Source organism: Mchenga conophoros, linkage group LG4 (assembly GCF_057382185.1).
Source record: "Mchenga conophoros isolate Kocher_MC1m ecotype Shallow Benthic linkage group LG4, M_conophoros_male_GT1.1, whole genome shotgun sequence".
In the NCBI taxonomy this organism is placed as follows: domain Eukaryota; kingdom Metazoa; phylum Chordata; class Actinopteri; order Cichliformes; family Cichlidae; genus Mchenga; species Mchenga conophoros.
In genome coordinates, this window is record NC_140529.1 from 28844253 (window position 1) to 28988431 (window position 144179).

Genomic DNA, 144179 nt, shown 5'->3' on the forward strand with positions numbered 1-144179 from the left:
AGAGCCCAGATTTAAACACACAGCTTGAGAACACCCCCGCCACCTCCAGCACACACATCCTATTCGTAATTTTCCGTCTGCTGCAACTCTCAGCACCACCACGGCTAAATCCGCAAGCACTGCTACCGCCATGCCAGCCTCACTTAAGTTAACTTAGTCCTAAGTAAAAGGAAGACAACTTTTTTTGCTGGTCTTTCCTGACAGCCAAAGTAATCAGTGTGTCTTACTTACCAGATTGGGTGAAAGACAGAATGAGAGGTAGAGCAATGCAGAAAATCAGAAAGATGGGAGAAAAAGAGAGTGGTAGTCATTCACTAGACAGGCAAGAGTTGGATGAATTACTCAGAGCAATTTGAACATGAACAGATGTTCATAAATTCAAGGCAGACAGTGTTAATGAACAAACTTAGCCCTGATCAGAAAGACATGAGGAATAATCAGAGGGGGCTTGTATTCAGCTATGTTTCACATGCATGTGTGCTTCTGACTTGTTAGTGAGCAAGAGTAAGTGAGAGAGTGGTAGCAGCATTACCCCATCGCTCAATACAAAATGATTTTTTGCCATAACTCAGACAAGGCTGTGAGCAAAAGAGCGAAAAGGAAAGACAGAGACCGAATGATTCAGCTCTGAGAACACATTGGCTCAGACTTCAGTTGAAAAGCGAGGGAAACAAATTGTTTCCATTCACCTCAGTGAGTCCTGTCTCCTGTCTGTGGACCTGAATGCAAAGAAATCCTCCACCTCTTACTCAGTCACACCCCTTCCATCTTTCCCCCTCCTTTCCCTCTGTCTTCACTTCACTCACTGAGTGATCAATGCATCAGTAGTGGCACTAACAAGGTTGTTATTCTATCAGAGAGAATCAGAAGTGGCAGCATTTCATGGGCACCTGGACACTTTTCATAAATCTTGCAAAGCAGAAGTGAACTGCAAAGACAAAATACTCTGCTTGAAGTGTGCGGGTGCTAGACGCCATTCAATGGTAGGAAATAACATTTTCCCTGTTGGTTGTATAAACCTGCCAGTGGAATGTAATCTATATATTTATACCAGCTTATATTTATACTACCTAAATGGATAAGTCCAAGTAATCAATACTCTTTCTAGAAAGATAAACTGCATCATTTGCTCCTGGCTTGACAGCGCAACTGACAGCATTTGAATTATGCTTTCATGTGTTTAACAGTAATGAGTACAATTGGGCCTGACTTTGTCGCTCTTTAATAATTTAGAACTAACTGGAGACATGAAGCAATATTCTCAGACTACAATTGGGAATTAATCTTCTTCCAGGCACTGTTTTTTTTACCCGTCTGTCTTACTCACTTACTCTGATTCCCTCTTTTCGCTACATAATCGAACACTAACGCTTAAAAGCCCCATGGTGTCTTTACTGTGCATACGAATGGAGTGTGTTGTTGGCTTTGGTTGCTACAGTGGGAATTCTTTGGTGCAAAAGCATCCAGGAAAAGTTGATAATGAATAGCATTTCTTTTTTTGGTGACAGAATCAGTGTCTGTTATAAATTACACTTTGCAATCTAAAGAAATCCATGAAGAATTCCAGCTTTTCGACAAAGTCTTCTGTAAATTCAACCCCTCAAACATTAGGTTATTTTTTATTTCATTACACATAGATAAAGGTTCCTGTCTTTGTTACTGATAAGTCCTGACCTGTTTCTCTGGGATATAGCTGACAAAGACATAGCAAACAGGCCAATGTTCAAATAAAAAACTCATGCTGGTGTTTCGCTTTCTTTCACTTTTTCTCGTATGAATGGAGCACAGACAGAGGTCTTTAGTTAAACCCCCAGCTCTCTATTCATTTCCTCCAGGGCACACCAAACAGAGGTTTCTAGTTACAGTAAGTCTCAAATGTCTGCTTGTTTCAGCATCTGATGAAAATGCAATGATGTTTTGATTGAATTCATTGCCTCCTGAATAAACCTACTCTTCTAATGCACAATGCTTCAATTTGAATTCTAATGAAGATCCAGGCTTCATTTATGCTCTGCGTACGGTATATCTTCTTTTTTATGTGCAAGTACAAGTATTACAGTCATGATGTAGACTGAATGTATCCTTGTGATATAGAGACTTTTGATGTGTTTCTTTGCTGCTGCAGTACTAATGAGAGACTAGGGGTTTCAGGGTTTCAGGTGCTGGTGCGCTGAGAGAGGAGGTGAGTGACAGGGCTCATGAATAGTGATGGCCGACAGCTGCTCATTAACCAAGAGACTGTCTGTCAGCCAGCAGACTGGAAAAGCAGCCCTTCCTCTATGTTTACACACACATTTGCACATAAACACACCAATATGAAAATACACACACATATGTGCAATCCTATGGGGATTTGGTGAACAACATGAGCACCACACAGACATCCACACAGTTCATATCCCCTTCATCTGGATCCCTTGTGCCTGCTGTCGAGTGGAGGCCAATCATGCCTTTCCCTCTGACAGCATGAGCACCGTGTGCTATTACCTGTATGCACCTACCACTCCCACTGGGGCAAGACCCTTGCTGAATATGGAAAAACCTTCTAGATGTAAATTCTGAATGAGGTCCAGAGTGCAAAAGGCACAAAAGATAACAGCTAAGGCAGAACAAGTGACATTCAGTACTTTTTATGCTGTTGTTATGAGGAATTGTGTGCTACCTCCAGAGTCTGTCTCTTTCATTTTAACAACTTAAAGTAAAAATTCCAAAGAAAGGTGACCTAGATATTGGACATACATTCATGTTTCATTACATTTCTAATGGTGACATGCTGTTCTTCCAAATAATTCAGTCTGAAACTGGAGCTCCTTGAAATCAGAAGGCAAACCCAGGAGGATACTGAAAGCATTATGTGATATATTACATGGCATGTCAAAAGTTAAGTAAGCTTTTTCATTTTCTTCTTTTAAAACAACATATCCCATTTCTGAAAGCTGTCAAGACATAAAAAATGAACACTTTTAAAAGAAAGTTTCTTTTTCTTCTTTCCTCACAGTTTCTTTAGCTTACTTGGTGGGAAAAAGAAATGCAGAGGGCAGCTGCTGATATTGTTTCTCTGTTCGGACAAAGCCAGAAGGCAAAAATCTGTCAAAAGCCTTACTACTAACTTTCTATCTATCAAAAAGTAAATAGCAAAACAGCTAAATAAGACACAGTCTTAAATCAGAGTTCCTGTCTCTGGATGTTCGCTTAACATTCATTACTACAATCAAAGATAGCAAAAGGCCCTGAGACCTCAGTGACACAGAAGTGAATGCTGAAGTTATTTATTAAGCATGACAAAATTATTAGAAATATAAAATAAATATTAACATCCACTGCCCTAATTCCACCCCTATCTATATATGTGTGGAGGTGTCCGTGTGCTGCAGCTTTTGTAATTATATTAGTTCCCAGAAACCATCCATTCACCCAAAATGCTAGTTCCTCCTCTTATTGTACAGGAGCTATAGCTGAATGATGACATCATTACTCAATGAGCACCACCCCACCCACACGGTCTCACTTCCAGAGTACTTCCAAGCCCATTATTCACCCGTCTCTATTCACCCAGTCACTTAAGCCCCTGTCACCATTTCATTCCTGGCCCTAATTCAAGCTTTTGTATCTCAACCATTCTTATAAACTAATTTGTGCATGTATAATAGTGTAGTCTTTGATCTTAGATATGCATGGCTTGCTTTCACACTCTGTGAGCTCTGAGGGTTTATAGTGGAAATCATGGAATTATTGTTTGTGTGGAAGTCAGTTGTTTACTCAGCCATTGCATAACTTTGTGTAATACGTGGCGTATGTTTGAAGCTTGACTGAGCTGATGCTTGATGTGTGAAAAACAAATATGGTGTGAAATGTGTTGATTTCAGTGCACTGATCCCTGTTTTGAACTTATTTTATTGGCACTGTCAGCTAAGACAATTAAACTCAACAAGCATGAAATGCTACCTGTCCTGGTAGAAAGGTGAAAAGAAATTACAACTACAAATAATCTGTCATTTAGAAAAATATGGGCCATGGAGTACTGGAAATGTATTATCTAATCAGTATTAGAGCTCTAAAAAGAACAAAAACAAAACTGACTATGCATAATAGTTGTGAAATTCAGTTAAAGCATTATTGACTAGATTGTATGATCAAATGAAAAGATGTCAGTAATATGTAAGGGGTGCCAATTCCTGCTGAAACCTCAGACAAACACATCACAAAAAACAGTTTAGTGAAAGCTTCAAACACAGTGCTCATTAAGTGAATGATTATAAAAGAAAATAAAAGAAGTCAATACATATTTTTCAGCCATCAAATGCCACTAGCATTAAATCTCAGATGTGCCGAGAGAGAGAACTTCAATGGTGTACATGTTGCTCTCTCTTTCATTTGGATAGCTATGCTCACAGTAACTGGCAACAGGACACACGCTGGACTCAAATGCTTTCAAAGGACTTGGCAGTTACAGTCTACTTAGAACCATGTTCAAAAACAGGTTTTTTCAAAGAACAGACAGGCGGATAAAGGACAAAATCACAAGAGCTAAGACAATCATAATGTAACAGGTAAACTAATGTAGGCTACAGACATTTTGGCAGAACTGCACAGAAATAACAGAGATTATCTGGCAATGAAAACATCTGGATTGGGCATTATGTTTCATAATTGTTTAGATTCATTCACATTTCATACACTGTGTTGCAATATAACTAGATATACTATAATAATATAATATTTGAAAAGTTTTGAATATTACAATTAGTCTACACTCAATAACCTAGAACCACAAAATAATGACATTTTTATACTGATCCACTTGAGGGTAACGGGGTGGGCTGCAGCCTAGCTGTCATGGTGTGTAAAGTTGAGTTACCCTCTGGAAAGGTCTCCAGTCTATCACAGCACTAACAAAGAGACAGATAACTGTTCACACCTATAGCCAATTTACAATAACCCATTAACCTAGCATGCACATGGTTAGATCATGGGTGATAGCCAGCAAATGTAGGGAGAATTCATGCAGGGAGAACACGCAAACTCCACAAAGCATGACCCCAGTTGACCAGATTCAAGTCCAGGACTGTCTTGTGGTGAAGCTACAGTGCTAACAACTGCGCAACTGTTCTACCCTAAAATTAAATTTCAAAAGCTAGAATCTCAGCTTTAAGTATTCAGATCTTTAATTTAGTGGAAATTCATTTTGCAGCACTTAAAGCTTCCCAGAGACTCAGCTGGCTTTACAAATGCGTATTAATCACATTCATCTTTAACGGATCATGCCGAGCTTTTCAGACAAGAATAGAACCATCTATAAACTGTCCACAGATGTTCAATGGGGTTTTAATGTGAACTGTGGCTTGGTTAATTACCAAAAGTTAGAGATTTGTCCCTAAAGTCACTAAAGTATTACTTTATCTGTATGTTGTAGCTGTGTTTTCAGGTTATGTACACTCTGGAGCAAGTTTTCTTCAAGGACATTTTTGTATTTTTCTACATTTATTCTCCTTTATTAAGGTAATGTAATGTTATTAGCAGTGCTCTAAAAGATCAGTTTCTAACTGGCTAGACCAAAGAATATTTCTCTCCATGCTCTCTGAGTTTGTTTTAGGAACTTCCAGCGGTTTGTCATATGCTTTCAACTCAGGGTGGCTTCTTTCTGCTTTGTCATAAAGAAAGTGTACATTATTGTACTTTATTGAGCCCCGTGGGGAAATTGCTCTCTGCATTTAACCCATTCACTCAGTGAAGCAGTGGGCAGCCATTGGGCGCCCGGGGAGCAGTGTGTAGGGACGGTACCTTGCTCAGGGGTACCTCAGGGTAGCGGTTAAGGGGAATCGAACCCCCGACCTTCCGATCATGGGGCAACCACTCTACCTACTGAGCTATCCCTGCCCTAGGTTTAAAGGCCTGGTTTACTGAAGTGGATGGTATTTATGAAGTCCTTTAAGAGAGATCAGTGGATTCTTGGTCATCTCTCTGGCCACCTCCAGCCATGCTGGTTTTAAAACTGCTCCCCTCTCATAATTATTGAGTGCTCTTTGATTCTAGGAGCACATCTGATATCTCTGCGTTACTGTGTTGAGCCAGGACCAACTTTGCGACTGATCAGTTGCTGTGTTTTAACCTAGTTATAAAATAATAAAAAGCCACTTTTTCCCATTCAGAAGGAACCAAATCATAAACTTTAAAAAGATTTTCTTTAATAGTTTTCTTGTAGTAGAAAATTTGAGGGCAAATATAACTGCCTTATTCAGGATTAATTGTGGCCAAATCATTCATTTTGTCTCGGTTAGACTCGCTTAGGTGCTCTTGATTATTAATTAGCAAAGATATCTAAAATTATGTTTTTACTTTGACATTTCCCCTGGTGAATGGCTGAATACCATTCACCAGGGGAAATAAGAATTTTATTCATTTACATTTTTATAACACAATCAAGTTTTTTATAAGAGCTGTGAATATTTTCTTACACTAGTGTGCATTTTGTGTTGAGAATCACTCTTACCTGGCCATCATGATGCTTTCACTCAGTTCTAATAATCATGCATCAATGATAGAATAAATTAATTTACTTTGAAAGGTTATTTGTGACACATACTACGTTACTCTACTTTCATGACTAATTCTTTTCTTTGTCCAAATGTCTCATGTTTATGCTTAGTACACACAAAACAGTACAGAAACTAAGTTGCATATACATTAATATTCAATTTCTGATCAAATAATGTATCTGCTGAACACTTCTTTAGATCTTTTGAGTAATTAGTACCTGCTTTCCGTGAGAGAGAAACTGCAAAAGACTGCTTAGTCCAATTTCAGTTTTATACTAAACATCTATTTAGATGGAAAACATTTTAAAATCACTTTCTCTGTATTCTTACAGCCCAAAGATTCAAAGCTGAGGAACAATAAGGGAGTAAGCTATAGATGACCATGCATGCAGCTGTATGCCAAGTTAAAATACTCTGATGGAATGCTCCTTTTGTTTGTAATCGATTGAGAGAGAAAGGCATCCACCGTGTAATTGTAGCCTCATTTGATCTCAAATAAACCATGCTGTCCTACACAAGGGAGAGAGCAGGGCAAGGATAAGCTGGAAACACCTTCATTACACCAAACACACACTCCAGCACACTTACTTCCTTGGCCTAACTCTTCCATGCACGTGCACATACACACACAAAAACACTCATTTGCACTTTCCTTTTAAATTATATCCGCCCTCACCTCCACCCCTCACTGCCTCCCCTGGTCTGTCTTTTTCTCCAATCTTGCTCTGTGTCTTATCTTCAATCAAACTCAACACACAGCTAGATAGAGGGTGTATGAACACACCAACACACACACACATACACACACACGCTCACTCTGTCCGCACATCTTGGAATGAGCCTGGGATTGATTCTAGTCACACAAGAGTGGGGCGAAATGAGCAGTCACTCTGAATAGGCAAAGACGTCAAATAATACAGATATGAACGTCAGAGGGATAATTGAAGAAAGTGTTTTATATGTAAAAGACAGAGGAGGATGGAGTGGAATTGAATCTCAGAGAAAATGAGGAACTGGTTCTGGTCCCAGAAGACTGACTCACAATAAACCCAACTATTTCTGAAGAAAATAGGGTGTAATTAGACTGGTCAGGGGGTTCCACTGGGTCTAACACCATTCACATTCACTCTTTCTCTATCTCCCCTGCATTCACTCACTCTCTTCCCATTTCTTAGCCTCTTTTTAGCATCTCTAAGTCAAATGTCAGTATGTGCATGTGAGCCCAAGCTTCTTTTCTCTCTCACTGTTGCACTTCCTTTGTTATTTCTTTCATCCTGTCCTGTTCTTTTCTATGTGTACTTCCCTTTCCACCATTTTCAACCTTCTCTCCCTCTCTCTTCCTGCCTCCCTCCATCCGTCTATCCCTCCCCCACCCAGCAGGCGTGGAGCTACATCAGTAGAATTGATCAGATATTCCAGGCACATATGGACAGCACTGATGGGCATAAATCATGAGTATTTTGAAGTGCCCATGCAGGGCTCTTCAGACTGCTTATAGTGAGCAGCCAAAGCTCTGTGGAACCAGTGGATGAAATCCTCCTCTTCTAGCTCCATTTTCATGCCAAATTTCTTTCTTTTGCTTTGCTTTCCAAAGTGTGTAACATCTTCCTCAGCAGACTTCGAGACTCTTTTTCTATGTGTCTCTCATCCTATGTTAATACTGACGTAACCTCCAAGCCCTCCTTGTCTGAGCTGTGTGCATTCACAGCCTGAAAGATGGTCTCCTCCCTCACCCCGTCCCTTATATGCAACTTGGCAGCATTACAACAACCTGTTCCTATGGCAACAGGCTGGCCAGCAACAATAATCACTATTGTTTGAACATGTCGTGTTGTTTCAAGCGTTTTCCTGGTCACATGGTGAAAGGCGAGCAGATGATAATCAATACCTCCTTCTGAGCCATAAGGGGTTAACCTGCCCTTTCCTCCTCTCACAGACACACTGAGCACCACAGTAACACACTATGAAGACTTCCCATCTAACACGTCTTTGTAAAAGATTATTGGACAAAAACAATAATTAATCCTCCAAATAAATGCCAAACTTTCATTGTTCTGTTTTCCTATTTGCAAGTCTCATTATATACTAAAATTACCTCTGAATAAAATACAGCTAGTCAATATTGTACAGAGATGAAAACCACTACAAAATCAATTGACAGTCTCCATAATTGCAGGGGAGATTCCTGAAGCTTCCCATATGCATTTGTCTCCCTGTGTGTGGTCACAAACCACCGGGCAGCAGAAATAAATCTCCACGCTTTGCTCTGTCCTTGTTCCCTCTCTCTGCCTCTCTTCAGATGACTTGTCCTCTGTCTCCCTCTCTCTCTCTCTCTCTCGCTTCAGGTTCCAGGTTATTGATTGGGACCCTACTGGAAGGTGCAGGGATAAGATAAATAAAGAGTCAGTGGCCATGAACAGCTCTCTCGCTCACCCTAACATGAAGGGAAGGATAATCATCTGCCAGGCTCGAGGAAGTGGTCATGTATTTTTTTCAGGCTACTTTCATGCAAAGTGCCTCAACTATTGCCTTCACCACAAGGATCCCCAGGGCCAACTGTAACATGCTCCTAAACCTACTAGATTCAGCAACAATTTAATGGCTTGTAGACTCAAGGTAGAACTTGTCGACTCAGTCGTATTATATTTTATGTATGAACTATAGTTCGTCAGTGAAACTCATTATAAGTCTATTCTTTAAAACTGAAATTAAACAGACTGCAGCTACAAAGTTTATGGACATAAGCCTTAATGTACTGAGCATGCTGAACTACTCAGGCTAGGCATTATATTCCGCATGAGGACCTGGAGAAGCTTATTCACGCTTTTGTGACCTCCAGGTTGGATTATTGTAACTCCTTGTACTATGGTCTTCCCTCTTCTCTTCTTCTTAAACTGCAAACAGTCCAAAATGCAGCAGCCCGCCTTTTGACTGGTACCAGGAAATTTTGCCATATTACCCCTGTCCTAGCTAGCCTGCATTGGCTGCCCATAAAGTACCGTATTCAATTTAAAATATTACTCCTTACTTTCAAAACTATTAATAAATTAGCGCCAAGTTATCTTAGTGAACTTCTCAAACCACATACTCCTGCTAGAACACTCAGATCTGCCACTCAACTACTTCTGACCCAACCCAGATCTCGACCGAAGTCCCGGGGTGACCGTGCGTTTGCTCTGGCTGCCCCGGTACTGTGGAACACCCTTCCTCTCGACCTCCGCGCATCTGATTCCATTGCACTGTTCAAATCACGATTAAAAACCCACTTATTTAATCTTGCCTTTCCCTCTAGTTAATATTTCTTTTATGATTTTATATCATGCACTTCTATGCTCATTTAAATTCTTGTTTGCTCTGTACCTGTTGCTTCCTATGTATTAGTGACAGTTATCTGTTTGCATATTTAGTACTTGCTTTGGTCCTATTTCTATTATCCTCCTCCTATACTCTATTTTACTTGTTAAGCACCTTGGCATACCCTTGGTTTTTAAGTGTGCTTTATAAATAAAGTTTATTATTATTATTATTATTACATAGCAGAAAAAAGCAGGTGCCTCTCTGTTTTATCTTATGTTATCAAAGGAGTGTGCAGGGCCTGAAGTTATTTTGCACAGATTATAACAGACCATATCACTCAAAACCTCTATCAATCAAGGTGGATTTCAGTGAAATGCAGTAAGGATATTTGTCACACATCACTATGTAGCGCAAAACACTGCTATCTCCACGCAAATAGGTGGCACACAGGCATGTATAAAGTCATCTGTAAACACGAGCACACACAGTGGGGTAAATAACTGTCGGTATCTCTTGCAGCATCGAGAGCAGTGGCGCGAGTCTTCCCCTCAGATTTTGAAAGCCCTATCTGTATCAGGAACAGCAAACCGAAAAAGCAATTTGCTTTGTCACACAGAGACATGCTTGACTACACTGAATAATTGCACTGCAGCTCTGGAAAGAGCTGTTTTCCTTTTATCTAATGAAGGCCTTCAGGGGAAGGAGCACGGGACTATGTGTTTTATATCTGTATGTGTGTGCTTGAGGATGTGTGTGTGACTGTATGTACGTACAGGTGTGATATGCAATGTACGCGCTCAAGGACTATATACATATGTGGGCATTTAAAACTGCAGAATGGAAAGATAAGCAATTGTAGCAGATATAAGATATCCTTTGCTCTGGTTCTATACCATCCATTCTACCAGTGTATATATTCTACATGTCGTTTCTGCACAGTGTTCCCCTGCAATATAATGATTAATCAAATCTGCATCTTGCCTCTCGGCTGTGTCCAGTTCCACGCTTCAGGCACTTCACTTATTCAATATTGCAGAAGCAGACTGGAGAATAAGAACCCCTGTGACTGGCTTTAGAAACTAACTCCGGAGAAGTGCTGAATCCACACTCAGCTGCCTGTCGGCCTTCCTCTATGGAGCTTGGCAAAGCAGTGCAAAAGCTGGAGGGACAACTTCAGCCCACAACTACCACTCAGAGGACTGCAAGGAGCCCTAGTGATGCAAGCAGAAGGGAAAAAGTGAACCTTTCCATCCCCTTCATTTCTATATTTTTCACCATAAATGTAGCAGAATCAGATGATAAAACATATCAGTGGGAGGAGAAAAGCAAAAAGAAGGAAAAAGATTACAAAAAATAGAGTGGAATATAAGCGCCGTCTCTGATTTCTCTGATGATTGCATTCAGGAGAAAGGTTTGTGAATCGCCACAATGGCTCTACAACATTTGCACCACTGTGAAACTGTAATTAAGTCATCAGCGACAGTTTGGAGTCTTTGACATCATAATGAGGCTGAATGTGCGCAGTTCGTGCTCTGTGGATAAGCTGCTGTAATCACTTCTATCTGCTTAATTATGTAAAACCATTTTTCTATCCTACTAATGTCTAGGTCTTTATCTCTTCCTCTCTCCCTCTCAATCTCTATCTCTGCCTCATATTTTGAAAATAATGTACAAGAAAATCGTAAAAATGCAGTAGAAAAGGACACACATCCTTGGACTTGAGGCACATATTTGGGTCTTAATGGATGCTGGAAAATAGAGTACAGTGGATGTTGGAAAATAGAGTACAGTGGCAAATGAGTAATAAAAATGGGCACTGAAGGATTTATACTAGCTGGAGCTACTTTAAAAATGAGCACAAAGCCCTGACCACTTATTGGTGGAGGAGCTTATTGTTACCCCTCCTAAGTACTGATCAGAAGAACAGTACAGCTCAAAAGAAATGTGCATGCAATTTTCATATCTTCTTTCTTTCAAGTTCACTTGTACACATTTCCTGCTTCACACTTATGGAAGTGAAGATGTGCGCTGGCTGCTGCGGGTTATTTGCAATGAAGTAAACATCATTCTTTCTGTCCCTAATGGAGAGAACCTGACTGTACTCTTTTTTAGATAGACCCACATCAAAGCTCCCCTTCGGTAGTACATCAGAGATCACCATATCGCAGTGTACAAGCTCCACGCACACAAACACATGCTCACCCTTGAGAGTGTGGCAGTGGAGAGTGAAATCTTGTGATGCTTGGGAACTTTACCGCCAAGACAGGCTGCAAAGGGAGAAAAAACCCTAAATGCATGAAAAAACAGGAAGCTGCCACAGTTTCAATGGAGCAGAAAAAAAAACAGCAGAGAAAAATGTCAACAACAAATAGCTGCTGGTTTCTATTGCCACAGGCGACATGGACTTTGGTTCTCTCATGTTTCTTTCCTCCCGCATTATGCATCATCTTTTCATCCAATTAAGCACAAATACAGGCAACAGAACAACTCAGGGAGCATCTCACTACTATTCACTCTGGGAGAGAAAAGCAGAGCAAAACAGAGGAAGACTTGTCAATGAAACAATGAACAACAAAAAGGATAGTACAAGATAAAACAATAGGAAGATTGTGCGTGTACATAGCTTTACTTAAGGATGGAACTCTTGGCAAACAATCCCTTTCTATGTTTGATAGGTCAGCCAGCGTCTCCTCTCATTTGTTATGTTGCTGTGAGTCTGTGCTGGGCAGCAACTCGCCGTTTTGATTCTGCAACATGAGCACACTGCCATACAGTTCTTCTAGATGGTGATTGATGATGTTTGCTGATTTATGGCGAGGCGCAGACAGGAAGAATGGCAAGGCCTCTTTGCAAAAAATCCAACTGAACCTGAGCTGTCCTTGTCTTCGTTGCCTTGGTTATGATCAGGTAGTGAAGTGAAGCAGCTTAAGATGAGTGTGAAAAGCCATGTTAAATTCTATCTTCAGGCAGACACTGAAGGTTTCACACCTCTCCCTTTGGGCACTCAGCCGAGAATTGCGTCGGGCACATTGCATTCTTAACCTTCTGTCCTACTGACTGCTTTAACTTTACCATCATTTACGTGTTTCTCCTTATATTATTTGACATATCCTGATAAACCCAGGCTCTCTCCTAGGTTTATCAGGATATGAGAGAAAGATGAGATTTAATAAGCTGTCATTGTTGTATTATTAATCTTTAAACATCAGGATAATAGATTTTATGACTTCACGTTGCCCTTTTCACCAAGCCTAGACTTCTGGAACTAGATATTTGAAAATTTCAAAGTCAGATTAACAACGATTTTCCACTAGTGAAGTGAAAAGGAAAACTCAGCAGGCAGCTGAGTGTTAGCAGTGGCAGTCTTCGGTTGCACAAAGACACTGTACTTTTGGGACTGCTGAATAAGATGTTTCATGCTGTTTAGGCATTAGAGATTCATTAGGTAGTATGAATGTGAGATGCATGCTCTAGGAAGCTGTGCACTTTGCTTTTTTGTTGTTAGATATCTGTGTTATGTTTTCTGGAATGCCAGGGTTACACTATTTGTACTATTATCAACAAGCTGATGTTGTAGTGAAGTATCTTACATTGTTATTAATGTCTGCTCATACATTCTAAGCCAGATACTAAGAACTCCATAAACTCTACACTTTCCCACATGCCAGCTGAACATACTATATATAGACTAAAGATCTGGATACTTTGAAGGAGCACATGATCTTTCAGTTCTACTGCATAATAACTCAGCTGCAGTAGCAGCAGCAGTAACATTACAAAGATCAATGAAAACCACAAGCTCTGTTATGGGACAGACTCCAATGTTTTCTAGATGGATGGAGCCACTCATGTACTCCAACGTCACACAATCCAATTAGACTGTCTGTGTATGCCTGTGCTGCGCTCTGCAATTTAGTCACTCCCTGGGTCCATGCACCTGTCTTAGATTTACTAGAACCACAAACAAAGCGTAGTTATTCTTTCTCTAGCGCTTCTATACCACAGTTCATTCTCAGAGTATTCTTAATATTCTTCTTGCTTTCCAATTGTTTTAAGAGAGTCAAGTCTTGGAAATTGAAAATCTATATAATAATAGGCTTGGCAACGGTGGCTCAATATAAATGGCCCCATCTGCACAGCTGTGTTTTAATGCTTAAGAATGCTTTGACAAGCAAGATGCCTGCAGGCAGTCAGACACACTCGTGCAAACTCGTACTTGCACACACATACACCTAAGCACCAAGATGCCATGGTTGTTAAATATAGTCCTTAGGCCACTTTGAGTGTGTTCCATTATTGCAAATATTTTAGCAATGCACACACTAACTCGGAGAAAAGCACCTCAGGTAATCCTAGCTTGAACCACAAAGCATGAAATGCATTCACACAACCAATCAACTTTATTCTGATGAAATGTTTTGATAAGCTGGTTCGCCAGTACATCAAAGACAGCTTCCTACCAGTTTGCATTGCATCCACAGAGGATGCCATGTTGAATGCCCTCCTCCCTGTCTTCATACTGTCTGGAAAATAACAACACCTAAATAGAAATTCCCCATGAAACTGACTGACAAATTAACCTCCCTGGGCGTGGATACTGGACAGTTGAGATCGCAAATCAAATCTTCTCAGCATTGAAGCTCCCTACAGTTGTGTATTCACCACCCCAAATTCATACTATAGAAGTAAAACCGCACTGTCCAAATAAGGAGAGAACTCTACTCTTACAGATACAACACCAGATCAATCGACTGTTCAGTAAACAAAACTAAGGAGCTGACTGCTGGTTTTATAGAACAAAGAAGGTAAAGACACATTTCCCTCCATGAAGATGAGGGAGAGTAGGTCAACAGCTTTAGGTTCATGGCAATCAATATCACAGAAACCTGTGATGCTGATCACATAGTTCTTTTTATGAAAACTAAAAATGGCTAAATCAGCTATTCTGGTTATGTGAGGTGTCTGAGCAAAGCCTAAAGGATGCTATAAACAATATCTGGCAAGCAATATAGAGCTATCTGTCATACCACCAAACTTTTATCACAGCCTGTATTCTCCTCAGGCTGTGAGAATACATTATTCCTTCACCACAACAATATCACGACATTTCTTAATAATTATTTATTCATCCATGTAAATATATCTATTTGTTTTTTGTCAGTAGTATGAAAGAAGTTTGTACTTAACTTACACAATTCTATATTCCATGATCACAGTCAAATTGATCCCCGAATCTTGAATCAGTCAACTAATAAGATCATCACTGAGAGTAACCCTGGGATCATCATGGTTTTAGTGCTACATCTGCCTTATACAGAAACAGAGAGATTATGCCTGCTTGCCTGAGAAGACATATAGTGGCTCTGGAGGTCTCATTCTTCTTTCCCTTGGCCTTTTTGGCCTGACTTGAGGATAACAAGAGAAAAATAGTGCAATTGTTTGACAAATGGGTCATGCTTTGTTTGCATTTACCCAAGAAGCAGTCCCACAATTTTCCGAATGCCCCAGGACTGCAAAGTGTGACAGGGGATGGAGATGGAGTAGAGCAACCAGGAGAAGGGATGAGTCTGTTAGTAGAGTGTACAGTATTTCCTCAGTAATAACAGTGGCACCCTGGCCAATGACTTATCACCAATTTTACACACTATGGCAATCTTGAGCTTCTCATGCTTTACTGTATGTATGAGCAAAGACAGCATCCAGAATGAAACACTAAAATACAATAACACTGGTGAAAAGAGCATGACTGGAAGAAGGAATCTTTCATGCATTCTTATGTTTGTCTTTCTCAGATATCACCATTGCCTTTCGCCCTCCTCTAGCTACTCATTTCACCTCCTTGTAGTTTTTCCTGCTGGGAAAATAGAGGGGTGTGCACTATGTCACTGAGGGCAGCAGCAGGGGTGGAGAAAGTCAACCCTCTCGCGAACCATACAGGGGCAAAAGGGATAGTAGAAACAACTCATCACAGTTGATATCCTTTATTTGAACTATTCTATGCTATTCTAGCTTTGGAAAGCTTTGAACTGCAGCCACGGGGTTTTGTTTTCAAGAGTAATGTTTTATGGAATTAACTACTGTGTCCTTAGAAGAAAAATAAATAAGAAACACAACAACACTGCCGTATTGTGTGGATTTGACAATGAAAATTATAAACAGGCATGTTTTATTCAGTAGCAATACACCTTTCGTTTCATGTCCTGCCTTTGCAGCTTTAGCTGTCTTTGGTCAGTCAAGAGATTCCAGAGCCACAGATGACACACTTTGCATTTACCTCAAAGACTTTTTAAGCCAGAACATCCTTAAGAGGTTAGGACAAGATGGAAGCAGAGGCTGAAATATATACTTTTTTTTTATACCCAAGAAAGCATCACCATCACCACAAACACAGCCTGTCACAGCTTACATGAACACACACCAAAGAAGCTGTGTGCACACCCATTCTATATTCAGCTGGCTCGGACAATAGGTATTAAATGAATGTCAGCAGAATCACTCAATTATCTCTTAGATAATTATCTCTTAGATAATTGAGTGGATAAAGCTTGGAGCATTCATTATTTTAATTGTAATCGGAACAATAATAATCTTTATCATTTTCCTAAACCCAAGAGAAACCCTTTGTTTTGGCATGTTGTAATTGGATATACGTCAGAGCTGAATTGATGGTATTAATGTTGATCTAACAGCCTTTCTACCTATCAATCATAATGAGCAGGAAGACATTAATGCTAAATGTCGGATTCTTAAGGACCTATCTATCTGTCTATCTATCTATCTATCTATCTATCTATCTATCTATCTATCTATCTATCTATCTATCTATTACACACACACACACACACACACACACACACACACACACACACACACACACACAGGTGCACAGCCAACCTCGGCTGCATCAAAGAGTGGTACTTCGTTCTCTGGACTCGTGGCACGTAGACGTGCTGCTCCTAGTGTCGGCACCTTGCAAGCACAGCAGTCACCTTCCAACCTCTGGTCCCCCACCCCCCAAGCTCCTGGCGCTCAGTCGCAGTTATTTTGCAGGACGGAGGGGACCGCTGTCTGTTCACTTTGACTCATTACAGCATCTCAGGAGTTTGCGCTCTATTTCGCTCTCTCTCTTTCTCTCTCTCACCTCCTTTCTCTCCTTCTCAGAGATAGGAGGTTCAGCGTTCGCTTCCCGCAAAACTGTCTATGCTCCACAAAAGACACGCGACTGGTTGCTTTACCGAACCACATAGGGCTGCCTTGCGTCCCGGTGATGAGGCTGGTGGCGCACAGCCGATACAGCATTGAAGGAATCCCTCTGTATGTGAAGAAACCGCCCCAGTAACGATTAAAAAAAAAAACACGGAGGAACAGCTGCCGGAACCGGTGTCGGCTGGGACGCGAACATTTCGACAAGAATGCATCTCTTCAGTGCCATGTTCCTACTTGTGATGTTAGCTGTCATGCCCGGTGAGGTAAGGACGCATGTATACGATGAATAAGCATTGCTCAAAAGTTCCTGAAGGACCTATTTACGAATCTCAAAATTGACATTATACCTGTGAACCAACGCTTTGATTGGAACAACATCGCAATTTCAAAGAAGGTAAAATATGTTAAACGACTGCGAAGACCTATTAATCCGAAAATATCGCAGTTCAGTCTGCAATCTATCATGCTACTGAAACATAGAGAGAAAGTTCAAGCATAACAATAAGAAGGGCTGTAACAGTCGATGGCATATCCACGTAAACTAGAGCCCTTACACATTAAAAAAAAGAATATCGTCATGCAATTTATGGTCACTGCCTTAAGGGAATGGTAAGAATACATAAAGTACCATCTTCCTCTGACAGTATAGTAATTGATTTGTCGGCGCTCTGATGCTTTTGATGCCCTGGAGGTCGTTGTTTACAGATCTTCCTATCAACCTCTACATCAGTGACAGAGGGGTCCCGGGGCTCACCGAGAATCAGATATTGCGCTGTTTAAGCGTCACGCAACGAAGTGTGATTTGTGGCCGTGAATGCAAGACATGAGTAATTACTATACTGTACCAAACCAGCGCCAACAAATGGTTGTAGTTTCTGGGGATGTGTGCCTGCTTGTGTGGCGTGCTCTCGTGTATGACACTCGAGAAAAGCCGTGCCCGTTTGGAAAAATGACGAGCTTTGATGTGACAGTTGTAAATTAAAGTGAAGGACGGTAAATCATTTGACCCAGAAAAGCTTTCGGCCAAGGCAAGAGCATTTGAACTTGCAGGGGTTCAGCTGGTCAACATACGTGCAGTGATGAGCATAACTCAGATGGATTAGAAAGTGTAACGTCTACAGAGAAGCCAGCTACAATTCTCCACATTTACTAGGATCACACAAACTAGCCAATGGTCCTTGTAGGTCAGCGCTGTTTATACCTTTAATAACAAACCAAGCTATATTCAGGACCGTGGACAGCGCTGTGTCGCGCCTGAGTCAATTTAGCACCGAAGACAGCGCCTCCTTATACGTTGGAGGTGAGTATCACCATTTGGCAAAGGCCATCTAGAGGCCTCAGGGTCTTGCAGATATAACACCAAAGATCAAATGACACGGAATATATGTGCATTTACAAGGTCAGTGAAATACTCGACGTTAAAATGGTATGAAAAATAACAGTGAATAATATGGCCGTCACTCATGGACAATAGAATTGCATCAGCTCTCTATTACATTGTCTTCGATTGCATTTCTTTTTCAGAATGGCTCTTTAGGTATTTGCAGTAAATGTATACTGTTAAACTAATGGACTTTTCATCTCAAACATGAGCACAGCCTGTTACTCCATTTAGCTGTCGATTATCATTGTAAAATGCAGTATATTGTTGGAACTGTTCAGATTCACTAATATTTCGCATTGCATTTGCATTAGCCATACATCACTCATTTATGTTTACCAGCCGAGTAAACAATTACAATTGACCTGTAAAAGGAGGGAAAGCTGTTGTGCGTTTTCAATTTATAGGAGATGAGTAGATGTGCCATACACCTGTTTGGTAGATTTAAAATAAATCATGTACAGCACAGCTGGTATTAGAGGAGAACTGTGTGTAACTCCTAGAGTGGTAACAACGTGCAAAACTCTAATTTATTTTCAAGCACAACCCCAGCATGAATAAACTTCCCTGATGCTTAATTATGGAGTAAAAACTGATATATTCTAATCCAAACCAAAATATTTGGCCAAAATTGGAGGAAATTTGTAAATTACACAACTTTCTCTGTTCAACAAATACTCACACGGCATCACAGATGCACTTCAATAAATGGTAAACACTTGCAAATGTGATCCTGACAACGTAACTGATGATACAGTTTTATATCTCAACCTCTTCTTCAGTGGGTTTATATAGTAGCTGCCTTTGGGGGACAATTTGTTGTAAGTGTTTACATTAAATATTGAAAGGTTTGAAAGAAAATATGACACCACCCATCGTCTTAAGATTGCATTGCAAACATAAAGTATTGATGAATTCTTGCATATGTACTGCAACGGGGATAACACTCCAGCAGAGCTCATATCCACAGTAAGCTTCAGTCACAGTTTCAACACAGGCTTTTATGAAATATTTAGACAGCTTTAATGAGACAGATGCACTTGTTCGTTCACTGCGTGTGTTTGTTAAGTGCCCATAAAGCCCAGGGGTCCTTAGTGCCACTGATATAAATGGGCACCTGTTTGACCTTGGCACAGATGTCTTGCTATAATGTGCACACCAAGTGACGCATGACAGAATGCAGGTAAACTCAATCAAGAGCTAGGATTTACATCAATATGTGATACTGCATGTATTGTATACTTTGTTTGTTTCATCATTAACAAGATAGGGAGTGTAATGTATTGCAGCTTGGAAAATTACTCTAATGTAATACATTAAAAATAATGAATTATTGAATTGAAATAAAGATGAATAATAAGGTGACTTCTTCATCAATAGATATAACTTTAATGTTACAATCAAAGACTTGAGAAGAATACTATATTCCTGCTCGACAATCAAGCTCTTTTAAAAAGCATGCAAGGGGCCTGATGGGGATGTAATGTGTATTTTGTTCCAATTAAACAAATGATTTATTTGTTTCATTTTCTAGAGCGGCACAATTACTGGTTAAGGCGTAGTGATTGGTTCGTGTACTTTCTCTCTTAGGCTTTGGGGGCAAGGAAAATAAATAAATTGATAAATAAATAAATAAATACAAACGCTTCTATCCCAGACGAGTGAGTGAGTGCCAGAGAAATGCCTTTATTGGTTTAAGATTCCTCACCTTGAAGCCTGCCGATAATAGTGTGGTTGAGACTGATGGAAATGAACACTTGCTTTGGTGTTTTGCCGTTGAGACACAAAGTGCATTGGGGGAGAAATCCTTGTTGTTCTCAAAGAGGGAGACAGGAGCCTGTGTAAGCAATTGGCTAGATTCTTCAGTAATTTTCTTGATCCCTTCTGTCGCCAGTGATCATGATAAACAACCAATTTGAAAATACTACCCTGTAAGACCTTGTTAAATTTTGTTTCCTCATTCTAGTTTGGTGTCATGATTGTAGGAGGAACTTGCCCAGCCAGGGCCAATTTATAGCTGAAAGGCGAGCAGTGTAACAGAACAAGCACTTGTAAATCAGGCTGCTGTTTAAAACATCATTTGGCACAAACATTCCGTTTATTTACATTCAGCTAATTATACAGTAGTTTAGCGATGCAGCATAAGTGTCAGAGAATCTAGATGCTTTTAGTAACACAAGTGCAAAAAACAGTAACGATAATGCTGTAAGCTGACCTAATGTAAAGCTGTTTACAGTGCTTCTACATGTGAGGACAAAAAGGACAGACCTTTGTTCATTCAGAGTCAGACAGGACAAAAAGCTTGGTTGGCGAATGTCCACATGAGACAGTTTTAAATAATCCACCACCCTGGCATTGACCCTTTGGAAAAAAATGGCTTTGCCTGGTGCCAGCTGAATGAGAGCAAAGCTACATGATCATAATAAAAACCCTTCCCTAGACACGAACGGGACAGAGCCATGTTAAATGTTCATCCTCGTCTCCACACCAAAAGCCTATTACAGTAGAAATCTAAGAGAAAAAAATTGTATGTCAGAAATATTTCTTTATAGAAATTCTCCCACTGCCATTATTATCAGAGAACCCACTAGGCAAAGGTTTATATAAATGTTGAGAAAACAGACGTGTAGCTGGATAATGTTCTAAGAATAGAGATGTGAATCTATGTTTTCCAGGAAGAAGGACACTAAGTAGCACGCTGGACTGAGTGTGCTCTGCCAAGCCGCATCATAACCTCCAACTAGAGAATTAAACAAATGAAAAGCTGCAGGAGCATGGGTGTAAATCTGCCAGCGAGAGGCAAAGACACAGCTGATAAAATCACCTTGCTGGACTAGACAGCTCCAGAGCTTGAATGAATTATTAACACTGCATGACCACACAAGCCCATGTAATTAGAAGGTCAAGCAGCAACAAAGATATATCTTCATACGCCAAGAGCATTACATAGTATTGGTGTAGCTTACACATAACTGATGAGTCAGTTGACTCACTGCTAAAAAATGTGGTTTTAAAGACATATTTTGCGTTACATGGCAACAATATGTAAGTTTACTGTAAATTTCATCTGTTTCTTGAATAAAACACCACATAATTACCTATGTGAACTAATACCTGTGTTGCCTGTGACTCAGAAGCAATCATGTTTAGCATGATGTGGGTGAGTAAGTGAGCAGGCAGGGTTATATTAGCCTCTGTGCATCCACTTTCATGCGCTCCCCATCAATATACAAAGGTGCTGCTTCACAATCAGCCACAGATAATGAGGTTGCGTTATATCTGATTCACTGCTGCTTGGAGAGATTGAGTAGTATGTGCTTGTGTCATGACTGATTAGGGTAGGGCCTGAATTAGGGCACGATAATGATACCACATTGTGTGAGAGATTTGTTTTATAAAAGAGATACTGCTTAAGAAAGGGGCTGATGCACTGAGAGCTATCGAGCCTTTGTGCTGTCCACTGTTCACTCCCTCATCTTAATGTTTGATGTGCTTTCATGTAGCCTGCTGCTTAATCATCAAAGGCGTTTTTATGTGTGTGTGATCGCGTTTGCAGGGACAAATAATCTTCACAAGCACCGACACTGTATGGATTCACGACTAAGAACGGAAATCAGGACTTGAAGAGGTTATTTTTTTTGCTGTAAGACTTTTTTTTTTTAAAAAAAACTTAAATTCAGTTTGACTCAGTTTCCATTGTAAGGTAAAGACCCCACAATAAAAAACCCCAGCAATTAGATGACCCCACTATGAGCAAATGAGTTGTAAAATTAAAGTTGAAAGTTGGGACAGCTGTGAATGATGCCGGTTATATTTAGATCAAGTAGTACTGTGCAGGGACAGATAAAGGAAGGTTATTGTGCTTTTTGAGTTCTTAATGATGATTTACCTGCTCTTCATCACTTTGTTCGCAACTCACTCCTGGGTGACTTAGGTTCTGATGATGCTGGGGAGTTTATTTGAGGTGTGTCTCAATGACAAAGTGAAACGGGTAGCTGATTTTACTACTGCGGTGCCTTGGATGAGCCTCACAGGCAGGCAGTGGTCTGCATGGTAATTGGTTAACGGGTGCACTGCTGAGTAGAGAAGCATGTGAGGTCAGTGGCCTGACTCTCAGACTAATACTGCCTCCCTGTCATGATTGCCTCCAGAGGTAGAGCTAGCACAAGCTTGGCCATACCTCTTCATATGGAATAACCTTTTTACATAGGTTATGTGTTTGTTTTGTTTGCTTTTGCAATTGCCAAACCAAAAAATAGGTTTTGTAAAACCTTCAACACACTTGGCAGACATTTAAATATTACTTGAAAAGGGGCTTGCCAGCATCAAATAGAACATTACAGTTTAGTTTCACTTTAAATGACCGCTTACTCATTCCGAGTCACAAACTGTCCACTACATTTGCTCAAGGCATGTGTGGGCCCTAAATGACCTCTATTGCTGTTTTCTGTCGTGTTGAAAATCCAGCAGCCTGCTGTCGTATAACAACCATTAGAATTCACATGGACCAAGCTGTCTGACTGGAGGACAGATTGCAATCACTATTAGAAAGCTTAGCTTTGTCATTTCTACATAAATGGTTGGTTAACCTGACATTTAACCAGCAATAACTGGATGATTAAAAAAAAAAAATCATACAGGAGACCTAAAAAATATTTTGAAATTATGTCCCCCTCCTTGACTCCTGATCTCTCTTCTATAGCATTTACAATGTTTGACTCATGCATAAATAATTTCTCAAAACATTCTGGCTGCTAATATAACGCATAGGATGTTATTTGTATGCTTCCTGTCGACAGAGTATAGAAGCATCGGCTTGACTGGTGGGATGAATATCATCCCTATATCGCATTCTCTACCCCACTTTCTCTCTTTCCTTCTGTGTGAGTGTGCTCGAGGGTGCAGGACTCCCAGAGGTTTATGTCTGTGACTCTAAGCAAGAGTGACATTTCTCTGACAACACCCAGCACAGACACACATGCACCTCTACGCACACTCTTTCTTCTCGCAAATACACATTGTCTTTGTCTCCTTTTCTCTCTCGCCTTTGCGCTCTAGTTTCCAAGCATGTCAGCAATCGGATCCACAGTAGACAAAGAGCCAGACAATTCACAGAATCGATTTAAACAAACGTGGCTAAAGCTATTAAGGCTGCTGAAGTGCATGGTCTAAGTGACAGATGCTAATTAGTGCACAGACGTGCTTGATCATTTGGTCAGTGCTGAACACACAGCTGCCTGTAATAAGGATAACAACACATGTAGCCCTAGTAACAGTCACTATGGGAGTGACCCAGTGTTTTGGGGTGTACGTGAGTGTGGGTTTGTGTGTGCCAATCGGCTCTTTTTAAAAAAAAATTATTTATTTTTTTGCATTGCAGTAGGCACCTCCTGACCAGCTCTCTGTACGACCTTGCTTTCCCCTGCTCGATGAATCTTTTATGAGCCTGGCAATGTGGGTTTCTGTGTAGAAGATTGGAATATAAATATGGCTGTTGCGCCTAGAGCTCCTCTTCCCGCTCTGATACAAAAGCTTTCATAAGACTGAGCAGATTGGGCAAGCTGCTACTTGAACGTTGCTCTTTACATTTCTTCACTTTTATTGGAAGAAACACATCAAGGAGCGTTGTGCATTCAAAAACACCAGTCACAGATTGTGCCTCTACCTGCTCGCTCATATCGTTAGGCAACATACAAACTTGTTTCTTTTAAAAGCGGTTGGTTTTCACGTCAGATTCTCAGTCGTGGATTTTGTTTTCCTTTTCAACGTCCTAGTTAATTGCTGACATCCATCGTATGAAGCAGAGAGCTGTAGCAGTAACTGACACTAAATGAGGGGTGATAAACAAGTGACAGAGTAAATGTTGGTTGAATTGCTCAAACTGTGCTATCCTTCGTCTTCTCTCTCATTTCCCTTTCATCTCCTCAGTTTTTCATCTCTTCCTGCTTCTACTTCTCGTGATCCCTGCTACCTTTGTTCCATCGAATCGTCTGCTCGCCGCCATGTGTGACTGTGACAGTATTGCCTCCCATGTTGAAAGCTAACTCAATTGCAGGGTGATCATTTTGGGTAATGAAGGATGAGAGCTATACAGCACAGTAGAGGAGGAAGTAGAAGGCAAGAGGAACCATTTAATCGATGTGTTTTCCACGTGGCACTGTCACAGCCACTCAGTAGGGCCATTGATGAGGGAGACTCACTTTCTCTGACTGCGCCAGGGCTTAAAGGCTCCAGTCAGGGAGGCGTGGGAGCCCAGCAGCGACCAGACACTGCTGCATATCAAGCAGGCTGGCAATGCTGCTCTTTGCAGCCCCACGGTGAGCAAGGTAGAAAGGTCCTTTGATAAAGACACTACATGCCGGAGAGGGGGCGATAACAAGATGATCCAGTGGAAGGAACTCCAGCTTGCATTACATTATGATAGCTGAGCCTAAACCCCCAGGATTTCTCCAACTCTATAAAACATACATGGACACATTAGTGCGCAGTACTGGATGTGAATGCAACATCTGGAAGTAGAGACCATGATGCAGCTAAAAACCAACACATGAATATATATTAACCAAGAACTATGATATGCACAGGACATTGGTTTATTTCATGACACTGCTGAATGTCCTGAAATAAGTAGGGTCATGGATAACACAATGCTAGATTAGAAAGCTCAGGTTTAGATAAGCCTGTTAGAGCAAAGCAACTTTTCATAACAAAAATGTTTTCATCTTTTTCTTTGGGTGCCTTGAAAAGCGCTATATAAATCCAATCCATTATTATTATTATTATTATTTAAAAAAAAAAAATGGCAGTCTCAGAAACACGAAGATATCCTGCACAAAGGACAAAATGTACTTCAAGTACTGAAAAGAAAGCATCCTTTCCCCCCTCTTGTCCCTTAGCAATACTCTTGGAAATGCGTATGCATATTGCATCTAAATTATATTAAAGCTACTCTGTGTGTGTGTGTGTGTGTGTGTGTGTGTGTGTGTGTGCGTGTGTGTGTGTGTGTGTGTGTGTGTGTAGGAAAAAGTGTAGTTCCAAAAGCTAATCCACTATAACCGAGACCATATAGTGTGCATGCATACGTTTTTGCCACACAGGCACACACACTGTGGACAGATGCTGTGAACTAAAGCTGCTGTGTTGATCAGGGTTGGTGGGCAGTATCAGTACAAAGTGAAAGGATGTGAACTGAGTTTGAATTAGTGCCCAGTGGAGTAGCCGAGCAGGGCAGCATGGCTGGTAAGTGAGTGTGTGATAGAAAGAGAGAGAGAGAAACTGAAAAGACAGTGAAAGACAGAGTAGAGTTACTGAAAATGAAAACTCAGATTGTGAGCAGGGACAGAAGGAGAAATAGTCAGAGGGAGCCTTACGACTGTGTCTGCAGGGTTTTTATCTCTCGCATCTTGAACGAGAAGAGAATAATAATTAGAGGCCTACCACTTTGTCATTGTGATTTTATTCCCCTCACTGGCAACGACACTCTTTTGCAGATTGTCTTTAATTAGCTTCACATCGCTTAATCAATACGGCCATGACCATGACAAAACAATGACATGTGCATCCTGTCGCTTGGGAGGGGGAGGCACAGGAAGCAGCAGGATGAGTGTTGACAGACAAGATGCGACAAGAATGTGATGTAGAGTGGCATTTTTGTTGGAGGAGGGAAAAAAAGGCGCCATGCTCTGATAAAAACCTGCTCTCATGATGATTAGAGTCCACACTTGTTTGTCTACTTTTGAGTTTATGTGTGTGTGTGTGTGTGTGTGTGTGTGTGTGTGTGTGTGTGTGTGTGTGTGTGTGTGTGTAGATGAGCTGCATGATAACTATGTCTGTATCTCGTTGCATAACAAGGTGAGAAAAGCAAGCAGGTTGAAGTACTGCTGTGTATCAGGCAGCAGTGATAGTCATGTCAAACTATGAAATGGGATCTAATGCAGTATTTCTTGTTATATGGTATGAGCAGCAGAGCTGAGTGCTTTAGCCACACTAATGGTGATGTGATGAATAGGTATTCAGGAGAGGTCTCTCTCTTTACGCCTTAGTGCCTCAGGCTACCGGCCCTCTCGGCCCAGCTCTCATCTCTTACTCTTCTCAGTGAGAGTAACAGCTTGCAATGAGCTGGTGCAAGTATCTTCACAGAAGAATACATCTCACATGTCATCCACATTTTTCTACTTGGCATGTCAGGATCAATATCTGCAGCTGCCATACTTAAAATCAGGGCTAAACTTTTCCAAACAGCCCAGAAGGAGGGTATTACGTGTGAACTGTGGGACTCCTTTCAAAGTAAAACTAACCGATTTGTGCCCATACATAGTTTGATGAATTAAGAGGTCATTTAAAATGAGGAAAAAAAATCTAAGCATAAAGGATTTGGATTTTGGTAACTGCTTATAAGTGGAAATTATCAAGGAAATTAGAAAATGTAATTATTATTGACTGCATCTCGGAAGGGCCATCTTTAATCATAAGTCTTTCCTTTTCAAAATGACACAAACACTCAGTTGTTGTTCAGATGTGGGTCCTTGCACGGGTGTCGTTAAAATTTAAATGAATGATTTAGTCTATGAGGAGAAAAAATATCACCAGAATTCTTTTCCCTGTTATTAGAAACTCCTTTGTTTAAAGGGTAGATCTTATTTTGAATGCATTTTACCCATGGCAATCAGCTAAAAGTCAACAATGGTTTGTCCAATGAGGATCGAGCAGTATAGGAGACTGCCATGTCCTAAAGACCACCAATGAAAGTAATTATGTTATTGATTAGCAAAGAAAGGTGGTGCTTGGTGCTGCATGAAATATTAGTGCAAAGAATGACCTTTCTCTTATCTTATCTGAACGCAGACATTCGCTCACGAGTTGCACTGCAGATCTTGCAGTGCCTTCATTGTGAAACGCAGGCTGTACAACATCTTGCATCAACAGAATTTCTGCAGACAAATCCACAAAGCTGCTTGTCTTTGTTTAGCACACAGACAAACTCACATAAATCCTGCAGTGTAATTCATATGTTTGAAGAAGAACTGACTAGAGACAGTAACATAGCAAATGCTACTACAGTTATTAGTTTACCGCTTTGTAACTGCTAAACATTACATCTGTTGCTGAGAGATCCAGACTAATGTCCCATGTGGTATAGCAGAAGACGTTATAACTACTCTTTACCATTAGGGCCTATCCACCCTCCTCCCACTATCACCTCCCCACTCACTTAACTCACCCAATCTTCTCATCTCACACTTGACTAACTCCACACAATATTACCGCTTTATAATATTTGTACAAACTTCTCATTTTTGCACCGCATTGCAGTTTGCTGATATTTTCCTGTCTGTTTGTTTGTGTAATCACTGAATGGATCAGTGGCTCCTCATTTTGATGTGCAGCACAGACACTGCAGATTATAGTATATGGCTGAAATCGGCAGGGAGTTGGAGGAAGGCAAAGGAAGAACACAGGCTATTACAGGACTGTTTATTCTAATAAGCCTTTTTTTTCAGGCTTTTTCTTCCCAACTCAAAAAAGTATAAAGTGACAAGCTAATTTGTTTATCTACAAGTTTCTGCTAACCTTTACCCTCATAATTCCATGTGGCTGTAAATGTAATATTCAGTTAGGGGCTGTTTGGGGATTTCTCTCTGCTGCACACTGGGCCTGTGTTGTACTAATAATGTCTCCCTAATTAAATGTTACAGCTTCTGTGAGCATTAATGACCTGAAGACAGAGGATACAAATGGAGGCTTCAATGTGAGCTCTGACAAAGAGGTTGGACACAAGACTGCAGGCTGGTTCTGTCCCTTAATTACTAATATACGGTACATAGCTGTTAGGTTCTGGTCATTGTTTGCTCCTTGTCTATGTCAAGCATGTTTTTTTCTTTTTTTAGTATCTGACTGTTGCAATCTCTCAGCAAACCAAAGTACAATTGGCAAGACCTCACCACTCCTCTCTGGTCCTGTTAGTTTCACTGTTGCAGACATGGCAGAAAACCGACAAAGATGTAAATTCATTACCTCAGGGAGCTTCAAAATACATCTTACACCCTTCTCCCTGTCTTGCTGTCTTTCTCTCTGCCTCTTATTAGCATCACAGTTTCCTTTATAACCTTTTTGTCTGTTTCCAGATTATCTTTGGCTTACTTTCCTTTTGTGTAACCGACCACTGTGCTTAGCTAATCACTGTGATACCTTCACTTTGTGACTTGGTGACATTTGTAAACAATGACTCAGACAAAGACCAAACACAGCCACTTTGTCCACTGGCTGTCTCTTTGGTCATCTAACAAGGTACTAGATACATGCTATCTAAGAATAGCTACCAGCTCTACTGCAAACACACATGAACAGAACATTAATGAAACAAAGCAGTTTGAAAGTAAAGTGATAAGATGGTGGAATAGCACTTATGCTGCATGCTAAAGCAGATTTGAAAATGCTCTTAAGACTAAACAGCAAAATTGTATATAGAGATTTGTAAATGTTATGTCAATTACATGTATTTTATCAACTGAAATGTCTTAAAGTGATTCAATATCTGAGGGTTTCTAACACTCGGAATAAGACAAGTTAAAATCTGGATGAAAAAAATCATTTTGTAAGTTCAGTAAAGGCTGTTTTGAAGAGGCAGGTAGCTATGGGGGGGCTGTCTCAATTAGGAGGATTTCTTTGAGCTTTTGTTACCTTTCTGTTGTGAAGAAGACTTCCAAATTGCTGTCAGTAATTACTCCATTTACAGTAATAGCTTTCGCTATGTTACAGAGAATCAATGATTAGCTGGGAGAAAAGGTCAATATGTGGCATGGGCTCTGCTGTTGGTCTGGTGTGTGGGACATTGGTAAACAGGTCACATATCCAGAAAATGACTACAGTATTACAGTATCTGTAAGTGTCAATGCATGTCTGCACGCATCTACATATGTGCAGTGGCTCTGTGTGTGTGTCTGGGTGGGGAGGGGGGCAATTTAACTGGGCGTATCAAGCCTCAGGAAGGGCTGCACTGAGTCACATTCAGCTGGTGATGAGGGCACGAGAAGGAGCAGAACATAGAGCCATGCTGGGCTGCAGAATGCATTGCTGCTGATTGCCACATGTAGTCCTTGTGTATTGGTTTGATCAAGGCTTTTCTTTTTCCAAGCCCAAAGCAAAATGTGGCACCCTGCTTGTGCCTGATTGAGCTATCTAAGATTCAACCAAACACATACAGCTTATCGTATCCTACAAATAATACTGTACAACCCCCCATAGACAGTTAGGATTGTAATCAAGGGAGCAATCAGGAGCAATCAGTTCTTCTGTGAATAAATTTGAATGCATGTTCCAGCAGTATATTCAGAAAGCTACCCGGTATATTATACAAGATTGTTTTTTTTTCATGTCATGTGTGCTGGGTAAAAGAGAAATACTGTCTGCGAGTTTGGCTTGGATTTAAATGCTTTACTCACTCTCTGCACAATAGTTCTTGAAATCTTACTGTAAGTTTGACCATTCTGTGAGCTCAGTCGAGAATATTAGAGGTTCAGGAGCCTGATATGTGTATTCAATCTTCAGTCTTGCTTTGTCTGTGGATGGATCTTCTTGCTTTCATTGTGATTTGATTAGATGGGATTTATGGGCTATATTGTAAAGACAGTAAATAAGCTCAGCAGTAAGGTATTGTGTTGGTGTCAATATAGCCATGCAGACACACTAACCAAATTAATTTCCTTTACTACATATTCCTACACCACAGGTGAGAAGAACAAATTCTCACCTGTTCATGACTTTTATTTTAGCTAAGCGCTTTTAGCCTGACGCTAATGCTGTCACGTTCCTTGTTTTATTTTACTTTAACCCGCATTGCACAGCTTAACCAGGACTGTCACGCAAGCACCATAAAAGGGTAATGCAGAAAAATTCACAGCTCAGTGGAGAAAAAGTGCTGTTGCTCATGGAAGTGGACACAAATGTGAAAAAGCCTTGACATACACAGGCAAAACTCGGCATGCATATGTGAACACACCCACACTTAAATCGAAACGTAGGAGGAACATAACAAATGGGCTGTACTGTAGCTCTCACGGGCAGTATGTACCTAAGGTTACCTAATTGTCATCAGATTAATTAAGCTTAAAAGTTACCCTGATGCAAGTTCAAGATTAACAGACTCCCATGCAAGGTCTGAATGCAAGCGTCATATATCCTGTCATTATTCATACTCATCATCGTCAGTCATCTCTGCGGTCAGATGATTGTTCACTACTTGAATTATTGACCATATTCTTCAGAAAAGGGCGTGTCCTCTGTACTTTATGCACGCAAGTCTTGAATTGTGTATACAGTCCTCACATGGTCTCTGTCACTACTGTAAAATGTAAAACGCCAGATGAATTTCCTTAATCAGAGGCCTGCAGGAGCAATTAATAGATTAATCATTCCATGTTGCAAATACCAGTGTGTCTGTTGGCCTGAACCTTGGGGTACAACCTATTTACGGGATTTAAATAGTTGCCATGGTAATGAGGTCACACTTTGTTTAAGCTGATTTTGATCTTGATACATTTAGAAGGAAGTGGGCCTCCGTGTCCATCAGCTAATTAATGAATTATGACTCAGAAAAATAGCCAGTATTCTTAGAGCCTGATGACTCCGCTATCGTTCAGCGCTCAGGCGGGGGCTTTATTTCTGCGAAGCCTTGCTACTTCAGTCATAACAGTTCTGCATCATGATGATAGAGGTCTGTGTAATTAGCTGAGGTGTAATTTGGTTCTGTGTTTTAGCTGTGAATCTGTAGCTGGCTGTGTATTTATGCTTGGTGACAATGTTGCTTGTGCTTGGTGCTTTCTGTTCCCTAGTATTGTAGTCTCACCCAAAGCTTGTCCCTATAGCCTCTGGACTTTGTAGCGCTCTACTGCCACCCATGGGTGTGCACAAGTGTTTCCATTTCTGTAGTTGGAGGGCAGCTTCACCATTTGAACTGATTAAAAATGCCCTTTATATCCACACCCACAGGCAAGAGCAGAATGGCCTTTTTTTTAGATGTTTATAATAACAACACAAGGCCATGTTGGTGTGACTGTGCTGCAAAGCTTCGCAACATGCATCCCTCCACAGTAATGTATGTATTGCCAGAACAAGAGTTAAACATCATGTGCATCTTTTCTCATTGCCCAAAAAGCAAAGAGAAACAAAAGGGAGACAGTGAGGGTTCTTAGAGGCTATATAACATTTACAGTGAAGAAGTACAAAAGGGAGGGACAAAAAACTGCAGACAATGACACAGCAGAGTTATGCAGAAAATTATGCTGGCCAATTATTCGAGTCAAAATGATATGGAATGGAATGGCAGTGAAAATTAATCAAAAAGGATTAAATTAATACAGGTTAAATGGCTGACTTCCTCTCTGGCTAATATTTAATAAAAGCTTGTTCCGCCAACAGACTTTGTGATTAGACAGTTGATTGGCAGAGGCTGGAATTCTTTGAAGTATAACAGATTGTCCTCATCGCCCATTTTTGCCATCATTTATTTAGTCCATCTAGTCACAAAAGATGGCATATGACCCATAGTCTGTGAAAGGAATTTTAAAGAGCTCAGTGGAAACATGATCTATACAGCAACCGCTAAAGCACCACTTATCAGCAGCGGACTTTGATTGAGTGATGCTTCAAAAAGCAAGATAAATGTGCAAAAGTCAAACGTCGGGGAAAAGATATGAGGCTGGATCTTACATGAGCCTCCTTCAATATTGTTAACCAGCACAATTAGCAGGCACGGAATCAATGTGGTTTTGTTACTGGCACTAAAAAAATCAGACTGAAGAATACATAATTGTGTACACTGCTAGTAGAAAATAGAGGGCTAAGAAAACTCCTCCCATGTGAAACTTGATGCATTTTTATTCAGCCATAATCTTTCATCTAAAAAAATATGCTCCTTAGAATGAATCATTTCTCTGTTTGAGGTTATGTATATCAAATCTACTTCAGTCGTACCGTTCTGCACACCAAAGCAGCCATCACAATAACCTTACAGGACTACACTATTTTTTGGCTAGTTTGACCTATTTGGACTATTACTTCTGAGAACATTATATGACAATGTCTGGGGCTCTGTTTAATTGCTGGAGCAGTACATAACTAGTACAGAATACTTCATGGCTGCTGACTGTAGATGGTTATATCAAAACTCTGGTCATTTTATTTAATTGAGCATAGCAATAGTTCAGGCAGGCCATTAAATCCAGCTCAGCCATAGACCTGTGTCAGCCTACACCAGCGGAAGGCTCAGTTGATACCCTTCTACTCATCTAATTGGCAAATCTCAGAAAGGACATGGTCTTTAGGTTGCTTTAGCCTTCTCACCATTACTGCATTTGCAGGCCACTCTGCAGCCCACCCACCACCACAGCTCCAACTTTTATGGCATATCTGACGTACCTAATGCCACATTTCTCATTCTGCTGGTTGCAGACGAGAGCCATGCTGCCAAATATAAATTACAGCTGATGGAAATAACAGTTTTCTTTGAACTGACCTAAATGATACCAATTTGGTTTATTTTGAGATCTGAAAATAGAAAGTTCAGAGCTTGAGCTTGATGCAAAGATGCGTCTGTGATTTAAAAAAAAAGACAAATTATAACTACTTTTATCTGTGTATGTCCTTTTATGTTTTGTGAAATTTTGAGTATGACATAGTGGAAAAACGGAAGCTGTATTGCCTTATTTTCATTCACAGGAGGGGATAAGAGTTTGTTTTTACTTTAGATTGGCATGATGCCAGTCTTTCTGATGATGGAAATTGTTGAGTAGGGGCTAGGAACAGCAATCTGTCAAAACATCCTTGGAAGTGTAGAGTAATGTGTGTGTTTTTACTTTCTCAGCATTTTCTGTGCTATCTTGCTATTGCATAATGCATTATTGAACTCTTATTCAGCAGCCAAACTGCACAAATTGGAGCCACAAAAAAACAAAAAAACAAAAAGAAAACAAACAAAAAAAAACAAGCAAAAACAAAATAAGAACAAAACAAATAAATAGATTTTTTCTTCGAATCAAAGTGAAATATATTTTACTTCTTCTAGTTGCCACATCTGCACATTGAATGTTTGATCTCTATATCTATATCTATATTAAGCATCATCCTAAATTTCCTTTTCGCTCAGGCATCTTTCTTTGTTACCAGCTTTTCTTTGAGAAACCTGAGAAGATTGGCTCATTTGATTACGGAATAAAGACTCAAGAGATGTCTGTATCTATACTTAAATCTTTGCTGCCACCCTGTGAATATGATCAATACTGCATGCTTTACAGATGATGTGTTCAAGGAAGCAAACAGTAAGGGAATTTGTAAAATATTGCTTCCCTCAACCTCCATATGTGAACAAAACCTTCTGAAATAAAATGAAACTAATCAAAAAGACTCAGCTCTAAAAAATATAATTACATTAGAGACCTGTATATGCACATTATAATCCAGAGATAAATATACAGATATAACTGGTTTGTTAGAAAACATAAAAGAAGCAAACTGTTATATTATTAATTTAATAATGAAAGATGAATACAAGAGTATATTTTTAAAATGCCCGTGGGCTCCATTAGAATAACCTTTTTAAGAAACAGGTGAAAGCATGTAGGTGTATGTGCGCGCGGTCACGTGTGAATGCGTGCGTGTGCTATCATGCACATTACATTTTACCTTTCTCACTAAAACCTCTGTTAGACATGGAAAAGTGTGACTCTAAACAGTGCTGCCACATTCACCCTCATATCTCCTTGAAGAATTTTCATAAGGTGACAGCTACCTGCCAACAAATTCCGTGTTGCTCAATAACAACGACAGGCAGTGGCCATCACCTGCTGTATGTTGACGGCTCTTGTTTACAATTCCACTGGCTACCACAAGGGGTCAGTGTTGCCACATGTAGGGCACAAACAAGCACGACTTAGGCAATAGCAGGTGAGTTGAGGATGGCTGACGTGTTTTGGATGGGGCTCAGAAAGCTGTCTCTTCTGATTATCACTTCACTGTACACCCTACACAGAAGAGCCCATATCATTCATCCAATGTGACTGCTTGAGAAAGGGAGCCCAGCCATGGCAGACAAAATGAATAAGTCAGCAGACCAGGAAGAAGGCAAGAAAAGGGGATGACCTGGCCGTTTTGCCTGAGCAAGCCATTCTGTCATCATTTAGGGCATAAAATGACACGGCCAGTCGTCAAATAACTTTCCAGTAATTGCTGTGAGCAGAGGCTTGAGACATGGTTCAATTTTCATACCGCTCCATCTGGTCCATTGTAGAGGTGAGCGGAAAATTCAAGCAGCTATGATCTCAAAGACAAAATGTTTCCACGAAATCGGTCTAGACTTCAGAACATGCTGGATGTCTGGCCTGACACAGGCTCAAACCAGACTTTCACCAAGGGAAATGACAGTAAAATGAGACAGAAACAGTTGGTAAGCTATCTGATACTGATTTACCTTCTGTTTGATCACAACAATAAAACTCTGCTACTTGAAAAGTAATCTAAGCATCATTTTTTCAGCAGGTCATCTCACAGCACCAGGATGAGTGAGAAAACGCAGGTTTATTATAACTTTAAGCCAAAATTCCAAGTTGGAAAAAAAAGCAGTCCTCTTGCAGATGTTTGCAATTACACGACGTAACATCAGAGTAAATTAACACAGTGAGCATCAAGAAGTTAGTGTCATTAGATACTTTTCTTATCACTCCGACATTGATTCTTTAAAAGTACAAGCTACAGGCTAATTTAGGATATGTCATGAAGCAGAATGAAAGATGAGCTGTCAGAAGCAGCCGTGGGTTGGAGCACCTGCATCTCTCCCACATCATGTCTCCCACTTTGCCAAACCACCTGCCCATATTCACTGATGAGCCCTTAGCCAACCTTTTAATCTAAACACCCACCGGTCTACATTCTCAGTCCTGTCTTTAGTACAAACACGATGATGAAACTGCAGGATGGTCTCCTGTGCCTAACATTGCACTCAGTTGCCCTGGGCATTCACATGTCACTTAACATAGAGCACAGATCAGTCCTATGAAATCAGTCTCAGATCTCTCTGCTTAAGAAATAAGTGCACGCGCGCACACATCAAGATGTGAGTCATAAAAGAACAGGCAAATGTCAGCGAACGAGAGGGGAAGGAAAAAGAATGGATACATGCATGCAAAACAGGGCTGGAAAGAACAGAGGAAGGGCTGATTGGGAGGGGATGAGACGGAGAGGCAGCCAATGCGGAGCTCTGCATCTTGAGGAAGAGAGGAGGGGAGAGAGAGGGAGAGAGCTAAGAGAAGAGTAAGGAAGTGAGAGAGGTGGAAAGAGAGGGAGAGAGAGATGAGAGCGAGAATGTGGGGGAGGGAGGGAGAGGGTGAAGCTAAGGCAGTCACTCTGAGAGGGAAGGCTCCAGTGTGGTGCTTTTGGATGTGAGCTGCTCTCCTCTAACCAGCCTCTGCCCATCCCTTTGACTGAAACAGTGGTGTGTGGGTCTAGTAATTGTGCTGTACCAGCTGTGGGGGGTGCTGCTGCTGCTCAGGCTCAGGCACAAGCTGACTGGCTGGTTCCCTGGCTAGGTTGTCTGAGGCAGAGTGGGGTTGACTGGAGCTGAGGTCTAGGGAAGGGCAGGGCAGGGCTGGCTGTTGGGCCATTTGTGCCAGGGCCCCACAGGAAGCAAACATGAGCGTTCCTATGCTAAAGATCGGGGCAGTTCTCAGCACCATGGCCATGGTGACCAACTGGATGTCTCAGACTCTGCCCTCTCTGGTGGGACTCAACGGAACCACCATCTCCAGAGGGGGCACATCAGAAAGGATTGTCAGCGTGCGTATCAATTCTTTTTGCTTATTTGCAAGTGCGTGTGCAGTGTTTTTGTTTGAGCATGCTGTTGTGAATGTGAGAAAGAAAGCGAGAATGTGACAGATTAAAGAGAGTGACACAGCAGCAGACAGAGGGAGAAAGTGAAGAAGCAGAAGAGAGGTTTCAGAGAGACGTGTGAAGACGCGAGTAAGAATAAAAGAGCCCACGTTGTGTTAACAGAGAGACGATGGAGACAGATACGCATGTGAGAACAAGGTTTCAGTGAAGCATGAATGATGCATATGTTTGTGGGAGAGTCATAAGTATAAGGATGCAGAATTGTTGGCTTGTGATTGTGAGTGATGGTGAGTGGCGGACAGTCTAAGTGTGGATGTTTGCAGGAGACCATATGTTTTTGCCAGGGTGACAGGAGGTAGAGAGCTGTCCTGACTGATGCTCAGGCTGATCCTATCTGTCAGTCACCTCCAGGGTGGGAAGGAGGTGATGAGGAACACCGAGAGGTTAATACAGTTTTACAGCTTTGAGTATGTCTTATTCCTCCCTTGCTATGTCTATCTTTAAGCATTTTAGATTGTTATCGCCTCAAATTAAACACTGGCCTCATCCTGAAAGGTCATAAGGGCAATTAAGGTGTTTTATAAATAAAACAGCAGTTTATTTATTTATTTTGAATATTTTTTAGTGGTTAATGCTTCCATAATGTTGTACTCTCTTTCTCATGAGGTAACACAGACAATGAGACAGACAGGGAACAAACAAAAACAGAAAGAAAGAAATGAATGTAATATTTTCCGGATCATCTGCAGTAAGTGATCGCTTTTCCTCTATCCTGAGTGTCTTTCTATGGCAGCTTACCCATTAAGTAAATGTTCTGGTCTGTTCAAAAAGACAGAATGAAATTGAAAGTCCCAAGAGGTCTGTGACCATCTGGATGTGTGGTTTCGCATGCATATTGTGCATGACAGTGTTTGTGTGTTCAGACATGTACACATGGAATGTTTAGACATTCTTGTCTCAGGGGTGAAGGTCCATCTGTGGTAAGAAGAGTTTTAGGATGTAAAGTGGCTTGTTAAAACATAAATCTACCACTTTATGTCTTCCTAATGTAGCAGTGGTGTGCCAGTGGAAATGTTTCCCCTTTAAAGAACACTTTCAGACAGTAATATCTTTTTTTGAAAATGTCAAGCACCTGGAAAATTGCTTCAAACTGTTAATCTTTCAAACAACTTGCGCATATGTCGGGTAATTTAGAGCAGAACTCAAGGTAAGAAATGTTTGGATTATAAGTCTTTTATATTATTCTATTATTCCAGTTTTCCTTAGAGGTTATGGCTTAGTTAATCGCTGATTTCTTCTCTATACCAACTCATTCTGCTCAGGATCAGATGGGATAAAAATAAACATCGCCATGTTTATTTTCAATAAACTCTTTCCAAACAAGATTTGAGATCAGAAGCTTAATCATTTGCATTTCAAAAGACTGGATACAATAAAATACAATAAATAGTCATGAGTGGATATTTTCTTTGAGGCAGCCCTAATTCACTGCCAAAGGAGGAAAAATGTTGCTACTGAAGTTCATTTCATCAAAGTTTTAACAAAACTGATGAGCCCGTTTGATGGTGCCACAAATTATTACTGTGTAACAGTCTGTTGTGATGGGAAATGTCTTCTCTTTGAGACAGGGATAATCTCCGCTCATAAACAATGGCAGCAAATAAAACTTTAATGTAAAACCTTGCTTCAAAGTCCCGTCACTATTAATGAGACTTTTGCCTGTGATGATCTTAGAAGCAGTCATGACTCACAAATTGTTTAGAGTTTGAATCAAAGACAATATAGCTGTGGTCTTGTGACACTCTGGTGCTAACATGCCAGTAGCTGTTGCCTGCCTGCTTTCCACCCTGGCACCCATGCATGCTGCATTGCATATTCTCTAAGCTCAGAGCTATTTTCCAAGTCTGCTTCACTTGCTTTCTGTGCCTGTCTTCTAACCAGCTGACCCAAGAACACAGCTGACTGAATTCATGTGGGCCTTTCTGTGATGGCACTGAGCACAACACTGCCTGGGTGCTTGTACACATCTGTGTAGTGCAGAACCATGTTCCTTAATGAGCAGACGAGACCCTGGAAACACTTACACAGAAGAAGCGTGGCTATAAAGAATTGCTAAGACAAGTTAAAGCTATAAACCTGCCAGACAGAGTGTACACACTAAATCATCTTTTTTATTATGATAGCAAAATGATTTATTCATCTATAAAGAGTGTTATACATTTAAAAAGAAATGTTCTTAAAGTGCTGTGTGGACACACAGCAGATACCAGGGGTATATCTGATAAATTTCTGCACTTTTTTCCAATTATTTATCAAGTTCTGGTCAATGAGACATAAAGGCATGGATTAAAAATGAGTTTTAATTTCTTAGTATAGCATATATATCTTCTCTGTCTGACCGCAAGACAAACAAGTGACAAGTGCTACTCAAGTAAAAGAAGTAGCACGATGTTCAAAGCTGAAAACAGTGTCAAGGAGAGCACTTATTATCTCGGGCAGAGGTTTAGGAGAAATAATGAGACTTCCAAATTTGCCTTCCAAAAAGAGTAATTACCATAAACAACTACTGCAATTCAAACATTACCTGCTATAAATTGTGAGACACAAGATACACCAAGTCTCTAATGCAGTTTGGCGTTCTTCAGCTTAGTATGTTCAACCTACAAAAACTGTCGTTGAAAAAAAAAAAGAGCTGTCTGTCCTTAGTTATAGAAATAAAAGGACACATTCACAGTGCGAGACACATAATAAAAAAAGGCTTGTCCATGAATCGAACCCTGCTGTGCTCTAAGTTAAAGCTGAAAATCTGTTGAGATGAAAAATGCTTGCTTTTCTACATAATAATAATAATCACTGAATCTCTCAACACTTTCAGTGAACACAGCATAAGTCAAGGATAACTGTCTCATTATAGATAAAAATAAATAAATAAATACATGTATGTGTGCACAAGACTGGCATAGATAGGTTCCTCTCAATAAAACTGCAGCAGGGTGCCTGGATGTGTATGCATGTGGTGACGCTCCCTTTGATATCTAAATTAAGAAAGCTGTGAGGAAGAAGTCTGAATAAAATATTCTCACCATCAGAGGAGAGAATGGAACAACAAACGTCAGTGTACAAAGAGGCAGGACACAGAAACTGATTGGGGTCACGCAGCCTCTGTCAGGATGTGAGACCGTAAACTTTATCACTTCCACTGCGGAATCCAATAAAGTGTATTGTAAAAATTGATTCTCAGCTATGGATTAAAAATTAAATACGACTGCAGGCTTTTATTTGCACACTTTATTTTTTACATTCATTGTGCTGCTTTCGATTAAATTTATCTCAGTTGGGATTCTGACAAGTGTAATCTAACGTCAGGTTAATGGGATGCAGTGGGAACAGCGACAAGCTCAGCCAATCTATAAAAGATCATTTTCAATTGTTTTAAACTTTAATTAATTATGTGATCGTCTAGCATAAAGCATTGATCCCAGAAAAGGGAATCAGGGTTTTGACATGGTTCATTTGTCATTATAAGAGTATAATTCCACCCTGCAGGACTCACGCCTGTTGCAATTCCTCCATTTTTCAAAAGCAATTCTGTAATCCATATTTCTACCAATGAAACACTAACTGTGTTATAACAGTTTACACAGTGTTTTCTCACATAAGCCACCCTGGCACTCTCTTGCCTGTGTTTAGCACCAGACATGATAGAGCTATCTTGCATCGCTGCAACAGAAGAGCAGAATCCAAATGCTTTTCACTACGGCACCTGGCACGGCGCTGGCTGGAAAAAGTGTAGAGTTGCAGTTGCGCACTCATGCCGAGTGCCAGCGAGTGTCATTTTCTTTAACCTCTCCAAGAACCCCCCCTCTTCAAAAAACACTTGATGCATATGCCCACCCCCACTGTCACTCAAGTGTGAGGTGGATTGGAACGGGTTGTGGGTGCAGATGGAAAGCGAGCAGGACGCCACTGAGAAAGGCGGCAGTCATGAGGGTGATGGAGAAAGACGGAGAGAAAGGCAGTAGGGAGCCAAAATGAGGCAGTAGGGACAGGGCCATGATGAGTTTATGACTCAAATTATTGACTGGCAACCATGCTGAGCTGATTGTGTTAATCACTTTCCTTGGGAGCAGAGGAGACCTGGGACTTCACTTGGTGTCTTTATTATTTTAAAGCCCAGCAGCTGGCTTTGGCATTAGGGATTTACTGATTGTTCATTTGAAGAGTGAATGTGTGCATTGACATGTTTATCTATATACACTCAATTATAGCAATAACTGGCAAATCTGAAAATGAGAACCGATTGTTTGGGTATAATATAGATAAAATCGAACACTGTGCAACAGAGACAGATGTCTAGTTTTTTGGGGACAAGTACTGATGGATGTTAATGCCTGGCATAAAGCATCATTCTGCTGACAGAGAGGAAAGGAAAGTAAAGCATTTTTTATGAAAGCTGGCACTGCTGGATGACAATGAAGGAAAGAAAAAGATTATTTAGGTAGAACTTCATATTTTATTTCCTGAATAAGAATTCCCCTTCTCAATGACGTCTAGATTTCATCTTCTTCTATGTCTTCTGTCTTTCTCCGTGTACAGCTCGACCTCTCCTCCTCTTCTTAACCTGTCCATCCTCGGTAGTGTTGCAATTTCTCAGCCGTGTTGACAGTTCACAGTGTAGTGGTCAGCTCTCTTCCATATCTCACAACTTGTGCCTGCCTCTGCCTGTTTGCCCCTTCTGCCTGCTGCTTATGAAAGTTATAATAGACTTCCCGTCATGCTCATAAAGTAGGGAGCTGTAGATTTATGATCTCATTTAACTCTGGCTTTACAGCAGCAAGCTCCAGGGTTGGTTTAATGAAACGCCAGAGGAAGTCCATCCTGCAAATCAGCAGTGATACCACCAGCTCAAATGTCTAATTGGATAATACCTCTAAACTTTGCTAATCATTAACAAAACCAAGCAGTCTTAGTTTCTTTGTGCTACAGAGAATCACTCAGATAATGGTTTAACTTAGTAAGTTTTTTTTGGTGGAATCAGCTCTGATTTCTCTGCAGCAGGAAACAGTGGAGAAGCATCTAATCTTCACTTATCTCAGCACAGATTCCCCTAAAGTTGTCAATCAGCATTGTAACTGAATACCGTTTAAACCAAGCTAGAGGAAATTAGAGCCACTTCTCTCTTCTCCGTCAGCCTTTCTGAAAGCACAACTTCTCCTTTTCTGCTTATGAAAGTAAGCAGTTCCTCCTTTAATCAGTTTTCCCTTGGGAGGATGGAAGTTTGTGGTTTGAAGATATGTTTGCAGCTGATGGTGATGGGACGTCATGCATCCAGGCTATCTGATATGAGGTCATGGAAATGGAGGAGACTCTGAGTTGGCACAAAGTGGGAAATCCAGAAATATTAAGGAGTAATTTTCATTTTAGTGAGCAAACCCAATTGATTTTTAATTTCTCCAACCCTTTGTGGTTTCCTGTTGTTTTCATTGCTGCTGTCTTCGCCATTAATGGGCTTTTACATAGCAGCCATGTTACAGTTTCAAACCTGTCCATTACATATTTTATTTCATCCCATACATCTAATGGATAAATTTCTGGTATAGGGAGCTAAACGCCTTCCCTCTGCTGAAACCACCATCTGTGTCTGGGAGAAAAGGATCATCCTTTAAACCTTAGGTACTCCAGATAGCCGCACTGATAGCACGGCGACAGCTCAGGTTATGTTATCGTCACTACTCAAGTGTAGCAAACTAATACACGAGCTGCATACAGTATGCAAACATTACTCACACTCGTTTTCACTCTGCATATCTTGAACATAATTATGGATAAAGGAAGATATTGAGAAATTAGCCTTTTTCATTACTAATGAGATGTTTGCTAGACTACATAGTTTTGACTGTCTTAAATGAACCAATGTCAATGACCCATTCTGTAGAGATGCCTCATATTAATATCATATTAATACATTCCAAAACATATTTAAGTTTATGACGCTATGTTCAATGTGAGAGATCACTAGCTCTGATATAAAGATCCGTCTGGGCACAAAGCATATAAGGACAAGGCACATTTGCATTTAAGAATTACCTTTTCTCTCCTGCTCCCTAAACTGTCACTGTGATGAGAACGGTGAAGTTAGTGCTGAACGGATAGGTGGGTGGTAATGAAACTGGAAGTGATTCAAATAAGCTCTTCATTTCAGCTCAGCATTTATGAAACTTTAATGAACAGAAGAGAAGATTGGTTGCTGTGAAAGCTCTCTGGCTTGGAAAAGCACAGGAAGAGCACAGCGTGATATTAAACATGTTGGAAAATGAAGAAAGCATGATAATAGGCTGACATGGCTCTGATATTAAAAGAAGCTACTTTCAGCTGCTCCCTTACTCGCAAGGGGTCGCCACAGCAAGTAGCTCCACATGTTTTATTTGGCAAAGTTTTTACAGTAGATGCCTTTCTGACGAAACCCAACGTGCCTCTGATTTTATTTTGCTGAATTTCTACTGCCCGCTACGCAAGATTTCATTTGGGAAAGAAAAAAAAGTTGGTGCGACACCGACCGTGGCTCCCTTTGAAGCTGATAGCAATATGAAAAATTAATGCACACTTCTGCATCCACTGGCAAAAATCTAGCTAAGCCCAAAGTGAATATCTCGTGCATAAGCGGACAAGCCCTAGGTGTGTGGATATGCAGAATTATTTTACCGAAGACTGCAGACACCTTAAGAATTAGCAGCTTAAGTAGATTTTGCCGTTTGTATCTAGAAAACCTCCACCTGTTCACACTGCAGGGTACCAGTTTTAATGAAAGTGCTTGTAACCAGCTGTGACTTCACATTCTAGTATTTTACACACATTCACAGTATTATATCAGCCATTACATAGACTCTATAGTTGTGAAGTAAGCATGCATTACAGCTGCAGGAATTTCCAAACATAGCATCTTGAGGGTGTGGATCAGATGTGTAGTTGCATTTCAGTGTGATCCCACAATGTATGTATTATTCCACAAGAATGTATGTAAGTACTGTATGTTGAAGCATACTCATACTGATATACATAGACATTATGACAGAACAAGTTTTAGCACAGATGACCGCTCTCACACGCGAGAATAGCCACAGACTTCAGCACATACAGAAACCTGACAGTGAGTGAGACGTGAGCAGGGAAGTAGATGCTGAAAAAGATGCACCCCCCACCAAACACACCCACACCCACACACATACATACAAACTCCCTCATGCCAAGGCAATGGCAGAATGAAACAGACCATCAGACAAAGATGAAAGGTTATGCTGTGGCGACTGGCTCTTTTGTCTTAACTCTGGCTTTGGCTATTGTGCCTCTGTATCACCATATTATAGACTTTTGATGGTCGATTGCCTCGGAGAAGGAAGACTAATGATAAGAAAGGCACTGAGTGACAGAAAAAAGTGCAAGTCACTGCAGGGACTGGAAAATATGCAGCAAAACTGATAATACTGTAAAGATATTTTAACCAGTGTGCCAATACGTTCCACGGTGAGTCTTTCACATGGAAAGTAGAAATTCAGTCATCCTGAAATATAGCTAATATATCTATTTAATACTATATGAATAGAATATTTCTCCTTACTTAGCTTAATTAAATTTAGATGCAGTCATATAAATAATTCATGAGTCTATTTAATATGCATTGAATATAATGAAAAAGAGAAAATGTGATAAGAATTACGCGTAGAACTTTATTGTTGCTATTGGCACAGGATATTTAAGTCTCTCACATAGCTATAGTCTGTTTGCCATCCCTCGATTTAAAGTAAGTCAGATTTAAGATACGCTCTTTCTGCAACTGCAAGGGAAGAAGAAGGCAGTGAAAGAGGGAACAGAACAAGTGGAGAGGGGGTGGCGTGCCAAGGGATTGGCAGGAATGACAAGATGTGACAGTGAGCACATTGGCTCGCAGGGTGGTTGCTACTTTACACTCCAATCACACAGTCCCCCTGTCCCCCAAGACATTTTAATCTGATCCCCCGACCCAAGGAGACGAGATCACAGCATAACACTGCTCAGAGGAAAGCAGGAGACAGGCACAGAGCTGAGACATAACATTTTATTTCTAGACTTTTCCGACCTCTTATATGGATGGGTCTTAATTGCATCTCCAAAACGGCTCTTTCTTGTCTTATTACAGCTTGCGTCATATGCTGGCTATGCTAGATGCAATGTAAATGAGCAAATCAGAATAGAAAAACCTTTGCGTAAATTGTGTAATGCATACATGTGTGATTGCAAGCGCACAGCGCTGCTTTTGATTGGATTAGACAGAGAGAGAAACATCCATCCTTTTAGCCTCTCCCCTCCTTCACTGGTAAGGGGCTGCATTATCGATCGTGAACAGCTCCATTTCCTTTCTGTGTCCAAACTTATTAGATGCTGTGCTTTTGTACAGCCTGTTCTGATCCCTTTTCCTTCCTCTTTTCTTTGAAATCCCCATTTTCCACCAATTTATCTTTGTCTTTCTTCATCCTCCACAAAATTCTTGCTCTGTCTTTGTCACGTCAATGTGTTCTCCATCCATTTGTGTATTTTCCACCAGTCTGTCTTGTCTTATCTTAATCGACACCCATTTCAGCTTTCACCCTCTCCATTATCTTCTAGATGACTCTTCTATCCTCTATCTCTCCCTGCTGGTGTCTTTTACTACTGTGACTACCAGCTCTGTCAGTCTCTTCATCTCCAGTTAAAACTGAAATTAAACTGCAAATGGTTTTGAATAGTTGGGGTGAGCAATTGTCATTAATTTTCTTAGGAGAGGATTCATTTCTGAAAGAGTCACAAAGAAAAAAGTAATGTAATAGAGAAATTATGACTTTGCAGCTAATTTATGGTGACAGAATAGGCTCAACCAATCATGATATAGGATGTATAAAAGAGTCTTTTATTTTCTTCAAAAGGCTTTATGCAACACTTTTAAGTATTAGATAAATTTATTGTCTTAGACACGTTTTATAAGGGTGGAACACTTTTCAGATTACCGTTGATGCGTGCTGGCAGAATAAATTATCTTGTCTGCCCTCATGCATTTTGAAAAGCCAATTTGGTAGTAGCACAGATAAACAACTGCAGACATAAACAACCATATTTTATTTTTTATTTTATGCCTGTAAGATATATGTGTCTCTGTATTTCTGCAGGCTCTATACCCAAGACCAGAGGAGGGCTGGGAGATCTACAGTTCAGCGCAGGACGCAGATGGGAAGTGTATCTGTACCGTCGTTGCACCAGCCCAGAACATGTGTAACCGCGACCCACGCAGCAGGCAGCTTCGCCAGCTCATGGAGAAGGTGACAGCTGTCAATAACACACCCACACTGGGACACGAGTATTACCCACACAGACATGCAAGCACAAACTGCCACACTGGGCTCGTGTCTGACGCCGTCTGTCACATAAAGGCTGCTGAAGTGAACGGTTTTCCTTTACGCCGCAGTTGATCAGTTGTGCATATGAACACGACACCAGTCAGAAGACTGTTGTTGAGCAGCTGAGTACCTGAAAATTAATGAATTATGAATTGCTAATGAAAAATATCCAAAAACCAACCCATGTAATTGAATTCACTGAACCTTAGCCTTACAATGTTTCTATTATAAATATAAATTTATGAGATAGAAATTAATAAAATTAACTTTTAACAAGTCAGTGAAGATTACAAGTACTTTAGGTGGAGACTTGTAAATTAAATACTGTGTCACCAAATCTGGGTTGATTAGGACATTTCATTAGAGCTTTTGTGCTTACTTGTGATATTGATAGCATTTAATGATGTAGTGTGTATTATGAATGCAGTTTTCAACAGGCAGAGAATAAATCTAGGCATTATTTAGATGCAGTAAAGCATTACTGACTGACACGTAGAGCATGCTAATACCTAGTGCACAAACACAAACACACAACTAAGGTCAGGCAACAGGTAGGTTCATAAATGACCCACAGAGGCTTGTTAAATATCCAGATCTACAGGCAGCACACCTGTCTCTTTTTATTTATTTAATTCATTTAATTTGTATTCATGTCTGTTTAAACAGTAGAAACCAGAGAAATGATGTTAAACACCTTTCAAGTACTTGATGGGCTATGGCAGAGTATCTTCGGTCTGCTCTCCAGTTCATTCATAGTACAGTTGATTTTTTTTCTTGGACAATCAAAACCAGTGAGTAGGTGAAAGAGAGGCTGGCTTCACCGAGTAACTGAAAGCCTAGGAGCAAAGAAGCAGAATGGAGGAGAGGAAAGACAGGAGGGGTTGACATTGATGTGGTCTTGTGAGGAGAGGTGGTGGTAAATTGAGATGCTGAATAAGCTCCGAGGCCCTGATGGATCAATGAGACACCTGAATTCACATATTGCATTCATTCTCATTGAAGTTTCCCTTTTCCCCTGACAGTCTCTGTCTGCTCCTGTTTAAAGCACATGTTCACACTAACAAAATCCACACTCATCCACACTTGAAACGAAGCATATTCCGACAGAAAAGGAAGAGCCTTGAACATAAAGAGACAAACTCAGTAAAACTGGTGAGAGAAGTTCACCTACACATTTGTGCGATGCAAAGTATATATTCCTTTATAGTCTCCATATTTGCTCTTACAGTGTGTGTGTGTGTGTGTGTGTAAAGAATAGATTTTTATATATATTAAAAGACTGCAAGTTCAGTTTTATAATAATGCACTATAAAAATGCACTAGTCTGTTTGCATGTTGATGTTTTTTCCCCCTCATTTTTGGTAAATATAATTCTTTGGGAACTGACAGGATTCAGTTCATTTTCATTCTGAACCTTTGGGAAAAAAATAACCTTGTAAAATGTATATGAAAAGTGCATATTATAAAATACTGTTTATATTTGGAAAACTTTAGATTAATTCTGAATGCAAAGCAAGTGCACATTAATACTATTTCCTCATCCCCCTCTTTTGTCTGAGTTTTTTCCTTTAATTCCTTTAATTCCATGTTCCGGCATGTAGAGGGCTGCTCGATTTTGGTGCCACCCATTTAATGAAAGTGAAGTCATTTTCGACATATAATTTTTGGTGTTGTACTTTGCATACAGTTCTTGAGCACTTATCTCACAGCCAGTTGCACCGGTGTTGTTAATCCAGGTTGGAGGATGACACATTTTATTAAAATAAGCTTGTAGTTTCTTATAGATTTTTTTTCTTCAGTAGCATGCCATTGTAAAATTATAATTAGCATTTCCGACATAGATCCCAGTGTGGTTTCTTTCAGTGGTTTCCCTTTTGACCTTTTATTTTTTGATTGTTTCCAAATATGTCCTGGAGTTCAGTATAAGCAAGGTGTCAGCTTTTCTCCCCGCTGGCCTCCTGCCCTGCATACAAGTACAAACACCCCTTTGTTGCTGACTGGCTGGAGTAGTGTTGCATGGATTGATCAAGTCAGTTTGTTTATTGCCCGTCTCCAGATTTTTATTTTTCACTGTTGTAACAAAGCAGCCTGCATTGATTAACAGTAAGCGATTGATTAAATTAAAATAAATAAATGGCTTACAGTACTTTGCCATTTTTTTCCCCTTAGTGATTCAAATGAGTCATACAATCATATATAAATGCAGTCTTCTGAAAAACTAAGTACATTGCTTCTTTAGAAATGAAGAGGGTAAGTAGCAGACAAGTCCTTCTAATCAAATGCACTTGATTAATTGACCATCTAATGTGGACACCTCTATAACGGCAGAGGTAGTTTCCTGGCCAGGTGTGTGTTAACACAATGCCATGGAGAAAAGACAAAGGAATGATCTCAAAGAAGCAAATATTGGTGAGAATGGCTCTAAGGCTCTTTCTAAACTATTTAAAGTCCATTATTCTACAATGAGAAAGATTATGCATGAGTGGAAAAGATAGTTGCCAATCTTCCCTCGAGTGGATATCACAACAAATTCACCCAATGTGATGTTCAGTGAAATGGCAAAAAAACCCGAGAGCTACATTTCAGACTCTACAGGCATCAGTTAGCATGTTAAATATTAACGCTCATGTAAGGCCACCTGTCTGAAAGCTAAACCTTGTCCAAAATGTGTCCATGCAACAAGACACCCAGCAGCAAATCTACAGCAGAACAACTAAAAACTGAAAGAATCAGTGTTTTGCAGTGGTCAAGTCAAAGTTCAGACATCGACCTGATTGAATTGCTGTGGTGGGTGAAATGCTCAAATGGAATTATGCAACATTGTAAAAAGAAAAAAAAGAAAAAACTAAATTTCTTGCATGCACACTACTTGTAAGACACTAGTTATTAGAACCAAACACTCCCATCTACTACTGTCCACAGCCCAGCTTGAGGACACCTGGGGTCAATGCTGTTTCAGCTGCACACAAGACGTTAGTTTAAAGACTACGTGTTATTCTCTGTGTATAAGCACATTATAGTTCCATGCCCACCAAGCATCCTCATTTGAACTCAGAGCATGCGGGTGAAATGTTTGATTGGACCAGATCCACAAAATCTCTCTCTGACAAAGAAAGCCAAGGATACAATAACAATGTCAAAACAGCCCCTCTGTTCAAAGAATTTAAAGTAGCCTTGTGCAAAATCTCTATTCAGCTTTCTGTAAAGCCAGACAAAATGCCATTTAATGCAGAGCTGACCTGAAGAATACTGTGCAAGAGTGCTCACAACATACTTTTAAACACCTTATGGACTCTTTTAACCTCTCTATGTAACTGTGTTGAGGTAAAAAACAAAAAAAACAAAAAAAGTGATATGAGGCCAAAGTCAGCCATACACATAAAGACAGTTTTTAGGATTTGTTACAAAGTGAGTCATCGCGCTGGACAAGAAGCAGATACACCTGTGACTGATTCATCTGAGCTGGTGAGTGTAGAGAGAATCTTATGTGACCAAAGGTAAGCATGAAATGCCACAACTCAGAGGACTGAGTGGTCCCAGCTGTCAACTGCCCTGGAGGGTGGTGACACTGCATTTGTTTAGAGTCCATCCTGCTGGAACATTTTACCCTTCCACATTCTTCCATCTAATGCACATGTAGTGCTGTAAAGCAACTTTTAATTAGTGAAGGGATATATTTTCTGACCAAATATAACCAGAACGGTTCATGAAGCACATGAGGAATGAACTGGTTGTAGAAAACAAGGGACACAAAGTAATTGAGTGGGTTGTCAGAGAGTAGGCAAGCAAAGCATTTGGTGCAAAGTAGAATTTGTTCCAAACGCTGACCTTTGAGAGCTTGGCCTGTTTTTTGTTTATGTTAGGAGTGATATGAATAAGTATATTTTGCTTGCTTGGAGTTTTGATTGCGCATGTCATTGTGGGTGGGCGTCTGTTGCTGTGGGGAGTTGTACATATGTACCCATACGCCTCCAGTATACACGACAGCCCAGTAATATTTATCAATGTTCAACTGATTTCTGGCCAGTTCAGTGCATCGTGCAGCAGATGAGGGGGTGCATGAATCAGTAGGTTGGTTATGCAGAAACAGAGTGGGCTGTCAAAAGTGAATAAGCTGAGTACTTAGTAAAAATTAAACATAGTGCAAAACTGAGTGTTCAATAAACGCCTACTTAACAGCATGTTTGCTCCTCCACGAGGTTCGTTTAGTAACATTTCATAGGCATCCATTACCTTTTGCACGCTGTCATGATCATGAGCTTACTATCCTTATTTTCATAGCTGTAGCATTTTTATATGAGTGAAACTTGTTGACTTTCATTGCATGTTGAAAGTCATGTATAGCTGCGTTGTTTGTTTATTATCTCGACAGATTTGATAGGACTGTGCTGCTTTTTAACCTCCCCATGCTTATTAATATGTATATACATACATATATATATATATATATATATATATATATATATATATATATATATATATATATATATATATATATATATAAAAATTGACAGTAAATAAAAGCATATATAACTTTCTTCTGACCTGTAGTGTTTTTTATGTGCGATTTGCACACCTTCAGCTGTAGAAATGCCTGCCTTCCCTTGAAAATAAATAAAAGAATGTTTAGCAGCACATTAAATGTATTAAAGTCCACAAATCACACAGTTAGCAGTTATAGACTAAATCCTACCCCTATATCACTTCTTTTGAAAAATGACACATTTTAATGTAATTTTGCCTCTGCACACCATTGCCATGGATTATAGACCAGATAGTGAAAATGTGATTAAAGTAGAGACATTCAGCTTTAATTTTGATTAGTTTTATTAGATTAGCTGCACATAGTCCCCCACTTTCAGAGACTCAGCTGAAAAGCTACATTCCCTCCCTTGAGATGCCCCACTAGGCATTTACTGCAGCCACCTTCATTAGCCATTTCTTTATGTGCCTTTCTGCAATCAGGCTTGTCTTGAGTAACTGACAAGCAAGCTCTGTTGGATTGATTTCAGGTTAATAATTTGGCCAGTAAAGAATATCCTATTTCTTAACCTGGAGAAACTCCTGGGTTTCTTTTCCAATATGTTTTGGGTCTTGCATTAGGAAGTGCTATCTGACAATTTTGCACCATTTGGTTGAATCTGAGCTGAGCATATAGCCCTTTAAATTTTGCAATACATCCTACTACTTTTATCAGCAGTCACATCATCAATAAACACTAGTTGCCTTGTTCCACTGGTCAGCACGCATACCCATGTCACAACATTGCCTCCACCATGTTTGACAGACGGTAGGTAGATTTCTTTTTCTTTGCAGACCTTTGTAGGCTCTTTGAAATGTTTTCTGATAAAGCCAAGTCGAGCCTTCCTGTGTTTGATTGTACCAATTTTGTAACATTTTGTAAACCCTCTGTATTTCCTATCGTGAAGGCATTTCTTGATTGTAGAATGTGACAATGATGCAGCTACCTCTTCAAGAATGTTCTTAAATTTCATAGATTGTGAAGTTGTATTTCTTAACCATAGAAATAATATTGTCATCACTGTTGAATATTCCTGTCATCATAATTATTTAAACTGAGAGTTGTATGCCTAATTCTATATTCAGTGTGATTAGTGTACATTTTAAAGCCCATTCTTTATTTCGGTAATTTTTACAGCTTATGAATGAAACAGTACAGATTATGTAGTTTCAACCAACTTCTTTAACTTAACATATTTAAATTCAAAAACAGAGCCACCTCCACATTCTTCTTTGGCTGTAATATTTAACTTGGAATATGAACGAAATGGGAGCAGAAGTTTTTTTTTAGTTGTTTTTTTTTTAGTATCTGCACACGAGTACTACAAAAAAGATGCCTACAGACAAGTAAAGGACAAGTTTATAGACATTTCACATTCACAGCTGAGGCCACAAAGTTTTCAGTTCACCCCACCTGTGTATCTGGAAAACCCATGCCAACCCCAAACTACGAAGGCAGGATTACAGCAGGACTTTTTTTTCTTGCCTGACTCATTTACTGCAATTTAAACTAAATAATGAACAACTGCAAAAATGAAACTTACAATAAATGATCTGTGATTGAGGTGTAAAATGAGAAAAAAAAACTCCTCCTCTAAGATAACCCGCGATCATTAGTGTCATTGTGGGTTTGTTTTTGTGACGCAGGTTCAGAACATCAGCCAGTCAATGGAGGTGCTGGACCTAAGGACGTACAGGGATCTACAGTATGTCAGAAACACAGAGAGTCTAATGAAAGTGGTAGATGGAAAGCTGAAGGTGGCCTCTGAAAATCCCCGCAGCCTCAATCCAAAGGGCTTTCAGGTAATTGGCTCTGTGTCTCCTCATGTACAGTGTGTGTGTTGGTGTTTATATGTGTGTATATTATTGTCAAGTGAATGCAGACACTGTTGATTTGGCACTGCTCGCCAAACTTATGCATTGCAATCTCTTTTGCTCTTCACAGACAATAAAATTTTGTATGACTCGCGATGCACTGCAGCATAAACATAGGTACACAAATTCATTTCCAGTCTTATATGAGTTCTTTTGTCATGCACAGAGAAATCCAAGTAAATCGCACACTCATGAGTGATTAAATTCTTGGACCTAGAAAAAGTATGGGGTTTTTTTATGGGGGGGAGGGGGGTTGCATTTGTCTCTTTGTATCCATTTGTTCTCTATCTTCAGTGAGCTTACTACTTGATATACTTAACATTCTGCTGTCTGCCTTTAGATAACAGGCACATACATTCACATTTATCTCTACCTTATCTGTCTACAAGCTAGGGCTTAGCTGCCATTATTAGTAAGCCTTTTTGTCTTCCTGTCAGCAGGCTGTCCTACTGGGGTTTTTTAACATTTCTCACACTCTTACAGATATTAGATGGACCATAAAATAGTTTGATTAAAAGATGGCTTGATAAATGATAAGTGTGCTTTACTGCTGGGTCCATACTGCAGCACAAGGACAAGCACGAATGCCTGTGTTTTGCTTTCAGTGTGTTTTATGAAAGCCATTCCAAAGAAGGTAATGAAGATGTTTATAAAATTAACCAATTCATCAGCACTGCCTGAGATGACTAAAATATGCAGAACGAAATGAGTTATATCTTCTGATCTATCTTAATTCAACAAAGAGGGGAAAAAGCTGGATTTGTCCAGACCAGGTTGGCTGATGAATGTGTGCAGCTTAAAGTTGCCGATGGCAGAGTGCGGGAGATTAACGAGAGTGAATTTTCTCTTCTTGAAAAAGTGAAAATGAGATTTATGATGTGGCGCCACAGGGCTGAGAGCTGCTCCATCACCAGATTTACGATAAACCTTAACAAGGAGGAAACAGTCCCTCCTGTGGCGGCCACACTTTATTGATACGCCCAATTCTCTCTTGAACCCACTTCTCTCCACGTAGGCAGCCAGGTTCTCCTGCAGCTTCCTGTACTCCTACGGACATGTTGTTCTTTTAACTTCTAAACACACGATGAGTCACAGTCCAAGTTTATTTACAACTAGCTCTGCAACTGCAGCAAGTAGGTGAAGTTTCATCACCCAAAACAGATCACAGGCGTTTGGCCAATTTGAATAGTGTTTCTCATATAGGTGGCTTTCCAATCCAAAATATTTTCAAAGGAAGTAAAACTGTATTTACAGACATGGAAAAACAAAATATTTGCTTTTTAAATAGATAAAATATTCCTTTTGTCCTTGAAAGAAGATAAAAGGACATCTAATTTCAGGGTATTGACATAAAATATTAAGAATAGACGTTGTACATCTCATTAAAAATCAAAGGTCTATAGTTTTGAACAGATAAACCAGAACCTAATGGAGACATAAGCTTTATGAACCACAAACACCAAGGGAAGATTGCACTCACTCCCATGTACTGACTATCACAGGGCAGTTGTGTCCCCTATCTTGACTATTCTCTAAGGGTGTAATCCTCTTCCCCCTTTTCTGTGATAACTATCACAGGAGTTAAAAGACAAGGTGACCCAGCTGCTCCCCCTGTTGCCAGTGCTGGAACAGTACAAGACTGATGCCAAGATGATCCTGCGTCTTCGGGAGGAAGTAAGGAATCTGTCCTTGGTGCTTATGGCTATCCAAGAGGAGATGGGGGCCTACGATTATGAGGAGCTGCGACAGAGAGTCCTGCTACTTGAAACCAGACTCCACTCCTGCATGCAGAAACTTGGTATATATGGAAACGATTGTGGGTGTTTGTATGTGGTCATTGTTACCCAATTAAAAATGTATTACCATATATCATTGCAGCATTTAATCAATTTGACAACAGTTGCACAGAACAGAATTAATGATTACACTAGGATCATCGCTGGTCAAAACTCTGTAGCATGTAGTTAACATTTCCACGTTGCTCTGATCTCAAATGATCTGCATAAATTGAGAAAAACTGGCCTAGAAAAATGGAATGAATAATAGATTGCATTTGTGTGTAATATGTTAGCTTAAACTGATGATTTTACAAAAACCCCACACATATAAACTGATGAGTTAACAAAAAAGACTGCAGTTACAGTTTAGCCCTTAGCTAATTTGCGTTTTATTATAGTTTTACATTTGAAAATGAACCAAGAGAATTTAAAAAAAAAAAAAAAAGCTCACTTTTTGAGTACTGGGTAAAAACCAGGACAGTAAAACAACAATGGAAATATAAAAATGATGCCGCAAAGTCAGTCGGTGAACCAGTTTTTGTGTATTACAGATTTCAAAAAGCAAACACAAGATCGCATTGTGGAGAATCACAAATGAAAACAAGACAACAGAAGATGACTGCACAAAATATTTATCTACGCATTTATCTGAGATAATGATACAAATAGTACATTTTCTTAGTGTACAAAAATTTAAACTTCTACAGTGAAAACAATTGAACTGAACAATCTGAACCAAAACAAATGAAATGCCATATTTCAGATGAATTATAAAAGAAAACTAGTGTGATCTGATAGAGAAATCACCTGAGTGCATGTGCGTCTGTGTGGCCTCTTAGGTATGTAGGCATACATGCTTTCTTAATTCTTCTGCCTCTTTGACCTCCAGGCTGTGGGAAGCTCACTGGCGTCAGTAATCCCATCACAGTACGTGCATCAGGGTCAAGGTTCGGCTCCTGGATGACAGATACTATGATACCCAGTTCCGACAACAGAGTGAGTTTCTCAACTGCTGCATTTCACAAATACAGGAACACAGGATTATTATTATTATTATTATTATTATTATTATTATTATTATTATTATTATTGTTGTTATTATTATTATTATTGTTATTATTAGGATAACCAAGCAAAGAGGATAACCACAGTCAACCTTCTCAGTGAGGAAAAAAAAGAAGAAAATATGTGTCAGGGCAGTGCCACTATACGGCACTTCAGTGACTGATGCACTGTTTTCCATGAAAATGACTTCTCATGAGCTTTCAAGGGGGAGAGAGAGAGAGAAAAATGGGAATCCAAAGCTGTGCCACTGATGGATAGCGTATCTTTCCCTCCTCCCTGTCTTCCTCTGTCACTACAACTCCAGCTGATTAATCACTTCATCATCAGTGGAGAAATGAATGAGATGTTTGGGCAAAAGTTTTCCAAATCACTTGGGTAATTACCAGGAGTGTGCTCTGGACCCAAATGATATAGTAATGGGTTCAGCTGATCAGACATGACATGCAGTTTTGCACGGCCAGGCACATGGCAAGAAGCAGCAGGAAAGAGACAAGGGAAGAATAATATAGAAGATTAAGGGTGGTCTATGGTGACTGAGATGAAATGGTGGTGTTGGAAAAGTGGAAGACTGCATTATTAGCCATGTGTAGAAGAGAAGGGAAACTGATTAAGTTTAAGAGGAGAGATGAGCTTGGCCTTTTTCTTTCGTGCAATGAATCATAACAGCCTAAATAGGTGTTGTGGACAGAAAAGGTCAATTTTTGTGACTGAATGTCCTGATCTTTGTCTTTAATCACCTGGCTCAATCACTTCAATCTCTCCGAGTATTAATAGGCAGATACATCAGCAATGCCACATTAAGATCCGCAGCAATAATCATAATCATTCTGGGGAAATTTCATTGTTGCTCATGAGCCAAAGGCAAAGGAGGAAAAAATCGGAATGTGCAAGAGCTTTGCTTTACTCAATTTCTGTCTCCTATTCTATTCTAGAGACCCAAATTAGCAGGCATAGGAGAAACAACGCTTAATGCTCTATAATCTCCCCTCCTACATAATTCAGCCGCTGTGTCTCTTCACCATCAGCTCCTCCCATACCCTTCCTTTCTCCTCTGTGCATTTGAAAATACTTACTCTACAATGGAGAAGCAAGCAAAAGTGGGACAAGAAAGAAAAATTGCAGTAAGAGAATCAGAAAAAGCAGTAGATCGTAGCAAAGCTTTCCTTCAAATGTTTCAAGAGAAAAATAACCATCTAAGCCAACTGCAGTTTAATTGAATCAATTAAAAGCTGAACTGTGCCTCAGTGAGAGCACTGAGGGAATGAGATGGGAAATGCAGCCAGAGAGGGGCCATGTCAGTGGAGAGATCCGCTGAGAGTGCTTGAGGAAAAAGATAGAGTTGCTAAATGGATTGATTTTCTGTAAATGTGGACTGGAAAGGGCAAGGAGCACAAGCAGTGGTTGACTGCAAAGCGCAGGCAACATCTTCACTCCCACATGCCTGGCAGATCAGTAGCTCTGCACACACATCGATGCATGCACAACTCAGAGAATCGATATACACACACACTCAAACAAGCACACTAAACATTCTTATTTTAGGCCATTGCAGCTACTGATAATGAACTGTGACTTACATTTTCTTACAGAAAGGTCAAGTTTAACACAACAATATTTTTCTCCAGTAATCTCGAGACCTTCTCATTAACTTATTTTTCTGACCTTTTTTTCCGATGTTATTCATTTTTCCTTTTTCCACAGGTGTGGTCCATGGACGGTTACTTCAAGGGACGTCGGGTCCTGGAATATCGCACAATGAATGATTTCATGAAGGGCCAGAACTTTGTGCAACACTTGCTGCCACACCCTTGGGCTGGCACTGGTCATGTGGTCTACAATGGTTCACTGTACTACAACAAGTACCAGAGCAACATTATCATCAAGTACCACTTCCGTTCTCGAAGTGTGCTGGTGCAGCGCAGTTTGAGTGGGGCCGGCTATAACAACACTTTTCCCTACTCCTGGGGTGGCTCCTCTGACATCGACCTGATGGCGGACGAGAATGGCCTATGGGCTGTTTACACCACCATCCCTAATGCTGGAAACATTGTCATCAGCCGCCTGGAGCCTCAGAGTCTGGAGGTGCTGCAGACTTGGGACACAGGCTTTCCTAAGCGCAGTGCTGGAGAGTCTTTTATGATCTGCGGCACACTATATGTCACCAACTCCCACCTGGCTGGTGCCAAGATCTATTTTGCTTATTACACCAACACATCAAGCTATGAGTACACAGACATCCCCTTCCACAATCAATACTCCCATATTTCCATGATGGACTATAACCCCAGGGAGAGGGTCCTTTATACCTGGAACAACGGACACCAGGTGCTGTACAATGTCACACTCTTCCAGGTTATTAAGACTTCTGGAGACTGAGGACCCTCAGACTGACTGATTTAAAAAATGCTGTGATTATTGTTCTGGGGTGTCAGAGGTGGGGGGCACAGACTATGGGAGGTGTGGGTTGGGGGCTTTAATGTATGGGTATAGGCTTGGATTTTTTTTTTTTTAATGAATTTCAAACTTCATAGAGTGCTATTACTCACATTCTCAAAAAACCATCCGACAGTAAGGTCGGCAAAGATACAAAGACTGAGCGCTTCTCTCTCTTTTTTTCTTTCTGTGATGAGTAAGCATGGTTCTTTTTATTTGTGATGATAAATAAATATCCTCTTTACCATTTATGCTTTTGTATTTCATTGTCACTTTGATTTCAAAAACCTTAGATGAATTTTTGGAAGAGGTGAAAAATCTGTCTGAAAATGTGGTTTCAAACGTGAAAGGCTCAAATAGGAGTAACATTTCCTTTGTCTGTGTTGTTAATGTTCCTGTTATTTCCTTGAAGCCTAGCTCAGACAGATACAAAGCACAAAAGATGCATTTAGAATAATATTGAAGCTATTTTTCTAGCCTGAAATACTTAAACACACAAAATATGCCAAATGATACCATTTTAAACCAATTAAAATAATGCAATAATTATATCTACTCTATTCTACCAAATCACAAGATGATGAAAGGACAGCATGAGAATACTGACAAGACCATTTCTAAGGTTGCATTAAATTATAGGTCTGGAAAAATCACCAAAGATTTTCCATCTGAAAACAACAGAGCACAGCACTCTGTGAACGCAGGATAATAAAATTCAAACAGCGTTGAATTTAACTGCAACGGCAACCACTTACATTTCATTTTACCAAGGTGAATTGAAAGTGCAAGCAAAACATCTGATAAAAAGAGCAGATGGTGGTGCAAAGGGTCGAGAAGAATCCACAGCAAATGAAAGACAGAATGTAAAAGGTATTACATTAGAGATGACACTTCTTTGTTATTGCTGCTTGTCAGGCTCCAATCTGCTTTAATCTTGTTAGTCCCACAGCTCCTCTCAGATGCTTTCTGCAGAAAAATGATAAAATGCAAACCACACAGTAGCACACGGCTCGCATGAAATTCTCAACCTGCAGTCCTTTTATTGCAGCTTTGTCATTATTTACCACTGAAATATTTCAGAAGCCATACTGGCATTTTGTGCTGCATGGAGGAGACAACAGCCCGCTGTGCTTCATTTCTGTGCTTTCATCTATAAGGTTTGTGCATGCTTTGCAGGGGTTGTAACATAAAATAATATCGTAGATTCAACTTTTCTGTTCTTTGTAGTAACCATGGTGGATTTATCCTAGATGACCTTTCTATCAATAAGTGCTACGCTGAAGAGAACCCCGATGAGTTCATACACAGTAGCAGCTGACATTTAAAGCACAATGCAATAAAAAAAAGGTACAAAGCATCTAACAGCATCAAACAGAAACAGTATTGACTGGGAAAAATAAAGGTTTTGGAGCTACCACAATATTACTTCACATGTAAAAGTAACTGGTTAACAAAGAAACAGATAAAAGTTAACAGAGACTGAATGTGCTCTTAACACAGGTCCACCACTCACTGCTCTCCCACTGCCCACACACACACACGCAACTGGTTTTAAAAAGCAGTGCAGCACATCCTGAATTTGCAAGAATATATACAACAGACCAAGACATCACCTATAGTATAAATAGAATTTCACCTTTTAAAAAACTTTATAGTTTATAGTTTCATAAGCACAAAATAGTATTTGAAGTTAGGCGTGACTGATTATGGCCATGAGTGGTAAAGACAGGACTGCATTTTCAAGCTAGCAAACGTTCTTGCTTTCTTCTTAACATAAAGAAAGCAAGGAAATAGTGACCCATACTAAACAGACAAATAAAGCCATGAGACTGGAAACAGGCACTCCTCTGAGAAATGTGAATGGAATATTTATCCATTCCACAAAATATGACATTTTTTAAGCAGTGGGTTTTTTTTTTTTATTAATGTTTCTTCAAAAGAAACAGAGTTCAAAACAGATAAGAATCAAAAGAGAGCTTTGCAAGGACCAACATATGTGCTGTTGTGCCACCCAGTTCTCACACTTAGTGCCAGTAGGTGTGGCAATAACAAAGACAGAGATCAGGGGTATAAAGAATAGCACCAAATCATTATGTGGTGACCCCATTTGAGTATTGTATCATCACATCTGTGTCAGTCTAGATCATCTTCAGCTAAGGCCAGTTTGTCAGAGCACAAACCCCTGCTGCCAAGCAACAGTACTTATGTGCCATCTTTCCTCAGGATCATCTTAAGGATAAAAGACAGTAGGCTGAAAAAGGTGGTTGTGATTCAGGGCGTGTAAAAATGTACTGTAGTAAAAATTCAGAAGCGACTTGTCAAATGTTTTTTAAAAATATATATGAGGGAAAAATATATTATAAGTTAGAGCAAGAGGTATTAGTTGAATAGATAAATTGAATTTAAAAAATAATAATTAGTGAAAGATGGTGATTTTGTGCTTATTAGCTAAATAAGTGTTTTTATTGTTCTATCAGAGTATGATGAATACAGTATGATGAATAAAGTGTGGATTCTCAGATTTAATATCTGAACAAAAATATTTCATCAACCCCTGTGAAACAGTTTTCTATTTGCAAGGCCTTCAATGTATTAATCATAAAAAATGCAAGCAATGACGCATGAAGTCTTAAACTCATGAATATCACCAACGTGTGATTTTCCTTCTTTCTGGTTATATGCGTAGCTTTTATATCAGTTATCTTCAGTTTTTATTTGTGTGTTAATCTTTCTACCTTTAGTTTTTTCTTCAGTAAAATGCTTGTTCAGTCAGGATGAGATTAGGGAACTAACTTAGCTACTGAAGAATATTGCACTTTCTAGCTTTATAATACTCCCTGCATTGCTTTAGTAGCATTTTGGGTGATTTTCTATGTGTAATGAGAAGAACTTTACTGGATTTTTGCTAAAGTGAAAAGCAGCTCTACACACTTCAGAATGTGTTCTGTTTAATTATGAATTAACACTAGTGACGCAGTGCTGACAAAAACTACAAATGTATGTGCATTACACCACATTTTGCAGGGGATCTTGTATTAATTCAAATTACATGCCATTCCAAAAGTGCAATGGAAGCAGAGATTGACCCTTCGTTGATTGTGGATGAGAAGGCACAGTACAGTTTATATTTAGCATTTAAGCTATGCCTTTATTGCTCCTCAAGCATGGGATACTGTCATGGAGTGATTATGATATAACAGAAGCATAAGAACTGACACATGTGCAACAGTACAAGGAAAAATCTTACGTAAAGCAAAAAACAGAATTTGTAAATTAGTACACGTTTAACAAGCTTGAAAGCATCTGGTATACTTTATTCTTCAACACAGCCTGAACAAAGCTCTTGGGCAGCTTTGTTGTAATTTCCTTAAGTAGTCATCTCGTTGGAATGTCCTTCAGGCTTCTTGAAGGATATTCAGAGTTCTTCTTTGAATGTTGGCTGCCTTTTGTTCTATTCTCTGTCAAGATGATCCTCACACGGCTTCAGTAATGTTGAGGTCCGGGCTCTGGGGAGACCACTGCATAGTTGATACTGTTCCATTGTGCATCTATCCAGGTATGCTTGTGCTGCATTGTCAGTTTGTTCAGGATTGTTGTTGTGCTGAAAAAAGAAGCCACTGCCAATCAGACAACGTGTTTGTGGATTAAAGTCTGATCCATAATGACCTTTTACCAGACCTCCTCTGTACATGTTGATGATGATCTGAAACAAAATCTTCCCATTTGGATTCATTGCTAAGCTTTTTTGGCTAAAAGCTATTTGGGAATCACATTGTTGATACAAAAATGCTATTTTATGACTGTCAGACTGTGATGTCTTTGACACTTCCTTTGAGTGATACATAGGTCAGCGTTAAAACAGTTTAACAAACAAAACACAATCCTCTTAAATGTCCTCAAATAAAAGGGCAGGACTGACAATCAGTATAATAAGTGAACCAATATTCAAGACCACTTTAAAACATTACAAGAACGTCTGCCTCATTGGAGGTGAAACATAAAGAAAGAAGTGCTGTACTGCACAGTACTGTAAATTGAATGATTGAATAAAATCATTTACCACCAATTTAAACTGTGGATTTAATTTAAAAATTCATAGTGACAATGTTTCAGATGTTAAATTGGGATTAGGGTTAAATTAATGGTTAAAATGTTTGAAATGACTTGCTGTGTTATTATTTCATCATTCCAGGCTGGACAGCAAAGTATAATTTTACAGCAAAGTTGTTGATTCATGTCATTTGTGGTAAAGTATGAAAGAAAGTTCATGTGGAAAGACCTTTAGCTATTTCTGCAGTTGCATTTTTCATTGTTGTTGGAGTCAGCTGTGACTTTGCACATTTTCTCATGGTGCAAAGTCACAGCTACAGGACCCCAGGAAAAACAAAACAACAAACTTTAAAATTAAAGTTTGCATGAATAATAACCAAGACAGAACGTATTAACCTACAGAAATCTCTCAGCATGAGCAGCTTCCATTAATGGAGAGCTGAAATCTAAAAAGAACAATAGGCGACAGAGTGGCTTTGCCGGTTTGATTTCCTTAAAGTGGTTATGAACATGCATTCGCACATGCAGTCGGACTGATTGAGTGCAGGTGGCAGTGACAGAACTGGCTTGATAGAGTGCATGGGGTGAGATTCATCGGCAGGAGCGGAGCTACAGAACAGCTCGAGAATTAAGAAGCAAAGCCAGTTCCAGTTTAATCACGCACCCATCCTCGAGAAGAAGGGTTTGTTTTGATGGAAACACAATCATCTTTGTGAGTGCAGCTGGTCCTGAGACACTCCTCTTTGATTAAACTTGAGAGTACATTTGCTTTCTGTCCCTTCTACTCATACAGTAGGTCATGCAGCAACTTCTGTCCTCTGAAAGGAAAACTTGCAAATCACCCCAGCCTTGTTTTATGCATCCTTTCACTGTAACCTTTTACATCACCTTCCTCATTAATTGTGCCCTCAGCCACACTTGGAACAACACCCCACCTCTTGTTCAGATTCACAGTAAACATTTCCTCTACACCCTGCCCCTTGAGGTGACACAGAAACGCTATGAACAGGGCTTTGAACATTTGTTTCCTCATGATTAAACATAACTTGCACTCAGTTTCCTAATTTTTTTCCACACTCCATATTCATGTTTGAACTCTAAAGGCAAGCAAAGGTGCCGGGGTGTCGAGATGGAATAATGGGTTAGCTGGAGAAGACGCTAATTTACTCTACTCACCTCTTTGGAGAACCTTCCTCATTAATGTCCTCTTTAATTGTGTTTTAAACTTCCATTGATTCAGCACTTGCATCCCTAATCTCATTAGGTGCTGTTTTATGAAGGAAGGACAGTAGATCCATTCTGGGCTGCAACCACGGGCGATTCCATTTTATAACCTGATGTCAGAACGCTGCACTCCTCGCTGAGGCAGTAAAGGTTTACCCTTGAACTGATTTTTTTTTTTTTATGTCTCTTTCCGTAATTACAGTAAGATGCTGTTGGAGAAAAGAGATGAAATTTTAGCTCTGGTGTGCCAGAAGGGAAAAGAAGTCAGGATACATAAATACAAACATCACAATGTAGCCACAAGCTGAGCAATAACAGGCTGGTAAGTCAATATAACTGAAAAAAGAAACTTTTAGAAAAAGGAAAACACTTTTCACCAGCTAAAAAAATGAAAGATGCTAAAGGAGCCACAAATCACATCCATATACAAAGGGAATTATTATATTACTTTTTCACCAGGTGGATTAAAATTGCAAAGATTTTAATGTACATATATTTCTCTTAATAAGTCACGATCACTGTCTAAATTAGATAGCAAATCTATTGTAATCAGGCCCACTGATGCACATATTGTAAGTCTCATATAAGCTATTTGCAGTTTTAGGATCGTGGAGTTAACTGGTTCACTGTTGCAGCTTCACATTAGTAGTATTTAACTGGTGAAATATGCATTGGCTTTTATTATGAATTTTACCAAGAAAATACAAGGTCATTGTTTGCAAATTTAGCGTGTTTTCCTGTAGTGAGTCTGCCAATCAACAAAACTGTAATGTCTTACAGCAAATTAGTTTTTCTTCCATTACTCCATGTAATGTTTAAGAGTCTTTTATGAAGAGCTTCAGGCAACAGGCTTTTTGAGCAAAGGTCACTCTCCCCCAAACTGTGTTTTTCAGACTCATTCCACATGCAGCATTAAATCCCAGAATGATGGAAAAAAAGGCCAATCTTTGTCTGCTTCATCCATTAAAGTGACAACACTTTGTTTTGCAGGTCCCAGAATTTATGATTAGTAGTATTAAACTGCATTTGCTTTTACCGCTGATAACTGCAGGTGACCCTGCTCTGTGATGTTTTAAGAGAGAGGGAACTTTTTGTTTAAATGGGCCATCAGTAATTGTGGAGGGCAGAATTTTACAAAAATATTTCAATCATTCTATTCAGTTGATATTTTTTGTCATGCATGTTGTTTGAAAGTTTTTGTAGTTCTTCAAAATTGTTCAAAGTTAGCCAAATTGGATAGAGAGGCTCTAGCCTCTTGGTCACTGCAAGCCTCACAGTTTTCACTCCTCAACAGTATCCTGTTCTTGAGGAGCAACAAAAGCATATTTTAAAAGCTAAAAATAGCCTCTGTACATAATCTGTATTCACATCGACCATCATCAGTTGCCTGGAATAGCACAATAGAGCCACTCCTGTCTGCAATGCCAAGTTTCCTAAACATATACCACTGAACATCATAGCCAAATACGTAAACTTTCATTCTATACCCCCAAAGGATTTTACTCCTTATGTTCTGAGAGTTGAGAATTCTCCCTGCAAGATTTGTGCCCAGCACTTCAAAACCCTGTCATTATAGAGTACTTTGAGTAAGCTAATGACAAAACAAAAAAAAAACAATTCTCAATTTAAAAATAATACGTAAAATGTGGAAAACCTGAAAGTTTGAAGACTTCCTGAATCCTTCTGCTTACTTTAATAAAGTATGTGTAGCTTGTAGATACTGCAGGTGGTATCAGTATCTGCTCATTTGGTATTTCCTCAGCTAGGCCTATCAAACCTACATTGGTCTCTGACAGATACTGGATAATGTTTTTGCTTAGAATCACTGCAGAATAGTTGCAGTTTCAGGCAACCTGCTGGAACTGACGATTGCTGATGTCAATGCAGAATATCTACAGCATTTATATTTAGCAGCTAAGCTTTTATTTTGTTGCTGCCCAAGTACGGGAAACTGTCGAGGAATGATTATGATATTACAGAAATTCTCTTAAGCTTACATATTAGTGCTTCTGGTGGAGGTGAGTTTGAAGAAAGAAATCAGTTTCAGACTTGGTGCAAACAGTATGGGCACTTTCCTCTCAAAGCATTGCTCTATCAGGCCTGCAGTGTTCAAAACATGAAGGGATAACTGATATCCTTTTGAACATTATAAGGAGCTATTTTGAATAAATTCTCATTCTAAGGCACCAGCACAGACCAAAAGCTTTCATAAATTGCTTATAAAGTGTTACTAAAACATGAATCACTGGATATTTTCTCTGTTACGCAGGTTAAGCACTGCTTAGCCTACTTAAGTCAAGAAACCTCCCAGACTCTGAACATAACTTCAAAGCAGGATAATAGTCATAATGAGTGTTTTTAAACAATTTGTGTGTGTGTGTGTGTGTGTGTGTGTGTGTGTGTGTGTGTGTGTGTGTGTGTGTGTGTGTGTGTGTGTCCAATTCAGCTCATTTGAAATATTGCCCATTTAAAAAACTGCAGAGAAGATGGCAACATTTCTATTTTGATTCAGGAAGTATTATATTAAACATGTAAAGAATGGAAGTGGAGCTGTTATCAGCTAAAGATCTGAATCATTCTCACTTTTACAGCTTGCTAATTAACCAGGAAAATTCACAATATTGCCTTTGTTTTCTTTCTTTGGATTATGACAATTTGTTTGTAGTGCCAATAGACTCACTGCAAACTGAACTGAGAAATAGTGTTGAAATTGCAGTTATTTTCAGATATCAGACAGGCTTTATTTAATCTGTTTGGTAAATGGATGGTTCACAAATGAGAGCATTTTCAAAATTTACTTTTTTGCATTAAACCAGCGGGAAACATTTTGACATGTGTTTAGTAAGTTATTATGTTTTAGTTTAGCGTTAATTGGTCCGACCTACTTAACACCATTGGGTTGTATCCCATTACCAAAATCAGTATAGGTAGGAGGTTTGTAATCTTATAAATGGGGGGAAAAACGCTCAGGTTTGTTTACTAGTATTTTTCACTGGCTGGAAGCTAATATTTAAACTGGATGGATGTGTTTATTAAAGTAGTTTCTGTTTTCAGACAGGGTGCAGATATATGAAACATGCTCAGAAATGCAGGGCTGCTCATGAGCAGCAATAGAATACAGGAAACATCAAATATGGCAGGCTAAATAAGAAAGTTCAGGCAAGGAAAGTAAAATGTTGTGAAGGAGACAGAGTGACATACAAAGTGAAATCTAGGTTAAGTGGGAAGACTGTCAGAGACCAGGCCTCATGTACTGTATGTCACGGAAATGAGATGCTGTTCTCTCCCCCAGAAGATCAAAAGATCTGTCTGAAGAGACAGAACTTTTTCCTCTTTCCTCTCTGTTCTGTGGCAAATTACAGTTTTTAAAAAGAAGAAAAAAATGTGATCCATCAAAAAACACCAGAGCATGGCCATGAGACCTCCTTTTTATAAAAACCTGTAGTTGTAAGCCACAAATATACAGAACTATAGCTGGATCAAAGTGCTCCATTTCCAGGACCTCGCTCTTGTAAACTGGACTTCATAGGTTAATTTTTTTTAAAGTTAAATAGTTTTAATTGTGAATCAGAACAAGTTTGTCTCTATATGCATTATATTTGCTCTGTATTTTTTTTTCATAGTAGATACATGAACTAATATATTTTGACTTTGTGTGAAATACTACCAACTCACAACAGAACCTGTTGTTTTTAATTCACACCTGCCCCAACAGATGATTACAGATGACTTGCCTTCAGAGCAATCCATCTGACTGAACATCAGAGCAACACAATTATTACAAACATGCACAACATCTTGTACACACAAAGCACAATTTGACATTTTGACCTTGTGACATCTTTGTACTATAATACATGTCTCCTCTATTGGAGCATAAAACAATTTAGACAACAGCCTCTTTAAACCACTGAATACATTGTAAAGGTAAATATAATTCAGATGAGGAATTTTGTCAATGTGATGTAAACAAGATTAGTTCTCTTCACATAATTCATAAATTAACTATTATGGTTTGTGCAAGGAACTCAAAGGCAGGACGCGCTGGAGTTCAGTGTTTGTGATTTTAATGAACACATTCTAATTTACAATCCGTGAGTATTTACAGTAACTCAGAAAGATAAACAGCTACAAACAATGGAAGTTTTGAGTTTGATTTCCTTGCAGGTTAAAGTCCAGTTACCACCAAGCAAGCAAAGCTTCATTATTAAAAGAGCTGAGTTACATTACTGTATTTGTGTGGTCCAACAATACAGGAAAACTGGGGTTATATACTGTTGATAACTGTAGATGAACATCAGGTGGTTCAACACCTGAGAGAATGGCGAGACCATAACACAAGCATGATCTGATTCTCAGTAATATACGCACAAAAAATAAAATTATAATTTACAATTAGATACACAACATATATGACATATTATTGGATGTAGAGATTTTATGCTCTGGTGTTATTTTTTTATGTACGTTGCTGATTTTTTGATCCTTTATGTTTTGAGCACTATTGGTAGCTGCAAGTTACATCTGCTTGTTTGTAATACTACCATTTCTCAGCTCAAAATAGATATGTGGGAATTTGATTTTTTTTTACTCCTTATACGATCAGGATTAGCTGAAAATTTATTGTAAATCTCAAGTAATAGTTAGATTTACAATTATTAAAAATGTCATGACCCTTAAAAACTACATTTATATTGCTCTAATTGTGGCTGAGGTGTTATTGGTTGCCTCTTTAAATAGCGAATCTTTTTCTCGTGCCATTTTCTCTCTCCCTCTCTTCCTATCTCCCTCGCTCTGCCCGCAGTCTGTGTGTGTGTGTGTGTGTGTGTGTGTGTGCTGAATTTTCCTCCAGGTTGAGAAACATGTGAGTTCATATTGTTCCCATATAACTGTTGTATAATTCATGTATTTACAGAATATGTATTCAGTTCCAAACATCCAATAAATCTTCATAATGCACACATATTCATAAAATGATTTCCCAGTATTTCCCCACACATCCATTAAAACATAATCTATGTGTCCATGGACAGACTTCTGTCCCGAAGTTTGACATTTAATAACAGTTTAAGTATTCATTTATGTGGAGGAGCACAAATGACTCAGAGTGTATTCACTGAAGAAAGAAATCCATGAGGGTGGTTTCATACTGGTGTAATTATTTCTCTTCAGCTTGCGTTTGAAAGAAAATCCCACAAACAAAATACCTGGGTTTTTTTATAAATAAATATGCAGAGGCATTACAAAGTTTCCACCAGGGAATTGCTGCCTTTTCCTGCCTCCATTGCGGCACAACAGGGCCCTATCCTGACACCTCCAGAGCAGCACAAAGTAAAGGTAATTAAAAAACAGTCGCCTCAGCCCCACCCATCCGTAAACATTGCAGACTGCAACCATTGTGCCACATTAATATGCAAATTGGAGAAAGGGCTGCAATCAGGGTGCTTTACTGATCCAGTTATTAAATCAAATTTCCCCCAAACAGGCATCAGGAGCTGCTGAGGTAGTGAATGGGTTTTCCCTCTTTCTGCGCATAGTAATGAGCCTTTATCAATTTTACATTCATCACGGGGGTAGGGGAGATGGAGAAGGCGGTGCATGATGGCACCACCTCCCCTGTGGCAGGCCACCTCGCTCTGCAGTGGCAGTCATTCGCAGGGTAGTCCATCAGTACAGCAGCCATTGGACACAAGGGTACCAGGATCATCATATCATCTTGCCTCTCTCTCCTCTCAGTTCTTCTGGGACCGCATGCACAGCTACACACCGAGATGACATGATCGAATTTTTCAACGGCATCAACAGGTGATGTTACACAGCAGCCAGAATGCTGCAGTCTCCAAGGAACTGCAGTGTCAAACCACTAAATTTGCTGGTGATTGTAGCAGACTGCAATTCGGTGTGAATTACAAACAAATACACCGTGTGAGTTGAACACAGCATGTGAATGGACACTGACACAAAAAGTAGTCTCACTGGTGAGGCAGTGACACTTTGCTAGAGAAAATGAAGACGACAGGTTACTGTTGTTTCTTATGGCAAATGTGCACACACTGATAAAATGATCTTCCTTCAAACTCGTCTTCCTCAATATAAAAACACTGGCTTACAACAATCAAATCAGCGAAGATGAGAGCAGGTGAAATGACGGCTTCCTCCTGGGAGATGTGTGGGAACAATTGGATTGTTTCTCTTACGTGCCTTCTTTTATTTGTATCTGAAGTGACCTTGGGCAAAGACTAGAGTGTGGGGACATTAGCAAACCAGCAAGTATTGTTATAGCAATTACTAGGAAATCACTGGGCCACGGGGAGCAATTATGTGCTTTGTGTTTACAATCCAGCATAGGAGAGCGATGGGAGAAAAAAATGAAGAAGAGCAGGCACTGAAAAAATTGGGATGTGGGCAAGTAGGAAAGCAAGAGCGCAGAATGAGGTAATAAAAAAGCAGTGTGCAGTGGCAGAAATGGGAGGAAGTCGGCAGTCAGGTGTGTGAGAGGATGGTGAGGAGGAAAGAAGAGGTATTTGAATGGTAGTGAAGTGGACACAGTGAAGTGTAAGTGTAACAACAGTAAGAGAGAAAAGTGGAGGGACAAAATAGCAAGTGACTCTAGAGTTTCTAGAGCCTGTGATAGCTTGGATTTCTTATACAGCATCTTGGTCCTTTGAGGCATAAATTTCAACTGTTTCTGTGTCACCATTGTAGCTGCGTACACTGCCAGATGTGAGTGGTAACGAGCTGGCCTGGCGACATGGTCAGGCTGAGTCTGGGGTTTGGCTGATAAGAATGACGGGGAGGAGGTCACTGAGCTCACTGTATTGAGACATAACCGTCGGTCAATTCAATTTCCTTAAGGACACAGGAGTCCAAGCTGCAATCAGAACATTTCATATCACAGTCAGGCTCCTCTTGCCCTTTCCCACAATCTCAGCAGAGAGGAGTTGGAGAAAGGAAGAATAATGAGAGAGGGAAAGAAAGAAAATAGGGGAAAAGTGTCAGAAGATAATTGTCGGGATGGGTGGGAAGTTTAGAGGTTACTGCAGTGGCCCAGAAAATCTTAATTTCCTGTCAGCGTTATTCTAACCAGTTATTAAGCTCTAGCTGATCTCAAGAGGAAACGAAGGGAGGAACATCAGAGAACACGTTCACAAACAAATTCAGTAAAGCCTGAGTGCTCAGACAAAAAGGCTAACACTGTCGGGATGTCGGGATCTGTAAAAGAGAAGAATCGGTCTCTCCCCAGCGCTTTAATATTTCATATCAGTGTGTGCTTGACTTTCAGAGGAGAGGAGGAGCAGTATACATACAGGCCACCCAGAGGATCAAACAGCATGCTGACTGCAACAGAGGATTCTGCAACAAAGACACCAAACCACCCTCAGATGCAGATAAAGAAAGAGTGGAGGATGACTAGGAAGAGCTGAGGCAAGGACGATGTATACAAAGCAGAAATCTAAAATTGACTGGAGACTTTTAGGATGCCTGTGGACACCCACAGACCTGAAACAAAATCAAAGATGTAAAGTTTACATCATCTGCCTACTTAAAAACATGACCAAAATGTAGCCTTGTTTAAACTCCCAGTTTTAGACAAACTTCACTTGAAATCTTTCAAATGGTCAAGCCTTTTTGTACTGATTCAGATGGTGTAATGAACCTTAGGACTAGGGCAGGGCAATATAGCCAAAAATATTTATCACGATATATATTTGAAAATTTGCGATAACGATATAACTGACGATATAATTAACGCGAGACAAAATACTTTACAACTCCACAACTTTATTAGTGCAAAAAAAAAAATCCCCCATCGATGTATTTTCACTTAAACAAGCAGCTGGTTTTTTATGTGCATTAAAGTTATATAAAACATTTACAGTGCAAATGCAAATTCCTTGCTGACAGTTTAACCAAAAGGCATTTCCAGTGGAAATTGGCTGACATATCCTCAGCATAACCATGTATAATATCCAAAACTTAAAAAGAGGTTATACACACACAATACGGTAATATTATGTTGAAGCACAGTACATATTACTTTGCGAGGCTCTTGACTCTGGTAGCCGTAATGCTCCAACAATCCATCAAGCGGTGCGACTTTGTAGCTTAGCAAAGTCGTACTAAAATATTTTTTGACAGATTTTTGAGCACCGTGTACCACATAAAATCGGTTCGGTAATAACGATGGATATGTGCTTTGGTGTGAATCTGATGGACGAAAGCCAAACCAGTTCCACACCACTGAAGTTGCACCATTTTTATAAACCAATTCTGGTTCATCTGTTTCATTTAACAATCTGATTTCGCCCTTCTCATTCTCCGTCGCCGCCATGCTTTTTCCGCCATGTGCGTATGAAAACAAAGGCAGTGCACACGCTTGTTTTGCCCATATTCTATCGCAATATTTCATTTTCTTATCATTGCCTAACATTATACCGGTATTACCGTGAACGGTATGATATGGCCCAGCCCTGCTTAGGACCACATTGCTATATGGGGTAACATTATGACTCATTTAAGCAGGGCTGAAGCAAAGAATCAGGATCATATCTCTCTAAACAATGAAGATATTGAAAAAAATTTATTCGTAATTGATTCACAGCAGAAAATGAAGTGTCTGAGTGTTGATTTGCTGACAACAAGAAAACCCAAGTCTGTACTGTGCCTGAACAATCACATACCATCACATATTAAAATAATGTGAGAGTTGATATTTAGTGAACAAGGGAAAATGACATAGTGTGCCCTTATTTTTCAATTATCTCAGTCTTATAGTAGTTTGTCTAACTGTATTTGCATAGATTAAATGGTGTGTGGGGGTGTGTGTATGTGTTTGTGTAAGAGGTAGGAAAAGAGGTTTGACTGGAGTAAGATTAAACCAGTTTGCTGTTACAATGGGCATTGTGTAAACATTTAAAAAAGAGAAATAACTTAATAAATACAACTGTTAGCTTTATTCATATGTAATCTCAATATTAGATGCTGTATTTGTATTTTTTGGCTGAGGAAAAATAATAGATGCTTAGGAGTCACGTTAACCCCTGTAGTCACTGGACTTACACCTCTGAAAACACTGAGTATGTGACCACCATTGAAATCAGTTTGTCAACAGTGAATCGTTTTAATTGACACTGGAAGTTTTCCTTTTCCGCCAAAAGTTTTTTGTTTTGTTTTGTTTTTATCATTATTACAAACTGCATTAACCCAGACAGAAAAAAGAGCAAACAACAGAGAAAAAAACAACAAAGCAGTCCTCCCAATCCAAACATGACAATCCACATCCACAAGTACAGGAAACAAAATACCCAGGCTCGCATAACAAAATCCCCATGTCAACTCAAAAGATACAACAAACCAAACCCAGTATGTTTTAGAGCAAAAATTACTCTGATTGACATTCTGTTAGATAAAAATCTTTTACAAAACTGAAAAGAGTCCCCAGACTTTTCCAGATGCCACTGTTTGTCTCCCTCTGAAACTGGAGGTTTTGATTAGCTGTATGTTATATAACCTTTTCACATTTTTGTGTTTTTACTTCTGTCCTAAAAGGATAGCTACAGCAACCCTGCAACTAATGACCAGTGATTCAGTAGACAGCTTTCCAACATTAGGTAATTAGCTCTGTTTAGCAAAGAACATCTTTACTGTTCCTCCAAATGGCAGGATTATGAACCCATTTAGACTGAATATACATAAATCATTGTTAGGGAAGAGCTTCTCACCAGTCACTATTCATTTGCTTGATAATGTAAATATCTAATCAGTCAATCACATAGAAGTAACTCAGTGCATTAAGGCATCTATAAATGGTCAAAATAACCTGCTAAAGTTAAATCCCAGCATCAGAAATGGGAAGAAATTGGTTCTTGGTGCAAGGCAGGCTGGTCCGAATATTTCTGAAATATTTCTAAAAGGTCAGAACTTATGCATAAAGTACATCAAACCATAAAGAACATAAAGAACATAAAAGCATGGATCTGTCTGGTCTTGTATCAACAGTTCAAGCTTCTGGTGGTTTTATGGTACTTCCAGAGGATAACAAGCACATCACACAGCTCAAATCATCTCAAACTGGTGTCTTGACACCATAACAATGAGTACACTGTACTCAAATGGCCTCGACAGTTACCAGATATAAATGTTATTCTGTAGTTTACAAACCAAAAGTTTGTTGAACTTTGAAGGGTAGCAGAGAAAATGGGTTCACACAAGTGGGTGGCTGAAATTATAGATGCATTAAAGAAACCAGATGCTGACAGAAGTATAAACAAGCGCTTTGTTGCAACAGCAAATTCATCAGCACTGAAAATGCAGAGCAAAGAGGAGAGGGATGAAGAGGTTGTGATGAGCAGCTGAGCAAAAGAAGAGCGGCTGATGAAATGATTAGAGTGTTTTGAAGTAGAAAAAGACAAGATATGGGCTCATTATCAAGAGCCATGGAGCCAAATGCAATCACTGAGAATGTCTGCTTATTTACATTTATTCAAAAACTCAGCCTCTAGTGGTAAAAATCTGTAACAACATCAGTTGTTTCAGAATCATTTCCTCTCAAATATGTATTTTTTGTGCTGAAATGTACGTGGAACGTCTACCAACCCTCAGGACAGGCGTTCACTATGCAGATAACAAAAGGTTCAAAATTAGTCTTTTTAGATATTTCCCACTGATATACAGTTCTACAACTAGCTAATAATTCTACTTCGAACTATGTCGGACACCAAATGATTACAACTATGCAGTGCAATGTATTGCTAGTTGTTGCCACAGGAAAAAAAAAACTGAGGGAAAGACAGAGAGATGAGCAAGATTCAAGACAGCCAACTCTAATATTGTTTCACTGAAGAGAATCTCTTGAGTTTTATTACCAGACTTCAACAGCAGCTGAACTGCAAGGAGGCAAACATGCTGTTATCTGTTATGCTTCTATTTCACCCCATACCCCATCCTCTTTGCTCTCTTTGTCATCTTTTTTTTCCTCCCATATACAGTATGTGACATCTAACACGCTATTTCATCCCTACTTGGCAAGCCCTCTGACTGAGTGCCTTATTTGCTCTCTAATGTTGTCAGGAATGCAGCAACCCTTCCTCGGGTCATTGCTTGAGGTTGAACTTGTATCTCACTGCCTGACAGAAGGAAAGGAAGGCCAAATGGAAAGTAAAGAAAGGAACGGGGCTCTTTCATGCTCAATAGGAGGGGAGAATAGAGACAGAGAGAATGCAGAAGCAGAGCAAGGGAGTTGGGCAGGGATGGGCGGGTTGTGGGGGTTCACAGAAGAAGAGCTGCAATACTGAGGTTTTTAGCCAGAGAAAAGAGACAGCCAGTCTGTGAATACACAGCACTACCACAGTGGGTTCCCCACTCTTTTACAACCTTCCATCAGACTAAAATTTGGTACCTGACAGCAGCTGACAGCTTCTACAGCAGGAGGCAATACAGAAGACCACATGGCACATGCTGTTTATGCAGGTCTCTTGCATATGTATTGCATGTGCACATCCATGCATGAAATAGGGTTTATAGCTGCTGACGGGACTAGAGCTATCTGCAAACGTGATGTATAATTAGGACTTTATTTGCATCAAGCTTTATTTGATTTGAATTTCAAACTGACCCACACACACGACAGTAGTTCATATTGTGACTGCTTGTTTATGTGTTTGCCTTTTTCATGATTCAAGAGAATCATTGTGTGAGAACAATCAAACTTCACAATATGCTCTTGCCATATCAAAGAAAAAACCCTCAACCTCTATTGTGAGGGTATTTGTGAGTGTTTGTTGCAGCCATAGTCCACTTGTTCCCTTGAGCCTGGATTATACCTCCAGCATCTTAGAGTGCATTAGTGTCAGGTCCAAGTCACATAAATTTTATGATCAGACCGTGAGCATGAGGTACTAGTGGACATATTGCATGCCTGCCTGTTTTTTGTGCCCGCACTTGTCCAGGACTGAGGATTTAGATTACAATACCTTAGCTTCACATGCACGACAGATAGCCGACATCAAAAATGTCTAACCTGAATTACAAGGCTGTCTTTTTGTCTGTGTAGATTCTCAGTCATCCAGGTCATAGTAGCCTAAGGAGTTTGGAAAGAAAGCGACTGGACTTCTTAAAGTTTCTTAGAGATGTTTCACCTCTCACCCAAGAAGCTTGTTCACTTTTAAAACCAAATGGTGGCAAGTCATAGTTATTTAAGCTCTCGTGCGGGTTCCCTTAAGAGGGTCGTTGACCCTCTATCTTTGCTAATTTTCTATAAATTTTTAACTTGAAGATGTCAAATTGTGATTGCCTCGGGGTCTTTAAATTATTAGCAACAATACAATACAAATAGATAAATACTCAATTTGTAAATTGTTAAACTTCTGATAACTCTACTAGGTTTACATGAAATGATCAATAGATCAAATGCCACAGAGTTATACCACCACAGGCTAAAGACAGAAAAGTCTTCAATGACAACTGAAAGGTTAATTTTGCTGACTCACTGGTTATTTCAGACTCTCATGCCCATGGGGCTGTGCATAACTTCTAATAGCCTGGAGGTTTGCTTGACAAGGATTTGGAGCTAATTAGTGCTATGTTTATTGGCAGTTTGCATCAGAAACTATTCAATAAACTGCATTTTTCAGACAGTTTTGAGAGTTACTGCAGACAGTGAAGTTTAGATAAAGCTTATAAAGTCTAGCTGCTCTTGACAGTTTTCTTGTTTGACATTTTTTGTCCACAGCTGGTATTCTCAGTCTGTATCTTTGGCTGGCTTTTCCTGTGACTGACAGACAGACAGACAGATAGATTAAAGCAACTCCATTAAAAAAACATTCAGTCATAACCATAAATAAAATATAATCTAAATAATCTAAATAATCTGAGCAGGGCAGGGATAGCTCAGTAGGCAGAGTGTTCGCCCCATGATCGGAAAGTTGGGAGTTTAAATCCACCGAATGGCTATCCTCAGGTACCCTTGAGCAAGGTACCGTCTCTACACACTGCTCCCCAGGCGCTGGATAGGTAGTTGCCTACTACTTCAATGAGTGAATAGGTTAAACGCAGAGGACTAAGCAATTTCCTACAGGAATAAATTAAACATTAGTATTATGAAAAATTGAGATAAAAAAAACAAAAACAAAAAAACAAAAAACAGGATGAAGAGGACAAAAAAAAATTGGAGAAGGAGGGCAAATGTGTACAGGTGACTGATTTTTTTTTTAGTGGCGGGGAGAGTCCATTGCATGTGTGACCTCTAGACTCATGAGATGGTTGTCTGTGAAGGTTCTCAGTTATCCAGAACCTTCACGTTTCTGGAGGCACAACGTAGATAAGCCACCTTCACAGGACAAGACTCGGCTGCCATCTGCATCTAAAAGACAAAGGTCACTCTTTCGAGAATGCCAACGTTTGCATTTTGGACAGAGAAGATAGATGGTTTGAAAGAGGAGTGAAAGAAGCCATCAATGTCCACTGAGAATGACCTTTGAAAAGAGGCGGTGGTTTACGACACCAAGTGTCGGCCATCTATAACCCAGTTTTGAGATCCCTTCCCAGACACCATAACAGCCACTCACACCCTGGGCCATTTGACCTCAGTATATCACATGATAAGGTGGGGCTAGGTTTCACAATGGGTTCCCCCGAAACTTTGGCTGATTGTGACCCACACCCGTTTTCACACCTTGCCTTGTGTGATTAGGTAGGGGATCAATAGGAGGATCTTGGGGTCACTCCCATAGGGACTCTTCACCAATTGCTCATAGAACTGAAGAAGCTTCATGAGAATTGAAACATCTTCAAGGAAACTTGGGCTTGTTCTTGTTAGCATCCATGAGCTGGACATTCTTGGAGTAGCCAGTGATGTTCCACACTCCCCTCACACCTCTCTGCTGTTATTCTTCTACAGCTCACACTCCATTTTAGCCTGCATCAGACTCTCACTAAGTTCCTGTTGCATACACCTGAGGTTCTACTTGTCCCACTCCTTGAATGGTTGATATTTCTGTTTAAGCAGTTTCTTAATGTTACTGGTGACCAGGGTTTATTATTGGTCACTAGTAACACAGACTAACTCTACAGACTGGATCCAGAGAGTCTCTGTAGAGCTACAGTGTGGCAAAAAAGTATTTAGTCAGCCACCGATTGTGCAAGTTCTCCCACTTAAAATGATGACAGAGGTCAGTAATTTGCACCAGAGGTACACTTCAACTGTGAGAGACAGAATGTGAAAAAAAAATCCATGAATTCACATGGTAGGATTTGTAAAGAATTTATTCGTAAATCAGGGTGGAAAATAAGTATTTGGTCACCTCAAACAAGGAAAATCTCTGGCTCTCACAGACCTGTAACGTCTTCTGTAAGAAGCTTTTCTGTCCCCCACTCGTATGAATGGCACCTGTTTGAACTCATCATCTGTATAAAAGACACCTGTCCACAGCCTCAAACAGTCAGACTCCAAACTCCGCCATGGCCAAGACCAAAGAGCTTTCGAAGGACACCAGGAAAAGTATTGTAGACCTGCACCAGACTGGGAAGAGTGAATCTACAATAGGCAAGCAGCTTGGTGTGAAAAAATCAACTGTGGGAGCAATCATCAGAAAATGGAAGACATACAAGACCACTGATAATCTCCCTCGATCTGGGGCTCCACGCAAGATCTGATCCCGTGGGGTCAAAATGATCATGAGAACGGTGAGCAAAGATCCCAGAACCACACGGGGGGACCTGGTGAATGACCTGCAGAGAGCTGGGACCAAAGTAACAAAGGTCACCATCAGTAACACACTACAACGGCAGGGAATCAAATCCCGCAGTGCCAGACGTGTTCCGCTGCTGAAGCCAGTGCATGTCCAGGCCCGTCTGAAGTTTGCCAGAGAGCACATGGATGATACAGCAGAGGATTGGGAGAATGTCATGTGGTCAGATGAAACCAAAGTAGAACTTTTTGGTATAAACTCAACTCGTCGTGTTTGGAGGAAGAAGAATACTGAGTTGCATCCCAAGAACACCATACCTACTGTGAAGCATGGGGGTGGAAACATCATGCTATGGGGCTGTTTTTCTGCCAAGGGGACAGGACGACTGATCCGTGTTAGGGACAGAATGAATGGGGCCATGTATCGTGAGATTTTGAGCCAAAACCTCCTTCCATCAGTGAGAACTTTGAAGATGAAACGAGGCTGGGTCTTCCAACATGACAATGATCCAAAACACACCGCCCGGGCAACAAAGGAGTGGCTCCGTAAGAAGCATTTGAAAGTCCTGGAGTGGCCTAGCCAGTCTCCAGACCTCAACCCCATAGAAAATCTGTGGCGGGAGTTGAAAGTCCGTGTTGCTCGGCGACAGCCCCAAAACATCACTGCTCTCGAGAAGATCTGCATGGAGGAATGGGCCAAAATACCAGCTACTGTGTGTGCAAACCTGGTAAAGACCTATAGTAAACGTTTGACCTCTGTTATTGCCAACAAAGGTTATGTTACAAAGTATTGAGTTGTATTTTTGTTAATGACCAAATACTTATTTTCCACCCTGATTTACGAATAAATTCTTTACAAATCCTACCATGTGGATTCATGGATTTTTTTTTCACATTCTGTCTCTCACAGTTGAAGTGTACCTCTGGTGCAAATTACTGACCTCTGTCATCATTTTAAGTGGGAGAACTTGCACAATCGGTGGCTGACTAAATACTTTTTTGCCCCACTGTAGTTTGTCACATCCAGGCTCAAAGGATTTGACAAGGAGGAGGGAGACCACACAGACACTTGGGAGGCTAGGAGATATTTTAATAGAATAAAGAAAAGAAACCCAAAAACAGATCGAGTGGTATGACTGCCATGGCTGAATGCACCATACCAGGACAAATGCTTGATCAGTCAAGCAGTATACACAAGAGTAAGGAGCAACTAAAGGAGCCAGCAGAGATTCATTCAGGCCTGGCCTGCTCAGGTGTGCTGCATCTGAAATTGGGTCAGCTCCACCTACTAGACACCTGAAAGAGAGACAACAAAGTCAGCCCTATCATCACCCCCCCAAACTCATAGAACAGCGTTCTTACCCTGAGCCAAAGCGAAGTTAATTTAGTCCATGATAGTGTTCACCCAGCTATCAGTGTCGACATTTATGTTTTCATCCTGTGGCTCCAGCAGTCTGTGCACTTGAAACAGTCCCTGAGAGACTTGCTGGTCTCAGGAGATCATTTCCTGAATGAGCGGGTGATAACAGGAACCTCATTACACAGGGTTTATATGTGGGCTGGAAAAAAATCAGACTGTGATCTGATCTGCCAAGTGGTGGTAAAGCAGAGGCACAGTAAGCATCCTTCACATTAGCATAAAAAAACATCAAATGTCTTAATTTCTCTTGTGACATACTGTGCAAATACAGTCAGATGGCAGGTGAGAGTGGTGTTATGGTGGTCTGGACTCTTGCAACGGTTTAATTTCACATTGAATTACATCATGTCCTATACTTTACTAGTCCCTAAGAACCCCAAAGCGCTTTACACATCCAGTCATCCACCCATTCACACACCCATTCACACACTGGTGATGGCAAGCTACATTGGAGCCACAGCCACCCTGGGGCGCACACCTTTTCACACCTTGCCTTGTGTGATTAGGTAGGGGATCAATAGGAGGATCTTGGGGTCACTGACAGAGGCAAGGCTGCCAGACACTGGCGCCACCGGGCCCTCTGACCACCACCAGCAGACAACGGGTGAAGTGTCTTGCCCAAGGACACAACGACCAAAACTGTCCAAGGCGGGGCTCAAACCAGCAACCTTCTGATTACAAGGCGAACTCCCAACTCTTGAGCCACGATCGATCATATCCCACCACATATCTGGTCCTTTACTGAGACAGAAGATCATCCCATATGCACACTAAGCTTTGCACATCATAATACTTGAAAATTGCACTCCAAAGCTGCGCACTGTCTCAGGAGCTATTTGGACCTCTCAGTACAGCACAATCTAATTCTCACAGACGGGATTCTCAGCCTGCTTTGTTGGTTGGCTTTTCCCATGTCACAAATCTTACACATTTTTCTTTCTGTCTTCTCCAGATTAATAATGTTTCTAATATTGAACAGGAGAAGTCACTTAAATTTTTATTATCCTATATTACATATAGCCTTTGCAGTAAACTTCTGTGGAAGTACCTGCATTTTTTATTTCATCCATATATTCTTTTGCCCCTGTTAATTTGTATAAATACTGTATATAGTGGGAATGTGTCACATCTACATCAAAGAGGAAATACAAGCAATTTGTGTGATGCTGACAGCTAAATGTGAATGGGGAGCTATCATGATGAGTGAGAGATTGAGGTCATCCTGCATCCTGCATCCTGATCTTTGTTGAGGTCTTTCCAAAGGCTGTCACTTCATAAAGTGAAACAAGCTATTTAATCACCACTCTCCCACGCACATTTAAAAAAGAGGTGACATTACTGGGACAGACATCATAGAAAACAAAAATGTTCTTGACTACTCCCATAAAGCACAATGAGGTGAAAAAAAACAATCTTGTATTTGACCTCTGAACATCATTTGTCGTTAAGAGAGAAGATTGTACACTCTATGCATTTACAATTTAAATCTGACTAGGCAAAGAAAATCTCATTCAGTATGACAGGACTACTGGGGATTTTTCATTTGCTTTTTGCAGTATTTTCCAGCTAAAAACAGCACTACACACTTCACATAACAATTCGCCACACTATACCAACAAAAACTTTATGAGTGTACCACTACTGTCTCAGATTTCCAATTATAGACTGTGCTTTTGATTAACACCAAGACTTTAAATAGGTTTTGCCCTACTTTCTCTACATATAACAGTGTTGCTTACATATATATGCAAGAACACACTGATCCTGACAAAACAGCATCCCCACTAACAAGGGATAAAGGTATTCCGTGCTACTGCAGGTAATGTTTATATCCAATAAAACACAATCTTTGTCGAGAATCTGTATGACTTTGTTAAGATAATACTAATAAAAATTCTATTTCTTTGACACTTACCTAAAAAAAGAGTAGAAGAAAGAATAAGTGGCCAAAAGAGTTGAAGTCACATCATGACAAAATGGCTTTTTACAAATTATTTGGGCTTTACTTTTAAAAATCCACTTTTGTGTGGTATTGAATGCAGTTAAAGTGAATGAAAATAATGGAGAAAGTTAAAATAAGGAATTCTACACCTGTCAAGACAGGTTGCACCTAATCTTACATTTTCCACAAACCCTGCCCATGTACTGAGATATATAAAAAAGGTATACTATCTCTGCAAATGTAAAATAAGAGCTACAAAGAATATTCTTGGCAATGAAGCAGAACACAGACCACTTACCCAGCTTTCGGGGCATTTTGTTAAAAATTAAACTAGACATAAATATCTATAATTGGGCTCTAGATCCCTTTTTGTTTGAAAGTACTATACTGCCAGACTCTCACTGAGTCAATTTGGGTGGGTATCAGCTGTGGTGTCAACAGGGAATAAAATGATAATAAAGCAAAAATACACCTGTTCAAACAAGAACCTCCAGGCAGCTAATATAGATATGTGATGTTAAGCTTCCATTTTATCTCATCTTAGCTTTTATAACGCCTGCTTCAACAGTGTCTACAAGATAATTTGGCAGACAAATATTGTTTGCTGTCGTTCCACAGCGGCTCATTTAAATTTCAATTTGGTGGCAACAGGAAGGAGGGAGAGAAGGATAAATGTAAGGTAGCAAGGGGCGAGGCAGCAAACGGTCCAATCACTCATAGATTACAGTCATTTGTCTCAGTCAGATGGGCATCGGTTCAATTGTTCTTTAACTGTTTCCTTTGACGCAGAGCAAGTATCGATTTATTTCTGTTTACACAATAAAAAAAGTTCTCCCACAAATGAATTCTATATATACATATATGTTCTGACTCTGTCAGAACTGATAAATGTGATGAACTGATAAATGTGATTCTTGAAGAGTTACAAAAACCGGCAAGCACAAAGACACAGATCTGGCCTCAAATAGTTCAAGATTGCAACGCTCACCCTGTCACACTGAAATGACAGCATTTGACAAGTGGTCATGTCAAAACGCACCGACCTCTTGGGTTTTACAGAAGCTGTCAAAGTCATTCAAAAAGAGAAAAAAAACCCCAACAACAAAAACACAGCTTTTCCCATTTCAGTAGGTATTGTGGGAACAAATAAAAGGTAAACAAAGGATGAAAAAGCAACAAAAAGGATTTGGGCTCCCTGGAGCTGGCTAAGCGCTGCTGCTACAAGGATTGTCGTAGAGTAGGGCGAAGAGGGAGGCTGCTTTTTTTGTTTTGGGGTTTTTTATTATGCATACTAACAAAAGAAAGAACAAGGAAAGCAGAGTTTATAAAAGAGTTGTGTAACTGCGTGCTGCAATTGTGCACAAAGTTTGTATTTGTTTGCGTGAAACATTGTGTGTACATGTGAGTATGCATTAGCATGAGGTGTGTATATATGCACCTAAATGGGTACGGGAATGAATGAGGAATCAGAGCAGAGGGAGAAAGCCAGGAGAAAAGAATTGCTGTAAATTAACTGTGAGAGCCAGCTAAATTGCTGACTCATATGGTGCCCAATTACACTGCAGGAAGGCTTGGTAACTGCCTTGGTCTGGGCTGCTGGTTAGGCTTTTCACAGAAATTTGTTATTTTGAGGATATTTGATGTCCTCTTCCCTAAAACAGCTACTGCAAATACAGAGCATGCTTATTGTGATACTGTGTAACAAAAACAAAACAAAAAAAACTGATAACAGAAGTACAACAAATGGACTTAAGTAAAACAATATATTATATTTTTACCATATATAGTTATATATACTAGTGCTATAAACAAGCACATTTTTTGAGATTGGCAAGTCTGATACAAAACAGCCAACACTACAGAAACTAATTGAAAATAAACTGAATTAAAAAGCAAAAAAAGTTAAACAAAAGATTTTCTAACTCATTTTCTGACTAATTTCAAAAGTTTTGCTCATGCTTGCCTGCTATGTTTGTCTACAATCCTGTTTTGTTGTTTGGACTTGTCATATAGTATGAAAGTAAAAAAAAAACAAAAACAAAAACAAAGCTATTAATGCAGCAATCTATACGGAAATGTTAAAGAATCCTTTTTTCATTGTAAAGAAAGGTCTGGCGTTCTCTCCAGAGACATCTGTACAGCTGAACAAATAGGTGTTCACACCTGTAGGGAAATGCAAGCATTTCTGGTTTTCTTCTATAATGATACTATAACTCCAGGGGAATCAGGAGGGGGTGTGCATACATATAAATATATAAATCACTGTTATGTTTGAAATTGTAAATAGCACTTCAAAATTCTCAATTAGTGCCAGCTCCAAGCAACATATAATTGGGTTTTGGAAGAGAACATAAAATACAAATATGGGGATTAGGTGTTATCAAAATAATAGATTGTATTGAAGCACAGAAATTCTATTTCAAGGTTTGGGGTTGACTGGATAAAAATATGGATATAATATGAACACACTATGGTCCAGGCAACAAAATAACATCAAGCGCAAAAGGTGAGTTGGAGTAAATTGCCATGGTAATAATGCTGCATTATAAGTCAAGCTGTAAAATTGGGCAACAGCCTCCACATATTGTCAGTGCAGTCAGATACCCGGGCTGTGTGCAGCCACCTAAGATGGAGACGAGTGTAATCTGTTGAATGAGACAAAGCTTTAAAATAAAACTCATTTCTTTCCCCTTGGCATTCTGCTTTGTCTGCAAAAATGAGGATTTGCAGTGACTTCTCCGACACTCAGGGCCACTGGTGAATGAAAAGAGTTATTATTCACATCAGAGTATAGTCTACACACACACACACACACACACACACACACACACACACACACACACACACACACAGAGGCATACACAGGAAGACACATTCACCATCGTAGAGGGGTCCTTTTGCTGTTCTTGCTTATCCCTTTCTATTCTCCTTATTGGTCCTTTATGACTCCCTGGGCTGTGTGCTTGCAAGGGTTACAGCTCCACTTAACACCCCTGTATTTTCAGAAGACCCATAATGACAATTTTAAAAAGAAAACAAACCAAAACCAAAAAAGAAAAAAAAAAAGCAATAACTCCAGACATGACGGAAGCAGGAATGAAATGAACACAATGAATAACAAAATGAGGTCACAGTAATTCGAATTTAAAAGTAGGTTGGCCAAATAAACTGCTGCTTAGTGTCTGCTCACTCAGGTTATAAAAAATATTACCAAAGTGTAAAGACCAAGTGTTTTTCCAATAATTATGTCTAAAATTACTTTAGGATGTTCATTATTATACTCAGATTGTATCTGGGAAAGATGATTTCAGGACAATTTTATATATAAGTCATTTATAAAATGTACTGTGAACTTTTAAATTCATCAGTTACTTACTTATAAATTTCACTCAATTAAGATGAGAAATATAGTGAAAAGCTATGCGGTGCTTTCTTTTGAAATTCACAAGCCAAAGAGATTTACCAGCGCAATCCAATACATTTTCCAAAATAACAAGTGCACTTCATTTGTGCAGCATAATTACAGAGTGTAGAATCCATTAATATTCTATACAGATTATTCACTAATCACCAGTCACCAGTTACCTAAATCATCTAAAGCTATATGGGATTTAAACTAAATTAGAGAAGGCCTATTACATGTAATTAACTTGAAATATGCTCAGTTATTTCTAGACATTACCACATATTTTCCGACACTGAAAACAATTGTAATGACCTCTATAGGTTTTTTTTGTATTTAAGATGTGAAATTATGCTTTTTGCAGACATTTTCTCATTTTCTCATGTCTACCTCTGCCAGTACGTGTCTTCTTCAACTGAAGAGGATAAAAAGAAAATGCTTATAACCTCAAAAAATGAAAAGAATAAAAACATGCTCTCTGTTTCAAGAAAAAGCCGCTCGCATGCATGTGTGGGTGCGTGTCTGTTCATGCACGTGTATGTATCTGGGGGAAAAGATGAGAATACTAGAAGAAAATATGGACTTTGAACGAAGAGAGCATGAAAAAGAGGGAATTTTGATCACCAACTGATATGATCTGGCTTATGCATTATGAATGATGCAGAAGAGGGTGACTGGCTCTCCAAACCATCTGCAAAAGTAGCAACAGTTAAGAAACTGGGGGGATGAAGAGATGAATTTGCATATGGGTTTATGGATTAATTCAAGGGATAGGCAGCAGTTACTTTCAGTATGGGGTTGTTTAATTAATGTCAAGAGGTTTTTCAGATGTGCTACAATGATTCACATAATTTCAGTTGGACCATTAAGACAGCAGTCCAAACTCTCCGGGGAGTCAGACCACCCCCTACTCCATATCATGGATATTTCTGAGTGAGAACAGGGAAAAGTAGCATCACCACGGAAACCACAGATAGCGCAGATGAAACATATTACCATGGGAACTGAAAACTATGTAATTATGCAAAAATGTAGCAGATTAAACATATGATTAGTTTAAGAAAGTAAAGTTTTAATATGGCACAATTTCTAGACATGTTTTAGGGTATCTTTCCCCCTCCTTGCATTACCATTGTTATCGCAATGCATCCTGTTTGACATCCATAAGGTGCAAATGCGGGAGATAAAATGATGTATGTGGTATGGAACGGCAAGCAACTGCAGCGAAGCAGAAACTAGAATGTGTGCGTGTGCGTGTGTGTGTGTGTGTTTGCGTGTCTGCAATAAAAGAGAGAGAGTGGAAAAGTATGGGAGAGAAAAATACTGCACCCTCTTTGTCATAACATGATGGACCTTGCTGGAAACACAAACTGACAGCAGTGTTTAATTTCCTTGCAATATCGGAAAATTGAATGCAGTAGATAAACACTGACACGGCTTTACATCAACACTAAATGCTTATGATTAACCATCAGATCCTGCAAAAATATTCAATCATAATTCAAGCAAAACTTTTTAAAAACTAGAACACGATGTATATTATTCTATATTTGAATGAATAGGAATAAATAATAAATAATGAATGAATGACAAAAAATGGTCTGCTAATGTTTGTTTCATTTCTTTGTTGCCATCCACATGGCAATAAAGAAATGACAATAATTAATAGATAAATAATAATCATACATGGATAGACTGTTCAATTAGTTGCCTCTGAACACTAAATTATAACATTAAGAAAGTGACTCCCTGAATGGAGACCTTCAAGCATTGGTCCTCCATCAATGCTAATTTTATTATACTAATTTCTCACCTTAAGGCAAACAGGTTTTGTTGCATTAATATCCTGCACAATCAACCAGCCGAAAAGCGGCCACAAACTAGTATACGCTTAATACCATTCCCAAGCTAATGGAGAGAGTTGTGTGAGGAAGAGTGTCCACCGTAAAATCATTGCCAAATAAAATATGCTGCTGATCAAGCATGTGATTCAGGACCTGGGTTAACAGCAACCCCCTACGGTGATGATGAGCATCATGTTGGGTGGAAGCTGTGCCGAAGCTGACTCAAGACAACGGTAGAGAAAAGGGTGTTTGGTTCAGGTCAGGACTGGGACAAAAAAAATCAACCCTGGCACTTTTGGTCTCGATGGCCCAGATGAAAAAAAAACAAAACAGAGATGGTTCATTCATATAAGTCCAGATATTTGTTTAATTCCTCAAAGTAATGGTAAGGTTAAATAAAAAATAAATTAAAATCATAAATGTATTATTCAGGAAGAGGTCCGAGGAGGCGTGGAGGAGGGGCGAGTAAGACAGTGGAGCTCAGGCGAAAGGGGGCATGGACAAAGTGGGAGAACATCTTACAGCGGAAAGTAAACTGGACAAACATCATTGAGGCAAATTTCCATCATGTCCATTTCCTTGCTCAGGTTGTATATGATGCCTTACCAAGCCCAGCCAACATCCATGTGTGGGGCAAGAGTGACACACCAGCATGTCCGTTATGCTCTGGAAGGGGATCCTTACAACACTTGCTGAGTAGCTGTCCAAAGTCCCTTGCAGAAGGTCGCTAATGCTGGCGCCATGACCAGGTGGTGAAGGAGGTTGCAGAAGGTATAGGTAACCTATATGTAACGCATGCTTTGCACACTCTTGGGTTTCTCTTGATGAGCTTCATGGGGTACTCACATGAAATGGTTTTCCAACAGTCTTGAAGGAGTTCCCAGAGATGCTGAGCACTTCTTGGCCCTTTTGCCTTCCTTCTGCGCTCCATCTCATCCTAAAACATCTCGACATCTCGATGGGATGGCATGTTGCTGCAGGATGCTGTGGTAGCTGGTTCAGTGGGCCTTCAATTTTGAAAAAATCCCCAACAGTGTCACCAGCAAAGCATCCCCACACCCCACATCACACCTCCTCCAAAGCTTTACAGTAGGAACCATGCTTTTAGAGACCATCCGTTCACCTTTTCTGCGCTGCACAAAGACATGGCGGTGGAACCAAAAGATCTCAAATTTGCACTCATCGGACCAAAGCACAGATTTCCATTGGTCTAATGACCATTCCTTGCATTTCTTGGCGCAAACAAATATCTTCTGCTTGTTGTTTTTCCTAAGTAGTGGTTTCTTAACAGATATTTGACCAAAAAGGCCTGATTTGCCCAGTTTCCTCTGAACAGTTGATGTAGACACGTGTCTGCTAATGGAACTCTGTGTGGCATTTATCTGGCTGTAATCTGAGGTGCTGTTAACTTGGGATTTCTGAGGCTGGTGAGTCAGATGAAGTTATCCTCAGCAGCAGAGGTGACTCTTGGTCTTCCTTTCCTGGGACGGTCCTCATGTGGCCCAGTTTCATTGTAGCACTTGATCATTTTTGAGACTGGACTTGGGGACACATCCCGAGTTTTAGCAATTTTTGACTGACTGACCTTCAGTTCTTAAAGTAATGATGGACTGTCATTTCTCTTTACTTAGTTGATTGGTTCTTGCCATAATATGAATTCTAAAAATTGTCACATAGGGCTGTCAGCTGTGTAACAACCAGACTTCTACACAATACAACTGACTGAAGTTATACTCTGTTGAACAGAGTGTAACTATAAGTACACTTTTGAAGGACTTACTCAGCACAATTCAAACTGGAACCGGAAAAATTGTATTCGGTGATGTACTCCTACACGGGACACCTTAAGCAGCTAATCAAGTTAGCCTGGATATGCTAGGGAGCTAAACGTAGTTTCTCATGGGAAGAAAGCAATAATGAGTTTGGACTGGCTGGTTGGCCGTGTTAGAATGAGGGGGCGGAGCCCTGAGCACAGCTCGACAGGTCTGCCATAGACAGACGTGGTGTCTTTGGAGCTTCCGTAGTTGGTCATGCCAAGGCGATTCCCATAGTAAAACACTGAGTGAAGTTAGAAAAAGAACTTTAATGCCAAAGTTGTCCAGAAACACAAAAAATACAGACGGTAAGAATGCAAACACTAAAATGAAGTGAGAAACCACAGAGTAAGGAAGCATGCAACCAAGAGGGAAAAGAGGGACTGTGGAAAACAAGGTGCACAGTAGCACACAGTACTGAGGACATTGCACAGGGTAAGAGAAGAACTGAGGTATAACTACACAAAAAGTAATGAGGGAAGCAGAACCAGGTGGGAGCACAGCTGGAAATTATAGACATAACTAGGCAAGGGAAGTAAACACAAAGAAAAAGCAGAAAACAACAGTGTGAATAATTCAGACCCTACACAGCGTTTGATATTTAATAGATAATTTTATTTGCATTACACACAGATGCACTTTGCTTTAGCACCAGTGTCCCAGCACGGTCAGCTTTCAAGCTGTCTTCACACGCACGTCCTCCCTTCTGGTCTCCGATGTCACTATAAAGAAGGGAAGACCTTGTTAAATGAATCACCTCACCCTCCCTGGCACTGCCCCTTGAGCTCACTGCACCATGCCTCCCCTGCAGCTGAGCCAGGGACCACACGTCCACCACAAACAGTTAAAATAGGAAGACAGCAATTGAAGGAGGAATAAGGGTTAACTTGACTTGGGGAGAAAATAAGATCTAAACAGAAGCACATGGAAAGACAAAGGAAAACACCGATGAGACTCGAACTCTGAGGGCCACAACAAAAAGGGAACTAACTACGAGCAACCTGCATATCAACAGTAACCACAAAAATAGACACAATTTCTAAACACAGGGGATTAAACTAAAATAATCACTTGAGAATTAGCAAGTAAATACTAACTAGAACAAGTTAGTTGTGAGACATTATTGACAAGCTAAATATATACCACAAGATCACAAGGGAGGCAATACAGAATAACCAAAGCAAGCAATTTTATGAAAGAAGAAAAAACCCAAACATATGTCCTTCTCAAGATGCAGAAGAAACATTAACTCACAAAACTCAAACCCCAAAAAGAATAAATCAATGAAAAAACAGAAAGCTCTAGGTCAACGACCCTGGGACCATAACAGTCAGAGCATGTACCCCAAGATAAGAGATAAGATAAGATAAAACTTTATTAATCCCTCGGTTGGGTTCCTCTGGGAAATTTGGTTTCCAAAAGCACAGCACCGACAGAAGTTACTGAACGTGAGCAGAATATTATATATATACACATATATAAATACAGAGATATATAAATAAAATACCGGTATATGAAAGGGATAAATAGAATAAACAGGAATAAGAATACAAGGAAATTGCACATTTCAAGAATTGAAGTCTATTGCACCGTTGACTATTAACAAAAGGTATTGCACAAAAAGTATTGCACAGTGAAGTGAAGAGAAGAGGCAGTACAGCTTAGTTGTTCCCCCCTCCTTTGTCCTCCTGTTTCCCCTCCCTCTCCCAGTTTGATGGCGTGTGGGACAAAGGAGTTTTTAAGTCTGTTGGTTCTTGTCTTTGGGAGAAGCAACCTGTCACTGAACAGACTCCTCTGGTTGTTTATGGCCGTGTGCAGAGGATGCCCAGCATTGTCCATAATGTCCAGCAATTTTTTTTAGTGTCTTTTTCTCTGCCACTGATACCAGAGTGTCCAGCTTCATGCCGACCACAGAGCCAGCCAGCATAGAAAGTACTCCTGCGACCACTGACTGGTAAAACATCCTCAGGAGCTTCCTGCAGATGTTAAAAGACCTCAGCCTCCTGAGGAAGTACAGTCGGCTTTGGGCTTTTTTATACAGGTGCTCTGTGTTGCATGACCAGTCCAGTTTGTTGTCCACCCACAGCCCGAGGTACTTGTACTTGTTGACCACCCCCACCTCCTCCCCCTCTATCTGAACCGGCAGTGGACCTTCCCTGGACCCCCGGAAGTCCACAACCAGTTCCTTGGTTTTTGAGGTGTTGAGTTGCAGGTGGTTTGTGTGACTCCATGTGACGAAGTTCCTCACCAGACTTCTCCTCTTCCTGATTATCCCAGATACACCCCATGATGGCTGGGTCATCTGCAAACTTCTGAATAAGGCATAATTCAGACAGCACAGTTCCCTGTCGTGCTCCTGTGCTGCTGACCACAGTGTCAGACATGATGTCCTTCAGCCTGACGTACTGTGGTCTGTCAGTGAGGTAGTCTGAGATCCAAGCGACCAGGAAAAACTGCATCCGAATTAAAGGCACTGGAAAAGTCAAGAAACATGATCCTGACCGTGCCTTTTCCCCCGTCCAGGTGTGAGTGGGCTGTATGTAGGAGGTACAGGTGGGATCCTCCACTCCGACATCCGCCTTGTATGTGAACTGTAGTGGGTCCTGGGCATGTTGTACCTGTGGTTGGAGGAGGTTGAGGAAGAGCCGCTCTAGAGTCTTCATGAGTTGCTGGGTGTCAGAAGAGAAAGCTAAGACCAAGAAGAGACCCAATTTCTCTTCTGAAGTTGGGTGTCAAACGAGAAAGATGAGTACGTTGGATGAAGTGCTAAAGAGTATCCCCAGGAGGGAGAGACAGAGGAAAGAGAGGAGGAAGAGGAAGAAGGGAAGAAAAAGTAGGATAGTCAGGGAGATTGAAGAAAAGACAGTAGTATTGGGAAGCTAGAAAAATAGCAAAGATAGAGGTGGCAAAGGAAAAGGCTTATAGTAAGTTGTATGCGAAGCTGGACACCAAGGGAGGAGGAATGGACTATCAACTGCCTGGGCAGAGAGATTGAACTGGAAAGGATATGCAACAGGTCATGATGGTTAAGGATAGGCATGGAAGTACACTTCCATAATTTTGAAGTCTGAGAGCCTGAGGAATCGAGGTGTACTGGTACCAGTTGTTAAGAACCAGCCTGATATGCAGGCTACACTAGCTACAGACAAAGTTGATGAGCCATATGATCTGATGTGGGCAAGAATTACTGAAGCTATTTTAAGAACGGAGATGACAGCATTGTCAGGGTTTATAGACTAATAGTACTTTTTATAGTACTAAATTATGATTAGTGCTAATGTCATAAAGAAAAAAATATCTGAAATAAAAAGTCTGTCATCATTACATTAATCAGTTGCCATCTGTTTAGCTGCTATAAATATTAAAATATATAAATAATCTCTTCAGAGTTGACTTTACTGTTAATGCTACGGTTTGTCACAACAGTGATCTACTTTCTAAAACTACAAATGCAGGGAATTGTTCCAGCTGTTGATCCAAAATACTGAGGAAAATGGGTCTTTATACAGAGGTGCATATGGAAACACTTCAGTGATGCAGCTGAATGCCAAAATTTTCTCAGCCCAAACAGCCTTTCAGTAAGTTCTCTGATAAAAACCCAAACACACCCGTTTCTTCTTTTGCTGTGTGGACATTGTGAGTCCTACTCACACATCAGAAGTAAAGAATCCACTCATATTCACTCTGCTTTGAAAACACTCAAAAGCCCAACCCTTCCATGACTGTGTGTGAGTAATAGAGAGTCCATGTGATGAGAGGAAATTCACAGCTTGCCATTTATCCTCAGACAAAAGCTCTGGGAAGAATAAAAGCAAAATTGGAGTGCCTACTGAAGCTGTTGAGAGGGCCCCTAGCCGAGACACAAATTGCTTTCCTCCTTTGCTCTACACAGCCCTAACATGGTCGAGGCCTCGTACATCAATTACCAGCCACCTCAATGGAACATCTCTGCCACTGTAGTACCTTTTCTGGTTTAATGCCAAATGAGTGCTGCGCCTGCTGCACATCACAGAAGTCAAGCAGCCAATACGGAAAAGGCAGGTGCATTATAAATCAGCTGCCCATCCAGAGGAACTAAGTAGCTGTTGACAGGTGCCGGTAGTAGTAACAGAGAAAGCTGACAGCGGTTTGCGAACTGGAGTGTGGTGCAGCTTGCTGATTTTACATAATGCCTTCGGGCACTAATGATTACGTTTTGAAGGATTTTCAGCACCCAGCTTGCCAAGCAGTTTGTGTTTTATGATTTCTCTCTGTGTTCATTAGAATGTGAAGCCTCACTGCCCCCCTGCTTTGAACAAGCGTTGTGGTCTTACTCCAAATCCCCCATTCCCAGAGACATCTTTGTCCTGGCCAGTAGTCCATCAGAGTCCAACACAAGTGAGAAGGAGTGAGGAAGAGAGAGACTAAACTGAGACGAGGGAGCACAGCCATTTTGTCCAGCTTGCTACATCCCAAGCTTTCATCTCTTGCCTGGTTTCCTGCCAGATAAACCAGCAATCCCAAGACACAAGCTGGTCTGTCCTCGGCAGCTATTAAAAAAAACCTGATATGTGCTTGCTCTCTGCACTGGCATTTTTTCCTACAGCCATTTACTGAGTCCAGGTTTGGCCAAAAAAAGAGAGGTTAAAGATATTAAAAATGTCTAATGTATAAGGCAGTTGGAAGTGCGTTGGGAGGTAATGATTGATGCCTCAGTGCTCTAACATTTATGCTAAGTCGGTTTCTATGTTTTTTGAAGAAAGCAGTAATGGTTCTTTGGGCCTCTGGGCAGCTACATCTCATGCCTGTATGTATCATAGATCCCTGCATGCCCATGTAAGAGCAAGATAATGGAAGGCCAGCCGGTCTGGTGGGATGACCAGAGGTGGGAGAACATACTGTAGCATAGACACTAACAGAGAAGCCAATTAGTAATTTCAGCATTTGCTTGTTTAACAAGCATGGTGCAGAGGTCTCTGTTAAATTAATATACAAATCTGAACTTGCCAAAAGCAGGTCGTTGTTGTTGTTATGAATCACATCACAGCCACTTTAAACATTCAGCCAGAAGACAAGGCACAAGGAAACATTTAAAAAGCTTAAAGGGAAAGGAAGATGGAAGACTTCCTCAAGAGATACCTATAGTGCAAGCTTTTAAAAAAAAAAAAAAAAAAAAGCACAGTTTAGGGATTTACGTTGTGGGATTTGATTTTATTCCTACACTAGAGACTTTTGTTTAATTGCTGTTCACATAGGAAATCACTCAGCCGTTGGGCAAATCAACAGTGCTCTCAAAATTCTGCAGACACACATACAGACTTTTACTCTCACACTATTGAGTTATACGGCTCTCATTCAGCTTTCTGATTCGGCTGAAACATAGCCCAAGGGGAAATGAATTTCTAAAATCCAAACAGTGTTCAATCTAATTGCCCTTTATTTTCTGAAAGCCACTACTGCACTGTTGTTCCTGCTAGTGTAGGGACATGATGGAGATATAATGAGAAAGAGCAAGATTACTATGCTGGACATGTTGCAAGAAAGACATTTAGCTAAAGGCAACGATGTAGGCCAAGACCGGGCCTAGCAGGAGGGAAAACATGCTGCTGACTCTAGTGGTCTAAACTGTTATTCCCACGCTAAATGCTAAATGTCACTGATGTTATTACACTCTCTGGAGCAGCATATATCTTTGTGCTGAAATAGGCAAATTCTCAAGTGGGACTGTGTTTGTAAATTGCGAGTTTGGTACCAGTGTGGCATCTATTTAAGGGCTCTCACAATCAGTCATATTTCCCAAATGATCTGTAGCCACTGAAAAAGCATGACATGGTGTAAAATTTCAGCTGTAGAGCTGGTCGGATAGAGCCAGTACCTTTTTGTATGGACCTTCATATCTGACTTCTGGTTCTGTCAGTCTCTCTTTAACTGTCTTCCCATGCAAAAAACATTGTGTTTTACTGATAATAGTGCCTGCACTCATTTGTCTGACCTGTTGTTATACGTTGTAAACTCTGGTTCGTTAATCTTAAGATTTAGGCGTTCAAATTGATTGCCTTTTAAAAAGGGTGTATGTGTTACATGTACTGGTGTGACTCAAGTGAATAAATTGCAGATTATTCTCTTTAAATACTCACACATATACAGTTAGATATAATAAATCAAGATAAACACACAGTTCAAAGTCTGTAATATGCACATTTTGTGTTTCCCCTTTCTAAAACAAGTAACACTGCTCATGTCAATCTTTACCACAGTAGCGGTATCACTAAGAGGACAGTATGTCAGTTAAGTGTGACATTTTTTGGTACCATTATTTGTGGATGAGGTTCAAATGACAGAAAACTGACTTTTTCTGCTGAGTTGGCATTGCTTCCATATAAAAACTGACAAATCATCATGGTATCATAGTAGTTACATGTGATTACTGAAAACAATATATGCAGTGGTAGTCCAAGTATAAAGCATCAACACCAAAGTACTTCATGTTGGTTCTTGAGAACACCTATTAAAATATCTCTCTTAGAAACAAACATCAGTAGACTCTGGATCAAAATAGAGAGGATTTGGACAGATGGGTACAGCTTTATTGGGAACAGTCAGCATCCCTAGCAGACCCAAGGCATTATCAGTGTCAGAAGCCTGTTCAAGCATAAAAGCAACAGATAATAAATTTTTAACTGACTGTTTAAAAAAATCAAAAATAAATGACTACGACTTACTTATTTTACAAAAATACAGATATTGCTCATGCATGCAGAAATGCACGAGGTAAAATATCACTGTATATGTTAGTTAATTAATTGACTCATTTACTTTATGAGGGTGAGTTTAATACTTTTTGGTAATCTTATTTTGAAAAGCCTTTAGTCCCCAGAAGCATCCATCTTCAGAGTAGCCTGTAGGGGAAGTGCTGGTTCTGTCCCTCTCATTAAATATACTGGCTTAGGAGTGGAACAGTGGCTGTGTTTTTTTCTAAATTAGTTAATGCCCTTCCCTATTCAGGGGTTCAACATTTCTGGAGGCATCACTGGGATGTATGCAACATGTATGCCAAGAGCTAACCAAATTGACAGTCATCCTCCAAAATTATCCCAAGTGTGGAGGAAGGAGAAAATTCACGGCAAATCTTGGGGAGGAGCTGGAGCATGGGCTGCCTGTACTCTGAGGTGAAGCTAACTTACCATTAGAGCTAAAGCTAATATTAAAAGCTACCAGCACACCTGCTGTGACCTACTTTTTTTCTCTGGTGACAAAACAGGAAAATGGAGTCATCTAAACAAGAGAATTTGCAGTTGGAGGTGACAGAGGCACTATGCATGTTGTCCAGGGAGTGCCTTTTGGATTTGTGTGACTTTAACCATAGCCGGTCCAGAGCTTGAGCTGGTGGTTGAGAAAAAATAGGACAGCACTCATATCAATGATAAGCAGCCACCTTGAGTGGGAGAATTTAAAGGAATTGGAGGACAAAGGTACGTCTGAACTTCTTTGTCTTCAGGATAAGATTAATGAGTATTGCAAAATGCCAGACCCACTGGTTGCTGAGATTGTGCTCCAAACTACTGACCGAGCTAAAGAATTACAAAATGGACCGGTGCAGCACGAGCCTGTTCTTCACTTCAATAGAGAAGTGAAGAACAGGCTAAACTTTGTAAGGAAACTGAAGCTTTGCAGTTAAACTTGCAACTGTGAGCTTAGATAAACATTGCTGAAAGATGGCCGGCAGCCACTTAAACCTCTTCTTTATGGCATAAAGATTAAAATATCTGGCCAAATAGGGGAGCAAGGGCAGAGGGATTGCCTTACATTCTCTAGTTTGGCACACGAATTTAAAAATGGCTTGGTCAAAAGCTTTCCAGAAGTGGATATTGTAGATGCTGTGATAAGAGCGATGGCCCCTGGCATCTAGTTCTGTAGCTATCTTGAGGCAAAAATCTTCCCACATTAAGAAGAATTTGATGTCACAATCAGGAGAAGAGTGATACAGATCTGTACAAACAGCTGAGCTCTGAGGTCCAAGTTGTGAAAGAGATGATTTAAAATATTTATCCAAGCCCTTAACTTGAGGCAAAAGAGCTCATTTGCTTTATAAGACTTAAGTACAATTCTGAGCTGGTCCAAAACATGGTTTTTTTTTTCATGCTGTGTTGTCAGGCTTGCAAAATGACAATATAAAGCGTGATCTACAGCTATATCTTGAACTGACCAATGTCTCAGGTGTACTGTCACTGGAGAAATTTAATATTCCCTGTGCATGAAAGTGTGAGAAGCAGGACAAAAAGAAGATAATAATGCCAGCTCGTACTGCAGCCATCCATTCTGCACAGACCGACAGTACCACACCAAAGAATGAAAAATCCATTCAGCCAAATCACAGTAAGTATTGAGTGTTTAAGTAAGTATGTGTGGTAGCATTGAACACTGCTTGGCGGGCTGGTGTATGAGGGGAGGAAGACAAATGAGGCATAGCCCTTTAAATGAACAGGAGTCACTCCAGCAGGAAAGGGAGTCCCAATACAGTTCCTACTGTTGCATGGAAGGAGGTAAAGTAAAACTGTGCAAAAGTATGCTTTACTGCTCCAAATCATGTCAGGCAGAACACTAAACTCATCACAAAGATTATCGTGCATAGGCGTTATGCAAGAAAACTCAAAACATCCCACCAAAACAAGAGAACTGTAAAGCCAAAGTAGAAGCCTAAACAGAACAATTATTGGCTCAAATGAGATCGGACTTATTGTTGAAACAATAAGTCCGACCTCTGTGCTGCACTAGATCAACAACAAGGATGAAAAATGCATGTCATAGCATACGCCTCCCACATGCTCACAGAGTCTTAGAAGAACTACCACCTACATTCCAGAAAACTGGAATTTCTGGGTTAAATGGGTTGTGACAGAGAGATTCAAGTATTATCCGATTGACTCATCTTGTACGGTCTACACCAACAATAATCCAGTCACTTATGTCTTATCATCAGCCAAGCTCAATGCAACATGCCACCTGGCTGAGTTGGTGGATTTTCACCTTACCATGAAATATTATCCAGGAAGATAAAATAGTAAAGCAGACAGATTGTCAAGAATGTCGGTTGATATTGGGACCATGATTAGGTAATGCATGGAGAAGAACGCACTAACATGATATGGTTCATGCCTCTTGTAGCTCAATATGTACAAGTTGATGACCCAACACTTTTGACCATTTCAGCTGAAGGAATTTGTGCTGCCCAAAAAGAAGATCAATGCATTGGTAATGGTCCTTGACCTGCAGTCTGGCACAAAACCCAGAGGTCAGCAGCTGAGGTCTCTGACCAGGGAGACAAAATGACTGATACATGTATGGGATAGACTAAGACTGGACAGTGGTGGAGTTTTGAAATGCAAAACAGCAGTCAAAATTCAGCTGGTCCTGCCTGTGAAGTATAAAGAAACAGTATTGACAGCATCACATGATGAGATGGGACATCAGGGGATGGACCAGACATCCTCACTTATAGGAGACAGATTTTTCTGGCCACAGTGCAAAGGATATTGAGCATTCTTTCCCTGAGCTGCTCTTGCATAAAAAACAAAAAACCCAGGAAACAGACAGGAGCCTACTCACTAGCATAGTTACAACCCAACCCTTGGAACTAGTGTCTATTGATTTTGTACAGGTTGATAGATGCTTTGGGGGCTAAGAATACATATTGATTGTAATAGACCATTTCACACGGTTTGCTTGCCCTTATATAACAACATCTAAAACAGGCAACACAGTTGCTGACAAGCTTTTTAATGACTATGTTCTGAAGTCTGGCTTTCTACTGAGGATCCTGCATGATCCAGGAAGAGAATTTGAAAACTGGTTGTTTGCCCAGCTGTAAAAGAACTGTAGCATTGCAAGCTCCAGAACAGCACCATACAGTATCATGGTGAATGGAAATGGTCAGAGCATTTTAACAGGACACCCCTGCAGATGTTGAAAACATTCACTGAGAGGAAAGATTAAACTGGAAGGCGTAATTAAATAAGCTCATTTATGAATACAACAGCACAAGAAGTGACGTGACGGTTTTCACCCTTTTACTAGACCATGTTTTGATCAGAAATTTGACCCCTCATGGGGGAACAGGCAAGCTTCGTAGTCACTGGGATAACTGCATCTACAAAGTTGTGGTGAACAGAGATCTCCCAACTTAAGGGACAGCAGAATTTTGCACCGTAACCTTTTGCTTCTATGTAACCACTTACCTCTGGGGGTCCCACTCAAGGTGGTTTAGCCAAAAGAAAAGGACAGAAGAAAAGCTGGAAAAGATGCAGGTACTGTACTACAGTCTGAAAGCAGTAGCAACAACAAAGATGACTGGTACTGTTACATACCTTCACATGCTTCTCCAGCAGTACAGCCCCAGGAAAATGGAAACAGCAAGCAATCGTACATGTTCTGATGGCGTTCCACATCCTGAGCTGAAAAAAAAGTTTGAGAAGGATACAGATAAGGGTGAACCTGTGTTGATATTATGATCTAATGTTGGCAGTGTTTGCTTTATGTGTGACTCCTCCCACCAGAGGATGGCTGTGTTTTTTTTCCCTTTCTCTCTTAGGAGGTGGACACCTGGGCGTGCCTGCTGAGTAGCTGGGTGGAGTCTCTTCCTGTCCTGGGATTGGATATTGGTTGATCACCTCCAGTACTTAACTACCTGGGCCCTATTTCAGGAAGCCGGTTTAGTGCAAACTCTGAGTAAGTATACCCTGAGTTAACGAAAACTCTGGGTTTTCGGTTTCACAAAGCGAGTTTAGATTAATTCTGAGTGAGTTACTATGACACACTCTGTGAAGCTAACCTGCCCCCTAGCAGGTTTACTTCAACTAACCCTGACCTTCTGACTGTAGGAAGTGTCAGACATGGTGTGCCCCTTCCTTGAAGAGCCAGTAGATGTTGAAGCCCAAATTCTCCGCAGAGCTCTCCGCCGGGAGAGAGTGATTAGAGCGCGTTCGGACATTTTATCATTTCCTGATGATTTTCTGTGTGAACGTTACCGTTTTTCAGCACAATCTATAATTCATTTGAATAACATCCTCAGGCCTAATATTGCTCATGTGACACATCGCGGACATTCTCTCAGTTCTGTACATATTATTTGTATCGCACTTCGGTTTTTTGCAAACGGGAGCTTTCTGTATAATATTGGTGACGCTGAGCACGTTTCCAAGGCTACCGTCTGTCGGGCAGTCAGGAATGTTACAGTTGCACTGAAACGTCTCCTGTACTCGTTTGTGGTGTTCCCCGGTCATAGACCCACAAGATTTATCAAAGAGGGATGCCACAAAATTGCAGGTATCAGGATGAACAAAACTTAATCCATGATGTGGTGATATTTGAACTACTACTTAAATTTTACATTTATTCTCACGGTTCCCAGGCGTGATTGGCTGTATAGATGGCACTCACATTCCAATCATTGCTCCTTCAGTAAATGAAGGAGACTATGTGAACAGGAAGTCTTTCCACAGCATTAATGTACAGGTACATAGTTCCCTGTAGCATTTCAAACTAACAAATTATTTCATTATAGTAATGGATGCTAATTTGTGTTCTCTGCACTGTGAAGATCATATGTGATGCTGCCAACATTATCACAAATGTGGAAGCCAACTGCTCAGCCTCTGTGAGTGGTGGTGGTGGAGGACCCCCACCTGTTTTTCGGGCCTCCGCTTTTTTTCTGTTGAGCATACAGAGTAAGCAAATATGTACTTGTAATGTGCTCAGATAATTTCAATAAGTGCTTACAGAGGGGAAATTAATGTAGCCTCTAACTGCAATTGATTTACATCGGACAAACAGACCAAGCACTATGGCTCATAATACAATTACACCTTACCTGTTTGGACTATATTTTTATATTTCATTTTTACTTGCTGCCAGGAACGTTTGGGGCCTGTTGGGTTGCACCTGCGCTCACATCACGTCACAAAATAAAATGTATAAAATACAAAATAAAATAAAATATAATAAAATAACGTGTTAAATGGGTGGAAATCCCTAGATCAACGTTTAAATTAACACTCACGCATTGACTCTGTCGGCTATGTTTTGCCATGCATGCTCCCTTTCTTTTGCAGCTGAGCCTGTGTTACTTTTTTTCCGCGGAATTTGCATGTTATCGGCATATACTGCCATCAGAATTTCGGCCTCAAGCGCTGTAAAATACATTGACCGCGCCTTCTTTCCCTCCGTCTCCATGGTGACTCGCTTAATCTGTGCTCCACTAATCAGGGCTTTATGTATCCTCGTGCGCGCGCTTAACTTGGGGTTAAAGCAACTCCGCGTTGACTGAACTAATTGTTATCAGCCTTTCTGAAACCGAATATTCCGAGTTGGACAGTTCGGGGTTACTCAACCCTGAGTATCGTTTTTCACTCTGAGTTTTCTAAACCGGCTTCTTGAAATAGGGCCCTGGCCTCCTCTCTCTTAACCTCCACCATCCAACAAAGAACCTGTGTTTTTGAGTCGTTGCTGTGTAGAGTGTCTTTGCCAAATTGATTTGCAAGTATAACCTTGTGTGTGTGTCTGGCGTTAGTACCTCAATTTTGTAAATAGCTGTAAATAGTTTTGTCAAGTAGCAATCGTGTATTTTGTTCACCTTGTATATATTGGATGCAAACTGCATTTCGTTGCTCTGTACCTGTGCATGTGCAATGACAATAAAGTTGAATTCTATTCTATTCTTATTCTATTCTATTCTATTCTATATTCTTCACTGCAGCAGCCTAGTAGGCGTGAGAAGCCATTTTTGTTGATTGAGTTTTCTCCTGTTTTTCATTTAGAAAGTTAGGTAAGTGAATTGTCTTTTGTTTGGTTTTCATTTGTGTAGTAAAGCATAGGGACCATTAGGGAGTTTTGTTTGTTATTTTTGGCACTGCTCACTGCTGAAGCAAATAAATGGCTGTTTAGCATTTTAAAAGATACTATTGTTTGTGTTCTTGCTTTGGTGGAGCGGGAGTGGGCCAATTTCTTGTTGCGTTCAATACACGCCTAGACAAAGAACGTAACAGTTGGATAGTAAGGAAGGTTACACTAAACCCAGTCACCTGCACCAAGAACACACATGTACCCAGGAGGACATCATATTACAGATTAAGGCAGTCTTGGAGTGAGGGATGCAATCACCTGACTAGTTGGGAATGAATCAAGTGGCACTAAACAACCCCTTAGTTATGCTGAAATCGGCTTAGACTGCTGGGGGCTGGACTGCTAGGTGCATTTCTTCTTCACTTTCCATATATATCACTATTGCATTTTAACAATAATAATTCATTTTAAACTCTGGCTCTCTCCTGTATGTGTCTTTTGTCCTATTTCACTCTGCTCCCTTATCGTTCTCCTCATCCCCAAACTGTCACTGCAGATTACTGCACCACCCTGAGCCTGATTCTGCCAGAGGTTTCCTCCTGTTCAAAGGGAGTTTTTCTTTTCCACCGTCTCCAAGTACTTGCTCATAGGGGATGTTTGATTATTGAGGTTTATCTCTAACATTGCAAGCTCTTTACCCTACTATACAGATCGCCTTGAGCCGACAGCTTTTTGGGATTTATTGTTTAAAAAAAAAAGAAATTTAATTAAACTGAATTGAATTAAAATTTAAAGTGGGCTATTGGTAGAATAATGTCATTTTTTGTTGTGTTTACTTAATGCTTTAGATTAACATTAAACACAAAATCAGGGAGTATACATTTATTTTCACAGCGTAATTAACAGTAACTTATTAAAAATTAGTAAAATGTGTATATTATTCACCTCCTGACTGACTTCATTTAGTAAGTTAAGAAAGTTATTGGAATTTACAGTGTATGAAGAGATTCAGTGTAGCTTCAGTGAGTGTTATTACGCTTCAGTCTTGACATTTAATCCATGCCAATTTATCACTACAGCAGCCCACCCCAGCAGTAGTATCTGCTGGGGTCGGTGGGTGGTTTATTGCTTCATAGTGAACCTCTGGCACAGACACAGCAAGTGACAGGTTTTTCCTTTTATGCCTTTCCGTGTATGTACATGGAGGTGCATGTGTTGCCATGGGGTAAGGGGTGTATAAAAAATAAAGAATTGTCATAAAAGAAGCCATTGTCTAAACCATTTATAGCTGCCGGCCAAGTTTGCTGTTGTAAAGAGATACAGTAATGAATTTCTCCAGTGGTCTAGGGAACAAAAGAGCATTACAAAGATTCTTGAGAGGTTCATTAACATATTTGCTGCATTGAGGGACTAGTTGATGATCATATGTATAACCCCAATGTACACGTATTCATTACTTGCTTATAAAAGAAGCTTGCATCAAAAAGCCACACCTAGAAGCTGAATACATTCTGGGGTAAATCTGTCGTAAATAATATTTCCTCCGAATCATCGCCAGCTCTCAGGAGCATCTTCTGCATCTCCTTCGATAACAAAAAACAGATTATTTTATTTCATACCAGTTTTTCTCAAATGCCTGTGCATCACCGTGATTGATTTTCAGGTAATTCACTGAAGGAGGATGATCAAATGAGTGTCCCGTAACATGGTGCACCAACAGATTATAAAGGTGACAGTCTGTCTACAAACTTCCCTAGCTGTCACAAAAAGCATGCACTTCTTTAATAATGTGAATATTCCTAGAGAGAATTTAACTAATCCTTGCAAAGACAAATAACTGTGTCACTTCAGAGAAAGCTTTCCCTGAAAGACTGAAGTCAGATACGTAACTCTAGCATAAAAAAGAAAAACTTTTTTCCAATTGGTTTACAACTGAATGTAGAAGAAACCACACACTGTTAGAACTTCACAGTGATTTCCCTGCAGCTAATCTTGAGGATGGGAGTAAAAGTCAGTTATGTTGTATTTGAAGGCATTTTTTCCTTTACATATACTTTGTTTCAGCTTCCTTAGCCTTCCCTCGCTATTCTGTCTTCCTGCTCCCACACCCTGCTCTGGGCTCTCTGAGGCCCATGACCCATCACTTCTGCTAAGACCTCTAAGGGGCCATCCATCACTAGAGCAGCGTTGTAACCTGGGGATAGATTTCCTCTTTCCTTGCCCACTCATCAATCACAACAGGCTACTGTGCATACCCAAGCAGCTTGCGAAAGGTGGGAAAGGCCAAGCAATGTCATTCACTAAGCCAAAAAGGAACCTGCAATATAGAACAAAAAAGCATATATGCATCAAACCACTTTTTTTACATGTCAAAAATAAATAGACTAATCTTTTGATGAGGAAAAACTTGATCATACTTCTTAAGTATGCAAGTAAGCAACAGGCTATCTCTGTGTGTTTATGCATGATTAATTGTGAACATTAACTTCAATAAAAAGCTGAAGTTTAAACAGTAAATTCACCTAAAAGAGAGAATGTGCTGGAAAGTTTCTGGTCAGTAATCAGCAACTCTGTGTCAGCCGGCTTAAACAAAATAGTATCTTCACAGGTGCATCACTTACAGTTCACAAGAAGGTCACTCAAACATACAAGCAGTTTTTGAATCATACATCACTTACCTGAAGATGTTATCATGGGGGAAAACGAGAAACCATTGATCAATTGTGAATGAAGGTACTGGGGGGGGGGGGTCACAGTGATGCAAAACAATGCAAGGAACAATTAAAGACTCCCATGAGAGCTTAGATGAAAGGGGAGCACGAATGTCTCACAATACACAGGAAAGAAGTGGTGATGCAACAGAGTAGAAAGAGCAAAAAAAAAAGGGGGGGGGGGGGAATAGGAGAAAAGCAAAGTGCAGGCACCTACAAGAAGCCATGTTCCTTGTCACTGACACCTACACAAAGAGGATGCAGTGGTGGTTAAAGCTTTTGTAATGTCGATATAGCAAAGGCTGAGTACACTGGATGATGGGGTTGAGTCAGACAGTGCCAGGTGTCCTTTTGACATGGGCACCACTCCCCTAAATGAGTGGCTGAGAGAGCGAGTGCGGCTGTCACCAACACCCTTCCAATTAAAACCTCTAATTAATCAGAGCTATTTAAAGCAGCCCATTCATCCCCAATGGCGGGAAGCACGCTGACGAGAGGAAAGATAAACCGCACATCTTTGCTCTGATTTACCTTTTTTCTAAGCTGCCCGTTGGCATTATTGCTTTCTTTCCACAGCTATGATATGCAGCTGCTATGCACAGTTATAAATGTAAGAATAACTGCATCTGGAGCAGGATATGTATTTTCTTTACCTTTTTCTTTTGAGGAATAATAGGTTGCTGTATTGTATGCTTGTACTGTTGACGATCATTAATATAAGTTAAGTAAATTATGTCTTTTCCCTGCAGTATACTGACAAACAAACAGGTGATGTGTGATTAAATGTCAGCATTGAGACATCATTAAAGATTTTTGATTAAAAATAAAAATCATAAAAACTGTTTTCATATTAGGATTATACATACTGATGTTCAGTGTTTGGTAAAGGTTGGAGCTTCTAAAAATTTACAGTGGAAGTTAAACTATAGGTTCAAGCTACTTAAGGGAAAAATATAGTTTGGACAAATAAAAATGCATCAAATTGTTAATCTACATATGTTTCAAATATAACATTTTAAAAGTAACAAAAAATAGCACATCAGTGAGTTTACAATAAAGGTTTTCCACTTTTTCACATGCTGTTTATATAGTGCCCATGGTGATTCTTACTGAGACTGAGATCCTTATCCATGATGACGTCGCAGTGTGAGCGCTGAGCAATACCCCCCTTTGCACATACACTACACAAAGGTCAGATGTGTGGTTTAATGAATGCTTTGTCTTCATAATAGTTAGGGCGGAAGAAGAAGGTGATGGAGCAGGTGAAAGGGGGTTAAATTCAGTAGAAAATGATAAACATATATTTGTTTTCTGTTTATGACTCTAAAATGATCATAGTTCCTGTGGTTAATGACATGACAACGTAGCAAAAAGGTAAATTAACTACTTGAATCACAATTATACAATCAAATGGAAAATTCAGAAGATTCCCATGAAACACCCTTACTGCTTCTTTAGAAAATAAGAGGGTAAGAAGTAAGTGGTGCTAATCAAATGCACTTGATTAAAGCATCATCTGCATGTAGGACAGCCTCTATAAAAAGAGTTTTTGTGGGGGTTTTGGACTGGAGCATTTGGGTGTGTTAACTTAATGTCACAGTCTTACCAAGAGTGGAGACCCACTCTGAAATTGGGTCATGCAAACAGGACAATGATGTCAAGCACAGGAGCAAATCTATAACAGAAAGGCTGAAAAAGGAAAAGATTTTGCAATGTCAAACTCCAAACCTCAAAGTCAAAGACCAGACCTCAACCTGATTGAAATGCTGTGGCGGGTCCTTAAGAGAGCTGCGCATAAATGAAAGCCTGTAAACCTCAATGAGCCAAAGCAATGTTGTAAAGAGTAGCGGGCCAAAATTCTTCCACAATGATGTGAGAGACTGATATAGTCATACAGAAAATGATTACGTAAAGTTGCTGTTGCTAAAGTTGGTTCTACAAGCTACTAAAATCTATGTTTTGCACATGACTGCAAATGTAGCTAAATTACCAGAAAGCTACTGCAAAGGTAATTCTCCACTACAGATAGTGAAAATACATCACATGAGCATTTGAGAAAATAGCCCACTATTGTTTAAAATGTTCAGTATTTTCTGGTAACTAATAAATACGTATGAGTGCAAGTGACTGACAAGAAGAAAGAAGCGTGAAGCGTGGTAATTGGTTGTATAAAAGTAAGATGTCATTATGGTCTGTATGGTAGAATTAGAGATGCTAGGTTTTTTTTGGGGGGGGGGAGGGGGTTAAAGTTGGATTTCAATGTGGAACGAGGATGCTTTTTTCATTTCTAACCATTTGGGGGTTTTTTCTTATGCATAACACATTTTCCCACCAAATCAAAATTTCGAGCCTTATCAGTCAACATTTTAGTTCTCAGTATCATCTCAGCATCCATCTCAGTTATTCAATTTACAATAGATAAACTTGGAAAGCAAATTATTACAACGACAGTTCTCTAGTGGCATTGGGAAAGTGGAACTTAAGCCCATTTTTCACCATATGCTTGTAGCGCTGTGCCATAGTATCAAGTGTGATTGTGTACTTTGGTTTTTCGTTTTACATTTGATTCAATTAGTTTGTTTTACTACAGTTTTTAATTGTATGTACCTTCACATAGGTTGTATTTTCCTTAATGTTTAAGCTTTTCCCTATTTACATGCTTCTTTTTTTTTTGTAGCATTTCTAATTTTGCTTGTGCTTTCACGTACTACATGCGCTTTCCCCAAAGCGTCAGCCACAGCAAAGTCCTTCTGGAGGGTCAGATCCAGACTGCTTTGTGTCACGTTGGAGATAATGGACAAATTTTGCATTCAGTTGGCACTTCAAGTAAAGAGGTTGACAATAGTTAGTGCCAAGGTGAAGAAACAGCAGAAAATGATCATGAAACATGTGGATAGAAATGGCTGGAGTCACATATACACACATGAGATGCAGAATTTCCTCAAGCTGAAACAATCATTTAATCACACTCAAAACTTTCTAGAAAATAAAAGGAAGCAACATATTGACACCCTTTATTTTCTCCCTGAAAAGAGCTCATTAGCTTCTCGTGCCGTCAATTGAGCTTCCCAGACAGAACTTCCTCTCACATTGAATACAGATCTCATCTCCTTGTCTTAGATTGAGACCCTCAAACCCTAACCATAGCCATAACCCTCAGAATGTCAAACAAATTTAACCAAAAATATCTCATAATTAGATGAATTTTTAGTGAGCACTGAATGACCTGCAGGCATGATGCCTACCTGAAGGGATCAGTTCAGGGTGGAAGCATTGTCTCTAAATGAAAAGATTTCTATTTCCTACACCTGTACTATTTACTTTTTTTTACTGTTTGCATATTTATTTTTGAAAAAAAAACATACATGTGTCAACTGCTTAGTCAAATGTCTCTCCAGACAAATTGCCTCCCTCAGTTAATCACCCCTATTTACATGTAAAATCTGAACTCTGCCTATTACCCATTAAGTACCTGTCAGTTTGACTGAGGAGCAATTAAACTGAATCACCCCATTACACAAATAAGTAGTAAGTAAGTGTTGGCCTCTGTTGTGTGTCCTCTAATTCAATTTAAAACAGTAATTCATACAACTTGGTTTTAAGAACTCAAACACTTATTGAGTCTGGAAGCACATTAAATAATATGAAATGTAAATGGCTGAATCCTTTTCAGTCTGAAGATCTAAAATATATTCAGGGGAAGACAAAACTAGTGTGAGTAATTCAGGAGGTGAGGCAGAACTTGCATAACCATTTTATCATAAAAGAAGAAGAAGTGAGTTTTACTATTACCCCAAACCAAGTTTTCACTAATCTTGTGATTGATTTTGAAAACTAGAGATGGAAATAAGTAAGGCAGACCTGTTCCAGAGGAGTGGTTTTCAAATAAAACAGTGGGTAAGCACATGTTAGTGTTGACATAAATTAAGGTTCTCTGCTATTAGATATAGAGTCTTAATAAATTTGAGTAACACTCAGGTTACCCTACCGCTGCATGTCAGTGAAAAGTTCTATTAAAGTAAAAATGAAATGCTTAAGTGAGTCAGGGCGAGTGTAATGTCTGAAAAAAAAAACATGTAAATGTAATTGTAAAAGCAAATTGAACCTTTCAGTAAATAAATAATAAAATTAATCAGATCCTACTGTTGAGATTTTTTTCTGGTGAGATCAGCAGAGGTGACGGTCAACATGAAGGTGGAAGTTAGAAAAATAAAAATGAAAGTACACAAATCAAAAACGCACCATCCACGTTTTAATCAAACATAAAAACTTATTTTACGTTTTGGAATGGAAAAAAAACCGCAGGCCATCATCCTGTGATTATGAACAACAGTAGCTGGAGATGGCGGAAGGTAGGTAACACAAACTGTTACCTATTTTTTATCCAAGACCCACAGTCATACAACAGTGTGGAAACAAGGGTTTTTGTTACATGATTGACACTGGAACCCAGGAATGTGCAGAATTATTTTCACAAACACAGCCATATCCACACTCTACAGAGAAGTGAAGCTTACAGCTGAGCATAGTTTGAATACAGTAAATAGAGTTGTATTGAAAAAAGGTCCATCCATTCATCCATCTTCTTCTGCTTGTCTGGGCCCGAGTCACGGAGGCAGCAGTTTAAACAGAGAAGCCCAGGTATCCCTCTCTCCGGCCACCACCTCCAGCTTGTCTGAAGGAGGCGTTCCAAGGCCAGCTGAGAGATATAATCTTTCCAGCATGTCCTGGGTCTGCCCTGGGACCTCCTCCTGGTGGGACATGCCCGGAACACCTCACCCAGGATGCACCTTTATCAGGTGCCCAAACCACCTCAAATGACTCCTTTCGATGTGGAGGAGCAGCGGCTCTACTCTGAGCCCCTCCCAGATGGCTGAATCCTCACCCTATCTCTAAGGGAGAGGCCAGCCACCCTTCGGAGAAAGCCCATTCCTCGAAAATGATTTATCACTGAGATTGATCACCTTGAAAAAAGGTGATAAATCACAATATACGTTACTGCAATGCTTTGCCAACCTGAGAATTCAAAATCAATCTGATATCATAGTAAAGTATCTTAATGATATGGTACCCTGGGGTCTCGTGGTGATTCACACGTGTAATTTTGACCACAAATCAGATTCAGAAGGTTGCTAGGGTCATTGTTCATTCTTTGTTACTTTTCTTAAAAGTAATGCAATATGTTACTTAATTACTTGCTTAATTACCAGCACACATACAATCTTTCTTGCCTTTGTTTTGAAACAACTTTAATCTCCACTTTTCAACTTCTCAAAATAGTATTCCGAGTTTAATCTTGAATTTTCAACTTTATTCTCAAAATAAACAAGAATATTTTTTAATGCTGCCTTAATGCTTTGTAAAATACAAACAAAGAATCGCAGTGAACAAAACAAAAAAACATGTTTTTTTTTTTTTTAAAAAGTGTTATAACCTAAAATTGTGACAGCAACATTCAAACCAAACAGGTAACGGTGCAGAGGAACAATGATGATCTGACTGAGGGAGGACAACTTTTAGTACACAGGGGCTGTCTGGGAATGAGTCATACATGGATTCAAGGCACCGGTGTTAGAGTAACTTTTTTTTTTTTAAAGTTACACATTGCATTTGTAGCACACTACTCCATAAAGTACTTTTGCATTACTTCATTATATGGCCTGGTGATTCTCAATTATCTGGTAATGATAAAAACCTTGAGTCAGAGTCCCACACATGTTCCTGTCGTCTGAGGACAGAGGCAGACTGTTCTTTTAGTGTTTAGGCATCAACACAAAGCCAGTATTCAGGCTAGAAACCCAAACAGCACTTAACAGCTACTGCCACAGCAATTCTACAGTATAAACAAGCACCGGCAGAAATGACGTTAGAAGCAGCATCACTGCTTTGTTAACTGTTTAAAATCACACTCTGATTGTCCTGCTGGGGCCTGCATACTCTCAGCTAAATTCTCTCTAGCTTTTGTATGCATCCCATCAGCAGACACCTGAAAAAAGTCAATGTTGTGTTAGCAACAGTTCCTTCTAACCTCGGTGCAGTTTTCACTTTATGTTCTTGTTATTTCATGAAAAAAGGACTAATATTCATGTCTCCATCCCTCAAAAGACCTCCAGCATTCACATTCGGTTAGCCTTTGAAACTCAAGTGGAGATAATTGGAAGTGTAACATGATTAATGATTTGAGTACAGTAATGTGTTGCAGCAAACATTCAATATGATTACACAAAACACTGCAAGACACAAGTAGAAACAATTAAGGAAAGACAAACACTGTGGGGGAAGGAACAAAAGCATGAAGTAAAACCAACAATAAGATCCATGACAACTAACTTACAAAATAAAGTGAGAATGAAAAAACAGAGAGGGACGCCACAAACACGACAAAGACACCTAAAATAACAACCGTGATATGTCTCTTGTATTAAATTATTATAAAATGTCATCTGTTAAAGGGAACTGACAGCTTGTAAGGAACTCTATGACTCATCATGTTTGGGTTTTATATTTTTTCTTTGTTGTGAACAGACTGCAGGAAGAAAAATGGGACGAGTATCTTTTAAAAAGACTGTGATATACAGTCTGTTGAGATTTCAGGGGCTTTAAAAAATATATATATATACAGTGGGGCAAAAAAGTATTTAGTCAGCCACCGATTGTGCAAGTTCCCCCACTTAAAATAATGACAGAGGTCAGTAATTTGGACCAGAGGTACACTTCAACTGTGAGAGACAGAATGTGAAAAAAAAATCCATGAATCCACATGGTAGGATTTGTAAAGAATTTATTCGTAAATCAGGGTGGAAAATAAGTATTTGGTCACCTCAAACAAGGAAAATCTCTGGCTCTCACAGACCTGTAACGTCTTCTGTAAGAAGCTTTTCTGTCCCCCACTCGTTACCTGTATGAATGGCACCTGTTTGAACTCATCATCTGTATAAAAGACACCTGTCCACAGCCTCAAACAGTCAGACTCCAAACTCCGCCATGGCCAAGACCAAAGAGCTTTCGAAGGACACCAGGAAAAGTATTGTAGACCTGCACCAGACTGGGAAGAGTGAATCTACAATAGGCAAGCAGCTTGGTGTGAAAAAATCAACTGTGGGAGCAATCATCAGAAAATGGAAGACATACAAGACCACTGATAATCTCCCTTGATCTGGGGCTCCACGCAAGATCTCATCCCGTGGGGTCAAAATGATCATGAGAACGGTGAGCAAAGATCCCAGAACCACACGGGGGGACCTGGTGAATGACCTGCAGAGAGCTGGGACCAAAGTAACAAAGGTCACCATCAGTAACACACTACAACGGCAGGGAATCAAATCCCGCAGTGCCAGACGTGTTCCGCTGCTGAAGCCAGTGCATGTCCAGGCCCGTCTGAAGTTTGCCAGAGAGCACATGGATGATACAGCAGAGGATTGGGAGAATGTCATGTGGTCAGATGAAACCAAAGTAGAACTTTTTGGTATAAACTCAACTCGTCGTGTTTGGAGGAAGAAGAATACTGAGTTGCATCCCAAGAACACCATACCTACTGTGAAGCATGGGGGTGGAAACATCATGCTATGGGGCTGTTTTTCTGCCAAGGGGACAGGACGACTGATCCGTGTTAAGGACAGAATGAATGGGGCCATGTATCGTGAGATTTTGAGCCAAAACCTCCTTCCATCAGTGAGAACTTTGAAGATGAAACGAGGCTGGGTCTTCCAACATGACAATGATTCAAAACACACCGCCCGGGCAACAAAGGAGTGGCTCCGTAAGAAGCATTTGAAAGTCCTGGAGTGGCCTAGCCAGTCTCCAGACCTCAACCCCATAGAAAATCTGTGGCGGGAGTTGAAAGTCCGTGTTGCTCGGCGACAGCCCCAAAACATCACTGCTCTTGAGAAGATCTGCATGGAGGAATGGGCCAAAATACCAGCTACTGTGTGTGCAAACCTGGTAAAGACCTATGGTAAACGTTTGACCTCTGTTATTGCCAACAAAGGTTATGTTACAAAGTATTGAGTTGTATTTTTGTTATTGACCAAATACTTATTTTCCACCCTGATTTACGAATAAATTCTTTACAAATCCTACCATGTGGATTCATGGATTTTTTTTTTTTCACATTCTGTCTCTCACAGTTGAAGTGTACCTCTGGTGCAAATTACTGACCTCTGTCATCATTTTAAGTGGGAGAACTTGCACAATCGGTGGCTGACTAAATACTTTTTTGCCCCACTGTGTGTGTGTGTGTGTGTGTGTGTGTGTGTGTGTGTGTGTGTGTGTGTGTGTGTGTGTGTGTGTGTGTGTGGTGGGGAAGTCGTATTGGAAGTCAGCTGGCATTTTGTGTTTCTGTGAAAGTAGGTGGGTCTGCTTGAACTCCTCACAGTGTCCTCTGCATACAGAATGAGTAAATTAGTATGTTGGGCTTGAACCATCTTAGAGTGAAGTTGTTTTATTTTTTGTTGTATCTCCAAAATCTCCAAAATGAACCTTTAACCAGGTAACAGGTGCCATAGCCACCTTTGCCCTTGACCTAGACTCATTTCAGTAAATACATCCACTATCAGCCAAATTCCTTGGATATGAGTACATGTGTCAGAACCTGCGGCACTCTTTGTTTAAATCATGTTCTTTGTCTATTGAGAATAAAAATGAAAACACTGAAAAAGAAAATTCCTTTTGTTTTCCACAGAAAAAAAAAGTGAATGGCATTTTTACACCCTGACCAACCTGAGAAGCTGAGCAGCGTTGTGGTTGTGAAGGCCGGAGGCGCTTCTGTTTAAAATGAAACTTAAAAAGAAAGTTATTCACTTCTGTTGGGATTTTAAAAAAATTGACGATGATATTAAAATTAGATTCGTTTTGGGGTCTTGTGGAGCCTCAGAGAGAATTACATGCCTCGGTATTACACTGATCAATATTTACTGGTTATACTCAAACAGGGTTTAGTCTAATGTTTAATAATTTATGTCTTAGTAATGAAGCTGACAACTTAGTCGAGGTAGTTTTGTGTTACTCCTAGCTCTGCTGGCTTGATGGTAGTGTTAAAATACTTTTGATTGGTGGAGCTTATTAAAAGCTCTTTGGGTCCACATATGCAGAAAAACAGTTACGGGGGGACAAGCTTCAACAGAATGGCTGTGAGAAGACAGAAGTTGTAAGCAGACAGAAAATTGGCCTCAAGCTGTGCCGCAGGAATGAACATGAGGCAGTGATTAATCTGAGGGACATTTATTTATTCATCTACAGCAAAGCTACAATTACAAAGCAGTTGACTCTGACTCTGTTGTTTATTTGTGGATTTTTGTACATGTCACTTGAGTGAACCGGAAACGTTATTTACTTAGAGATTGTCCTGCTTATCTTGTAAATTGCCTTTTCAAATTTCTTAATGATGTAGTTTGATCATTCTCTCGTTGACCATGCGGAGCTGATGAAAAGCTTAAAGGTTATCCTGCATATTTGTCTTTATTTTCTCTAGTGACTCCTGAAAGATCTGTTTCTTAAATCTTTAATCACCTGTGGTGCAGAAGGGTAGAGAAATAATTGCTTATTTTGTAAACCACCGCAGTAAAATGGAACTGGTGTTTCACTTAGAGTGACACATAATGCAGTTACTGAATTCCTGCCAGGCAATGCTTGTTTGGAGCATTTATGCCAATAATCAGCCAAATAAAAGCATTGCTAATGGTGACCAGGCTGTTGTCGATTTGTTGATCACCACTAGAGCGTTATAATGATGTCTGAGCGCTATTCATTTTCTACAATCTCTGATTCTGCAAGAACAAAAACAAATATTAGTTAAACACAGGCAATTCAAAAAACCATGGCACCACATAACTAGCGTTTGAAGTCCAACAGCTAGATTCATCTTTCCTGCTGGACATGTGTCAAAAGCAGCATTAATACACCAGGCACTGTTTATCAAGACAACATGTTTTTATGAGTCATTTTTTTCCCTCACATTTTTATAGTGAAATCCTTTGCAGTAGATTCTGATCTATTTTAATGTAAGGTTAAAGAAACATAGTCGATTTTAAAAAATGAAATGTGAGTATCCATATCCAATTGTGGGTATCGATAATGGATGCTCTTGGTCAGTCCCACATAGGAATAAAAGTGTTGTGTAAAAATGTTAAACTTGATGTGAAACGATTATAGACACATGAAATCAAAGATTACACTGAGTGAATATATTGAATAAGACTTGCCAGAGATCTCTTAGGAACTGCAATCTTGTACTGTGGTACATAACTTCCAGACAAAGTATCATCCTAGATTTTTTTTGGAATATGGATGTTCCAAAAACAGGAACAGCTTTGGTTATCAGGTTTCCCAACACATCAATAAATTATACAAAATTAGGTTGTGCCTGATATCTGCTTAAATAAATAAGTCTTTAAAGATTCAAATAAAATGAAACACATGAAAGCCACTGCCCAACTCTAACTCGGTTCATCCTTCAGGTAAGTTTGTTTTTCTGTCCAGAGAAACCGTTTAAATGTCTTCTCTTGTGTATCCTCCCCATTAACATCGCCACTGGGGTGAGACGAGAGGTACCAGGATGCAGTGTTGTCCCCACCGAGCTGTAGGTAGACGGAGAATGTTGGCTGGTTCCTGTTAGCCTTATTTAAAAGCTGACCTTTAATGCATCTTGAGAATAAAGGCTTTGCATACAAATAATGATCTTATTCCTCAGTCAGTCAGTCTCTCAGTTTGGCCACACCAAACTGATGCACTACCATTTCTGCCAGTGATTTTTTTTTCCCATTTCTATCAAAATATGATGTATTATTCATTTAAACCTTGTTTTTAACTAAATTCACATTCATTGCATTTCACTTCACTTGTGTGGTATTGTGGATGAGGTGATACGAAAGTGGGGCACATGCCAATTTTGGGTTATTTAATTAGTCATTATAAACATTATGGTTTTTGAAGCCAGTGCAATTTAATCAGGTATGCAAATGCATGGCCTATATTGAAAACATAATTATGCAGAAGAGAGTAGATGGCAGGTCTATGACACAAGTTGCATCACTTAAGAAATGATGCAACAATGCCACCTACTGAGAATTAGCTGCATGTAATCAGTTAAGAGTGTGAGACATATCAATGCATTCTGGGCCTTATTTCTTAAAGCAGGTATTGGGATTTTGTCTTTTGTAGTTTGTTGCAACACCATCTCAATTTTTATTCCTAAGAAAATGCAGCTAAATTCCTATAATTGTTACATTATATATAATTCAGATTTTTCTAGGTCATCCATGTAGATGGATTGCCTTGTTATTAGATAAAAAAGAAAAATATTATCTTATATGACCAGATATCATGTTTTATTTTTTTCTCCAACTTCAGAAATGACATAACCACTTCAAACTCTGAAATGTGCTTAACATTTATTAAATCTTGAAAAAAAGAGAGAGAGAGAAAATACTTTATATGCAAAAATGGTATATACACATTGCTTTTAACCAGAAAGGCACCAAAGACACATAAGCAGTTACTTGGATAAGTAATGCTGCTAGCTGGCTTCATGACAACATAAAAAAGACATTGTATGACAAATTAAAGTGTGAAAAAGCAACATTATCGGCCATAAAATTAGCTTTCAGTTTTCTCTCTAAAAAGTACGATTTTTTTTTATTTTTATTTGAATGGTTAAAATCGCTAATAAGACAATAGTGGTGTTGCAATAGCTAAAAATATATATTACTTATTACATAAATACAATAGTCTTAATGAAATACATTTTATTTACTCCCTTTTGTGGCTACAAACTGTCCACTATGTGTGCAAGCAAAAAAGAAGAACATGAAAACATCCTTAATACAAAGTACAACTTCTTTCAAACATGAACGTTTGCGCATCTGCAATAAATTATTTTTCTCTATAATTTCAGGATGTAACCATGAGAAAAGAATAGGTCCTGCATATCCTTATTACTGCTAAAGGTCTGAAATTAACTTAAGTGAGAATGATATGACTGTGATTGTCTGAACATTAAAGTGTTTGTATGGTTGTTTGAATCTGCTATGATGGGAGAGCCGTTCTCAACTTCTGGTGCTACACACAGCTAAAAACTAAAAGGAAGTATTCTCCCACAAATGAAATTCACCACCCGGTGACACTCAAGCACTATCGAGGGTAGAGAGTGACATGCTTGAAGCAAATAAAAACTCGCAGTGGAGCAGACTGCAATGAGCCATAGGAGGTCAGGTTTTTAACTGAAAAGGTAAACAGAAGTAACTTCCTCCTAAATATTAATGGTGTTAACACCCAGTGTAAAGATGGCAGCAGCACTCCTCCTCCTTCCTCTCACACTCAGAAACTAATGCCTCACTAGTCTGTGGAATGAGACAAGCACTTGTACTATTAATGGTGCCTGAAAATGACTTTTAAAAAACAACAACAACAAAAATGACAACTGTATATTGTGATGCAAGACTAGAAAATAAAATGTCTTAGTGGTTCAGGTGGCTTAGGTAACTGGGATGGGGAAAAAATGTCATTGAAGCCATGATGAGCACACTGGTAGCACCATTCTTCTTCTTCTTCTTATATGGTGCACCTCTTTCAGTCAAAACACGTCATCTGCATATTTCTGGTAGTCTTGTCCATTAGTGCTGTCTTCTTTATGATCAGTCCAATAGGAAGAATTGCATACAGTTTTTTTTTTTTTTTAAATGTTAAGTGTTTCACTTATTTAGAGTGATGGTAACATAAGATGTAGGTATGTAGCCTTCATCTCCATTGTTCCTACGGACACGGGTCCAACCATCCCCTTTGTCCTCCTCTACCACAGCCAGCACCTCCCCTTCCTGCATAGCGATGGTCCCTTCACTGGCACCTGAAAAAGAAAAACAGGCTAGAGATAATTTCATATACCGATGTGCTGACACAAACCTTGCTCAGTCAAATCTCAGTCACTATAATTTTACTGTCATATAACATTCTGTAGCCATAATGAAAACTTAGAATAAAATTGTCATTGTACATGTACAACAAAATTGTGGGTGTGCCACACCAACTGTGCTGGAATGAAATATAAACAGTAGACAGCAGGAATAAATAGCAAACAGGAGAAATATATTCGAAAAAAATAAGAGAAATGCACACATTGGAAAACAAAATAGTTGCAAAGTGCTTGGAAGTAGTGCAAAGAAAAGACTAAAAGCCAGAGTGATGGGGGTTACTCTGACCATGGCTGAGATTGGTGAGGTGGGTGGGCAGGGGTGGGGGCAATATTGTTTATTGACAGTCTGAATGGCCCAGGGGAAGAAGCCGTTCGCGCCTCAGGTCAATCAGGTGTGGGACCTGATTGACCTGAGGCGCTGACCAGAGGGCAGTAGGGTGCAAAGGGTCACCTGTGATGACAAAGGTTTTTCTGAGATAGACGGATCTGGCGATGGCCTCCAGTGTTGGCAGAGGGCAGTCAATTATTTTTTTGGGCCAGTGTTAATTATCCTCGGTGCAGCCTTCCTGTTCTCAGTAGTGGCCCCTGCGTACCAAACACCCAGGCAGTAGGAGAGCATGCTCTCCACTGAGGAGCGGTAGAAGGCCAGTACCAGCTTCTGGTCCAGGTTATTCTTTCTCAGGACATGGAGGAAGTGCAACTACTGTCGGGCCTTCTTTACCAGGCCGTTGGTGTTGTGGGTCCAGGTGAGATCAGCGGAGATGTGGGTGACCAGAAACCTGAAGGTGGAGTCCAATTCCACCCGTTCTCTATTTATAAAGAGAGGGAAGTGGACCTGTCTGTGTCTCATTATAAGTTCTTTTGTATTGAGGACGTTCAGCTTCAGGTTATTTTCCAGTGTTGACTGACTATGGGTGGGTAGGGTGGGCAGATCAGCTGACAGCTCACCTGATACCCTTCACACATGCAGTTAGATTTACAAAAAAAAAAAAAAAAAAAAAAAAAAAAAAAAAAAGAACAAAAAACACTTTGCAAACCACGTCCACCTCATATTCTTCTTTCATGTCGTTTCTGACTTAATCGGTGTCATGTCTGCTGTCATTAAGGCTCGCTTTCTTCACTAAGCGAGCCTTTCTGCTGTTCTTGTTGCCTCCAATTTTCCATATATGAACATGGAAGTCTGGAGACATCTCAGAACAGAGCACAAATATTACAACCAAATTCTAAAAATAAAAAAATAAAAACTTAGGATGCTGTGTTAAATGTAAAAACAAACAGAATGCAAGGTTTTGAAAATCTCACAGATCCATATTTTATTCACAAGACAGAGGGAGCAAAAAAGGGTGTAAAGTCATATTTAAAAAGAACATTTGGTAACTGATTAGGTTATTTGGCAAAAGGTCACTAACATGATTGAGTATTTAAAAAAAAAAAAAAAAAAAAAAAAAGACATCCTTGCGAGATGATGCAAGAAAATTTTAAAGGACATCTACTACAAAGGCGTAACTTTGTAGTAGAAGAGTCTGGATGTTCAACTGTGATGCCTACAGTCGGAAAAATATGACCAAGACAACCCGGGATTATTGAACAGCAGACAATAACAGGAGACAAAAGTCCAGCAACTACACTCTCGAGTTCGCCGATTCTTACAGACACTGTTGTTAAAAGAAGATGTGACACTACACAGTGCTAAACTTAGCTCTGCTCCAACTTTTTTCAAACGTTTAGGTGCCATCAAATTCAAAATAACTTTTTAAAATGATAATTTTCTCAGTTTAAACATATTATATGCTTTCTCTATTCTGTTGTGAATAAAATATGGGTTTATGAGATTTGCAAACCACTGCATTTTGTTTTATTTGCGTTTTACAAAACATCCCAACATTTATTGAAAATGGGTTGTAAAGTACACCTCGCAGGAGAATAAAAATCTTAGACTGTAGTGGTTCTTACTAAACAGTGAGAAATAATATTTCCATAACTCAGCTTTTTAGGAATGCAACTCTTGTAATCACACATCCTAGCATACAGCATCGACTCACTATGCCTCATTTTGAACAACAACAATAGGTCAATGAGTCCATTAGTTAAAAAATAATAATAATAATAATAATAATGAGTGTATTACATACCAGGGAAGTTGTACATGGCTGTGCATTTCCCGATAGGAGCAGCTAGGTCTTCATCCTCAAAGTCATCATCAAACTCAGCATAAATGGCTTGGGAAGGATCAGGAGTGCTTTCATCGGAGTAAGCTCCATCAGGGCTGGAAAGAAAATAGACAGGCTTCCTGTACAGAGTAGACAACAAGCCTGTGTTTTAAAGTAATGTCTACAAGCAAAATGTAATCCTACCTGTGTACATCATTAGCTCCATTATTGTTAAATGAGTGGGCTTTATAGCGCAGCGTGTCTCCTCGACCTCCAGCTTCAGCAAGCCATGTCTACTCAAGAGAACGGTCCCCCCAAAAAAAGCAGAAATTTCCATCAATCCATTATTCTGCCATTTGTGTGACTACATGCTTTAAAAACTTTTAATTGGTTAGAAGAAAAGGCTGGAAACCTATTGACCTAATAGTTTATTAGAAATAACATATATGGGTCACATCATTTGACAGCAGCAGAGAGCTAGATTACCTCATATTTGCTCTGCTCTCCTCTGAGCCGCTCTATATTCTGGGATGTCTGGTTGATTTGGGATGCCAGGCTGGCGGGGTCTCCCATTTGAGGATTTTTCTCATAAACATCTTTCATCTTTCCCAGCGCTTCACTGAAAAGAGAGAAAAAAAAGAGAGCGATAGACAGAGAGAGGGGAACAAAGGAAGAAGAGGGAAAGTGACTTTCAGTAGAAATCAGTTCCCTGCAGACCTCAGGAGTGGATAAACACACAGAGACACGGCACAGTTGTGTACTCTGCATGAATATTATATCCACTTTCCCAGTGGAGAAGTTCTAACAGAGATGGTTATTAATACACAGAAGGATCCGCACATGTCTGTCTAATAGACACACACCTCTGATCAACTTCCTTTTGCAACTCTTTGCAGATTTCATCCAGTTTCTGTTGTAACCTTTTTCTGCGCTGCTCCGGAGGGAGGTGGGCAAAGTCCTCTGTCACTGTAGGCTGCAAGAGGGTACAGGAAGGGGGGGGGTGTTAGCACTGAATGTCTTCTTACACTTTCATAATGACAGTTACCGTGGTGTGAGAACTGGACAACTGCAGAGGAAGCCTGTGGTTTGTGTTCAGCTCAGGAGACGTCAAACTAAAAACCATTTCAGCTCTTTGAGTTTCATGTTTGTTTGGTTTTGAACTGACATAAAGCCAATGAAGTACAGAACATCAGTGAGCTGAACACAAAACCATCACCCATGGACCAATAACCGCATTCCAATAACTTCGTACAGTCCCATCTCTTATCATCTTCACATAAAAAAAAAATAGTCTTGATTTACATGTGTGACACAGAAAAGTGCACGATTGGGGCTATTTGGAAAACAGGGTTACTGATTGCTCAGTGTTTCTGTGTGCCACCAAGCATTCCTCCCTTCCTCCACCACCAGGTGGCCACCTCTTCAATACAGGCTTAAGAGGACAAGTCCTAGACCACATTACCTTATGTAGGATGCGGTATATTGAGGCCGTTTAGGGCAAAAACCAGCAGAAACTTATGAAGTTCCTGCTGGAAACTTCATAACTTTCTGCTGGTTGAGAAGGGAAACTACAGAGAATTTACAATGAATGTGAAGGGAAATTACAATGAAATGAGCCATTGTAAAGAAAAGGTGGCTACTTTTTACGAGTCAAACACCTCCACACCCCTGCTTTGTTTCCTGTATTACCATTATCCTCTCTGGAGTAAACTTCTGAGGGGGAAAAAAAGAAAGAGCATGTGTACATAAAAATGGTGAAATAACCTTAAAGTGGGTTTCTTGCTTTTCACTTTTTACCTTGAAATGAATTTTAATTACATTTTTATATACATAAACATTAAAAATCAGACTAAGTTTAATACAGCATGTTCATGTCCTAAAAATATAAATCAAATTATTCATTACAGGAATTCAGTGACTCTTGCAGAGGCATGAACACAGGATGATGTGTAAGCCCTTATGAGTGAACGTCTCCTGGCACCCGAACCGTCTTCTGTGGTGACTCACCGATCTCCTGAGTGTCCGGAAGGAAGAGATTCTGGGTTTGACTGTCTTATTGATCTCCTTCAAACAGTACGACAGGGGGTCCCGGCCAAACTTGGGGGAAGGGGGTCCGTTAGGTGAAGGGGCAGGGGGAGTGGAGAAAGGAGCGAGCACTGGAGAGGACAGCTGGTGTGGGAAATGAGCAAAGTACCAGCACCCAAGATAAGATAAGGTATACAGACATAGATTGGTGTATTGGGGAAGGAGGAGGGAAGAATAATTGAAAAGAAGAAGGGGAAGACAAGAACAACAAGATGACAAGGGAAAGAAAAAGACACCGTCAACACCTTAAAGCACACCACAAAGCAAGGAAGACAACACTGAAGCCAACCCAGCACATGAGCCCAATAAGCATGAAAGCAAAAAACACTCTCATAAACACAAACATCAAGTAATAATTACAAAAAAATAAATAAATCCCAAAACACTAAGATTACACAGCAAAACAACCAACCACAGCTCCCACATTGGTGCCACAGCAACCCTGCAGCCAAGTTCAAGCCCAGCTGATGGGCAGCCTGAGCTCCAGTGAGGAACTGGCTGAAGAAAGCCTGCGAGGTTAAATTACTTTGCATTTTTTACAGCTTTAATTGTTTATTAGTAATAGCAGTAATATAATCATTCATAATAACAACATATTTACTACCCAGTTTCAATGCTAACAATAACAAGACCGAGGTTTCTAACTATGGACTGGATATGATCTCTCTCAATACACCCAATAGGCTATGGTTACTGGCTTGCTGAGTATCTATAGACAGTGGTCAATGTGTTTTTCCAATTTGGCTGTAATTCAGTTACACTGAAAATAGAATTTCGTCTCATCACAAAATAACTAAGAAAAATGTTTGATTCGCAACTAAATATGTTTAAAGTTTAACCAGCACTATTAGAAGTCTGACCTATATAGACAGAAAATATCAACTCACATACCAGAACAGTAGCTATAAATAGCCTGCTTAATTACCACAGTGGGATTCTGCACATAGATTTTTTTTGGGGGGGGGGCGCCTAATGAGTGCCCTCTGTGACCTATTAGAAAGAGGTTAAACTGCAAACATGTCTGGGTGAACTAGACGCTGAGGTGTACATAAATGTAGTAAGGTGGGTGCGGGTCTATTAGCTAAATTACACAGGAGGCTGATGGCTTCTAGTCTCCAATAATGAACGTCTAAGAGAACCACACACAGTTTCTTGTGTAAATACGGTGAGCTAGAAGTACATTGTTATTATATGAACATCTACTGAGTAGGTGCCGCTTTTCTTCAGGGTTACGGGGGCCTAAATACAGGAGAGGAGTTAAGAACGGGAATGTTTAGGAGCTAGACATAAACCAAGAGCTCACTCAAGCCGATATATTCAGCCTCCTATTCACACGGCCGAGTCCTAATTGGGAGAGCATGACTGATGACACAGAGCACTGTGCCACACACATACACAGAGCGGGAAAAGTGCACAGCCAGTAAGACATGCAGAGAGTAGAGGGGTGCTGAACAAGCAAACACTGCAGGGAAGAAAGAAGGGATCATTTAGAGCTAGGACTGGAGGTGGGGGACCATTAGCTTGTTAGTGGTCAGCCACTCATATCGCCGGCTTAATTTTGGACCATAGCAAAAGTGCTCCATTGAGATAAGATTTACAATGTAGCGCAGCTCTCTTGCTCCAAACACAAAGTCATACGCAAGAACATAAATGTCAATGAAAACATTCAGGTCATAAACGTGCGACTGTAACTGGTCGGGGTTTTTTTTTTACCTACAAAATGTGGTATCATTCTGAAGTTGGCACAAAGATTTTATTGTGATGCAACACATAATGGCAGGTTCTGCACAGTATAATAGAAGCAGTGTGTTTGTGGATGCCTATAGAGAAAAATTCAATGTTGTTTGGGTCCCGTGCTGATGAAAGCACAAGCACAGCAGAATGCTGCCTGCTAGTTGACCTATTGGAAACCAGGGATAGGGAGGGTGTGCGTGGACGAGGTTTATACGCTGACAGCCAGTCATAGAGTCATGCAAAAGACCTTTTCCAGAAGTGTTGGGGTGTGTGAGAGTTCCCATATAACTCAGTGGCAGAGGGTCATGCAATATTATTCTGAGCATTAAAGGTAAGAAGGGTGTGTATGTGTGTGTTGCAAGTGTGTGCAGCTGCAACCACAGGTCCACCAGGGGTGCTCTCTGTAGGGGATTTCCTGGCTCTGCCATGCAAGGAGTCACACACTAATCTGCCTGATTGCCAACCTGAAGACTCACTGATTCATTGAAAAATTTCAAAAATTACAATAAAGGACATCTGTGTGAGTGTGAGTCCATGTCATTAGGCTAAATTAGCCTAATGTTGCACTCTATAGTAAAATCTCCTACCTTACTTCGCTTGCTGAAAAGCCAAAAGTTATTGGTCTTCTTCTTCCATGGGTCAACGGAGACTTTAGGTGTACCGAGGCTACTGTCCGAAGAGGCTCGATTGATCCCCTGACTGTAGTCCTCAAACTCCAAATCTCCCGGACGCTCAAAGCCCGACTTATTCTGCTCTATTACAATCATGGAGTCCTGCATTAAATGCAATTATGGATAAGAGCAATTAAGAGCTATCGTCAAGCAGATTTAAGGCTAAAACGAATTAGCTGTACAAAGCCATGCTTCACATTAATATCCGTTCTTTTCTCCTTTTTTTTTTTCCGAGATCCACTCACATTCTTCTCATTAACATTAGTTCCGGCTTTAGTAATGCCTTCCAGGCACTTGCCAATGATGGGCATCACATGCTTCTCTGTGTCTGAGAACAAGACGTAGCCTTGTGCCAACTTCTGTATTCGCCTCTCATCCAAATCCTGCAATTTCTAGTGAATACAAATTAACAGTTATTTACAAACAATGCCATTATTAGAGATAAAACAAAGCACAATAGATAGCAGCTAAAAATGTGTATTTTAAAAAGGAAAGATCAGGTTTATACTAAAATATTGAAATCATATACATATTTATCTGAAACAAAATAAACAAGCTGTAGCTGTTTATGATTTTCAAATAGCTTTAAAGCATAACTTTGACATACATCATTTTTTAAATTTCTGATTCATTCATAATAACTAATACGCGTTACCAGTAGAATTTCTACTAAAACCGAAAATAATGATGGTGGTAGGTGGTCATTTTGCAATAGATAATTGACTTACATTGAAAATGAGAGGCATGTCACTAAAATAGAATTGGTTCTGTTCTTTGTTGTATTTCTGGAGCTGAGCAGCATAGTCGTTCTTACACTCGTCTGCTACGTGTGCTCTCATGTGAGCTTGCTGTTTGGCCTGAAATCATGCACAAATAAAAACAGGTTAACAAAGCGCATCTAGTATTACTTTGGACGATGTCAAATAGGATATGGATATTCAACATGTTTCCTGTTTACTTTTTCAACATCAGCTTTTGTGGCATTGATGTCTTGATCCGTCTTTTCTGCATACTGTGCTGCACGCTCTGCTTCTCTCCACTCTCTCTCAAAGCGCTTCTTACTCTGGTGTGGATGGAGGAAAGAAACAGAAAGAAAAGCAAGAACATTACATTCAGTTCATTTAGTAAAGAATTAACTCTTAAGAGGTTACACAACTTTAAGCAAAGGACATGGCAGGTTTGACGGAAAACAGGTCTTGTAGTGCGAGGCGGTATTACCAAAAAATTGTATCTCTGTAATACTTAAGATTCTGGCCCTCTGACCTACTTTAACACATTACTTCAATTTTATTTTGTATTACACAAGTGCGCCTTTATATTGGTTTACAGCTACAAGTAAAATGTAAATAAGGTACACACATTTAACTGCTCTTTAACACAATTATCAGTTGGTCACATGGCAGCAATTCAGTGCATTCAGGCATGATCGTGATGGCCTGGTGAAGGTCAAAGCACAATGGGGAAGAGAGGTGATTTAAGTGACTTTGAACGTGGTGTGGTTGTTGGTGCCAAATAGACTGGTTTGAGTATTTCAGAAAATGCTGATCTACTGGGGTTTTCCCCTCACACAAGTATCTCTGGTGTTTACAAAGAAAGATCCAAAAAAAGAAAGAAAAAGAGAAAAATAGCCAGTGAGCAGTAGTTCCCTGGGCCAAAATGCCTTGTTGATGCCAGAGGTCAGAGTAGAATGGCCAGACTGCTTCGGGTTGATAGGCAGGCAAGTAACTGAAATGATCACCAAAGCACAGAGAAAAGCTTCCCGGAATGCACAGCATGTCAAAGCTTGGAGCTGACGGAGTACAGAAATAGAAAACCACACCGGTTATCACTCTTGTCAGCTACAAACAGGAAACTGAGACTGCTATTCAGCACCCTTAGTACCAACTGAGTACAATTAGCACTATGGCACCATTCAAACACCACAGCCTACCTGAGTATTGTAACTGACCACAGTGTGCCCATGTCGAGATGGCTGCTTCTAGTAGGGTGACTCGCTATCTCACAAAGCCTCAATTATCTCAATCACAGACACCAGGATGTCAATCCAACGGAGCATTTTGGGATGTGGTGAAATGGGAGATTTGTATTATGATTGCGCAGCTGACAAATCAACTATGTGATGCTATCATGTCAATAAGGACCATAATTTCTTAAGAATGTCTCCAGCTCCTTGTTTAATCTATTCCCAAAAGACTTCTGAGGGGAAGTCCGTTCCGAGGGGAAAGATTAATCCAAACTAGAAAAGGGGAACTAATAAAGTGGTCAGTGAGTGTATCACGAAAAAGAAATAAAACACAAAAAACCAAAAACAAAACAATGAATTCATCTGCAATAAAGATCTGTTTGGTACAGGAAGTCCTCAACAGGCTGCTTGGTAACCTTTCGCAATATGCCACCATATTTTTTATTTTTATTTTTTTAATTCTTTCTTAAAGTCAACAAATGGTTTATTAGGATTTAAAATGCTTACGTCTGCATACTGGAGTAAAAGGCAACTGGATGGTGCCCCAACACCGGTAGTTGTAGCCACTTTGTGTGTGCTAGGCCTCACATGCATTAATTCAAGTCACTGAACTGGACCTCGCTGCCCTGAATGTGCTGCTGGTAGTTTTGGACCATTCAGTGTTGGTTTACATGGGTTCCCTCTCAATGCCAGCACAGCTTGTCCAGTGACCAATGTAATAATAGTACACAGTTTCTTGAAATGCCACAGTAGCGTGTTTTTACTTTTCACCTTTATAGTGGTACTTGAAAAAAAATATGCTTTAATTTATGATGTCAGTGCTGCATACCAGTTTGTCCAGTATGCAGCACAGCAGTGGATATTCAAAAGGAGGCTTGCTTTCCACTCTGTTCATCTGATTTTACTATAGACAAATGTAGTCACCTGACTGAGCACACAGAATCTAGAACCATTCACTTTATCTTTCATTTTTTGCACTCAAGTCAAACATTCCAGTTTTGGTTATAGAGAAATCTTTTTTTTCTTTTTTTTTTTGGTGGTACTTTAAATGTTAACATGCATTGTAGAAATGACTTGTGTGCTGTGTTCATCAACCTTTAAATTCTAAGAGTAAACTTACACTGTCAAGCTGCTTGTAGGTGCTCTCCAAACTCTGCTGGGCCTTCTTGGCATCCATCAGATACTGCAGACATCCATAAAAATAGAGTGAGAGGAGGGTCAGATGACAAAAAGAGAGACAGCCATGTGCAGGGGCAGACAAAATAAACAATGACTGCCTAAAGCCACACAGCACAACAGACAAGAAAACAAATACCAGTGTGTCTGTTTGAGACATCACGTCTTCAGTAGAAGCCTGTACATGGCTGCTCTGTTCTATCAGGAAAAAGCCAAAGCATTCCTCAGAGAAATGGCACACCACCACTCAGACCATGCCTCCCTCAGGAGACTCTAAGTGAGGCTTCTTTCCTGCCACAGCAGTAAGATCTCTGCATCTCCACTCCTCCTTATCACTGTTTGTTGTATATTCTAAAGAAAAACCCCATTTGGCATGTTGTCAGAATGTTGACGACTATGGTGTAATAGGCACATACACAGTGAGTTCTAGGTGTTTTCATTTACATAACGGGGGCTTCCAGTGTCACACAGTATGACTCAAACCAGGAAGTAAACAACAAAACTGTTAAAACAGCATGGAAGTGAAACAAAAGTGGCCTAGTACAAGACAGTTAACCATCTGCAGGTAAAGAGTGGTATGAATGGGACTGTGGGAAACGAGACCAACTAAAATGAAAACATCACAGATTCTCTTTGTTGCCACAGATTAGAACTTTAAAGACTCTAACCCTCATCCATTTCATATCGAGCTCACCGTCTTTCGTTCCTGCTTAAAATCTTGCAGGTACTTGGTAAGATCGATGCAAATGTTCATCATCAAGTTCTCTGCAATTAGCTCTCTCTGCCCCGCATAATCGTTCATCTCTGTCAGGATGTCCAAAAATGCCTGGTAGCTGGACAACCTATTATTTAAAGAGGTGGAGAAAGGAAAGGGTGGAGAAAGAATGACACTGTGATGAGGCAGCTGATAAGATGACAAACAGACAGGTTAAAAGAGAAGTTTGCAGTGGACCACGGCACGATAAGAAGTTTATAGCTTCCTTATTCCTGCTTCCTTCTAAAGGCATTTAAATGGCAACGAAAACAGCAATGCACTACTGCGTGGATAACAACACCAACTAACTGCTTGGATAACAGGGGGAAATGAAGGGAAAACCTTTAGTTTCAGATAGCAAATGAACTTAGGGGCTGCACCAAAGTCCAGGATTATTTTTAACTATAGATAATGCAAAGATATCCTAGTAGATACCACAAATAAAAACATATAAATATAAATAAGGGAGCTCTTCTATAAGAACAATCCTGCAACATAACCAACAACAACTCACCTGCATTCAGGCTCATCTTTGCTGCTTCGTTTTTGGTTATACTTCTTTGAAAGGTTCCTGTGAACAGTGACAGATCATTAACAATCTGAAATGGGGAAAGGGCTGAAATGGCAGATGGCAATAGAAGACAACTCGCTGACTTAAAATGTTCTTATGTAACCATTTGATTTGTTTCCACACCATAGGATCAACAACAGCAGTCCACTATGAACATATTTAAATAGCTGTTCTTCCTCCTTTCACTCTCCTTCTGACCACTTCCTGTCTATCATGCGCCAGTCTGCTCCCGCTTCCTCTCCTTTCCAGCAAAGCTCAGCACTACAACAGATGGGGGCCTACAAACTGGGAAACAACCGGGAGAGGAAGGACTATGTAAGAAAGGCCACAGGAGAGAGAGAGGAGAAAGATACAGGGACAACAAGCTACAGCTGGAGAATCGAGCTAGTGTTTCACACACAAGTTAGATTCAGTCCCGCAGTGGTCATAAGACCAACAAGCATTTCATAAACAGCCTTTTAACAGGCACCCATGCAAACACAAAAGGACACATATGCTGCAAGCTGCTTTGAGCAACACACTTGTACACAATTCTTTGTGGCAGTTGGGCAACAACAACGTGAAAAACAGAGGAGGAGAGAGAAAAAACAAAAACAGGCCTACCTCAGTTGTTTGGCATAGTTTTGCTCAATCTCTGTCCTCTCCTTCGCAAATTTCACATACTTCTCTACCAGCTCCAGGCCAGACTGTGTGTGCTTTTCAATGATGTCATATTGGTCCTGGTGGAAGGAGCACAACACAAATAAGGAAAAGACAAAACACAGTGAAATACCAAACATGTGTGGAATTCTAGGTAATGACTGGGATGTTGCACTGGTGGACTTTGAGGTCACCAAATTACATCTTAAGCAGGGGGGAATAAAACAAAAACACATCAAGGTTTGTTCTCGCATGCTAGGTCCCAAGAATGCTCGCCACATGTGCACAAGATATTGGCAACCGTTTCTTAACTTCCGCTAGGCTTTAAATCATGGGGGACCTGCGTTTTTCTTACGAGGGGGAGAGAACTGTCAGAAGGACACAGAGGTCATGCTTCTCAGGCATTAAAGAAGGAGGTGCTTTTCTCTTCCTTATGTGGTCAGACTGTGTGGAGTGAATAGCAACGTGACGCCCGATTCCTTAGAAAAAATTTTTTTCATGCCAGTTCCATTTACAGCCGAATTTGCTGACTTCTCCTCATCATTATGCAGTATGACTGAGGCATATATGGTTTCTGTTCCTCTTTCACTGCTTTCTTTAAAACACCTTCAAGCTCTGACAAGCCTACTAAGAGTGAGAAACAATGCTGAAGACTTGAAGCGGAGGCATGTTGAAAAGGGATTCCTGACGTGTTGAGCCACGTTATTCTACACCCTTCCCGCTCTTCAGGTGAAACAAAAGAGTTAAAGTCCACATAAATGAGATGGCATTTAACCTAACTACAGTACACAGTTCAAAGTTAAGAGTAAGGCCTGCAATCCAGCGCTACAATAATGCCTAGCCAGTAGGCACTTTGGGGGGTTTTAATTAAGGGTCAATAATTGTGTAACTGTAGTAGAGAAAAGGAGTGAAGTAGGCAGGATTAGTGTATTGCTGAAAATGTTTCCCACTTAAAGGTAAGCGATGACAATTTCTGCATGATTTAAAATGAAAGATTATTGATGTGGAGTAGAGTGCAGTAATAATAATTCTTTTACTATATGAATACATTTGGATTTGCAGCATATTATGATTTACCACACAGTTTTTGGATAACAGTAAACTAGCCTCACATGATTCCTGGATCACAAAGTTAGCGCATGTGACAATTTCTCCTAAATTACTCGTACCAGCCACTTAAAACCAAATCGCCCTAAATGAGTGATTCCTCCATCAGGCCCCAGTTAGATCCATAACTGGAGATGTGTCAAAGTGCAAACCAAATACCAGGAATACACCAATTACAAAATTCAACTCATGTTTAAAATAGCATTTTTCTTTTTAGTTTTTGCTGACATTTCCTCCCCATTTTGGGAACTGAAGTAAAATAGACCTCATTACACCATCTCTGAACGTTTACCAAGCACCAAGTTTTTATGACACAAGAGATAAAAGTCAGCCACTGCCACTTATAAATGTCACGCCCAAGACACTTATTTGGTAAATATATTAGCTCACGTCTATCAAAATCTGTTTACACGTGAAGTAACCAAGAAGCTAGAGGCAACAGGAATAATAACACAACTGAAAGCCATATTATTCAGTCGGGAACTTGTAGGAATAACTACATGTGTACGAACTAAAAAGCACAGTAAGTTATGAGCTTACAATACCTGTTAGCACCCATTCAACTTAGTCCTGAGGCCTGACCTAATGCTGTTTTCAAACTCATAAGCTTGATTTAGTCTTCTGCAGGAAGCATCCTAACTTACGATGTAACTGGAAACCCCTCTTATCCACAACATTCCACGCCACTCAAGTCACTGCAGGCTGTGTCAACCCGACGTGCAATGACATTTCTCAAGAGGTGCAAATCAGGTTACGGCATAGGGTTAAAAGGGGTTTCCAGTTACGATGTAGACTTCCCACTGAAGCATAAATAAGGCATTGGTAGCCCCCAAGAGAGATGATCAGAGGCTTTAAATAATGTCCAAGACTGGACAACAGCTGGTTAGTCAAAATGCATTAATGCAGTCCCTTCGACTTGTAGGCAGGTTACTTCCGACATATTACAATTACAAATTAATCACTCTGATTGGTTTATTTTTTAGATTGTTAGTTTCACCACTAAGACAGATGTACTCATCATATTATGAAGACTTGGAAAGTTGTAGTCTGCCTCTGTAGTCTGGAACAGGTCATTTGAATAGATAAGCCCTTTATTTGCATATTCAGTTTGTGGACTGCCGACCAGCCTGTGGCACAGTGTGCAAAAAGCTTACTGCTTACTGTGGAGATTTAAGGGGAGGTTAGAAACTACAAGCTGTGCTAGGTGTAACCTCTTTGTGTGGGTTTGTCCTTAATCCAGTATTTATGGTCAAATTTCAAAATACTATACTTGAAGTATTCCTGTCAATACTGAGTACCATTCCAACATCCAGACACTTCCATTGAAAATACAACTGCAGATACTTATTAATGTTGGAAAATATTATCGATCCAGGAAATGTCACCATTTCTATATCAAGATAAAGCAATGCAGAGCAAAAGGTTTAAAGGTCTGACAATCCTTTAATGGTTATTTAATAGTTGAGGTATACCAGGTATATTTTAATAAGGTGAATGGATATTTATCTGGTAAAGCTGTATGATCTCAGTTATGTCGTCTGGATGTTGGATGTTCAAGTGTGATGCTAAAAATAATTGTGATTAAGCCCTTTTTTTGGTCAACATTTTTCACACTGATGAAGAAAACCCTTTAGTGAACTGGCTGTTTTATAGATCCAACAGGAAAATTGAACTTATATCAGAAATCTGTTTCAATTAAAAAAAAAAAAAAAAAAAAAAAAAAAAAAGATGTTTGGCTTATTTGTTATCAATAAGAGTATACCGGTATTACCAGAAAGTCTTCACATACACACTACCCCATCTGTCCCGCAATATCACCCCTAAAAAAAAAGCATCTACATCAGTTTAAGCAATTATGAATAAATGACATGACCGAAGAAGAGTGGGAGGGGTTTCCACGCTAAAAAAATAAAAATTAAAAAAAAATTTAAAAAATGGATGTGAGAAATCTCAGTGCCAACTCCATCAGGCACACTCTAAAACACAACGTTAGGAATAATTTCAAATAAATGATTGAAACCATTTCTGGGTAAATATTCAGTTTCTATAAGTTCCAAAAATTACATTCTGTTTTTTCTTTAACATTTTAAACCACTTTTTCTGGAAATGAGGTTGGATAACAGAGCTCATAGAGCTCATCTAAAGAGTTCTTCAAACTTTTCACCTGAGGAAAGTGAATTAGAAAACATTTTTTTACTTTTTAATGGGTGTTGGTAACATAAAATTCAAAAGTTCAGTGTTGAAATAATCCAAATGTTTCAACCTTTGCTCTGTGGTCTTTGGACTATTAACACAAAAATACAAATATTTAAATTGTGACCTCCTTTTAGTCAACATTCTACACAACAACCCATCTCCCCTGTGATGGACTGGTAACCTATCCAGTGTATACTCCATCTACTGCCTTGGGCTCCAGCACCTCCTGCAACCTTGAACCAGCAAGTGGCTAAGAAGATGGATGGATAGAGAGTATGCCAGATTTCTTGTAAGCAGTTTCGTAAAATACTGAAAAAGTCACATTTGGTTATCTATAAACCTCAAGATAACAACTTAAATCTGAACAAGAACGCCCCACTTAAAAAGCAAAACCCTTAAAACTATCTTAAAATAAATCAAAACAACTTGAAAAGATATAATCAGTGTCTTCTCAAACACCATTCAAAGCCACAGTCAAAGTTATGTATACAAGTCCCCGCAGAGTTTGTACTGAACTGATTTTCATAAGACTAAAACAACTTTAAAATGAGCATGTTTTTGTTTTAAAAGCAAATGTTATGTTGGTGGCTTGCACGACTGCTTTTTATTTGTTCTTTTAACTTGCTTTTACCTATAGTTATTTTTTATGGAGTAATCGCTCCTTTCCTCAGGAATACTTTGAGCCATGACTAGAATCTTTATCCTCCTCTTATTTCATCGTTTTGAAGGATAGTCTAAATATTCTAGTTCTGCCCTGGTAATTATACAACTTCCAAATATAGAGAGCCATAACCTATTTTGTACTGCACAGATTTATGTATGTGGGGTGCATTAAAAGTATGACAGTTTACTTTGTTCTTCAACTCCCAGGTCTCATCTAAACCTCTGTCCTCAAAATAATGTCAAAAGAGAACTGGCATCAAGTAAAAGCCACACAATTTCTAAAGGAGGCACCCTGAAAGTCACCAACCTACAATGCTTGGCTGGATATTTCAGCCTTGAGTCACCCTGTCATCTTCAAAATGAGGGGCCAGGCCTGGCCAGACCAGCCTTACTGCAGTTCTGAGGAGTGCCCTGGTAACACTCACTATCACAGTTAATGCCCAGACAATGATCTTGTACTCTGTAAACTAGTGCCTTAAAATAGCCATTGGATTAACGACAATCAGGGGACAGATGTCATAGAGCTGATTTGGCCCGAGGAACTAGCCAAACATTAAAAAAGCCAATTATGCCTGCAGGGCTTTGTCCAAGCAGGCAGGTGAAGACATAGCCTACAATGAGATTTTTTAATGAAATCTATATTGACTGAAAGCAGAACAGTTCGCTTTCCTGTGAGAGATTTCCTAAAAACTAGTGAAACAACTATATGCACTAAAACAGGAAAGCCTTACAAAGAGACAAAGCCTCTGATTAATCCTGGGGTACCACATTTCTCTGAGTCAATCAAAGTAGGGCAAAACTAATTAGGCTGTGTTGCACCAGCACATAGGATGGAAAAGGGACTGGGGAAGAGGCCTAGGGGGAGATTGTAATGAGGTCACAACCTCACTATGCTCATCTTTGCAGTGCTCCATTTTACATATTCAGGTTTGTTGAAAATGTGCATGAGCAACAACAGGCTTTGTCTGGATTCTGGATAATGTCATTGCCTTTACAGCTGCATCCAGGAAGTGGCTTACAGCTGGCTACCTAGCAGTCTGTAAAACACAATTCATACAAATCTAGTATTTTACCAAATCATCGCAGCACATGGGAATAAAAATCTCTCTCAATATGCACTCTTTGTTGAATAAAAAAAAGAATCATGGCACTGAGATGGACACATTAAGGGATTTACTCATGAAACTTGTTCGCAAGGCAAATCACAGCATCTGATTTCATCTCTATGGAAGCAAGGTGTGCCAGACTGTACACAATGAACCATCCCACGGGGCACAACCCACCTCTGCACTGTTTAAAGGACTTTCTAGATGTGAAATAGTGTTTTTAGGCTGATATCAGACAACTTTTAAGAGTCATCTGGGTCATAAATAGTCACTTGATCCAATTAATTAATTAATACTTAGATTTGGAGGAAAGAGAGGGACTAAATGATAAAACAAAAGGTGTAAAAATATATATAATATGCAAAACGTGGATCCTTCATTTTCCAAAAGTGCTTGTATGGTTTTGTATGTAAACTTAATCCTTTTTTACGTACTAAAAGTTGAAGAAATGGCTGGAAACATGTTAGTATAATCCTGAATGCACAGCTGTGCACACAGGCGAGTTACTCCGCTTCTGGATACATGTAGGCTTCCTCGCCGGAGGTCGTGTAGCGTTTTTCACTTTCTCATCCCGCAATGCTTAAAAAACTGCACTGCAAACCTGACACCCAGACAACCTATTAAAATATCAAAGGAGACAGAAGCGAGGCAGATGATAGACTCACCCAAAGCTCTGTGCCCCAATCCATGTTCAGCTTGTTGGCCAAGCTGTCTGACTACCCCGAATACAAAGAACTTCTCCAAAGTTATCCCAACAGCTCGGAGGACGGCCCTGGCAAGTATAATCCCAACGTGATAGATCGGTCGTAAACACTACCTTCCCCGGCTTATTCTCTCTTCAGCACACACAATACATCAACATTATGATCCTGCAATTAATTAGGTGTGCCAGTCGTTAGTCTGATTCTTCTAAATATTTTACATAGCGAGGGAAACGGGGACAAACTAGTTTTCGTATCCGCGTCACTCCCAAATCCTAAGCCTTAAAGGGGCAGTAGCCTGAAGCACACACGCTACCAGCCAGGAGACTGTGCTGCATCCTGACAGTCCGCACTGGTTAAAATTACTTCTGTTCAAGACGTGTTCTTATCTAAGACGGTTATTGTAAAAAAAAGTCCTCTATAGGCTACAAGCTCCGGGAATTTTGTGCTTCCCTGATAGAGAGCGTCCCCCGGACTTTCCCACATGAATCATAGCATTATGTTCATCATCGATCAACAAGCAACAGGCTGACTGGTTCTGGCAGTGAGTGCTTCACCGTCTGATTCAAATCATTAATGACTCACAATTAAGTTTTCATGCAAGAAAATAGGCTACTCTGTTTAATTTGCTTATGTGCAGTGACGCCTAATAAGGTCTACAATGAACACATCCACTACTTCCAGACTGAAAAACAGCCAGACTGTAATGGGGGAACGAAAGACGGAAACTATAAATGTAAGAAGATTTAAATTCAATCTTTTGAGAGATATGAAGCTACGAATACTTCATACAAAGGGAAATTGAAAATGTTTTTTTTTTTCATAGGAAAGAACAAATAATTAGGTTACCCGTGCAGTTAAGTTTTCACTTCAGTTTTCAGAATCCTGTAAAAACCCCTAGCACTTAACACTGGTTGATGACATAAGGACATCTATGTCATTTGGAATTTTGTATCTCTCTATCTTTTGTCTTCTGAGAGTTGTGAAAAGGGACCAGGAGGATGAGAAACGATGAAACAAGCAACACCCAACAGACTGGAAAGTGTGTGTGTGTGGGGGGTTACCTGTTTAGTTTTACCTGTGAGATAAGCAAAACAAAACATAACATTTCTTCTCACCTCTTGACCTTTTCTTTATTCATTTCCCATATCTGTTCTGCACAGTCAGCAACCATATCTTTTATCACAAGTGTGGCAAATCTTGTCTTTCTTCCAACTTTATTCTCTCCAACACAAATGTAAACACCAGCACTGGTAGACGTGGCTCTAGTGATAGTGACAGACTTCTGGCGCCTCTTAGTGGTCTCATTTCACAGCCGCTGTGAGCTGTGTAGATCAAGCTGATGTTTGGGGGAGGGAGGGTTACTAGAGCTTCAAAAAGAATCACAGCGACTGACGATGGATCTTCAAATCTCACAACAATTTCAGAAAGCGACAGTGATACAAGGCAATCTTCTACAAGTAGACTTATGAAGTTAGAGCTTTTCTTTTCTTCTCTTTTCTAAATTAAGGAATAAGTCAACAGTATCCACTCAACAGCTACCCTGAGGTACCCCTGAGCAAGGTGCTGTTCCCAGGCGCCCAATGGCTGCCCACTGCTTTACATAGTGAATGGATTAAATGCAAAGAGGAATTTCCCCACGGGGATCAATAAAATCTACATTATTATTATTATTAAAGGATGCATTAGCAAATTAACTGTAAGATAAACAGTGATTTAAATGACAAGATGCAGGTTGTATTGCTGCAATAGAATGATCCTAAGATTGTTTGTGTTCTCCCCGTCGCATTTCCAGTTATAGACAAGAGGAGGGTTTCCCTTGGTTTCACAGCTCAGGGTAATATCAGTGCCCTTAAGTTGATAGATATCATTGTGTTTAGTTTAGCTCAGGAGTATCAAGAATGGCAAGCATAGTTTTTCACATTTAAACAATGGATAGCTAAACTGACTTGAATGGTTTTTGTTTTTTAAATCTAAGCTAAAAGTTGAAATAATGCTCTGTTTGTTTGGACACAGTGGGATGTTTACTCACAGTGTTCAGAAACACTGTGTGAACGAGGGGAAAAAACAGGAAGTTGTGATGTCTCCCTTAGTTATGCTGCAGTTGACGTGGGCTGCTGGGGGGATTTTTATGATACGCTGGGCATTTATTAATCTCTTTATCTCTTTAAACATCTCTGTGTTTTTAGCCTTTTTGTATTTAATCATTCTTTGCTCTCACTCCAACCAGTCAACCAGTCACGTTTCTTCCTGTTAAAAGGAAGTTATTCCTTTTTTCCTTCCCATTGTACAAGTGCTTGGTCATAGAGGGTTGTGTGAATGTTGAGGTTTCTCTTTGGTATTGTATAGTCTTTACTTTACAATTCGAAGCACCTTGAAGCAACTGTTTTTATGAAGTGGCACTATATAAATAAAACAGAATTAAATTGAACTACATTTTGTTCACTCTCAAATTACAGGATTCATTATTCAGTGTTTTGGTGTGATTGTTAAATGATGTGTCACAATGCTTTCATTGTTTTTATACGTCAGTGAAGTACTGAACAGGAACAAAACTGATGACATCACACAGCAGCCAGTTCTGCTTTTTTCTTCTATTGAACAACTTTTGGATTCTCTGGCAAACAACATTAGATAAAAGTTAGTTACATATACATCATCATTTTTAATTTTCTTAGCATTACATTGTATTCATTTCAAATTAATTTTTTTGTATGCAATAGGTCTTTACTGCAATTAATGAGAATCATCTAGCTTTATTTTTGCACTCAAACTTTCAGTCTAACAGTATAAAATCTCTTTGTTTTTAAAGCCGGAGCTTTTATTTCTCATTTCAGTGTGCTGGTAAACTTTACAGAGAAAGGATTTCCTCCATAGTCTTCTACAATCTCAAGTGGATCCAGGATAAGAGAGTTGAGCTCTGTTATGATGTCAGGATCTTTGCCTCCCTCTTGTGGTTCAGGCCACTAATGCATTTGACTAAAGCTTGAGCTGTAGCTCCTATGCTCCTATGTGTAACGTTATAAACACAATCTTTTGATCTTTTAGCTTCAACAACTCTTTCCACAAGTTCATGCCTTCAATATTCCTCTTGAAAATCAGTATCAATACACTTTTCAGCTCCTTAGGCTTCCTCTCATTCTCCAGGATTTTGTTAAACAGTCTGGTTAGAGTTGACTGTCCTCTCTCTACCACCACAGGCATGTCATCTTGACCAACCACCTTTCCACTCATCACCCTCTTCATAGCTGCCCTCACTTGCTCCTTACTAATCGGCTGCACTTCCTGATTTTCAACTAGTCCTTGTCTCTCTCATTTTCTGAATTCAACAGCTTCTCAAGTACTTCTTTGAATGTTGTAAATAAATAAAGAATCACAGTGACAACAGATACAGATACACGACCTTCCACCCTTTGAGGAACTTTGAGGGGCTCAGAGTTCCCCTGAGCTGGTACTTCTCCAGAGTGAAAATAGCCAGTTGAGGTGGTTCAGGCAGGAAACGTCTTATGCACCTCCAGGCATGTCCTACCTGAGAAAGCTCAGGGGCACATGAGGCAGGGATGATCAGGCACTTAAAACAATACTTTGAATTCCATATGCAATAGTATCTCAGATTATATAATCCATTCACAAAAATGGTGGTTTGAAATTTCTATTAGTATGAATGGCTTTTTTCCTTCAGTACTTTGAATAAATCAGTATCATGATTAAACAGTTACCAGTCATTAGTTTGGTTCTTTTTCACCAGTGTGACAAATCTTGTCTTTCTCACAACTTGCAACACACATGTAAATGACAGCATTGGTAGACGTGGCTCTTGTGACAGTGATAGTCATCTGGCGCCCCTCAGTGGTCTCTTTTGCATTCACAGCATCTATACAGATCCAGCTGATGTTAGAGGGAGGGTTGCCATCAGCATTGCAGCTTAGTGGAACATTCTCACACATTCTCAGGGTGTAAATAATCCCACTGGTTAACATTTAGTCACTTTGATCTCATAGGTTGACAGGTGAAAGAGAAAAGGACTGTCTGTGCAACCAGAGTTGTTTGAGCTCACAACACTTTAAGAATACATTAGTATTGGGTGGCAAGCTGATATCCAGAGTTCACTTAGTGGAAAATAAGAAGGAAATCTTACAAAGAAGGTTGCAGAAGGATGGACTGATAAGATCCGAAGCAGGTGCAGGAGGGATCTCTGGTGCTTTGGGTCCTAAGTGCAGCACAGCCTCACATCTGAAAACTAATCCAGGGTGATCTCTCTTGGGAATGAATCTTAAAACAGACGACACATTGACCGGATTTCCATGAGGGTCAATAAAAAGTTTTGTGTGCACAGTTTCATTTCCTCTTTACCACTTCACTGTGAGCTCCTTCACGGGAGCAACATTGGTGACATTGCATTTCAAATCATACTCTGTGCTCTCCGTCATTGGACTATGATCTATTGCAGAAATTGACGCAGTCTGAAGTTTTTGTAAATAAATTAAAGTAAAAATAAATGATGTCAATGAAGACAGATTTTTAGTCATTTTGTCTTGATGTCTTTCCATCACCGCAGATGATTATAAATTCAACAGTCAACATGTGATTAAAATGTAACTTTAGTACAAGCTGTTTAACCTTGTGGTACCTGTTTAGAAATCACCACCATATTTATACATATTTCCCCATTTTCAGATGCTCAAAAATAGTTGGACAAATCAATATCATTTTAAATATTGCTAAGGATTGTCTTATTGCATTGGAGTCACACTGGGTTAAATATGTACACTTGGGTTTTAAGGGGTATTTATTATTTTCTTCTTTTTTTGGGGTTGTATGGAAGCCCCAAACGCAATTTCATTGTTCTTGACAATGACAATAAATAAATAAATACTATAAGAAATGTTATTTAATACCTGGATCCTATACAATCCTTTACACTATCGCAAGTCAAGACGTCATGGACATTAACAAATGTTATTTCTACCTTGAGTTTCTCTGCTAGGATGTTGAATAAGCTAATTCAGTTGCTGCTTGTTTGTGGCTCTCTGTGCATTCAGTTTTGTCTTCAGTAAATGAAAGTATGCTCTGTTGGATTGTACTAAGGTAACTGGCTTGGCCAATGAAGAATATCCAATTTCTTTAGCTTGAGAGACTGCTTTTGGTTAATGATCCATTTGCATTGTAATGTGGTGTTGGATCAGGTTTGCATTCAGCATTTTGTCTGAGTCTGAGCAGAGAGTATAGCCCTGTACACTTCAAAATTCATCCTGCTACTTCTATCAGCAGTCATCTCATCAATAAATACCAGTGGTCCGATTCCACTGGCAGCCATACATGCCTCCACCATGTTAAACAACATGCTTCGCATCATGAGTTGTTTTTCTCCTTCTCTACAGATTTATCTTCGTCCGTGTCAGAAGTTCACCTTGTTTATATCTGTCCAAGCTCTTTTAGATGCTTTCTGCCAAATCCAGTATTGCATATCAAATGCAAGTTGAACAGTTGAAATCAAGTCCAAATTGTTTATTTGCAAAATCCTAGGAGACAGGCATCACCTGACCATAAAACTACTTGTCATTCGATTGTCCTTTGAGCCTCAGAAAATGCTCTTAAACTGTCACGGTTCTGGGTCAGTTTGACCCAGTATTTTGAGTTATGTTTTGGTTTATTTTTCAATGATAGATTGTTCTTTATGTTTCTCTGGTGCTTTGTTGGGTTTTATGATGAATCTGCCTTTCAAGTTACTTTGGTGTGTTTGATTGTTTCCTTATTCTCTTAGTGCTTGTGATGATGATGATGATTATGATGATGTTCTACGTTCCAGCTTATTCTGGTTTATTCTTAGTTCTGCCCGTGTTAAGTCTGTGTTTCTTAGTCTGCATCCTTGTGTCTTATTTCCTGTTTTATTGTGAAAGTCTATGTCCTATGTTAGTGTGTGCCGCTTTGCTCCCCCTGTCTCGTTAGTCCAATTTCTCCCAGCTGTGTCTCCCTCCTGTTGCCCATTCCCTGATTACCACCCTGTGTATATTAGCCCTGTGTTTTCCTGTGCTCAGTGTCGCGTCGTACCTTCAACTAGCTGTGTGTTCTGCTTCTATGTGCCTAGTGTTTAGGCTCCTGCTGCAGTTTTGTATTTCTTTTCCAGTGTCTCAGTCCTTGGTTCCTCTGTTCAGACTTTTGTTTGTCTTTTGGTGAGTTTAGTTTGTTCGAGGCTTTTCCCAGCAATAAAGCTGCGCTTTAAGTCTCACTTCCGTGTCTGAGTTCTGCATTTTGGGTCCACCACTCCTGCTTGCCTGCCTGCCACACAGCGATTCATGACATAAACAACTAATGCAATAATTTTTTTTTTAAACCTCGTGACTTAAAGCTTAAACTTTAAGTCATGAGGTTTGGTGTTTTAAGCACTTCAATTGCATATTGATTATTTAATGTAAAATTGTGGTAAAATGATAGGATCATCAAAATGATGGCATAAAGAGACAAAGTCGCAATAACATTTATTTAATTATGTATGGAGTGACCTGTGTATATCGGACATTATGACATCAAAATGAGAAGAAGGCAGAGACAAATTAGTAGGCATACGTCAATGTGTAACTCTCCAAAACGTTATTGTTTTTTATTTCTACACAGTGGTACAAACACTTGAATGAGAGCAATTACAGGCTACTAATACCATCAAGAGTGAGCAATTAAAGTGACTATTCTAGCAATGAACATCATTCTACCAAAAATTGTATCAGTTCATTTGAGCAATGATGTAATCCATGTTTTCTGGAAATGTATACATAAAGATAAGCTGTGCAACACAATTGTACCTTTATCTTTGATAATATTACTCTGAAACCTTTGTTTTTCTTTTGGTTTCTGTACTTTATTTAAAAAAGACATCTTCATCCTCGTGGTTTCATGACTTTTAAATTCGTAGATCCTTCAAGTACATTTCTTACTGCAAAACGTACTTTATTTTCATTAAAATTAGAGGTTCTAGAGTTTTCTTTAATTTAAATGTTCTTCTAAATGAAGTGCCACAGGGCTGACCAAGAACAAAATAGGGGTGCACCACGGGAAATCTGAATATTTAATTTTTAATTAATTTGATTTTAGTTTTGATTTTTATTCTTGCTTCAGAGATTCTGGTTCTTGGTGTTGTTCAAACATACATCTGGTTTATTTATTTATTTTCATTAGTAATCTGTTCTTCTTATGTTCTGGGTTCTTGTTATTCCTCTAATCTTCTAACTTCATTTATCTCACCTTATAAGTTTATGTGTTACATTTAAGTTATTTATTATGGCACCTTGTGAGAGGTCATTTTGGTTCCTACCTGGTAATGTTTATGGTGGAATTGTTTGTAGAGTGTAACATCCACTGTGTGCCATGCGTGTCAGGGAGTGAACAGAGTAAAGTTCACAGTTTTGGTATTAAGATAGAAGAGACTGTAGCCTCCAATGCAGCCACAGCCCAGAGCTACCACAATTTATCCCCTCAGTCTTCCCTTTGGGGATTTTGTGTTGTACTTTGTGGAATTTTACAACCACACTAATTAAAGGGGCCACTTTTTGTTAAATCCTGCTTGTCTCCTAATTTTACTTTTGGGGTTTTATCCTGCAAATTGTGACAGATTTGTATAATCTGTCACAATTTGTATAAAGTAAGTGTGCTATGTAGAATGTCTGTGAAGGTTCTCAGTCATCCAGGTCATCGTAGTCCTTTGACTGCTATGTAGAATGTTACTTTTCAGAATGATATCTAGTATTGTAGGTGTGTTTTTCATCACAATTAGTAATCCATCCAAGTGACATCAAAGGGGAGCAATCATATATCAGTGGAGGGGTTATTCCGCTCTAACGCATAATTTAAAAAAAAAAAAAAAAGCTGAATTGGTGATTCAAAATGGCCTGAATCTAGAGACTGAGCCATCTGTGACAGTCATCAAGAAAGGGTTCAATGAGACTTCATAAAGTATTACAGGACTCAGAGGAAGGCATCTCTTCTTCTTCAGAAGACTTAGGGACTTCCATCTGCCACTGAGGGTGCTTAAGAACTTCTACTCCTGCACCATCGAGAGCATCCTGACAGGAAACATCTGCACCTGGTTTGGGAACAGCACCAAGAAGGACAGACTAGATCTGCAAAGAGTGGTGCGCTCAACCAAACGCATCATTCGATCACAGTTTCCTGACCTGCTGTCCATCTACACCAAGCGGTGCAAGAACAAAACCAGGAAGATTATGAAGGACCTCTCCCATCCCAACAATGGACTCTTTTCACTGTTGAGGTCTGGGAAGCGCTTCCGCTCCCCAAGGGCCAAAACAGAGAAAATGAGGGGGAGCTTCTTCCCCCAGGCTATTTGGGCCCTGAACCAAGTGCAGGACTGGACTCTCATTCATCACGTCACTGTTTTTATTTGCACACTTCTTCCAATTTCTCTCTTAAATCATTATTTGCGCATTCTTTTTTTACTGTAAATTTCTAAGTTAAAATCTGTAAATTTTGTCATAATCTGTAAATCTGTAAATTCTTTACCGTCGTTTAATGGTCGGGCATTGCACAGAAACAAGCACTTCACCACTTGTCTGTGTATGGTTGTGTGTGTGGTAAATAAAATTTGAATTTGACTACAGGGTTCTTTTTTGTAACATTAGACACCAACTGGTGGCCCTTGAGTTTAAAAAAAAGCCATTTCTAAGTTGTTTTCAGTTTTTATATTATGACCGTTAATCTCATTCTTCCTCTTTTCTTCCTCTATTTAATATCATGCAAGCGAAGCAGATTATACTCTCACTGAAAGCTCTTTGCAAAAATCAATTTTCAGGCCAGTCAGATTATTCAGAAAGCAAAAAAAGCTTTTCCAAAGTTATCCCAGCAATTTGAAGGAAGGTCCTGTTGAATAGGATCCAAGCACAATATAACCACTGACTGCTCCAGCTTTGTCTTTCTTCAACACATATAGCTGATTAATTGTTTAATAACCATCACACTTAAGCAATTAATTATGCTTGCCAGCTTTTAGCCTGGTTTTTCCAAATATTTAACATGATGAAGGAAATCAGGTCAACGTAGCTTTCCTATCCACATCACTCTCAAAAATCGTAATAAGCCTTAAAGAGGAAGCGATCTGATCTCCACACAGGATGCCAGCCAGGAGGCTGTGCTGTAACCCGACAGCCTCCACTGGTTAAAATCATCCTATTGTTTAATCCGTGTTCTTCAATGAATTATGTTATAAAAAGTATTCTGTGGACTCTGGAAATCAGTGATTCCCTGGCAGAGAGTCCTGGACTAGCAGATAATCACCCTCTAATTCAGATCATTAATAATTCGCCTTTAAGTTCTGGCATATGACATAGACTACTTTGTTTAAATGCAGTAATACCTGTTAGGGCTACACTTGATATTTCACAATTAAAATGAACTGTGGGTCAAAAAACATAAAAACAATAAAAAAAAATTAATTCAAACATAAGACATAATATTGCTAAATGTTAATTGTTTTTACAGCAGTTTCATGCACTGTTTAGCAGACATATACATAACATTATTAACTCTAAAGCATAACCTTCTTATTATTTTAGATATTTCTGCTATTTGTTTTCTGGTATATGAAGTTGTTTAATTCAAGGAATTAATTTATGGAAAAATTAAATGTACATTTATACAATATTATAGGACAAATCATAAATTACATATGCAATTAAAATTTTACTTCATTTTTCATAATGCAGGGAAATATCCTAAGCATTACTACTGACTGTCAGAGGGACATCTGTGGCATTTGATACTATGTCAAAAGAAGAATGCCAATTTTTTCTCTTTCTATAGTAAATAAAGACCAGGAGGACGATGAGGCCAATGGCAAATACAGCGAGCAACACTCCAATGACTAGCAAAGGGACCTTATCTGTAAGATAAGCAAAATAAAAACAACATTAAAATAAGATCAGTTCTCGATGTCATATATTGTTCATTTTAAACATCAGTTATCACTTTTCTTTATACATTTCCATAACTGTTCTCCAAAAAGTAATCATACCTTTTATCACCAGTGAGACAAATCGTGTATTTCTCCCAGCTTCATTCTCAGCAACACAAATGTAAATGCCTGCATTGGCAGACGTGATTCCTGTGATACTGATAGTCTTCTGTTGTCCCTCAGTGGTCACGTTTGAATTCACAGCAGCTGTGTAGATCCATCTGATGTTTGAGGGTGGGTTACTGTCAGCACTACAGCTTAAAGTAACATTCTCACCCTGGAGCACTTCCTTGCTTTCATTTCCATTCTTGAACTCAGGGGCATCTGTGGAAGAAATACATGAGAGATTTAATAAGATAAAAATAGTATGCTTCAAACTTTACTTTCATCTAAAATTATTTATATTCAATATTGACAAATCATTTAAAAAGATCGTGTGATTCTGTTGCAGAGCTCTGAGGTGGAAAAAAAAACATGAAATACGTGGGTGGAAATCTTACAGAGGACAACAGCAGTGT

At 39.7% G+C, this 144179-nt stretch overlaps 3 protein-coding genes across 7 annotated transcripts in view; 1 reads left to right on the forward strand and 2 right to left on the reverse strand.

Annotated features, from left to right (window-relative positions):
• Nucleotides 1–16876: 16876 nt before the first annotated feature.
• Nucleotides 16877–57622, forward strand: olfm2a (olfactomedin 2a). Of its 2 annotated transcripts, none has more exons than XM_085271566.1 (6): nt 16877–17302; nt 45474–45623; nt 51870–52025; nt 53676–53895; nt 54765–54871; nt 56642–57622. In XM_085271566.1, exons 1-6 carry the CDS (start codon nt 17246–17248, stop codon nt 57314–57316), a joined length of 1365 nt encoding a protein of 454 aa, XP_085127692.1. In that variant the 5' UTR covers nt 16877–17245; the 3' UTR covers nt 57317–57622. The 2 variants fall into 2 exon arrangements, with proteins under 2 accessions (XP_085127692.1, XP_085127691.1); XM_085271565.1 differs by lacking the exon at nt 16877–17302 and adding an exon at nt 35812–36243.
• A 57026-nt stretch (nt 57623–114648) lies between these two features.
• Nucleotides 114649–134138, reverse strand: trip10a (thyroid hormone receptor interactor 10a). Of its 4 annotated transcripts, XM_085271567.1 has the most exons (16): nt 133668–134138; nt 127895–128010; nt 127235–127291; nt 126661–126808; nt 125911–125973; nt 123786–123890; nt 123556–123684; nt 123073–123219; nt 122744–122929; nt 120345–120506; nt 120027–120050; nt 119201–119310; nt 118824–118956; nt 118542–118630; nt 118320–118453; nt 114649–116121 (listed from the first exon to the last, which is right to left on the reverse strand). In XM_085271567.1, the coding sequence occupies exons 1-16, from the start codon at nt 133689–133691 to the stop codon at nt 115970–115972; spliced, it is 1779 nt and encodes a 592-aa protein (XP_085127693.1). In that variant the 5' UTR covers nt 133692–134138; the 3' UTR covers nt 114649–115969. The 4 variants fall into 4 exon arrangements, with proteins under 4 accessions (XP_085127693.1, XP_085127694.1, XP_085127697.1 ...); XM_085271568.1 differs by lacking the exon at nt 120027–120050 and having other exon boundaries at nt 133668–134136; XM_085271571.1 differs by lacking the exon at nt 120345–120506 and having other exon boundaries at nt 133668–134134.
• Nucleotides 134139–140211: 6073 nt separating this feature from the next.
• The window catches only part of LOC146576361 (hemicentin-1), a 52426-nt gene continuing 48458 nt past the window's right edge, over nt 140212–144179 (reverse strand). The window contains exons 38-40 of the mRNA XM_085272520.1: nt 144162–144179; nt 143722–143985; nt 140212–143589 (exon numbers count right to left, since the gene is read on the reverse strand). The exon at nt 144162–144179 is cut by the window's right edge and continues 309 nt beyond it. Coding sequence (XP_085128646.1) covers nt 143423–143589; nt 143722–143985; nt 144162–144179 — 449 coding nt within the window. The 3' untranslated portion in view covers nt 140212–143422. The remainder of the gene's footprint in view (nt 143590–143721; nt 143986–144161) is intronic.

Coding starts and splice junctions, on each gene's coding strand:
- olfm2a (XM_085271565.1), top strand. CDS start 36,100: ATGAGCGTTCCTATGCTAAAGATCGGGGCAGTTCTCAGCACCATGGCC. Junction 52,026..53,675: donor TCAATCCAAAGGGCTTTCAG/GTAATTGGCTCT, acceptor TAACTATCACAG/GAGTTAAAAGACAAGGTGAC. Junction 53,896..54,764: donor CTCCTGCATGCAGAAACTTG/GTATATATGGAA, acceptor TTTGACCTCCAG/GCTGTGGGAAGCTCACTGGC.
- trip10a (XM_085271567.1), bottom strand. CDS start 133,691: ATGGATTGGGGCACAGAGCTTTGG. Junction 127,292..127,894: donor AACTATGCCAAACAACTGAG/GTAGGCCTGTTT, acceptor CACTGTTCACAG/GAACCTTTCAAAGAAGTATA. Junction 120,507..122,743: donor TTTTCAGCAAGCGAAGTAAG/GTAGGAGATTTT, acceptor TTCCCACACCAG/CTGTCCTCTCCAGTGCTCGC.